Source organism: Gorilla gorilla, chromosome 1, assembly GCF_029281585.2.
Source record: "Gorilla gorilla gorilla isolate KB3781 chromosome 1, NHGRI_mGorGor1-v2.1_pri, whole genome shotgun sequence".
Classification (NCBI taxonomy): Eukaryota; Metazoa; Chordata; class Mammalia; order Primates; family Hominidae; genus Gorilla; species Gorilla gorilla.
Genome location: NC_073224.2, coordinates 131,598,810 through 131,742,988, shown reverse-complemented (window position 1 = coordinate 131,742,988; position 144,179 = coordinate 131,598,810). Strand labels below are relative to the sequence as shown.

Genomic DNA, 144,179 nt, shown 5'->3' with positions numbered 1-144,179 from the left:
TACAGCTCAAGCTGAGCTTTCACTCACTGTCCACCACTGATGTTTGCCACCATTGCAGACCCACTGCTGACTTCCATCCCTCCGGATCCGGCAGGGAGTCTGCTTTGCTCCTGATCCAGCGAGGCACCCATTGCTGCTCCCTAATGGGCTAAAGGCTTGCCATGTTCCTGCATGGCTAAGTGCCTGGGTTCATCCTAATCGAGCTGAACACTAGTCACTGGGTTCCACGGTTCTCTTCCATGACCCACAGCTTCTAATAGAGCTATAACACTCACTGCATGGCCCAAGATTCCATTCCTTGGAATCCATGAGGCCAAGAACACCAGGTCAGAGAACACAAGGCTTGCCACCATCTTGGAAGTGGCCCACCACCATCTTGGGAGCTCTGGGAGCAAGGACCCCCCCCACTCCCTGCCCCCCCCCCCCACCCCCCATAACAGAAAGACTGCCCATCTGATTTGTATGTGTTTAAACTTAGAAGAAACTGTTATCCAGATTTTCAAAGAAGTCAGACCATTTTTCATTCCCACAAGTATAAGACTTCCAAGTGCTTTATATCCTTACCAACATGTGGTATTTTCAGCCTTTTTAACTTTATTGTTCTCATGGATATGTAATGGTATCTCATCATTGTATTGACTGATCTCCCAGATGACTAAAGAGTTGAGCATCTTTGCATGTGCTAATTGACCATTCACGTATCTTCTTTTCTGAAGTATCCATTCAAGTCTTTTGCCAAATCGTTTCATTGTGCTGTTTATATTATCAGACTGCATTATATACATACTATTAAAAAATCCCTTGTTGGATATAAATATAGTATCTCTTATATTGTGGCTTCTTTTTAAGTTCTCTTAATGTTCCCTATTTTGGAGGTAAAGATAGATATCATCAAAAAGGTGATTATATACATACACATAACTATATTCATGTCTAAGAATCATTAGTTAAACATATATGTATGGATCTATTTCTGAATTCTCTCTTCTCTTCCATTGATATATGTTCTATTTTTTTCAACAATACACATGATCTTTATTTCCATAGCTGTATAGCTTCTCCTGATGGTGTAAAACATTCCTTCAGCTTCTCAGACTGCAGCAACCCTTTCCAGTGTTGACCTGCATCCTCTGTGTGTGAGAGGAAAAGGAGGTGACAGGACATGGGGGAGTGGGAGCAGAAAGAGGAAGGAAGAGTGGTGACAAAAAGGCTGAAGGACAGAATGAGGAGGAAGGGAGGAGTGGGAGGCAGGATGAGGAGGACCAGGAGAGGAAGAGGACCAGAGCCTGAATACCAAGGAATCTGTATTCTCAGCCCCAGAAGGCAACCCTGTCTCTCTGGAACTCCACTAACCTCATCCTGGACACACACACAGACACACACACACACACACACACACACACACACACAGAGTTCTCCGATCCTCCAGCCACCTTTCTTTCTCTAAGAAGAGCCTCTCACCCTTCCTCCCATTCCTCATCCTGGGGATTCTTTCCTTTTCCACTGGGTCTTCCAGGACTGGTTCACAACCTTCACCTGCAGCCAAACCCTTGCCTTGTGGTTCTGGAGAGTCCAGAGCAGTGAAAGCTCTCAGGAAAAGGAAGTGCAGGGCACGTGAGGTCACAGGGTCACCCCGCAGAATCTGAGTGCAGTTGTCCAAGGTCAGATGTCAAACTTTTCCCAAAGAAAATCAAAGAAGATCCTTGATCCAGGTCATTCTTTCTTGTGGACAATTAAGCTATGAAACCATAAACTTACCACCAAGTTTCTTTCTAAAGACCAAGATCAGCCTAAACAAGGGTAGAGCAGGTGTGGATGCAGATTACAGAAACTGAGCACTGAGCAAAACCTGGGCAGCTCCCACAAAGGCCCATGTAGAAGCTGCCTAGGCCACTGTCTAAGAAACCTTCTGAGGCAGTTCCAAGATGGCTGAATAGGAACAGCTCCTGGCTACAGCTCCCAGTGCAAGCGATGCAGAAGATGGGTGATTTCTGCATTTCCAACTGAGGTACTGGGTTCATTTCACTGGGGCTTGTCGGACAGTGGGTGCAGGACAGCGGGTGCAGCGCACCGAGTGTGAGCCAAAGCACAGCGAGACATGGCCTCACCTGGGAAGCACAAGGGGTCAGGGAATTCCCTTTCATAGCCCAGCAAAGCTGTGACAGATGACACCTGGAAAATCAGGTCACTCCCACACTAATACTGCGCTTTTCCAATGGTCTTAGCAAACAGCCCACCAGGAGATTATATCCTGCGCCTGGCTCGGAGGGTCCCACGCCCATGGAGCCTCACTCATTGCTAGCACAGCAGTCTGAGATTGAACTGCAAGGTGGCAGCGAGGCTGGGGGAGGGGCGCCCACCATTGCTGAGGCTGGAGTAGGTAAACAAAGGGGCCAGGAAGCTGGAACTGGGTGGAGCCCACCACAGCTCAAGAAGGCCTGCCTGCCTCTGTAGACTCCACCTCTGGGGGCAGGGCATAGCTGAACAAAAGGCAGCAGAAACCTCTGCGGACTTAAATGTCCCTGTCTGACAGCTTTGAAGAGAGTAGTGGTTCTCCCAGCACACAGTTTGAGATCTGAGAATGGACAGACTGCCTCCTCAAGTGGGTCCCTGACCCCCGAGTAGCCTAACTGGGAGGCACCCCCCAGTAGGGGCAGACTGACACCTCACACAGCTGGGTACCCCTCTGAGATGAAACTTCCAGAGGAACAATCAGACATCAACATTTGCTGATACCCAGGCAAACAGGGTCTGGAGTGAACCTCCAGCCAACTCCAACAGACCTGCAGTTGAGGGTCCTGACTGTTAGAAGGAAAACTAACAAACAGAAAGGACATCTGCACCAAAACCCCATCTATACGTCACCATCATCAAAGACCAAAGGTAGATAAAACCACCAAGATGGGGAAAAAACAGGATAGAAAAACTGAAAATTCTAAAAATCAGAGCACCTCTCCTCCTCCAAGGGAAAGCAGCTCCTCACCAGCAACGGAACAAAGCTGGATGGAGAATGACTTTGACGAGTTGAGAGAAGAAGGCTTCAGATGATCAAACTTCTCCGAGCTAAAGGAGGAAGTTTGAACCCATCTCAAAGAAGTGAAAAATCTTGAAAAAAGATTAGATGAGTGGCTAACTAGAATAACCAACGCAGAGAAGTCCTTAAAGGACGTGATGGAGCTGAAAACCATGGCACGAGAACTACCTGATGAATGCACAAGCTTCAGTAGCCAATTCGATCAACTGGAAGAAAGGCTATCAGTGACTGAAGATCAAATGAATGAAATGAGGCGAGAAGATAAGTTTAGAGAAAAAAGAATAAAAAGAAATGAACAAAGCCTCCAAGAAATATGGGACTATGTGAAAAGACCAAATCTACATCTGATTGGTGTACCTGAAAGTGACGAGGAGAATGGAACCAAGTTGGAAAACACTCTACTGGACTTTATCCAGGAGAACTTCCCCAACCTAGCAAGGCAGGCCAACATTCAAATTCAGGAAATACAGAGAACGCCACAAAGATACTCCTTGAGAAGAGCAACTCCAAGACACATAATTGTCAGATTCACCAAAGTTGAAATGAAGGAAAAAATGTTAAGGGCAGCCAGAGAGAAAGTTTGGGTTACCCACAAAGGGAAGCCTATCAGACTAACAGCTGATCTCTCGGCAGAAACTCTACAAGCCAGAAGAGAGTGGGGGCCAATATTCAACATTCTTAAAGAAAAGAATTTTCAACCCAGAATTTCATATCCAGTCAAACTAAGCTTCATAAGTGAAGGAGAAATAAAATCCTTTACAGACAAGCAAATGCTGAGAGATTTTGTCACCACCAGGCCTGCCCTATAAGAGCTCCTGAAGGAAGCACTAAACATGGAAAGGAACAACCAGTACCAGCCACTGCAAAATCATGCCAAATTGTAAAGACCATCAAGGCTAGGAAGAAACTGCATCAACAAATGAGCACAATAACCAGTTAACATCATAATGACAGGATCAAATTCACACATATCAATATTAACCTTAAATGTAAATGGGCTAAATGCTCCAATTAAAAGACACAGACTGACAAATTGGATAAAGAGTCAAGACCCATCAGTGTGCTGTATTCAGGAAACCCACCTCATGTGCAGAGACACACACAGGCTCAAAATTAAGGGATGGAGGAAGATCTACCAAGCAAATGGAAAACAAAAAAAGGCAGGGTTGCAATCCTAGTCTCTGATAAAACAGACTTTAAACCAACAAAGATCAAAAGAGACAAAGAAGGCCATTACATAATGCTAAAGGGATCAATTCAACAAGAAGAGCTAACTATCCTAAATATATATGCACCCAATACAGGAGCACCCAGATTCATAAAGCAAGTCCTTAGAGACCTACAAAGAGACTTAGACTCCCGCACAATAATAAGGGGAGACTTTAACACCCCATTGTCAACATTAGACAGATCAACGAGACAGAAAGTTAACAAGGATATCCAGGAATTGAATTCAGCTCTGACCAAGCAGACCTAATAGACATCTACAGAACTCTCCACCACAAATCAACAGAATATACATTCTTCTCAGCACCACAATGCACCTATTCCAAAATTGACCACATAGTTGGAAGTAAAGCACTCCTCAGCAAATGTAAAGGAACAGAAATTATAACAAACTGTCTCTCAGACCACAGTGCAATCAAACTAGAACTCAGAATTAAGAAACTCACTTAAAACCAGTCAACTACATGGAAACTGAACAACCTGCTCCTGAATGACTACTGGGTACATAACAAAATGAAGGTAGAAATAAAGATGTTCTTTGAAACCAACGAGAACAAAGACACAACATACCAGAATCTCTGGGACACATTTAAAGCAGTGTGTAGAAGGAAATTTATAGCACTAAATGCCCACAAGAGAAAGCAGGAAAGATCCAAAATTGACACCCTAACATCACAATTAAAAGAACTAGAGACAAGAGCAAACACATTCAAAGCTAGAAGAAGGCAAGAAATAACTAAGATCAGAGTAGAACTGAAGGAGATAGACACGAAAAACACTTCAAAAAATCAATGAATCCAGGAGTTGGTTTTTTGAAAAGATCAACAAAATTGATAGACTGCTAGCAAGACTAATAAAGAGGAAAAGAGAGAAGAATCAAATGGACGCAATAAAAAATGATAAAGGGGATATCACCACCAATCCCAAAGAAATACAAACTACCATCAGAGAATACTATAAACACCTATATGCAAATAAACTAGAAAATCTAGAAGAAATGGGTAAATTCCTGAACACATACACCCTCCCAAGACTAAGCCAGGAAGAAGTTGAATCTCTGAATAGATCAATGACAGGCTCTGAAATTGAGGCAATAATTAATAGCTTACCAACCAAAAGAAGTCCAGGACCAGATGGATTCACAGCCGAATTCTACCAGAGGTACAAGGAGGAGATGGTACCATTCCTTCTGAAACTACTCCAATCAATAGAAAAAGAGGGAATCCTCCCTAACTCATTTTATGAGGCCAGCATCATCCTGATACCAAAGCCTGGCAGAGACATGACAAAAAAAGAGAATTTTAGACCAATATCCCTGATGAACACCGATGCAAAAATCCTCAATAAAATACTGGCAAACCGAATCCAGCAGCACATCAAAAAGCTTATCCACCATGATCAAGGGGGGTTCATCCCAGGGATGCAAGGCTGGTTCAACATATGCAAATCAATAAACATAATCCAGCATATAAACCGAACCAAAGACAAAAACCACATGATTATGTCAATAGATACAGAAAAGGCCTTTGACAAAATTCAACAACCCTTCATGCTAAAAACTCTCAATAAATTAGGTATTGATGGGACGTATCTCAAAATAATAAGAGCTATTTATGACAAACCCAAAGCCAATATCATACGGAATGGGCAAAAACTGGAAGCATTCCTTTTGAAAACTGGCACAAGACAGGGATGCCCTCTCTCACCACTCCTATTCAACATAGTGTTGAAAGTTCTGGCCAGGGCAATCAGGAAGGAGAAAGAAATAAAGGGTATTCAATTAGGAAAAGAGGAAGTCAAATTGTCCCTGTTTGCAGATGACATGACTGTATATCTAGAAAACCCCATTGTCTCAGCCCAAAATCTCCTCAAGCTGATAAGCAACTTCAGCAAAGTCTCAGGATACAAAGTCAATGTGCAAAAATCACAAGCATTCTTATACACCAATAACAGACAAACAGAGAGCCAAATCATGAGTGAACTCCCATTCACAATTGCTTCAAAGAGAATAAAATACCTAGGAATCCAACTTACAAGGGATGTGAAGGACCTCTTCAAGGAGAACTACAAACTACTGCTCAACGAAATAAAAGAGGACACAAACAAATGGAAGAACATTCCATGCTCATGGATAGGACGAATCAATATTGTGAAAATGGCCATACTGCCCAAGGTAATTTATAGATTCAATGCCATCCCCATCAAGTTACCAGTGACTTTCTTCACAGAATTGGAAAAAAACTACTTCAAAGTTCATATGGAACCAAAAAAGAGCCTGCATTGCCAAGTCAATCCTAAGCCAAAAGAACAAAGCTGGAGGCATCATGCTACCTGACTTCAAACTATACTACAAGGCTACAGTAACCAAACCAGCATGGTACTGGTACCAAAACAGAGATATAGATCAATGGAACAGAACAGAGCCCTCAGAAATAATACCACATGTCTACAACTATCTATCTGATCTTTGACAAACCTGACAAAAATAAGAAATGGGGAAAGGATTCCCTATTTAAAAAATGGTGCTGGGAAAACTGGCTAGCCATATGTAGAAAGCTGAAACTGGATCCCTTCCTTACACCTTATACATAAATTAATTCAAGATGGATTAAAGACTTAAATGTTAGACCTAAAACCATGAAAACCCTAGAAGAAAACCTAGGCAATACCATTCAGTACATAGGCATGGGCAAGGACTTCATATCTAAAACACCAAAAGCAATGGCAACAAAAGCCAAAATTGACAAATGGGATCTAATTAAACTAAAGAACTTCTGCACAGCAAAAGAAACTACCATCAGAGTGAACAGGCAACCTACAGAATGGGAGAAAATTTTTGCAATCTACTCATCTGACAAAGGGCTAATATCCAGAATCTACAATCAACTCAAACAAATTTACAAGAAAAAAACAAAAAACCCCATCAACAAGTGGTGAAGGATATGAAGAGACACTTCTCAAAAGAAGACATTTATGCAGCTAACAGACACATGAAAAAATGCTCATCATCACTGGCCATCAGATAAATGCAAATCAAAACCACAATGAGATATCATCTCACACCAGTTAGAATGGTGATCATTAAAAAGTCAGGAAACAACAGGTGCTGGAAAGGATGTGGAGAAATAGGAACACTTTTACACTGTTGGTGGGACTGTAAACTAGTTCAACCATTGTGGAAGACAGTGTGGCGATTCCTCAGGGATCTAGAACTAGAAATATCATTTGACCCAGCCATCCCATTACTGGGTATATACCCAAAGGATTATAAATCATGCTGCTATAAAGACACATGCACACGTATGTTTATTGCGGCACTACTCACAACAACAAAGACTTGGAACCCACCCAAATATCCAACAATGATAGACTGGATTAAGAAAATGTGGCACATATACACCATGGAATACTATGCAGCCATAAAAATGATGAGTTCATGTCCTTTGTAGGGACATGGATGAAATTGGAAATCATCATTCTCAGTGAAACAGCACAAGAACAAAAAACCAAACACCGCATATTCTCACTCATAGGTGGGAATTGAACAATGAGAACACATGGACACAGGAAGGGGAACATCACACTCTGGGGACTGTTGTGGGGTGGGGGGAGGGGGGAGGGATAGCTTTAGGAGATATACCTAATGTTAAATGATGAGTTAATGGGTGCAGCACACCAGCATGGCACATGTATACATATGTAACCAACCTGCACATTGTGCACGTGTACCCTAAAACTTAAAGTATAATAATAATAAAATAAAAAATAAAAATAAAAATAAAAACTCTCAGTAAACTAGGTATTGATGGAACCTATCTCAAAATAATAAGAGCTATTTATGACAAACCCATAGCCAATATCATACTGAGTGGGCAAAAGCTGGAAGCATTCCATTTGAAAACCAGCGTAAGACAAGGGTACCTTCTCTCACCACTCCTATTCAGCATAGTATGGGAAGTTCTGGCCAGGCCAATCAGGCAAGAGAAAGAAATAAAGCGTATTCAAATAGGAAGACAGGCAGTCAAATTGTCTGTTTGCAGATGACATGATTGTATATTTAGAAAACTGCATCGTCTCAGCCCCAAAACTCCTTAAGCTGATAAGCAACTTCAACAAAGTCTCAGGATAAAAAATCAATGTGCAAAAATCACAAGCATTCCTGCACACCAATAATAGACAAGCAGAGAGCCAAATCATGCATGAACTCTCATTCACAATTGCTACCAAGAAAATAAAATATCGCTCTCCCTCTCCCTCTCCCTCTCCCTCTCCCTTTCCCCTTTCCACGGTCTCCCTCTCCCTCTCCCCTTTCCACGGTCTCCCTCTCCCTCTCCCCTTTCCACGGTCTCCCTCTCATGCCGAGCCAAACCTGGACTGTGCTGCTGCCATCTTGGCTCACTGCAACCTCCCTGCCTGATTCTCCTGCCCCAGCCTGCCCAGTGCCTGCCATTGCAGGCACGCGCCGCCACGCCTGACTGGTTTTCGAATTTTTTTGGTGGAGATGGGGTTTCGCTGTGTTGGCCGGGCTGGTCTCCAGCTCCTAACCGCGAGTGATCCGCCAGCCTCGGCCTCCCGAGGTGCTGGGATTGCAGATGGAGTCTCGTTAACTCAGTGCTCAATGGCGCCCAGGCTGGAGTGCAGTGGCATGATCTCGGCTGGCTACAACCTCCACCTCCCAGCCGCCTGCCTTGGCCCCCCAAAGTGCAGAGATTGCAGCCTCTGCCCGGCTGCCACCCCGTCTGGGAAGTGAGGAGCGTCTCTGCCTGGCCGCCCATCGTCTGGGATGTGAGGAGCCCCTCTGCCTGGCTGCCCAGTCTGGAAAGTGAGGAGCGTCTCTGCCCGGCCACCATCCCACCTGGGAAGTGAGGAGCGCCTCTTCCCGGCCGCCATCCCGTCTAGGAAGTGAGGAGCGTCTCTGCCCGGCCGCCCATCGTCTGAGATGTGGGGAGCGCCTCTGCCCCGCCGCCCCATCTGGGATGTGAGGAGCGCCTCGGCCCAGCCGCGACCCCGTCTGGGAGGTGAGGAGCGTCTCTGCCCGGCCGCCCCGTCTGAGAAGTGAGGAGAACCTCCGCCTGGCAACCGCCCTGTCTGAGAAGTGAGGAGCCCCTCCGCCCGGCTGCCACCCCGTCTGGTAAGTGAGGAGCGTCTCCGCCCGGCTGCCACCCCGTCCGGGAGGGAGGTGGGGGGTCAGCCCCCGCCCAGCCAGCCGCCCCCTCTGGGAGGGAGGTGGGGGGGTCAGCCCCCCACCCGGCCAGCCGCCCCATCCGGGAGGGAGGTGGGGGGGTCAGCCCCCCGCCCGGCCAGCCGCCCCATCCGGGAGGGAGGTGGGGGGGTCAGCCCCCCGCCCGGCCAGCCGCCCCGTCAGGGAGGGAGGTGGGGGGTCAGCCCCCCGCCCGGCCAGCCACCCCGTCCGGGAGGGAGGTGGGGGGTCAGCCCCCCGCCCGGCCAGCCGCCCCGTCCGGGAGGGAGGTGGGGGGGTCAGCCCCTCCGCCCGGCCAGCCGCCCCATCTGGGAGGGAGGTGGGGGGGGTCAGTCCCCCGCCCCGCCAGCCGCCCCATCCGGGAGCTGAGGGGCGCCTCTGCCCGGCCGCCCCTACTGGGAAGTGAGGAGCACCTCTGCCCGGCCAGCCGCCCCGTCCGGGAGGGAGGTGGGGGGGTCAGCCCCCTGCGGGGCCATCGCCCCGTCCGGGAGGTGAGGGGCGCCTCTGCCCGGCCACCCCCACTGGGAAGTGAGGAGCCCCTCTGCCCGGCCACCACCCCGTCTAGGAGGTGTACCCAACAGCTCATTGAGAACTGGCCATGATGACAATGGCGGTTTTGTGGAATAGAAAAGGGGGCAAGGTGGGGAAAAGATTGAGAAATCGGAAGGTTGCTGTGTCTGTGTAGAAAGAAGTAGACATGGGAGACTTTTCATTTTGTTCTGTACTAAGAAAAATTCTTCTGCCTTGGGATCCTGTTGATCTATGACCTTATGCCCAACCCTGTGCTCTCTGAAACATGTGCTGTGTCCACTCAGGGTTAAATGGATTAAGGGCGGTGCAAGATGTGCTTTGTTAAACAGATGCTTGAAGGCAGCATGCTCGTTAAGAATCATCACCACTCCCTAATCTCAAGTACCCAGGGACACAAACACTCTGCCTAGGAAAACCAGAGACCTTTGTTCACTTGTTTGTCTGCTGACCTTCCCTCCACTACTGTCCTATGACCCTGCTAAATCCCCCTCTGTGAGAAACACCCAAGAATGATCAATAAAAAAATAAAATAAAATAAAATAAAATAAAGAAAATAAAATATCTAGGAATACAACTTATAAGGGACTTGAAGGACCTCTTCAAGGAGAACTACAAACCACTGCTCAAGGAAATAAGAGAGGACACAAACGAATGGAAAAACATTCCATGCTCATGGATAGGAAGAATCAATGTTATGAAAATGGCCACACTACTCAAAGTAATTTATAGATTCAATTCTATTCCCACCAAGCTACCATTGACTTTCTTCACATAACTAGAAAAAATGACTTTAAATTTTATTTGGAACCAAAAAAAGAGCCTGTACAGCCAAGACAATCCTAAGCAAAAAGAACAAAGCTGGAGGCATCATACTACGTGACTTCACACAAGGCTACAGTAAGCAAAACAGCATGGTACTAGTACCAAAACAGATATATAGACCACTGGAACAGAACAGAGGCCTCAGAAATAACACCACACATATACAACCATCTGATCTTTGACAAACCTGACAAAACAAGCAATGAGTAAAGGATTCCCTGTTTAATAAATGGTGCTAGGAAAACTGGCTAGCCATATGCAGAAAACAGAAACTGGACCCTTTCCTTACATCTTATACAAAAATTAACTCAAGATTGATTAAATACTTAAATCTGAAACCTAAAACCATAAAAACCCTAAAAGAAAACCTACGCTGGCATTTAGGACACTGGCATGGGCAAAGACCTAACGACTAACACACCAAAAGCAATGGCAACAAAAGCCAAAATAGACTAATGGGATCTAATTAAACTAAAAAGCTTCTGTTCTGAAAAAAAAAAAACAAAAAAAAAAACTATCATCAGAGTGAATAGGCAACCTACAGAATGTGAGAAAATTTTTGCAATCTATCCATCTGACAAAGGTCTAATATCCAGAATCTACAAGGAAGTTAAACAAATTTACAAGAAAAAAACAAACAACCTCATCAAAAAGTGGCCGAAGGATATGAACAGACACCTGTCAAAAGAAGACGTTTATATGGCCAACAAACACGAAAAAAAGCTCATCATCACTGGTCATTAAAGAAATGCAAATCAGGCCGGACAAGGTGGCTCACGCCTGTAATCCCAGTGCTTTGGGAGGCTGAGGCAGGCGGATCACGAGGTCAGGAGATCGAGACCATGCTGGCTAACAAGGTGAAACCCCGTGTCTACTAAAAAAAATACAAAAAATTAGCTGGGCATGGTGGCAGGTGCCTGTACTCCCAGCTACTAGGGAGGCTGAGGCGGGAGAATAGTGTGAACCCGGGAGGCGGAGCTTGCAGTGAGCCGAGATCACACCATTGCACTCCAGCCTGGGTGACAGAGCAAGACTCTGTCTCAAAAAAAAAAAAAAAAAAAAAGAAAAAGAAATGCAAATCGAAGCTACAATGAGATACAATCTCATGCCAGTTAGAATGGTGATTATTAAAAAGTCAGGAAACAACAGATGCTGGCAAGGATATGGAGAAATAGGAACGCTTTTACACTGTTGGTGGGAGTATAAATTAGGTCAACCATTGTGGAAGACAGTGTGGTGATTCCTCAAAGATCTGGAACCAGAAATACCATTTGACCCAGCAATCTCATTACTGGGTATATACCCAAAGGATTATAAATCATTCTAGTATAAAGACACATTGGCACGTATGTTTACTGCAGCACTATTTACAATAGCAAAGACTTGGAACCCACCCAAATGTCCATCAATGATAAATTAGATAAAGAAAATGTGGCACATATTCACCATGGAATACTATGCAGTCATAAACAAGAATGAGTGCATTTCCTTTGCAGGGACATGGATGAAGCTGGAAACCATCATTCTCAGCAAACTAATGCAGGAACAGAAAACCAAACACTGCATGTTCTCACTTATAAGTAGGAGTTGAACAATGAGAACACATGGACACAGAGAGGGGAACATCACACACCGGGGCTTGTCAGGGGGTTGGGGGAAAGTGGAAGGAGAGCATTAGGACAAATACCTAATGCATGCAGGGCTTAAAATCTAGATTATGGGTTGATAAGTGCAGCAAACCACCTGGGCACATGTATACCCATGTAACAAACCTGCTTGTTCAGCACATGTATGCCAGAACTTAAAGTAAAATTTTAGAAAAGTGGGCCAAGGACATGAATAGGCAATTCTCAAAAGAAAATAAACAAATGACCAGGAAACATATGAAAAAATGCTCTCAACATCACTAATTATCAGGGAAATGCAAACCAAAACCATAATGTGATACAACCTTACTCCTGTAAGAATGGCCATAATTTTAAAAATCAAAAAATTATAGATGTTGGCTTGAATTTGGTGAAAAGTGAACACTTTTTACACTGTTGGTGGGAATGTAAACAAGTACATCCACTGTGGAAAACAGTGTGGAGATTCCTTAAAGAACGAAAAATAGATCTACCATTTGATCCAGCAACCCTCCTACTGGGTGTTTAGCCAGAGGAAAAGAAGTCATTATATGAAAAAGACACTTTCACACTCATGTTTATAGTAGCACAGTTTTCAATTGCAAAAATAGGGAACCAGCTCAAGTGCCCATCAATCAACAAGTGTATAAAGAAAATGTGGTTTGTGTATACCATGGGATACTACTCAGCCATAAAAATGAACAAAATAATGGCATTCACAGCAACCTGGATGGAGTTGGAGACTATTATTCTAAGTGAAGTAACTCAGTAATGGAAAACCAAACATTGTAAGTTCTCACTCATAAGTTGAAGCTAAGCTATGAGGATACAAAGGCATGTGAATAATATAATGAACTTTGGGGACTCCAGGAAAAGGGAGAGGAAGGGGGAGGGATAAAAGACTACATATTGGGTACAATGTACAATGCTTGGGCAATGGGTGCACCACAGTCCTGGAAATCACCACTAAAAAACTTCTCCCTGTAACCAAACACCTCCTGTTCTCCAAAAGTTATGGAAATAAAATAATTTTAAGAAGGGGAAATTAGAAATTGCTTTGAACTGAAGGAAGGTGAAAACATGAAAATGGAGAAGGGGGATTTATAGCATTAAAAGCCCATATTTATAAAGCCTATATTTATAAAAGCCCATAAAAATTTAAAAATTATTTCAAATCAGTGATTTCTGCTTCTACCACAAGAACCTGGAAGAATAAATTAATCTCAAAGTAAGAAGAAAGTAAATTACAAAGATAAAGATGGAAATCAATGAAATAGTGTTGCGGGTAGAGAGTATGTTCTCATTTTGTACTATTAGTATATGGCAAAAGTTCATAGCAGTTTTTCTCTCTGCTGCCTTCTGTTAACCAAAAGGTTGCTGGGTCAGACCACACAAGAAACAAATCTCCTCAAATCCCACCAAAGATTTTTGAGCAGCTTCTGTTTCGAGCAACCCCCTCATTCTGCAGCCCTCACTTCTTCCCCATGATTTTTTCCTTTTGTCACCGAAAATGTCCGCAGAGCTTCACACAAACTGACTCTCCCCAGACCTTTATATGGTGCAACTGGTCTCCTTGCACTACCTGAGAGGCAGAGGCTGCCTTCATTTACCACATCTACTATCTGGATTCTGCGGGAGCTAGCAGGGCCAGAGACTGAAAGCCCAGGAACCCCTTCCTCAAGCATGTGACATCGGAGTCACCACCTGCTCTAAGTAACCATCTGCTGTTGACTCAGATTGTTGCACCTCAACATGCAGTGATCGTCACAGGATCACAGGACACCCAACCCTTTGATTTAGCACTTTCCTGTCCTTACTTTCCTATCAGATTTGTATATAATGAAATGGACCCATTGTAAATATGTGACTCAATTTATACAGAGTGTCCCAACCAGTACCATAATACACTTTTAGAACATTACCTTTACCTTCCCAATTTTTTCCAGTGCTGTTGTAGCGAATCCTACTCTCTCCTCCAGCCCCAACAAAACAATTAATCCGTTTTCTGCCTATAAATGTCAATCTTTCTGGACATATTACATAAATGGCATCAGACCATAGGCAGTCTTTTGTGACTAGCATCTTTCATTTAGCCTAGTGTTTTATGATTCATCCAGGCTGTAGCATGTATCAGATTTCTCTGCTTGTTAATTGCTGACTAGAATTCTATTGTGCAGATAATACCACATTTTATTTATTCATATAACAGTGATGGACATTTGTTTCCAGGTTTTGCTATCATGAATAACACTGCAACGAACATTTCAGAACAAGTTTTTGGTGGACCTATGTTCTTGTTTCTCTCAGATTTCTAAGTGTGAAATAGCTGGGTTATATGGTAAACTTATGTTTAACTTTTTTGTTGTTGTTGTTGAGATGGAGTCTCACTCTGTCGCCCAGGCTGGAGTGAAGTGGCGCGATCTCGGATCACTGCAAGCTCCGTCTCCCGGGTTCACGCCATACTCCTGCCTCAGCCTCCCGAGTAGCAGGGCCTACAGGCGCCCGCCACCACGCCTGGCTAATTTTTTGTATTTTTTTTTTTTTTTTTTTTTTAGTAGAAACGAGGTTTCACCATGTTAGCCAGGATGGTCTCGATCTCCTGACCTCGTGATCCGCCCGTCTCGGCCTCCCAGAGTGCTGGGATTACAGGCCTGAGCCACCGCGCCCAGCCGTTTAACTTCTTAAGAAGCTGCCAAAGTGGATTTCAAAGTAGTTCTATCATTTTACATTGTTACCAGCAGTATACGAAGGTTCCGGTTCTCAACCTTCTCAGCAAACTTGCTGTTCTCTTAATTTTGTTTTCTTTTTTATCATAGCTACACTAGTGAGTGTAAAGTGGTATCTTATGTTGTTTTTACTTGCATTTTCCACTGACTAATGATATTCAGCACCTTTTCATGTGGCAATTACCCGTATATATGCCTTTAGAAAAACACAGCATTAGACTAATGGTTTTACTTCATGTAGTCACTGCATTATTTCATTCTCTTCTTCATTTCTGTATTTTGTTTTTTATATTTGTTATGTATTACTTCTCAAAAGCTCTAAGGATCTTCCATTGCTGATTATGCTAAAATTTAAGAGTGATTAAGGGGAACTGATTAATACGTTTTTTCATTTTTAAAAAAATAAAGTAAAATTTTAACATTCCTTTGATCATTCATCACTACATGTTATGGCTTAGTCTTTTTCTTATGTGGACTTATTTTTAATAGACAATATATCTTCTCTTGAGTAACCTTTACTTTTCCAAATCAACATTATGCAAAATTATATATATATACACATCATATGTACACACATATATACATATATACACACAGATATATGTGTGCATGTATGTGTGTGTTTCATCCGATGCACGATGGAAGACAGTAGCAACATTAGTTTTGTACAGAGTTTTCAATTTAGAGAAAAAATATGTCATGTGGGTTAAAATTTTATTTTGTATTTCCTTTTCAACTTTTATTTTCGGTTCAGGCAGTACATGTGCAGGTTTGTTACATGAGTAAGTTGTGTGTCACTGGGGTTTGGTATACAAATGTTTTTGTCACCCAATTAGTGAGAATAGTATTTGATAGGTATTTTTTCCACCCCCACCCTCCTCCGACCCTCCACCCTCAAGTAGACTCTGTTGTCTATTTTTCCTTTGTTTCCACGTGTACTCAATGTTTAGCTCCCACTTATAAATGAGAACGTGCGGTATTTGGTTTCCTGTTCCTGCATTGATTTGCTTAAGACCTTCGTCTATGTTGCTGCAAAGGATATGTTTATGCCTTTAAAAAAAAAAAAAGGCATAGTATGTTACGGCTGCATAGTAGTCCATGGTGTTTATGTATCACATTTTCTTTACACCAGCCCACCACTGATGGGCATCTAGGCTAATTCCATTTCTTTGCTATTGTGAATAGTGCTGTGATGAACATATGAGTGCATGTGTCTTTTTGGAAGAACAATTTATATTCCTATGAGTATATACCCAGTGATGAGATTGCTGGTTTGAATGGTAGTTCTATTTTAAGTTGCTGGAGAAATCTCCAAACTAATTTACACAGTGGCTGAACTAAGTTATATTCCCACTAGCAGTGTATAAGTGTTCAATTTTCTCTGCAACCTCACCAACATCTGTTATTTTCTGACTTTTAATAATTGCCATTCTGACTGGTATGAGATGGTAGCTCATTGTGGGTTTGATTTGCATTTCTTTGATGATTAGTGATGTTAAGCATTTTTTCGTATGCTTGTGGGCCACATATATGTCTTCTTTTGAGAAGTATTTGTTCACCTTGTTTGCCCAGTTTTTAATGGGGTCGTTGGTTTTTTGCTTGTTGATTTAAGTTCCTTATAGATTGTGGATATTATATCCTTGTCAGATGCATAGTTTGCAATTATTTTCTCCTTTCTGTAGGTTGTCTATGTACTCTGTTGATAGTTTCTTTTATTATGCAGAAGCAATTTAGTTTACTTACATTGTACTTGTCTGTTTTTTCATCGCTGCTGTTGTTGTTGTAATTGCTTTTGGAAACTTAGGCATGAAATCTTTGCCAAGGCCTATGTTCAGAATGGTACTTCCTAGGTTTTCCTTTAGAGTTTTTATAGGTTTAGGTCTTACATTTAAATCTCTAATTCATTTTACATTGATATTTGTGTGGTGAAAGGAAGGGATTCAGTTTTAATCTGCATATGGCTATAGCCAGTTATCTCAGTGCCCTTTGTTGAACAGGGAGTCCTTTTCCCATTGCATGTTACTGTCAGCTTTGTCAAAGATCAGATTGTTATAAGTGTGATGCTTTATTTCTGTGTTCTCAAACCTGTTTCATTGGTCTATGTGTCTGTTTTTGTACCAGCACCATGCTGTTTTGGTTACTGCAGCCTTGTAGTACAGTTTCAAGTTAGATAGTGTGATGCCTCTGGCTTTGTTCTTTTTGCTTATGATTGTTTTGGCTTTAGGCTCCTTTTTGGATCCATATGAATTTTACAATACTTTTGTCTAATTCTGTGAAAAATGATGTTGGTAGTTTGTTAGCAATAGCGTTGAATCTACAAATTGCTTTATGCAATATGGGCATTTTGACAATATTGATTCTTCCTATCCATGAGCGTGGAATGTTTTTCCACTTCTTTGTGTTGTCTCTGATTTATTTCAGCAGTGTTTTGTAACCTAGTTGTAGAGATCTTTCTACTCCCTGGTTAGCTGCATTCCCAGGTATTTAATTCCTTTTGTTGCTATTGTGCATGGGATTGCCTTCTTGATTTGGAGCTCAACTTGGACGTTATTGTGTATAGAAATACTACTGATTTTTGTATATCAATTTTGTACCCTGAAACTTGACTGAAGTCATTTACCAGTTCTAGGAGCATTTGGGCAAAGACTATGGGGTTTTCTAGGTATAGAATCATATTGTCTGCAGAGAGAGAGTCTGACTTTCTATCTTTCTATATTAATGCCTTATTTTCTTCCACTTGTGTGATTTCTCTGTCTAGGGCTTCCAGTCCTGTCTCTACTACCGTGTAGATGAATATAAATAATTTCATATTCATCCAAAGTAAGCTTCATAGTGAAGGAGAAGTAAAATCCTTTTCAGACATGAAAATGTTAAGGAAATTCATTACCACCACACCTGCCTTACAAGATGTCTTTAGGGAAGTGTTAAACATGAAAGCAAACAAATATCACCTGCCACCACAAAAACACGCTTAAGCACACAGCCAATGACACTATATTCTACCGTGTTAGCCAGGATGGTCTCGATCTCCTGACCTCGTGATCCGCCCACCTCAACCTTCTAAAGTGCTGGGATTCCAGGCCTGAGCCACCACGCCTGACTGATTGGTAAATTTTTTATTACTGATTAAATTTTGGAACTCATTACTGGTCTGTTCAGGATTTCTGTATCTTCGTGATTCAGTATGGTGTGTGTATTCCCAGGATTCATCCCTTTCTTCTAGATTTTCTATTTTGTGTGCACAGAGGTATTCATAATAGTCTCAGATGGATTTTTGTATTTCTATGAGGTCGTCAGTGATGTCACCTCTGTCATTTCTGATTGTGTTTATCTGGATCTTGACTCTATTTTTCTTCATTAACCTAACTAGCACTCTATTCATTTTATTTACTCTTTCACAAAACCAATTTTGGTTTTGTTGATCTATGGATTTTCACATCTGAATTTCACTCAGTTGAGCTCTGGTTGTGGTTGTGTCTTTTTTCTGTTAGCTTTGGGGTTGCTCTTGTTTTTCTAGTTCCTCTAGGTGTAAGGTTATTAATTTCAGATCCTTCTAACTCCTTGGTGTAGGCATTTAGTGTATAAACTTTCATTACTGCTTTAGCTGTGCTCAGAGGTTCTCATATATGTTTGTTTTCATTAGTTTGAAGGAATTTTTTTAAATTTCTACCTTAATTTCATTCCTTACCCAACGCATTCGGGAGCAAGTTGTTTAATTTCCATGTAATTATATGGTTTTGAGAGATCTTCATGGTATTGTTTTCAATATTTATTGCACTGTGCTCTGACAGTGTGGTAGGTATAAGTTTTCTAGTTTAATTAGGTCCCACTTATTTATTTATTTAAGTCCCACTTATTTATTTCTGCTTTAGTTGCATTTGCTTTTGGGGTCTTAGTCATGAATTCTTTGCCTACAGCAATGTCCAGAAGAGTTTTTCCTAGGTTGTCTTCCATAATTTTTATCATTTCACATCTTAAAGTCTTTGGCCATTTTGAGTTGATTTTTATATAAGGTGAGAGATAGGCTCTGCCTTCATAAATGGATTAATGCCATTATCACAGGAGAGGGGTCCTTATAAAAGGGGGTGTTTGGCTTGCTTTTCTCCCTCTCTCTCACAAACCAGTGTGATGCCTTTGCCATGTTATAACATAGCAAGACAACCTTCACCAGAGACAGTCCCTCAGCCTTGGACTTCCCAGCCTCCAGAATCATAAGCCAAGTAAATGTCTGTTCTTACAAATTACACAGGCCAGGCATGGGGGCTCATGCCTGCAATCCCAACACTTTGGGAGGCCAAGGCGGGCAGATCACAAGGTCAGGAGTTTGAGACAAGCCTGGCCAATATGGTGAAACCCCATCTCTACTAAAAATACAAAAATTAGCCAGGCGTGGTGGCACACACCTGTAGTCCCAGCTACTGTGGAGGCTGAGGCAGGAGAATCGCTTGGACCTGGGTGGCAGGGGCTGCAGTGAGCCGAGATCATACCACTGCACTCCAGCCTGGGCAGCAGAGCAAGACTCCATCTCAAAAATAAATAAATAAATAAATAAATAAATAAATAACACAGTCTGTGGTATTCTGCTATAACAGCATAAAAAAAGACTAGGACAAGAACTCATAGTTGCTTTTTTAGTTCTGCAAAGGTTTATAACCCTCCTTTAGCATATTATGACCAATATGCTATGACTTTCTCGGCTGCTTTCTCTAAAATAAATGGGTCAATAAACTAATTTTTAAAATATGCAGTCTGAGCAGAGTGAGAGTATCAAAACATCCAGCAGTGCCTTCAGAAACACGGGCTCTGCATGAAACTAGGGAAGTGGGCACTCTACTACAGTACTCTAGAGATCTGAGGGCTTACTGTTTTGCTTCTGTGGACTGCAAATACATTCCTGAAAGGATTCTGTACTTGTCCAGAGAGTTCTTTATCCTTCTGGATGAGGTGCAGATTTCTTGGAGTCAAAAATTTCAATAGGCACTTAATCCCAACCGTCTCCCAGATGACATCTGCTATGGTCTTCTTTATATTTAATTCCTAGCCAAAAATCTTAATCACATAATATAACATTCTACTACGCTCTTCTGGTGGTCTCTGGCTTAATTTAGCTCAAGTTCCACAATTTTCTCCACTCTCCTACTTTAGGTCTCAGGTCCTCTTCCCTTGTATACAAGGTTCCTAACTCTTCTCACCTTAATTGGGATGGGCCTGAGTGAAACACAGTAACCCAGGGGCCATGAGACAGAATTTTACTAATTTGTGTCACAGGCCTGCAAGGTAACCCATGGGGAGGCTGATCTTTAAACTGTGTTATCTGAGAAACCATGCAGAAATGTGCCTCTGTGTTAAACTCAACTTCTGATACCACAGACCTTATAATATTATCCAGTTATTTTCTTCTCCAATGCTTAGAAAGAATTGCTGGCATTTCTTCTTGATTCATTCTAGATTCAAGTCTCAGTGTTCATGTTACATTGTGATAACCATTTTTACATAAAGGTTATCTCTCAAGCGTTCTCAGTATTTAAGAGCAAGAAGAGTATCAGTCAGGCTTGGACGCAAAGAGAACTGAGACGCTACACACTAAGAATGTGGGCTAAATCATCATTTTTTGAGTTTTTTACAAAATATCCAAGTCACAGCCAAGATTATGGCTGACAGCAGGCTCTTACGCAAAATGAAGGCCCTGAAGGTGAGAAATGAGCACAATCCTTCATAAAGGGGGAAATGTTAGGAGATTTGCTTAGGGCACTTACCTCTCTAAACTTAGTTTCTTCATTTGAAAATCAGGATAATAATCTCCACCTTCTAGTAGAGTTGATAGAATTAAGCAAGAGAATCTTTAAAAGTGCTTTGAAAGGGTACTTGGCACATATCAGGCACTTAATAAATTTTAATTTTCTAATTTCAAAAAAGACAGATTAGACTTTGACCTCGATACAATAATCAAAAAGCCTAGACTTCTACCTACTCTAAAGAGAAGTCTTTTACTTAGAAGCCAGCATTTTCTAACTAGATCTATGGTAATAATGTCTGAATTGATCTCCTTGGCTCTATTATCTCCTTTTTTTTTTTTTTTTTAACTAGATGGATTCTTGCTCTGCTGCCCAGGCTGGAGTGCAGCAGCACAATCATAGCTCACTGCAGCCTCTAACTATTGGGCTCAAGTGATTCTCCTGCCTCAGCCTCCCAGGTAGCTGGGACTCCACACATGTGCCACCATGCTAATTTTTTATATTTTTTTTGTAGAGGCAGAGTCTCACTTTGTTGACCAGGCTGATCATGAACTCCTAGCCTCATGTGATCCTCCCATCTAAGCCTCTCAAAGCATTTGGTCAACAGGTGTGAGCCACCACACCTGGCCCTATCTCTTCTTTCAATGGTTTCATTCTATTGTCAAAGTTACCTTCTTACACTAGAGAATGTTATTAGCATATATAATCCAAAGCCCCTATTGCCAACCTACAGCAGTAGCCTTGTAGCTCACTATATCTTCCTGTATACTATACATTTTCAAATGACCAGGTTACTTGCAATCTTCCCAATGTTCCATGAACTCCATTTTCATGTTACTGTTCAAGTTGTTTCATCAACTTGGAATGCTTTTTAAAACAACTACCGCCATCACTCAAATTTCTTACACACCCATTGACCCAGGGTTCACATAAGATTTACCCTTCTCTCTTCTGTTGATCTGTGGCTTAATTTAGCTCAAGTTTCACAATTCTTTCCACTCTCCTACTTTAGTTCTCAGCTCCTCTCCCCTTGTATGCAAGGTTCCCAACTCTTCCCACCTTAACTGGGATGGGCCTGACTAAAATATTCCTCAAAAGTATCTTCTTCTCTTTGTTCTAATTCCACATCAGTCTTCTTATTACCTATTAGGTTTCCAAGTAGTTTGACACTAGGAAACAGTGTGCCCTGGAGAAGGGATGAAAGTTCTTTGGTTAATGGAAAGTATTAAACACCACTATAAATTAATGGGTTTGCTTTGTGATCTATATCTCAATCCTGTGAGCAATTTTTGTTAATCTAGTACCAAAAAACTGATCATTTTAAGGAAATTAATAAGGTCAAACTTTTGGACCATCAAGGCTAAAAATCAAAGCCTGGACTTCAGTCAGTTGAGCCAGGCATCCTTCATTTGAGGCCTGTTAGTGTCCAATGAGCCCATTACCACTGTCTCTCCACTCATTTATTTAATCCCAGGAAAGAATATAATTTTTTTTATAAAAGTGAAGAGAAGATATTTAGGGCATCAACGCTGAAGTAAGAATTGCTTCAACAACTATAAGATAATGGATTTAATATATAAAATTCTTCCACTTGAATGTTTTCAACCAGAAGATAAATAAAACTTGTCCAGTGTTGGATTTGTTATCAATGCCAACTTCCTTATATAAGCTGAAAATATCAAGAATTAAAATGAACCAACAGTGTTCACATTTACAAATAAAAAGGCCCAGAGATGTAAGAAAGATGTTATCATTATTCCATCTAAAATGTGATAGAAGGAATTAGAAACCAATTTTCCATTTTGCTTAAGTAAAAGAAACAGACTCCAAATTATTTGCTATAACATCAATTTTAAATGCACTGATTTTTCTGTTAGTGTATAAAGCATTTTCAAGCTCAGCTTTTTAAAAATAAGTTTTCAAATGTAAAAACGTTTTCAAAGATAAACTCCTATAACTGACCAAATGTTTTATGTTACATTCAAATCAAATCAAGAACAAATTTTAAGTTAGGATTCAAGGGAGAGTAGTAGAAAATGTAAATAGTATTCTTTGGATATTAAAGATTTTAACATATTCAAGAACTTTATAAAAATTATTATTTAATTTATGTATTTTGTAATAATGAAAAAATATTTTAACAATTATCTGACATTTCTTTCCTCTTAGGAAAAGATAACATCTCTTTATAACCCAGGTATTATCTTACAATTAAGTGATTACAATGACAACAATTTTATATATCACTTCTAGGTTAATCCAAAAAATGGCTTCACTTTTTCATAGGCCACACAGCCAACGCCTACTGCAGGAAGCACCTTTATGATGTTTGGGGTGAAACCCCTGTAAAATCCCAATTTTCCTTCTTTGGTATATATTTCTTGAATGAGCTGAATCATAGAAGTTGTTTTTCCTTTTTCCACTAGGGCTATAAATTGGAAAAAAGTATAATTCAATATTTAATATTTATAAATTAAGAAAATCCAATGATAAATGGGAATTTACAGAGATTGAAATTACTTCAGAATATACCTCTCTCCCTACCTGTAGAATGTCTTGTGCTGTTCAGTATGGTACCCACTGGACACATGCAGCTATTTAAATTTAAATTAATTAAAATTAAATAAAACTAAGAATTCATTGCCTCAGTTGCACTGGTAACAATCCCAAGTATTCACTTGGGAATAGTGACTATCATATTGAATAGCACAGATATAAAATATTTCCATCATCACAGAAAGTTCTATTAAACAACACTTGAAAGTCTTTCATGAGGGACCTCAAAGGAGTATTTGGAATTGGATTTGACACAAATAGTTAGAGAGGAAAGGATGGGTGATGGGATGGATAGAGAGATGCTCCACCTGGAGAATGTAAATTAAAACCAAAAATCTAACTAAAAAGACAAGAAGAAGGAGAATGTAAAATAATATCACTTAACACATGACCTTTAAACAGTTTAGTCAAGAAGATAACAATAGGATTGTGTGGGGGTTTTTGCCTTCTTGAAAAGTGATAAAGATATTTTCTTAAAAACTAAATTCCTAACATTTCACTGAGACAAAACAGATATCCTCCCTTTTCTTAATATCTCTTCCTTAAGTAAATTGGAAAAAAAATTGAGTTCAATTCCACAAATGTATTAAGTTCCAGTTGCAGAATACGACAATAATAGCAGAACTAGGGTAAAATTACACGATCATACGGAATAACTGTTTATTTGAAAAAAAGTATAATCTTCTCTATTGTTCTGTGTGGTACTTTCTAATTGTAAACTCCTTAAAGAGATCAGTAGTAACTGAAGAAAATGTGGAGAGTTCCAAACAATACTTTGAGAGGAAATAAAATCTAAAATGCACAAAAAGCTTTAGTCAGTAAAATAATAAATTCGGGATTCTTGCTTATCAATTCTACAGTTTTTGTTTTTGAAGTCATTAATTTATACTCATTTGAAACATAATTTTAAACTTATTATTCATTCATTTAAAAAAAAAACTCACCTGAAGCCTGCATGCGAGTTCTAATAAGGTTCACAGGGAAACTGGCTAACTGACCACAAGTATTAGACAATGTACTACATCCCACCAAAATCATTATCCCAGGATTCAGAGTTTCCTGCATAATTTTCTAGCCAAAAATTCTTCAAAATCTGGCAGAGAAGAGAGTAGTAAATATATTACTGCACAAATACTATGAAATAGAAAACAAAACCTACTACTATGCAACTCTAAATGGAATAAAGTTTTAGTAAAGTGGGGGCTATCCCTGTAGTTTTTTTTGTTTTGTTTTGTTCTGTTTTTTTTTTTTTTTTTTTTCGTGAAACAGAGTCTTGCTCTGTTGCCCAGGCTGGAGTGCAGTGGCGCAATCTCAGCTCCACCTCCCGGGTTCACGCCATTCTCCAGCCTCAGCCTCCTGAGTAGCTGGGACTACAGGCGCCCGCCACCATGCCCGGCTAAATTTTTTGTATTTTTAGTAGAGACGGGGTTTCACCGTGTTAGCCAGGATGGTCTCGGTCTCCTGACCTTGTGATCTGCCTGCCTCAGCCTCCCAAAGTGCTGGGATTACAGGCATGAGCCACGGCGCCCGGCCTCTATTCCTGTAGTCTTATCAGGGACAGGGAGAACTAATGTTTTCAAACCAACATATTCATACAGCCTCAGTTTGAGTTCCCCTGCGTTTTGTTTTGGGTTTTGGTGTTTTTGTTTGTTTGTTTTTGTTTTTTTGTTTTGGGGGGGGTTTGCTTTGCTTGTTCTTTGGTTTGTAATTATATTCAAACGAAAACCTGGAGATTCTCACAGGGATCAACACAATATTGTAGAGAGGAAGACTACACAATCCACTCTAGGTTAACAAAATCACATTTTCTCAACTTTTAAGAGTCCTCTTTCCCTATTTTCTTTTTCTTGCATAAAAGTGACTGGAAGAAATTAAGAAATATTGAGTTTAAAACATCACTAAGTGCTTCCAGAACTGTTTATTTATTAAAGGACAGCAACTTTACCATTATGCACTGCAATGATTACTACAAAATGTATAATTTGATGCTTTTGAAAAAATAAATTTCAAAATGTCTTTACTCAGTATGCACTTATTACAGTCATGTAACAATACAAAGAGAAATGTGTAATGGCATCTGGCAAATGTGTAAAGCAGAAGATACTGAACCGTAGAAATCAAAGAATGAAGACAGCCCAACACAAACAGCAGCAACAAACTTATTGTAATTAGATCATAGATGCAAGAAAACAAAAAAAATAAATGCCTGCTATAATATTCAATACTTTAAACATCTACGAAAATATAAGTGTACTTGTAAAAGTGCTAAAGGAAGTTATCTGTCTTTCACATGATGATGACACCACTTGCCAAAAATACCACTGGGCTTGTATCTAGAGAACTGTCCTTCCTCCACTGAGAATGAATTTATTCTAATCACACACCTTCACCTGGTTCTTATGACAAAATGGTATATATATTGCTAAGATGCTCTTCCTGAAACAGATGTATGGCCATAGAAATGAAATGATCAGCTGAAAGGGGAGTAAGCTGGCATCTTGCCTCTGCATTACACTATCAGCTTTTTTGTCCTATCTCCATCCTGCCTTTCTTCCTCAAGCCACAATTACTCCTATCCTCCATTCTCATTTTTACAGCTGTGTGATAATATCTCAGCTTTCACAGTCTTACTTATACAACAGATTTTTCTGGGCAGTTAAAAAACCTGAATCCTAGGCCTCTCCTCAGGATAATTTTTAAAAAATTTTAAATCTATTTATTTATTTTGAGACCAAGTTATGAGACTGGCCAATTTTTGTATTTTTGGTCAAGATGGGATTTCACTATGTTACCAAGGCTGGTCTCAAACTCCTGGGCTCAAGGGATCCAACCCCCTCAGCCTCCCGAAGTGCTGGAATTATAGGCCTGAGCCACCGCACTCCACCTCCTCGGGATAATTAAATGAGAATATCTCAGGATGTGGCCCAAGAATCCTATTTTTTAAAGATCCATATGTATGTGATTCTGATATGCATCCAGGATTGAGAACCACTGTTTTATCAGAACTTAAAATTATTATTACCAAAAACTGATTCACAGAAAAACACCAAATAAAAAATTATTACTAGAATACCAGATATGTAACATATAAAATGAAAAATCAAATAAAACTATTCAATTCACTCTTTGTCAGAAGCTGTTTTAGTGAAAAGTCATTTATAACCATATTTCTACAATAAAAATTGTTGTTCCATATTTGCAAATCTAACATATAATGTCATATTATGAGAATAAACTCACCTCATAAACAGCAAGATCTATGCCTGCATAAGGTACAATGCCTAGCAAGTTAGGAGTATAACCTTTGAAAAAGGATCTGACACCTTCTTGTTTTAGAAGCTTCTTGCCACAATCAATAATCCCTGAATACTCTCCAGTTTTACCTATAGCCAGTCTGGTCTTTAGTACCTAAATGTAAAAGAATATAAGAAAGATATATTGATCAGATTCACCCATCTTATTTAGCAATCCAGGGATTTGCATTATCTCATGATGTTTATAAATCAGAGAAATCATAAAAGAAAACAATTGTAAACATGATTGTAACTTCTCAATAACTGGCTCTTACTTATGAACAACTGATACAGTACAGAGATATTTTAAAATTATTCAAGCAGGAAAATAAAATCAATCCCAGTGCCTTTGAGTGATATATCCATGCAAATTCCTTTAATGTGCCAAAAGGCAACATGTTCTGAAATAAATTCATTATTGCTTCGGAAAAAAGAAAACAGCCAAAATTCAAGGTAAAACATATATGGTAATGTTAAAATAAAGAACCAGTATGAATAAAACATTCTATATATGCTTAAAGTACATACTCTGGTAACTATTTTAACAGTGAGGCCCATAAACTGCAATTTTATATAACTTGGGCTCATTCTGTGCTCATAAAGTATTGATATTCCAGAAGCTATAAGGACAATAGTAGGCCCAGGTAGGCTGTATATGATCAATATTCCTAGGCACAATTTCATTCTCCTGATAGAGTCTCACTCCTTGTCATCTTAATTCTATTAATTTAAAGGTGCTTTATACATGCTTGGAGAAATGGCTCTCTAAAACAGCCAGGACATGTACCTCTTGTATCTAAAATAAAAGCTAAAATTTTTTTTAAGTATAAACTTTGTCTTGATTGAGAAAACTGTGTATCTTGACGGGGCTGCCTCTGAGTGGTCAGTAGGAAGCCTTTTGTTTTATGGACTTCTCTGCGGAACTAGACATGTTGGGTAGTCCCATTTTTAAAACTCTATCCTCTCCAGGGCAGTGCACTCTCCTCTTACCCAAGTAAATCTTTTCTGTCTGCTTCACTGGCATGTTTTTCTCCTCTCACTCCCTAAATTAAGGCCTTCTCAAAAGTCAACTTCTCAGCATTTTTTAAATCATTACTTTTTTCATAGGCAATCTCCTGGCCTCAAATAACACCTCTCTCAGGTGACACACCAACACTTGAAATCTTAAGTCTCAGTATCACATTTGCAACGGCCTACTGAAAATCATAACTTGGTGGTCCCATCAACAGCTCAGTTTAAATACGCATAAATCTGAATTCATCACCTCTCTTGAGTCTGGCTCACTTCCTCCCGTTCTCTACCTGTTTTCAAGATGTAACTCAGATGCAACTCTCCTAAACACTCAGGCACAGGACCCAAATAGAACTTCGCCCTCTTCCTTTCCCCTGCTTTCCACTTTTCGAGTTGACAGTTCTCAAGACAGCTCTATCATGAGTTAATTTCCCCTATTCACCATCATATTTCGAACTCTTATTATCAGTTCCCCGAATGATGGTAATATCTTGCGTCTGGTCTTCCCATCTTTCTAGTCTTTTTCGCTGTGTTGCCCAGGCTGGAGTACAATGGTGCAATCATGGTTCATTGCAACCTTCACTTCCTGACAGAAGAGTGATCCTCCCACCTCAGCCTTCCGAGTAGCTGGTGCTGCAGGCACACTCCATCACACCTGGCTAATTTTTGTATTTTTTGTAGAGATGAGGTTTCACCATGTTGCCCAGGCTGGTCTCGAACTCCTGGGCTCACGCAAACCACCTGCCTCCCCCTCACAAAGTGCTGGGATTACAGGCATAAGCCACCACACCCAGCCTCTATTCATGTCTTTCATGAGATCCCCAGCTTGAAATAATTTCTCCTCTTCTCAATTTCCATAGCACTTCATATTGATCTTTCTATAATTTATCATTTTTATTTTAGATTATTATTGATGTGCATGTTTTATTTCCCCTTCTAGACTACAAGCTACATGGCCAAAAATCCCTGTATGACTCTTCTCTTGATCCTGCATAGCGCCTAGCAAAATACCTTAAACTTAGTAGGTGTACAATACAAATTTACTCACTGAATGAATAAGTGATTCTATCAATCAATCAATCAATCAACAAAATTGTTTATCTTCTTGGTTCATATACAGTAATACCTGTGTCCTAAACAACAACCACAAAATCTACTGAGGCTGACTTTTTTTTTTTTTTTTACAGACATGCACCACCATGCCTTGCTAATTTTTGTATTTTTAGTAGAGGTGGGGTTTCACCATGTTGCCCAGGCTGGTCTCAAACTCCCGAATCAGGTGATCCACCCACCTTGGCCTCCCAAAGTGCCAGGATTATAGGCGTGAGCTACTGTGCCTGACCACCAACTCACTCTTGATATAAGATTTTAATCCTGTGGCTATAAAGCTGCTTATTGTACAAAATACTTACCTGAGATTCATTTATAAAAAGTTATAATTTGCATTAAAAGTATGACTTTAGTTAAAATTTTATAATACATACCTCCATGGGGTAAATACAGGTCTGGGCAGTTACACCAGCCAATGAGCCAGATAAAAATCTTTGAAGAATTCCTAAATGAACACCATCAAAACTAAGCAATTTCTTATACTGTATAAAAATATTGAAATGTATAATATTAGTGAAACAAGATATATATTGTTTCTATATTTATGACATTAATTAGTAGTATAAATTATATTTAAAAGTATACTAGATACCCAATATTAGCACAACCTAGTAGAATTCCTTTCATTTTTATGCAATTGATTAGCTAAGATAATAAGTAAAGCCCTTTCATTTAGTCTCGCTTCCTTTTTTTGGTAGAATAAGTTGACAATATTAAATCACTTTATGCATATTTATGAATGTTCTATTTCATAAGAGGCATATAAATGACACAAATGAGACGGAGATCATATCTTTTATCTCTTTTCAGCACCACACTTTACATATAGAAAGCACTCAATATTGTTTGGTTACTGGATAGTCAGGAATAGTAACTTAATGTGAGAGGCTTTTTATTTTTATTTTTAAGAGAAACACTTTACTCCTTAGCCTAAGTAATAGCTAGTATATCACAAGAACACATGTGGAAAAAAAGAAAACGTAAATCTAACCTTTTAGATCAGGCTTCACAGGAACTAAAGTCAACTTTCATTGAGATTAAAACTGGAAAACCACTTAGAATCCAAGATAGCTCTAGTAAGCACATTTTTTATAATGAACACTAGATATAATATTCCTTTTATTCATTTATATGTCTTCCTTTTAGTAACAGGGCTGACTCGGCTACACATTACATTTCCTTTTTCTCCTTCTTAGATAGGTTATGTGGCTAGGTGTCTAATTTTGGCTAATGAGCTATGAGGGGAAGTTGCATATACAAATTCTGAGACATCACCTTAAAGACACTTGTCTTTCCTCTACCTAGGAAATGGTAAAGACAGGTACAACCTTTGAAGCCAAATTGTATTGAAAATGGCAGAGCTGTAATGTTAACCCTGGATCACTTGCCTCTATCTTATTGAAGTTACTGTATTTTTGAATCTCTTTGTTACAATAGCTTAGAATAAACCCTAACAAGTATAGAAATTTGTTCCTGGATATAGGGTGCTGCCATAACTGAAACCTAAAATATGTGGCACTTGCTTTATTGTTAGGAAAGGACACAGATATTACAGGCTAAGAAGGTGATGACGTTTTTGATGTTTTACGGAAATGCTTGACTGAACTGCCTCCTGTGATAATTTTGAAGGTAGACTGTGTGAGCCTGAAGTTCTAGGAAACCTCACTGTAAAATCTCAGAATGTTGTTAGTGTTGTTTGCTCCTTGCTGCTTTAAGGAAGATCTATGAGACAATGCTAAAACATTGCTCTAATTTATGCCCCAAGGCCTTCTCCAAAGCCACTTTACAAGCAGAAGTGGGAGGAATAGAGCTCTGCTAAGGGAGCTTTCTTTGCCTGGATTGAGAGTCAAGAAACATGGCACTTCAGATTTGAAGGGCACCTGCTTCTGTATCCCAACAGAAGAAAATAAGATTATACTAAAGAGCTTGGCTATCTGCAAAAATCAGATGTTGCTATAATAATCTCAAAGATCACTGACCACAGATCACTGTAACAGACATAATACTAATAGATTCTTGCAGGACAAGTCCTTTGATGACCTTTACAACCAAGCTCTTCCCTTTCTTGCTTGTAGTTCTCAAGAATAACTGTAGAATGTGCTGGAAATGCAACATCCTAAGATAGGGGTAACTGGCCAGACTAGCCTGGGCTCAGTCACCAAGCCTCCTAAAACAGGATATTCTACAGCACTAGCCCACATGCCAAGTTGCCCCTGAATATAAAACCCAGAGCTGAGTGCCTTTCAGAGTCTCTCAGCTGCAGTGTAACATGGGACACATGTAGACAAGACTCCATCCACCCTGGATGGACTTCCTGAGCTCTGGGGGACTGGCTTGCCATGAATTCTACGCTACTGTTGGCCCTTACTGCCTATCTATGAGTAATAAAGTTCCTTTGCTTAATTTATTGTGTGTGTTCTGTCTCACCAGAACCATGCAAGTGGTAGAGTAACCAATGCACAGTGAACCTGCTTCACAACCCTGAGACAGGCATTGGAGGTGATGCTAGAACATACTGGTAGGGGACTGAGGATGTGAGAAAGGGAATAGCGAAAGCTGATAAAGTATGTGTTACTAAGCAAGCTGCAATGATATGCAACTGGGGCTTAATCTTGTTAAGAACTTCTGGGAAATAATATAGACCATAGACTTCAGAATTATCCTACCCAAGTGAACAAGGGCATTAGGATATTCATCTACTAATGCCCATCACTTATTAGTGAAGGCTGCTCCCAGGGGCCTTCATTCCCTATCATTTCCAGCCTGCCATTTCCAGAAACAGAACAGGCTTCAGAGGCCAGAGGAAGACCCTAGGCAAATAGATTTTAGATGCTGGAAGGTAAAAGGCAGGTCACCTTTCACTGATATGGTAAAGCCCAAGGATACATAGGTGAGCACTTATATATATGGTATTTTACTGCATAGTAGTAACAGTGAATGGGGTAATGATAGCAAACAAAAAGAGAGAAGAACAAAGCAACTAAAAGTTCAGATTTCTCAGGGATAAAAGCCCATGTTACCCACCAAACAAAAAACTAGCCAAAGTACTGGCCAAATGAGATAACAAATATCATGTATAGCTTTGAGAACAGTTACAATAGTATTGGTTATAATTCCCTCCTGTTGGGTAGAGGAAACAGCATATGAGAAGGACCTGAAATAAAAAGGAGCACAGTGTACTAGAATAAGTGAAAAAAAAGCCAGTTTGGCTGCAAAGAAGAATGAAAGTGAAGAAGAGGGCAGAGGCCAAGTCATTTTGCACCTTGCTAGTCAAAATAAGGATTTTAGATGTTGCAATTAAGAGAAATGAGTGACCAGTGGAGGGTTTTAAGGTAGAGAGATGACATAACCAGATTTATCTTTTTAAGAGACTACTCTGGTAGCAGTGTGAAAAATGGATTGGAGATATGAAGATACCAGTTGGGAATCTATGGCAGTAGTCCAGGCAAAAGATAACTGGCCAGCAATACTGATTAAGAGATAAGAAATAATAGATTTCTGGATGTGTTAGCAAGATGGTGGACTAAAAGGTCTCAACATTAGTCCCACACAAAAACAATGTTTAAACTACCTACCAATTAAAATAGCTTTGAGAGAGCTCCAGAGTACAATGAAGGAGCTGCAACAACCCAATGGAGCACAAAGCTGAGACTGACCACAAAGGAAAACACAGGAAGCATTTTACCTTTGTCACCCTAACTCTCAGTCCTGTCCAGCTCTGCACCAAGAGAGATCTCCCAGGTCATAACTGCCCTCTGGTGGGAGGAAACAAGAGCAGAAAGACCCCAGCAGCCTTCACCACCAAGGACTACCACAGCCTTTGCCAGTGCTTCCCTCAGCTGACAGCTGCCTGAAGTACACATTTCTGTGCCCCACAACCAGAAAGTGCTGCCACTGTGCCCCGTCCAGGCCAGAGCCATGTACTATCCAGCACACACCCCCATACCCCAGCTCGGCAACTGTTCCACTCATGCCTGCATTCCAAACATTAGCACCACCACTGCCCCATACATACTTGTGCCTCAGACTCTGATAACACACAGACAGTTTGTGTGTTCTACACTCCAGATCTAGGCACCACTGCCACTCTGTGTGTCCTGGACAATGGCACCACCACCACTATGAGTACCCTTGTATCCCAGACCCTAGTACAAAGAGGGATCCTCTCAACCACAACTTCTCCCCATGAGTGAAAAGGAGAGAAGGGCATGCCAGCAGCCTTCACCACAGAGGACCTAATCAGCCCTCACTGTCACTGCAGGCACCTTTAACCTTGGTCGCCAGGGACCACTGCAGTCTTTGCTGATGTGGACCTAAGCTGATGGAGACGCCTGCAGTCTATGCTGCTATACTTCCCCTTTAACCAGAGCTGCTGCACTCCAGCCATCCACACCCTCACACCTACCTGCAGATGATGGTTTTCCCCCACCAAAGCCAGTCTGTAAAGCCTAGAAGTGACTCTTCCTTCAAATGTTTAAATGCAAACACAAAGTTACAAAGAACACAGGAAGAAATCATGGAAACTTTTCATCACCAAAAGAATATAATAATTTTCTAGTAACTGGACCCAAAGAGATGGAGATCTACAAATTGCCTGACAAATAACCCAAAGTAATTGTTTTAAAGAAGTTCAGCAAGCTAGAGAAACATATGTCAACTTGAAGACAGGTCATTTGAAATTATCCAGAAGAAAAAAAAGAAAAAAGAATGAAAAAAGAAATTCTATGGAATTTATGGGACACCGTCAAGCAAATCAATATATGCATTATGGAAGTTCCAGAAGGAGAAGAGAGATAAAAGGGGAGAAGAGAGATAAAAGGGAAGTACAGAGCTTATTTAAAGAAACAATGGCCGAAAACTTGCCAAATCTTGAAAGGGAAATGGACATCCAGGCTCATGAAACTCAAAGATTCCCCAAACAGGATCAACCCAAAGAGGAATACACTAAGACACTTTATGATCAAATTAGATTGCCAAGGTGAAAAACAAAGAGAATTCTGAAAGCAGTAAAAGAAAAGTGACTCATCATATATAAGGTGACCCTTATAAAACTATTAGTTAATTTCTCAGCTAAAAGATGTATAACAGCAGAGTGTGGAATGATACAGTCAAAGCACTAAAGAAGAAAAACTCTGTCAATCAATAATACTATACCTGGAAAAATTACACTTTAAAATGAAAGAGAGATAAAATATTTCCCAGGCAAACAAAAACTGAGGGAGTTTGTCAACACTATACCTGTTGTACAGAAATGCTTAAGAGAATTCCTCAAGTTGAAAAGAAAATATGCCAAACAGCAATGCAAAAACATGTATAACAATAAATCTCACCGGAAAAGGTAAATATATGGAAAAATATATATTAATGTAACATTGTAATGGGGATGCACAAATTACTTCAAGTGTAATATGAAAGTTAAAATATAAAAATTTGTTAGCAAAATAAACTATCAACAGATCAACAACAGATCAATAGAGTAAACAAACAACCTAGAGAATGGGAAAAAATTTTTGCAAACCACGCATCTGACAAAGGTCTAATATCCAGCATCTATAAGGAACTTAAATAAATTTACAAGAAAAAAAAAAAAAAAACCACCCCATAAAAAAGTGGGCAAAGGACATGAACAGATACTTCTCAAAAGAAGATATACATGTGGCCAACAAGCATATGAAAAAAACATTATTCATCATTAGAGAAATGATCAACACACAATGAGATACCATCTCACACCAGTCAGAATGACCATTATTAAAAAGTCAAAAAATAACAGATGCTGGCAAGATTGTGGAGAAAAAGGAACACTTACACTGTGGGTGGGAGTGTAAATTAGTTCAAGCATTGTGGAAGACAGTGTGGTGATTCCTCAAAGACCTAAAGATAGAAATGCCATTTGACCCAGCAATCCCATTACTGGGTATATACCTAAGGGAATATAAATCATTCTGTTACGAAGACACATGCACACATATGTTCATGGCAGCACTATTCACAATAGTAAAGACATGGAGTCAACCTAAATCCCCATCAATGATAGACTGGATAAACAAAATCTGGTACATATACACCCTGGAATACTATGCAGCCATAAAAAAGAATGAGATCATGTCCTTTTCAGGAACATGGATGGAGGAGGTGGAGGACATTATCCTTAGGAAACTAATGCAGGAACAGAAAACCAAATACTACATGTTCTCACTTATAAGTGGGAGCTAAATGATGAGAACACATGGAAACATAGAGGGGAACCCCAGTGTTCACCTCTGGGAACCTGGGGCCTATTAGAAGGTAGAAGGTAGGAGGAGGGAGAAAATCAGAAAAAATAACTAATGGACATTAGGCTTAACACCTGGGTGATGAAATAATCTGCACAACAAGCCCCCATGACACACATTTACCTATGTAACAAACCTGCACATGTGCCCCTGAAGGTAAATGTTCAAAAAAAAATAAAAAATAAAAACTTTTTAAAAATTAAAAAAGTTGTTAATGAATACACAATACAAAAAGTATCAAACTCTGATTATAAGAACACAGAATGAGAGAGGGAAGTAAAGTGTAGAGTTTTTGTATGTGACTGAAGTTAAGTTGTATCAACTTAAAATAGATTATTACAATTACAAATATTTTATGCAAGTCTCAAAGTAACCACAAAAGAAAAACTCTGATACACAAACAACAAAGTGAAAAGAATCAAAGCAAATCATTGCAAAAAAAATCATAAAATAACCAAGAAAGACAGGAAGAGAAGAAGAAAACAACTGCAAAACAGAAAACAATTAACAAGATGGCAATAGTAAGTTTTTACCTATTAATAATCACTTTAAAGGTAAATGCATTAAACTCACCAATCAAGAAACATACAGTGGCTGAATGGATACAAGAGACCCACTTTATATATATACATATGTTGGGTTTTTTTTCTCTTATTTTCGAGATAAGGTCGTCTTCCTCTGTCATCCAGGCTGGAGTGCAATGGTATGATCATAGCTCACTGCAGCCTCGAACTCCTGAGCTCAAGTGATCCTCTTGCCTCAGCCTCCTGAGTAGCTAGGACTACAGGAAGGGCTTTTTTTTCTTTTTGTAGAGATGGGGGGGGTCTCACTATGTTGTCCAGGATGGTCTTGAACTCCTGGCCTCAAGTGACCCTCCTGCCTCCGTCTCCAAAAGCACTGAGATTACAGGTGTGAGCCACCATGTCTGACCTCACTTTATATTTAAAGACACATATGGGGTGAAAGTGAAGGGATAGAAAAAGACAGTTCATGCAAATAGTAACCAAAAGAAAGCATGCATGGCTATACTTAGACAAAATAGACATCTCCAGACACAAAGAATGACACTATATAATGATAAAAGGAGTGATTGAACAGGAAGATATAACAAATATAAATATATGTGCACCCAACATCAGAGTTCCTAAATATATAAAGTAAATATTGACAAAACCGAAGGGAAAGATAGCAATGCAATAATAGTAGGGAACTTTAATACCCCACTTTCAGTCATGGATAGAACCCCCAGACAGAATATCAATAAAGAAACAGGCGACTCAAACAACAAATAAACCGAATGGACCTAACAACCATATATAGAACTTACCACCCAACAGCAGCAGTAGAATACTCATTCTTCTCAAGCATACATGAAACATTCTCCAGTACAGACCACATGTTAGGTCACAAAACAAGTCTTAACAAATTTAAGAAAAGTAAAGTCATTCCAAGTATCTTTTATGACCACAATAGAATAACACTGGAAAATAATAAGCAACAAGAAAATGAAAAAAATTCACAATATATACATATTAATCAACATACTCTTGAACAACTAATAAGTTGTTTCAAAAGCAATTTAAACTCCAATTTCTTTCTTTTTTTTTTTTTCTTTGAGATGGAGTTTCGCTCTTGTCGCCCAGGCTGCAATGCAGTGGCGCGATCTTGGCTCACAGCACCTCCACCTCCAGGGTTCAAGCGATTCTCCTGCCTCAGCCTCCCAAGTAGCTGGGATTACAGGCGCCCGCCACCACGCCCGGCTAATTTTTTGTATTTTTAGTAGAGACGGGATTTTGCCATGTTGGCTAGGCTGATCTCAAACTCCTGACCTCAGGTGATCTGCCCACCTCGGCCTCCCAAAGTGCTGGGATTGTAGGCGTGAGCCACCGCGACCAGCCAAACCCCAGTTTCTAAAAGGAAACCAAAAGAGAATTTTAAACATATCTTGAAAAAAAAAAAACTACAAGATATCAAACCTCACAGGATGCAGCAAAAGTAGTACTAAGAGGGAATTCTATAGCAATACAAGCCTGGATTAAAAAAAAAAAAAGATCTCAAGGAAGCAACCTAATATGAAGAAACTAGCAAAAGAAAAACAAACTAATCCCAAAATTAACATAAAGAAGGAACTCACAGAGATTAGAGAGTAGAAATAAATCAAATAGAGAATAGAAAGGCAATAAAAGAAATCAATAAAGCTGAGTTGCTATTGTTGTAGTTGTTGGTTTTTTGTTTGTTTTTGAAGATAAACAAAACTGACAAAACCATAGCTAGACTAAGGAAAAAAAGAGAGAAGGCTTAAATAACCAAAATTATAAATAGGCCGGGCTTGGTGGCTCACGCCTGTACTCCTAGCACTTTGGGAGGCCAAGGAGGGCGGATCACCTGAGGTCAGGAGTTCAAGACCAGCCTGGCCAAAATGGTGAAACCCTATCTCTATTAAAAATACAAAAAGTTAGCCAGGCATGGGGGCGGGCACCTGTAATCCCAGCTACTCCAGAGGCTGAAGCAGGAGAATTGCTTGAACTCGGGAGGCGGAGGTAGCAGTGAGCCGAGACCGTGCCATTGCACTCCAGCCTGGGTGACAGAGTGAGACTCCATCTCAAAAAAAAAAAAAAAATAGTGGCCGGGTGCCGTGGCTCATGCTTGTAATCCCAGCACTTTGGGAGGCCGAGGCGGGCGGATCACGAGATCAGGAGATCGAGACCATCCTGGCTAACACAGTGAAACCCGGTCTCTACTAAAAATACAAAAAAATTAGCCGAGCGTGGTAGCACGAGCCTGTGTTCCCAGCTACACGGGAGGCTGAGGGAGGAGGATCACTTGAACTCGGGAGGCAGAGATTGCAGTGAGCTGAGATGGTGCCACTGCACTCCAGCCTGGGTGACAGAGCAAGACTCTGTCTCAAAAAAATAATAAAAATAAAATAAAATTAGAAATAAAAAGGAGCATTATGTTACAAAAATAAGGATTATAAGAGACTGATAAGGCTTGTAAGAATTATATGCCAACAGATTGAATAACTTGAGAGAAACTGACATATTCCTAGGAAAATACAATCTACCAAAACTGAACGAAGAAGAAATAGAAAGCCTGAACATACCAATAACAAAAAGGAGATTGAATCAGTAATCAAAAACTTCCCAACAAAGAAAAGCCAAGGGCCAGATGACTTCATGGACAACTTCTACCAAACATTCAAATAATTAATACCAATCCTTCTCAAACACTTCCAAAAAGTGGAAGAAGAGGGAACACTCCCAAATTTATTTTATGAGGACAGCATCATGCTGATTCTAAACCAGACAAAGATAACACAAAAAAAGAAAACTACAGGCCAATATCCCTAATGAACACAGATAAAAAAATCCTTCATAAAGTACTAGCGAACTGAATTCAACAGCACATTAAAAGGATCACACACTATGACCAAGTGGGATTTATCCCTGGGGTGCAAAGATGGTTCAGTATACTCAAACAATCAATGTGATACAACACAATAACAAAATGAAAGGAAAAAAACACACATAATCATCTCAATAGATGCAGAAAGAGCATTATTTAACATTCACTTATAATTAAAATGCTCAGCAAAATAGGCATAGATGGAACTTACCTCAACACAATAAAGTCCATATATTAAAAGTCCACAGCTAATGTCATAATAAATGGGAAAAAAATTGAAAGCTTTCCCTCTAACATCCAGTATAAGGCAAGGATGCCCACTCTTACTACTTCAACATAGTACTGAAATCCTAGTTGAAGCAATTAGGCAAGAAAAAGAAAAGACATAACTAAAGAAAGAAGTAAAATTATCTCTGTTTTTGATGACGTGGTCATATATATAGAAAATTCTAAAGACTCATCTCCCCAAAAATGTTGTAATAAACCAATTCAGTAAATTTTCAGGATAGAAAAATCACCATACAAAATTCACTAGCGTTTCTGTACACAAACAATGAACTATCTGGAAAGGAAATTAAGAAAATAATAATCTTTCATCTTTTTGCCATTCACAATAGCACAAAAGATTAAAATATGTAGGAACAAACTTAATCAAAGAGGTTAAAGACTTGTACACCGAAAATTATAAAACATTGATGAAGGAAATTAAAGAAGACACAGATAAATAGAAAGACATCCATGTCCAATGATTGAAAGAATTAACATTGTTCAAATGTCTATACTACCCAAAGCTATCTACAAATTCAATGCAATCCCCAAAAATTCCAATGTTATTCCTTCTATAGAAATTTTTTAAAAATCCTAAAATTCATCTGAAACCACAAAAGACCCTGAATAGACAAATCAGTCTTGAGCAAGAAGAACAAAGCTGGGAACATAACCACTTTCCAATTTCAAAACATACTAATTATAAAGCTATAATAACCAAAGGAGGATGGTAATAAAGACAGACAACTAGACCAATGGAACAGAAGAGAAAGCCTAGAAATAAACCCATTTATCTACAGTCAACCGACCTTTGATAAGATGCCAAGCACATGGAATGGGGAAAAGATAGTCTCTTCAACAAACAGTGTTGGAAAAATTGGATATTCACATGTAGAAGAAAGAGACCCTTATGTCACACCATATACAAAAACCAACTAAAAATGGATTAAAAACTTAAACATCAGGCCTAAAACAATACGACTACTAGAAGGAAACATAGGGGAGAAGCTTCTTGACATTCATCTGGGGGATGATTTTTCAGATATGATACCAAAGCATAGGTAGCAAAAGCAAAAATAAACAAGAGCAATTACATCAAACTAAATATCTTCTGCATAGCAAAGGAAATAACTGGCAGAGTGAAAAGGCATCCTACAGAATGGGAGAAAATATTTGCAAATCATATTTCTGATAAGAGTTTAGTATGCAAAATAGGTAAGGAACTCACGCAACTCAATAGCAAAAGAAACAAACTGATTGTAAAATAAACAAAGAACTTGAGTAGACGTTTCTTCAAAGAAGACGTACAAATGGCCAACATGTATATGAAAAGCTGCTTAACATCACTAATAATCAGGGAAATGCAAGCCAAAACCACAGAGAAATCACCTCACACCTTTTAGAAGGACTGCTATCAGAAAGACAGAAGATAACAAGTGTTGACCAAAAAAAATGTGAATTAAAAAAAGAATTCTTATACACTCATGATGGGATATAAATTGCTATATCCATATAGAGAACAATATGTAGGTTCCTCAAAAAATTAAAAACAGAACTACCTGATGATCCAGCAATCACACTTCTGGGTATATATCCAAAGGAAATGAAATCAGTATCTCAAAGGGATAATTGCACTCCCATGTTCATTTCAGCATTATTCACAATAGCCAAGATATGCAGGCAACCTAAATGCCCATTGATGAATAAATGGTTAAAGAAAATGTGGTATATAATGGAATATTACAACGGAATACATACAATCCATATGATGGAACATTATTTAGTCTTTAAAAAGAAGTAAATCCTGCCACTTATAACAGGGATGAACCTGGAGGACATTATGCTAAGTGAAATAAACCAGATACAGAAAGACAAATACTATACAATCTTACTTATATGTGGGATCTAAAATAGTCAAACTCATAGAAGCAGAAAGTAGAATGGTGATTGCAAGGGCCTGGGAGGAGGGAGAAATGGGGAGATGTTGGTTAAAGGGTACAAAGTTTCAGTTATTCAAAGTGAATCAGTTCTGGAGATTTAATGTACGACATTGTGAATATGGTTAACAGTAATGTATTGTACCCTTGAAATTTGCTAAGAGAATAGATCTTAAAGGTTCTCATCACACATTTCCAAAAAGACGCTGGTAACCATGTGAAATGATGGGTATGTTAATTAGCTTGATTTTGATGATTACCTCACAATGTATAGGTATATCAAATCATCAAGTTGTATACCTTAAATATACTATTTTTAATTGTCAGTTATACCTCAATAAAGCTATAGGGGGAAAGAACAGGCAAAAAAATATAAGAAATAATAATAATAAAAATAAATAAAAGAAAGAAGTAATAGCATCCCTTGATGCCAAAGAATTAGTTTGTATTTTTTTTAAGCTACAAGTTTACAAGGAAATTTCTTACCCTTCATGGTGACATTTCTAAAATGGTTTGTGTATAGAAAAGGTTAATATAGCAGGACTAAAACTGCTACCTTTAGAAAAGACTGCCTGCAAAGTTGGCCCTTGGCTGGTATTTGGTAACTTGGATTTGGGAAGGGTTCCCATCATTCCTTGATAAGAATGGCTCGCTGTGCCTAAACTTTTTATGCAAGCAATATTATTTGAGCTGAATATCTGCTTTCCTTGTAGGAGTCTGAAATATTGGAACATGCCATGCAGAGGGTACTTATGTGAGCAACCCCAGTGAAACCTTGGGCACTAAGTCTCTAATGGGATAGACATTTCGTGTGTTATTATAACTAATTGCTGGAGGATTTAAGCGTGTGGCATGTGACTCTACAGGACACTTGAAAGCTTACATCTGGTTTCCTCTGGTCTTCACCCTATGCACCTTTTCCCTTTGGAAATTTTGCTCGTATCCTTTCACTGTAATGAATTAGAGCCACAAGTGTGACTATACACTGAGTCCTGTGAGTACTCCTAGCAAATCACTGAACCTGGGGGTGGTTTTGCAGACCCTGACAGTCTAAAGTATCTGTTAATTTTTCAGACATTCTAACCATTTTTCCAGCTTAACACATGACAGTTGACATTCACATTTGCCACACATTTCCATGGGTTATGTTTTATGTACAATTCCATGCATGCCAGTATAAGGCCCTCTTTTCTCTCCTAGTTGCAAGTAGGTAAAAGTGCCCATTATGTTAAAAATATAGTCTTGTCTATTACAAAAAATAGAAATGTGTATAAATGCTTGTGTCAGATATTGTTCTAGGCACTTTATATACATGTTAATTCATTTAATTCCCACAACAACCCTAATCATTATTTCTTCTATTTTAAGTTAAGGAACATGTAAGAAAACTGAAGCACACAGAGGTTAAGAAGCTTGCTGTATTTTGCATAGCTAGCAAGTGGTAGAGCTAGGATTTGAACTTAGAAAGCCTGGTTCCAGTACCAGACCTTAAGTACTACCCTATAAAATCTCCCTTTTGAGTAAATCACTCATAAACTTTGGTATTTAACTACTATTAATCATAATTTACAACAAATCTCAGTTAACCACTTTAAGCCACACTGATATGTCCTACCAGTCTGACTGAGAACCTGTACTCTAACATAGTATTAGAAACATTGTCCCAAGGTAGGAGAACTGGGACCAAGGACAGTATTCTAACTGTGACTGTATTGCCAACTAAATGTGTAACTTCAGGTAATTTATCCTCTCTTGCCTCAGTTTTTACATCTATAAAATGATGACACTAGGCTCTTAGTAACACTCAATGATGTGCTGTCACTATTCTGGGAATGATGCTATGGTCCCTATTCTAAACAAGCATACTATTTTTCTGGAAGACATTGTTTAAAATACAGGGTTTAAAAGAGAGGACACAAACTGGTTAAGTGGCAGAGGCTGCTAGTGGTATCCCAAGAATCAATCTTCCTTTTTTCCTAAGAAACAAAAATTTACAGTTGTACCTATTGTTTCCCAGCTAAAGACTATATACTTAGATTCCTTTTCAACTAGATGTGTTCATGTGTCCAAGTTTTGGTTAATAATATATAAGCATAAGTATTGTATGTCACTTTGGGGAAGTGTCCTGCATGGAATGGGACATGCCCTTCTTTGCTTCTTCCCCTAGTTGTTGCCTGAAACTTAGATGTCATTGCTGGAGTTCCAGCTCAGACTCATGGAGACAAGGATCATACCCTACAGAGGGTAGACAGTGAGCTGGTTGCAAGTGAGTTTCTTTTCATCTTCAAGGCACTTCCATACCAGTCCTAAACTCCCTATCCTCAGACTTCGTGAGAAAGAAAGAAATTTCTATCTTATTTATGTCACTATTGTTTGGGGTTTTCTGTCACATGCATCTAAACCTAATTCTAGTTTACATAAGTGGTACAGGCAATAAATATACTAGGGCAGAAAGAACAGATACCAAAATAGGTTACTTCTCAGGAAGGGAAACACTTTAGTTCTTGAAATAATTTAGATATGTTAGAAGGAGAAAAAGGGTAACTCAATTAGAAAGAAAGTGTGAGCAAAATCAAGGAGACAGGAAAAGCACAACTTGTTAAGGTATAAGAAATAGATTCTTTTACTTGAAAAGCAGTATTTGTCAAGCAGCAGTACTGGACATGTTAAGTAGGGATAAATTATGGTAGGTTTTAATGCTGGGATAAGAACTTTATAGAGGGTCCAAGAAGTAAAATAAAATCTCTATTACAACTTAAAATATTACAACTTATTTTACCTGACTCCACACAACACTCCTCTCATGATAAGATGCTCTGCTATGGGTTAAGGAAAAAACCTGAGTCTTCAAGAAAAATCTAGGGAAGTGGAAAGTGGGTTAACCAGAGAACGTAGGGCTTCTAGACAGTGAGGAAACAAATGAGATTATATTAATAAATAAAATTGGGCAGGAGCAACTTCTGTTTTTTGCATCTTATGTGGCATTTCTTTCATTCTCTTTTTCCCCATAAGGTGGCATGCCCTTGGAAAGCTATCAGGAATCAGGATATGTCCTAAGGGAGCAGAAGTATGAAATGGGCTGCTTCAGTCTGACTCTAGTCAAGTTTGGCACTAAATAGAGAAAAGGGTGTCCTTTGTTGCAGATTTTTGATCCACTCCAGCTCATCAGGGTTGAAGACAAGAAAGAAATTTGAAGCCAAAGTCCTGTTAGTAGTAAACAGTACATTTATCTGGAGTGCCCTTTATGCCACCTGTGTATCACCATAAATAGTGAGGATGACATACTGATGATTTAGGGTCCAGGCCATTTTTTTCCAACTGTGCCTTACCTCACAAATAACAACGCACATATTCCTAGTAATAATCATGAATACACAAACTGGTATGCTTCTTTTATACTTTGCAACAGTTTTCTTTTCTTTTTTTTTTTTTTTTTTGAAGAAACAGGGTCTCACTCTGTCACCCAGGTTGGATTGCAGCTGCACAATTACAGCCCACTGCAGCCTCAAACTCCTAGGTCCAAGCAATCCTCCCACCTCAGCCTCCCAAGTAGCTGGGAATACAGGAGTGTGCCTCCACATCTGGCTAATTTTATTTTTATTTTTATTTTTATTTTATTTATTTATTTTATTTTTTCTTTTTTTCCCTCTTTTTTTTTATTATACTTTAAGTTTTAGGGTACATGTGCACATTGTGCAGGTAAGTTACATATGTATACATGAGCCATGCTGGTGCGCTGCACCCATTAACTCGTCATCTAGCATTAGGTATATCTCCCGATGCTATCCCTCCCCCCTCCCTCGACTTTTGTAGAGACAAGATCTCACTATGTTGCCTAGGCTGGTCTCGAATTCCTGGGCCCAAATGATCCTCTCACCTCAGCCTCCCAAAGTGCTGGGATTATAGATGTGAGCCAATGTGCCTGGCCTAAATTGATATTGCATTTAGATAAACACTTCTTAAATTTCAACATCTAGTTTTGATAGAAGGTAAGGTCTAGAAGGCCAAAGACAGTATCTATCTTGCTCTTTCATGTATTCCCAAACATAAGACCTAGCTAGCCCATGGTAGGCACACAATAAATATTTAAATCTATGAAACTGCCAGAGTTCAAAACCTATTGAAAACAATATTTTATAGCTCTACATGCTGCCTGATATCACTTTAAATTCATGACTACTGACTTCAACTGTACCTTTGCCACCAGAAATCTTATTTTGTTTCCTCAATCCATTTGCTCTCCCACTCTCCTAGAAGACTATTTCATACCTTCTGTTTCTTCAAACATCCAACATGTCCTTGCTTCCCATTTCATGGAAGAAATTGAAGCACTAGGAAAAATGCTTCCACAAATCTGCTACGACTGTGTCCACATAGTAGCACTTCTCCTATAACTATGGATAAAATGCTTAACCAAGGCCAAACCCTTCCATGAGCATTAGCTCCCATCTCCTGTCACTCACTCAAAGATTAAGGACAATCCCCTACCAACACTCCCCTCCTTTCCTATATTATCACTTATACCCCCTCCAGTGGATTATTCCCCTAAGCATACAAACATCGCTTCTTCAATTTCTAGAAAAACATTCTCTTAATCCCATACCTCCTTCAGTTACCATTGCATTTCCCTTCTTCTCTTCACAGCAAAACTCCTTGAAAGAGTTGTCAATTTCTATCTCCAATTTCTATCCTCTGTTTTCCCCATAGCCATTGTCACCACCTGGCATACCATATATTTCACTTCTTTAGTTATTGTCTCCTCCTACCTATATTCTAATACAAATCTGAAAAAGGAAGTCAGGTTTTTGTTTGTTTGTTTGGTTGGTTGGTTGGTTTCCTGTTTTATTTGCTATGACATTTCCGTTACCTAGAAGAGAACCTGGACACATTAGTTATTCAAGAAAAATTAGTTAATAAAAGAAATACTTGCTGAATGAGTAAGTCAATCCCTGTTTAAGTAAGAGATGTATGTTTTTAAGATGTGCATGCATTACAACTAAGTCCAGAGTCCTACTCATCTATCTACTTGCTTTTCAACTGTTTGGGTTGGAAAAGGATATGATCATTCTTTAATATTTTCTTAAAATGTTGAGGTTCTGGTGACCTTATAAACAAGAGTCTATAAAATAAGCACTTTAATGCTATATGCTATAAAAATGTTTAAAGAAAGGAGAATTACTACAAGATTTTACAGTGAAGATGGAAAACTTGAGAGACACACAGAGCACTCTTGGACTCTTATGTGACACTAATATTTTATAATATTTGAAAATAGACATATTTCAAAGTAAATAATCTAAATGAGCTTAATAAATTTTAAAATTAAGTGCATTTTTTTAATCTCTTCATCACTTGACTAAATTAAGATGTTGATCCTCTATTCATTAACAAACGAACTGAAATTTCTGTAAAATTTTCAAATTTTTCAAAGAAAAAATCAATGATGAAATGTTTTGTGAAGACTTCCTACACTGTGACATTGAAATTAAAAGATCTACTAATAGATATCAGTTATGATAATATAGAGTAATTCATGGAACTTCTCTTGTAAACAATAGTAATATGAAAACACAACAAATCAAATGAGAATACACAAAGTCATTAACATTTACATTGAAACCTACTGCTTGTGCACACTCCAGTTTTCTCTTTCATGAGAGTCTGAATTTTTGAAAATTAAATTTAAAATCTGATTTTTGTTTAAAATTCTACAGACAAAAATGTTTTACCTGTTCATAGGCCCCAACCTTGAGTGCTGTCTCTGGTGCAATTTTTAAAACATTTACACCATTTCCTCGCCAAAGGGAAAAAATCCCTCCTTCTTTCACCAACTGCTCAAGGCCACTAATCAATCTCATTTTCCTTGACTTTAAACTATGAACCTATAAATAAATAGCACATTTATTTACTTTTCAATTCATTTTACTGGCTTTATGGCATTGGTATTGCTATTGCTAATAAAAATAAATATACATATACGCATAAATTCATGATTTTCAAGATATTTTTAATTTTCCCTCAGAGACATCTAAAACTGATATATTAATATTTCTTGTCACGAAATACATACTTTAATTAATCTGACACATCAAAGAGAAAAGGACAACTTAAAAAAACAGAAATAACTTAATTACCAGAGAATTTTAGCATAAACAAGATGCGTTGATGGTACAAATATATTACAAGATTATTAAAGAGTACATTGAAATATGCAACGAGAAAAGGATAAATGAAAATACATCGAACTTTCAACAGTGGATATTCCTGGGTGGCAAGATGTTATGGGTCAATATGTGTCTCCCAAAATTCATATGTTGGAGTCCTAACCCTCATTCCCTCAGAATGTGACCTAGAGATAGGGTCTTTAACAAGTTAAAGTGACATCATTAGGGTGTGCCCTACTCTGACTGGCATCCTTATGAAAGGAAATTTGGACACTGAGACATGACACACACAGAGAGGAAACAATGTGAAGAGACAGAGAAGACTGCCTTCTGCAAGCCAAGGAAAGAGACCTGGAACAGATTATTCCTCACATCCCTCAAAAGGAACCAACCCTGCCGACACCTTGATTTTTGACTTCTAGCCTCCAGAACCAAGACAATAAGTTTCTGTTATTTAAGCCAGTCAGTTTATGGAACTTTGTTGTAGCATCCCTAACAACCTCATACATGAGGAGTACAGGTCATTTTAACGTCTTCCTTTATCCTTTTCTGTGTTTTCCCATTTTTCTAGTGTGCTATCTTACAATAAGAAAAAAATGCTATTTTTAAGAAAGTAAAGTTAAAACATTAATTAAAATGCCCTTCTGTCTATAAAGTAAGAGAAAAATCATGGGAGAACAAGGCAAAATGAACATTCTCTTCTGTGGGTAGAACAAATTTAGAAAAAAATTTAGTAAAATATTTACAGCCTTAAAAATGTTCATATCATTACTTAAACCAGGAATTTTTCAATCAAATAATCTTAAATAAGAAAAAGATTAATAAAGAATGGTGTTCATCATAAAATTATGAATAATTGCTTTAAAAAAAGGAGGATTAAAAACCACCTACATGTCTATGGATCAGAAAAAGTGATTAAAGTATCAAAAATTCCAACCCAGGGCTCTCTGACTGTAAAGGCTCTGCTCAGGAATCATATTAAATTACCTCTGACCACAACACATATGTCTTCCTCTGTTTCACAGAATTCTTTTCCAGTTGTGTGAAGCTCACACAATAATACCTCTATCAATAGAGTGGACAAGTTCTAATGAACCCATTTCACTGTCAAATACAAGGATAAATGAAAGCCATGAGACCCAACCCAGAACAGCATAAAAGGGCAGTGACTCTTTCCTGCTTTCCATTCCTTCCTTTGCTTCTCATCATAGTACTCTCCTCACCCCACTTCAAACTCGCTTGTATCTATCATCTTCCCTCCTCTTTTTTCCCCTATTTTCCTTTTCTTTTTTATGTTTCTGTCTCCCATCCTCTTCCTACTTTTCTCTATCCACCTCCCTTACCCCCTTCTCTTTTTTCACTCTTTTCAGGTCTCCCTATTTGCCCCCTCCCTAATCCACTGACTCATTTCCATCCCCTCAGAGAACTGAGTGCCCTTACCCCATGTCCTTACAATAGCCATAAATACAATTTTCTATCTTGCACACGGTGATTATGTGCAATTAATTGACAATTATTGTTTTCAATATTATCATCACCATCACATAGATATGTTGTTTGTGTCTCTGTAAGGTCCTGGAGTATAAGAAATATGCTTTTTCATCTTTGTATTTCTAGCACCTGCATATGATGGGCGCACGACAAATACATTGTCTTTATTTTTCCTCTTGGTCCCATTCCTGTGTTTCTCATCTCCCTACATGTCTCCATCTCTGTGTAGCACTGTATCATGTCTGTATATTTCTCCTTTAAATTTCATTATTTAATTTTTTGACAGGCCCAGTTACTGAGGAAGCTGTTTTATATTTCCACCTGCAACACAGAATTTTCAGCTCCTTCTCTTACCTAAGGACTGACTGAACTGAGTCACCTATCTGAAAAGAATATAGATCACAGATGGAATCAAACATGCGGAAGGATGATGGGTTATGTGTCTTACCATCTAATGCCATTCAAAGTATGTTCCCTACACTTAGCCCACTGAATTAAGGGTTTATCTCCATGGGATGCATTAACCAGAATCTCACCCTATATTTATGCAAGAAATATTAGGCATGGGGGGAATAGTATTTACTACCCTTGGTGCTCCCACAGTACTATGTGTATCATCTGTCTGGGTAGATAGCACTTATATCACATTTTATTATTACCTATCTAACTAACTATTGTCCAAGAAAGCTTGTAAATTCTCTAAGGACAAAAACTATGTCTAACATTTTCCTATAGTCCCTAATGCCTATTAAAGCAGCTAGTACATAATTGGCCCTAAATAAATATATGTGGAATTAATGAAGTCTTTTCCCCTGCAAAACCTATCCTTCTAACAACCTATATTTTCCATAAATGATATATTTACATAAGTTTAATTCCTAATTAAGATAAATCATTTTTTAGAATGAGACAGAAGTATAAACTAAATAGTTCTTAAACATGTGACACTAAAGTTATTACACAATTAATTCACATTGTATAATAACTGTTCATAATGCATTACTAAAATGTCACCAACATTACCGAAAAGCAAAAGATAGTAAAACACCCACATATGTGAATTTAGTTTGAAATTTAAGTTAATTAGGTTGTGGATGATTAATTTTTATATCCTTGCAGAGAAAGTATTCAGCAAATATCAAACTTTAATTGTGGATTCTACTTATGATAATTAACACCTTAAGCCATGCACTATTTTATAACTACTGTTGACAATCCATTATTCAATGAAATAAATGTAATTAAACAAAATATAATAATAGACTCTAAACAACTTATTTTCTGCCTCTTGGAAATATTTTTAGTAATTAAATGGTAGAATAGAACCATGCTATTATGTTGGTGCCAGGGTTAGAGATAACCAATACAAAGTCTAATGGTATCTTCTCATTTCTTTCATAAATTTAGTTCCATCTTTGAAAAAAATTCTAATAGAGTGGTTCTATTATTATTTAAAATAAAAATTAACTTGAATACACAGTAGCTTCTTTAAGAAAATTAAGAAATCTTTTAATACTGAAAATTAGCATTTACATTTTCAGGAAAATGTAAAATTTTAATGAGAAGTAGTATATGAGAAAACATTTTTTTAAAACCTTTTTTGAAAGCTGCCAAAGACTTTTCAAGTTACTTTAACTCTTAAAGGGTAGGTAAGGCGAGCAAAAAACCTGCATCATGACTTTCAAGCGGTCTAAAGGTGCCATGCATGTCCGTGCAACCGCACTAGCTATTCCTGCTGACACCAAACGCTTCCACCAATCTCCAGACTGCTTTTCTTGTTCGGTAAATTCATCTGGAATAGCTATACTCTCTCCTATATCAATTAACTGATAAATAGGAAGAATTATTGGACAATAAAGAAAAGTGTAGACACTTGATAAATTATAAGGATAGCTTTCTACAAGGAGCAAAGATAACTTTTTACAAGGACCAAAAATCCAAAGATTTTTTTCATGCCACTTCCTGTTACTGAAGATCAACAATTTTCTTAGCACCTGTACTACATCAAATGATTTTTAATAATGCATTGACATATAGATTTAATGTAAAATCAATTAAATTAGAGCAATTATTAATTTAAAATTCTCAAACTATTTAGTTAATCTGTTCTCTGAAAAATGTAAACCCTGAGTACAGGGATTACATACCAGCCACTCATCACAATGTCTGCCACATACTAGGCAAGGAATAAATAATAAATATTCCTTGCTTTATTTCAAATTCTCTCAAACTCCTTTAATTACTTAAACCTAACTCAAAATTCAAGAGTAGCATCTTATATGATTTGATTAAATTTCTTTATTATTTGCATTGACTCCTTCTTCAAATGTCAGTTTCCTTTTTAAAAGTCTATACTCTAACCACTTTTGCATTTTACTTTATTTTCAGTGATCGTACTTGCTTATGACAAGATGATCAATTTTTTCTAAATGTTGAGGCAATGCGGTTTAGTGCAGAAGTTAGTTTCTGCCCTCTAGGAATTTACAGAGTAATAAAATATATAGGAAAGGAAAAAAAGCAATTATAATACAGAGAAAATAAGTAAAATAACAAGGGTAGCAAATAAAGGTCTCTTAAGAAGACAGTATAGAGGCTGGAGGCAAAGCAAGAAGGCAGAAGACTCTACCCATCACCCCCTGCAAGGACACCAATTCAACAATTATCTACCCAAATAAAACACCTTCATAAGAACTAAAAATCAGATGAGCCCTCATAGTAACTGATTTTAGCCTTGTATCACTGAACGAGGCAGTGAAGAGATAGAACAAACAGCCTTAAATCGCTGGCACCATCCCTGCTACACCCCGACAGTGGTGGCAAGGTACGGGGAGTGTCTCTGGGCACTGGGGGAGGGAGAGCACAGCAATTGTGAGGCATTAAACTCAGTGCTGTCCTGTTAAAGAAGAAAGGAAAAGTGAACTGAACTCAGCGGACACCCACCCATGGAAGAAATAAGATGTATGTGTGTGCGTGTGTGTGTGTGTGTGTGTGTGTGTATGTGTGCATATGTGTTTTTGAGACAGGGTCTTACTCTGTTGCCCAGGCTGAAGTGCAGTGGTGTGATCATGGCTGACTGCAGCCTCGATCTCCCTGGGCTCAAGTGATCCTTCCACTTCAGCCTCCCAAGTAGCTGGGACCATAGGCATGCGCCACCACAAGGCTAAGTTTTGTATTTTAGTAGAGATGGGGTTTCACCACGTTGCCCAGGCTGGTCTCAAACTCCTGGACTCAAGCAATCCTCCCATCTTGGGCTCCCAAAGTGATGGGATTACAGGTGTGAGCAACTATGCCCAGCCAGAGAGAGCATTTAAACCAGCCCTAGCCAGAGGAGAACTGTTAATACCAGTGGTACAAACTTGAGTTCCCACAAACCTTACCACCATTAGGCCACGCCACACTGGGTCTCTAAGTAAACTGGAAACACAGTGTAGACCATAAGGACTTCAATTGCTAGGTGAATCCTAGTGCTGAACTGGGCCCAGAGACAGGACTAGGGGAACTCAAGACCTACTCAGACAGCAGCTGAGGTGGCTAAGGGAGGGCTGACATCGTCCAACCCCTAACCCCAGGCTGCACATCTTATGGCACCAAAAGAGACCCCTTCCTTCCACCTGAGAAGAGGAGAGGGAATAGTGGGGAGGACTTTATCATGCATCTTGAATACTATCTCAGCCACAGGAAGATAGGGCACCACTCAGAGTTGCAAGGCTCCTGTTCCAGGCCCTACCTCCTGGATGACATTTCTAGACACACCCTTGGCCAGAAGAGAATCTGTTGCCTTGAAGGGTAGGACTCAGTCCTGGCAGCATTCATCACATGCTAACTGAACAGCCCCTAGGCCCTGAATAACCAGTAGTGATACCCAAGAACTATGTCAAGAGCCTTAGGTGAGCCTATGAGACTTCAGGTGAGACTTAGTATATTACAAGCTGTGGTGGGTACAAGGCAAAACTCCTTCTGCTTGAAAAAAGCATAGGGAAAAGTAAAGGAAACTTAGGCACCAGCATGGCCACAGTGGGGGAAGGGGGTAGAGCACCAAATGGGCTCTTTAGGCCCCTGATTCCAAGACTTGACTCTTGGATGGCATTTCTTGACCTGCTGTGGACCAGAGCTGACCTGAAAGATCAGGCAGCATTCACCACAAGTGGACTTAAGAGACCTTGGGCCTTAAGAGAAAACTGGCAGTAGTCTGGCAGTATCCCAGTATTCCCCATGGCCTGTAGTCCTGGTGGCCTTTGGAAAGGGGAGGGAAGAGTGGGAAAGACTGTATCTTGTGGTTTCACCGCTTTAGGTGGCTCAAAACAGAAAAGAGACTTTGTTAGTTTGGGGAAAAGTAAAGGAAGAGAAGAAGAGTCTCTTCCTGGTAATCCAGAGAATTCTCCTGGATCTTGTCCAAGACCATTAAGGCAGTACCTCTATGAGTGTGCAAGAACCACAGGGTTACTGGGTTTTGGGTGCCCTCTAAAACAGATAGAGCTTAGATCACAACACTCAAGTTCTTTCAAATAACTGGAAAGCCTTCCCAAGAAGAACAGGTACAAACCAGCCTAGACAGTGAAGACTATAATGAAAACCTAACTTTTCAATGCTGAGACACCAAAGAACATCTGCTGGCATCAACACCATTCAGAAAAACACAACCTCACCAAATGAACTAAATAAGGCACCAAAGACCAATCCGGAAGAAACAGATATGTGACCTTTCAGACACAGAATTCAAAATAATTTTCAGGAAACTCAAAGAAATTCAAGATAACACAGGGAAGGAATTCAGAATTCTATCAGACGAATTTAACAAAGAGATTAAAATAATTAAAATGAATCAAGAAGAAATTCTGGAGCTAAAAAATGCAACTGGCATACTGAAGAATGGATCAGAGTCTTTTAATAGCAGAATTGGTCAAGCCGAAGAATTAGTGAGCTTGAAGACAGGCTATTTGAAAACACAAAGAAGAAACAAAACGAAAAAAAAAAAAGGATAAAAAACAATGGAGCAAGCCTATAGAATCTAGAAAAATAGCCTCAAATGGGCAAATCTGAGTTATTGGCCTTAAAAGAGGAGATAGAGACAGAGATAGGAATAGAAAGTTTATTCAAAGCAATAATATCAGAGAACTTCTCAAACATAGAGAAAGATATCAATATCCATGTACAAGAAGGTTCTAGAACACCAAGCAGATTTAACCCAAAGAAAATTACCTCAAGGCATTTAATGATCAAAATCACAAAGATCAAGGATAAAGATCCTAAAAGCAGCAAGAGAAAAGAAGCAAATACTGTACAATGAAGCTCCAATATGTCTGGCAGCAGACTTTTCAGTGAAAATCTTACAGGCCAGTAGAGAGTGGCATAACATTTTTTGTTTGTTTGTTTTTTTGAGATGGAGTCTCGCTCTGTTGCCCAGGCTGGAGTGCAGTGGCGTGATCTCGGCTCACTGCAAGCTCTGCCTCCCGGGTTCACACCATTCTCCTGCCTCAGCCTCCTGAGTAGCTGCGACTACAGGTGCCCGGAGAGTGGCATGACATGTTTAAAGTGCTGAAAGAAAATAACTTTTACCCTAGAATAGTATATATAGCAAAAATATCCTTCAAACGTGAAGGAGAAATACTTTCCCAGACAAACAAAAAGCTAAAGGATCATCAATACCAGACCTGTTCTACACGAAAGGATAAAAGGAGTACTCCAGTCAGAAAGAAAAGGACATTAATAAGCAATCAAATCATCTGAAGGTACAAAACTAACTGGTAGTAGTAAGCGCACAGAAAAACACAGAATGGTACGACACTGTAATTGTGGTGTGTAAACTTATCTTTAGAAAAACTAAATCATCAACCAATCAAAAATAACTACAACAACTTTACAAGTCATAGACAATACAATAAGACATAAAGAGAAACAAAAAAAGTTAAAAAGTGGAGGCATGAAGTTATAGAGTTGTATTAGTTTTCTTTTTGCATATTTGTTTATGCAAACTGTTAAGTTCTTATCAGGTTAAAATAGTGGGTTATAAAATAATATTTTCAAGCCTCATGGTAACCTCAAACATAAAAACAGAATGGATACATAAAAAAATTAAAACCAAGAAACTAAATCATATTACTAGAAGAAATAACCTTCACTAAAGATAGGAAGTAAAGAAAGAAGGGTGAGAAAATCACAAAACAACCAGAAAACAAATAACAAAATAGCAGGAGTAACTCCTTACTTATCAATAATAACATTGAATGTAAATAGACTAAACTCTCCAATCAAAAGACATAGAGTGGCTGAATGGATGAAAACACAAGACCCATTAACCTGTTGCCCACAAGAAACACACTTCGCCTATAAAGACACACATAGACTGAAAATAAAGGGATGGAAAAAGACATTCCATGCCAATGGAAACCAAAAAAGAACAGAAGTAGCTATACTTATACCAGACAAAATGACTTCAAGTCAAAAGCTGTAAGACACAAAAAATGTCATTATAATGATAAAGGCGTCAATTCAGCAAAAGGATATAACAATTGTATATATAAATATATGCACCCAACACTGGAGCACCCATATATATATAAAGAAAATATTATTAGAGCTAAAGAGAAAGAGAGGCCCCAATACAATAATAGCTAGACTTTAACATCCCACTTTCTCATTGGACAGATCTTCCAGACTGAAAATCAATAAAGAGGCACTGCTGTCATGAAAAAAAAAGAGAGGGTGAGTAAATAAAGCACCTTCAACTGAAACATCCAGGTACACACATTGAGATTCATCAAGAAAACAACTCAACCCATGGAGAATGAAGAAAAGCAATGCAAGATGACCACCCACCCAGGAGTGACATGGAGCCAATGGAGCCTCCCCTGCCCAGGAAAGTGGCGAGTGAATGCATGACCCTGAGAACCCATGCTTCTCTCACAGATCTTTGCAACACTTGGGTCAGGAGATCCCTTCATGAACTCACTCCAACAGAGCTTGCAGTCTGACACACTGAGCTACATGGAGTCTTGGCAAAGCAGCTGCTGAGGCATACACAGAGCCACAGGAACTTCAGATACCCAAGCTTCCTGGTGAATGCAGCTGCAACTCCAGCAAAGTGGGAGGCTGGACCCCTCTACATACCCCTAAGGAAAGGGACTGAATCTATGGGGCTGAGCAGCAAAGGTCTGCAGGTCCTGCTTCCACGGCACCTCACAGGATAAGACACACTAGCTTAGAACTCCAGCCCGCCACCAGTAGCAGTGTTATATTTCCCTGACATGGATCTCCCAGACGGAGGGGTGGGCCACGATCTTTGCTGTTTTGCAGGCTTAGCCATTGTTGCCTTCAATGCAGCTACCCTACGAAAAAGTGGCCAGACGGCTACTTTTTACATGGATACCTAACCCCACTTTTCCTAATTGAGTGGGACCTCCTAACTGGAGTCACCAGCTACCCTCACCTGTATTTTCCAGCTGGCAGTGGTTCCCAGCCTCCCTGGGATGGAACTCACAAGCAGACAGACCACCATCTTTGCTGTTTCACAGCCTAAGCTGTTGTTACCTTCAGGCTCTAGGAAATCCAAAGTGACTAGTGACTGGAGCAGGTCCCCCAGCATGGTGCGGCAGCTCTGTGGAGAAGCAGCCAGATCGCTTTTACATGAGGGTCCTGGATACCACTTCCCTTCACTGGGCAGAATCTCCTGATGGAGGTCTCTAACAACCTCCACTGGTGTTTTCCAGCCAGCAATAGTTTCAAACCGCCCTGAGATGGAGCTCCCAGAGGAATGGATGCACTCCCACCCTTGCTGTTTCCCAGCCTTAGCCATTGCTGCCTTTGGGATTTAGAGAGTCCAAAGAGACTAGAGACTGGAATGGAGCCCCATCACAGTACAACTGCTCATAAAAAGCAGCCAGACTGTTTATTCACATGGGTCCCCAATCTTGTTCCTCCTCACTAAGCAGGACCTCCCAACCGAGATATCTATCCACCCCGCTGGTGTTTTCCAGCTGACAGCAGTTTCAAAAGTCTGTGGGACAGAACTCCCAGAGGGAGGGCTGGGCTGCCATCTTTGCTGTTTTGCAGCCTTCACTGTTGATACCTTCAGCTGCTGAAAAATCTGAGGTGGTTATGGACTGGAGTGAACCCCCAAGACACTGCAGCAGCCCTAGGAAAAAGTGGCCAAACTCTTTATTATGTGGGTCCCCAATCCTGTACCTCCTCACTAGACAGGTCCTCCCAGACTGGGTCTCTAACCACCCCTGCTGGGTCTATCAAGCCAGTGGCAGCTATGCAACTCACTGAGACAAAGCTCCCAGTGAGAAGAGTGGGATGCCATCTTTGCTGTCTCCAGGCCCTGGAGAGTCCACAGGAAACATGGCGTGGTTTGGACCCCTAGCACAGAGCACTCATCTGAAAGAAAGGTGGCCAGACTTTTCTCCATGCAGGTCCCAGTCCTCACTTTTACTCACTGGACAGGGGCACCCAACCTGGGGTTCCAAAACAATCCCCCTGCCTCCACCTGACCACTTCAATCAGTGGCAGCCCAGCAGTTAAAGGAACACTCACACACAGACACACAGAGATGGGGAAAAAACCAATGCAAGAACTCTGGCAACTCAAATGGCCAGAGTATCTTATGTCCTCCAAATCGCTGCACTAGTCTTCCAACAGGCATTCTTAACCAGGAAGAACTGGCTGAAATGACAGAAATAGAATTTGGACTATAGATAAAAATTATTGACATTCAGGAGAATGGCAAAACCCAGTCCAAAAACACTATAGAAACAATAGAGGAGCTGACAAATAAAATAGCAAGGAAAAAAAACCCTAATTGACTTCATAGGGCTGAAAAACACACTACAAGAATTTCACAATGCAATCACAAGTGTTAACAGCAGAATAGACTAACCAGAGGAAAGAATCTCAACAGGTGAACACTGGCTTTCTGAAATAAGATGGACAAAAATAAAGAAAAAAGAATGAAAAGGAACAAACAAAACATCTGAAAAATATCGAATTTTGCAAAGAGGCCAAATCTATGAATCATTGTCATCCCTGAAAGAGGAGCAGAGAAAGCAGCAACTTAGAAAACATATTTCAGGATATCATATATTAACACTTACCCAACCTCACTAGAGAGTCCAAAGTTCAAATACAGGAAATGCAGAGGACCCCTACAAGATACTACACAAAAGATCATCCCCAAAACACATAATCATTAGATTTTCCAAGGTCAAAATGAAAGGCAAAATGTTAAAGGCAGCTAGAAAGAAAGGGCAGGTTGCCTACAAATGGAAAACCCCATCAAGCTAACAGCAGACTTCTCAGCAGAAACCTTACAATCCAGAAGAGATTAGGGGCCCATATTTACCATTCTTTAAAAAAAAAAAATCTTCAACCAAAAATTTCATATCTAGCCACATTAGCCTCATAAGTGAAGAAGAAAAAAGATCCTTCCCAGACAAGCAAATGTTGAGAGAATTCATTACCACCAGATCTGCCTTACAAGAGCTTCTAAAAATCACACAAAATATAGAAAGGAAAGATGATTACCACTGAAATACCCAAACCAGACACTACAAAGCAACCACACAAACAAGTCTGCATAACAACCACCTAACAACGTGATGACAGGATCAAATCCCCACATATCAATACTAAATGTAAATCAGCAATACTTGAATGTAAATGGGCTAAATGTCCCAATTAAAACACACAGAGTAACAAGCTGGATAAAAGAGTAAGACCTAATGGTATGCTATCTTCAGGAGATCCATCTCACATGGCATGAGATCCATCTCACACCAAGAGGTTCAAAATAAAGTGATGAAGGAAAATCTATCAAGCAAATGGAAATCAAAAAAAAGCAGGGGTTACAATCTTAATTTTAGACAAAACAGACTTTAAATCAACAAAGATAAAAAAAGACAAGAACATTACATAATGGAAAAGGGTTCAGTTCAACAAGAAGATCTAATTATACTAAATATACATGCATGTGACACAGGAGCTCCCAGATTCATAAAGCAAGTTCTTAGAGACCTATGAAGAGACTTAGACTCCCACACAATAATAGTGGGAGACCTCAACACTTCACTGACAGTGTTAGACAGATCATCAAGGCAGAAAATTAACAAAGATACTCAGGACCTGAACTCAGCAATTGACCAAATGGACTTAACAGACATCTGCAGAATGCTCCATCAAAAAAACAACAGAATATATATTCTTCTCATTGCCACATGGTACATACTCTAAAATCGACCACACAATTGGACGTAAAACAATCCTCAGGAAATTTTTAAAAACCAAAATTATACCATCCACACTCTCAGATCTCAGGCTACAGAACAATAAAAATAGAATATGAAGAAAATTGCTCAATCCCATACATTTACATGGAAATTAAATAACCTGCCCTTGAATGACTTTTGGGAAAATAATGAAATTAAGGCAGAAATCAAGAAGTTCTCTGAAACTGATGGGAACAAAGATACAACATACCAGAATCTCTGCAACATAGCTAAGGCAGTGTTAAGAGGGAAATTTACAGCATTAAATGCCCACACCAAAAAGTTACAAAGATCTCAAATTAACCACCTAAAATCACAACTAGAAGAAATAGAGAAGCAAGAGCAAACTAACCCCAAAGTTAGCAGAAGACAAGAAACAACCAAAATCAGAGCTGAACTCTGACCAACATACAAAAGACCAACAAATCCAGGCGTTGGATTTTTGTAAAAATTACTAAGATAGATAGACCACTAGTCAGTCTAATAAAGAAAAAGAGAGAAGACCCAAATAAACACAATTAGAAATTACCAAGGGGATGTTACCACTGACTCCACAGAAATACAAACAACCATGAGAGATTACTGCAAACACCTCTATGCACACAAACTAGAAAACCTAGAAGAGATGGATGAATTCCAGGACAGACATACATGCTCAAGACTGAACCAGGAAGAAATGGATTCCCTGAACAGGCCAATAACAAGCTCTGAAACTGAAACTAAATCATTAATACATAGCTTTCCAACCCCCAGCTGCCCAAAAAAGCCTAGGACCAGAAGGATTCACAGTCAAATTCTCCCAGATGTACAAAGAAGAGCTGGTACTATTCTTACTGAAATTTTCCAAAAAATTGAGAAAGAGGGATTCCTCCTGAACTCATTCTAGGAAGGCAGCATCTTCCCAATACCAAAACCTGGCAGAGACACAATAATAAAAGAAAACATCAGGCCAATAACCTTGATGAAAACGATGCAAAAATCCTCAACAAAATACTTGCAAATGGCCAGGTACAGTGGCTCATGCCTGTAATTCCAGCATTTGGGGAGGCCAAGGTGAGCAAATCACTTGAGCTCAAGAGTTTGAAACCAACCTGGACAACATGGCAAAACCCCATCTCTATCCACTCACCCCCCCCCCAAAAAAATATAAAAATTTAGCCAGGTACAGTGGCACACACCTATGGTCCAAGGTACTCAGGAGGCTGAGGTAGGAAAATTGCTTGAGCCCAGGAGGACAAGGCTGCAGTGAGCCAAGATCACACCACTGCACTCCAGCCTGGGTGACAGAGTAAGACTCTGTCTCTAAAACTATATATCTATTTGCAAACTGAATCCAGCAGCACATCAAAAAGCTAATCCACCGTGATCAAGTAGGCTTTATCCCTGGGACGCAAGGTTGGTTCGATATATGCAAATCCATAAATATGATTCATCATATAAATAGAACTAAACACAAAAACCACATGATTATCTCAACTGATGCAGCAAAGGCATTTGACAAAATCCACCACTGTTTCACGTTAAAAACTCTCAATAAACTAGGTATAGAAGAAACATACTTTAAAATACAAAATATTGCACTTGTACAAAGAAGAGCTGGTATCATTCCTGCTAAAATGATAAGAGCCACCTATGACAAACCTACAGCCAACATCATACTGAATGGGCAAAATCTGGAACCATAGCCCTTGAAAACTGACACAAGACAAAGATACCCTCCCTCGCCACTCCTATTCAACATTGTATTGGAAATCCTGGCCAGAGCAATGAGGCAAGAGAAAGAAATCAAGGGCTTCCAAATAGGAAGAGGGGAAGTCAAACTATCCCTGTTTGTAGAAGACATGATTCTATATATAGAAAACCCAAAAGTCTCAGCCTAAAAGCTCCTTGAGCTGATAAACAACTTTGGCAAAGTCTTAGGATACAGAATAAATGTACAAAAATCACTAGCATTTCTGTACCCCAACAGCATCCAAACCAATAGTGGAATCAGTAATGAAATGCCATTCTCAACTGCCACAAAAAGAACAAAATACCTAGGAATATAGCTAACCAGGGAGGTGAAAGATCTCTACAATTAGACTGCTCAAAGAAATGAAATGACACAAACAAACGGAAAAACATTCATGCTCATGGATAGGAAGAATCAATATTGTTAAAATGGCTATACTGCCCAAAGCAATTTTTAGATTCAATGCTGTTCCATCAAACTACCAATGACATTCTTCCAATGTCAAACTACCAATGACAGAACTGAGGAAAACTATTTTAAAATTCATATGGAACCAAAAAAGAGCCTACATAGCCAAGACAATCCTAAGCAAAAAGTACAAAGCTAGAGGCATCACATTACCCAACTTCAAACTATGCTACTGGGCTCTTGTAACCAAACAGCAAGACACTGGTACAAAAACAGACATACAGACCAAGGGAACAGAATAGAGAGCCCAGAAATACGGATACACAGCTACAACTATCCTGATCTTTGAAAAAGTTGACAAAAACAAGCAATGAGGAAAGGACTCCCTATTCAATAGATGGTGCTGGGATAACTTGCTAGCCATGTGCAGAAGATTGAAACTGGATCCCTTCTTTGCACCATATACAAAAATCAACTTGAGATGAATTAAAGATTTTAAATGTAAAACATAAACCTATAAAAATCCTGGAAGATAGCCTAAGAAATACCATTCTGGATATAGGAAAGGGCAAAGATTTCATGATGAAGACACCAAAAGCAATCGCAACAAAAGCAAAAATTGACAAATGGGATCTAACTAAACTAAAGAGCTTCAGCACAGCAAAAGAAACTATCAACAGAGTAAACAGACAACCTACAGAATGGGAAAAAGTATTTGCAAACTATACATCTGACAAAGGTCTAATATCCATCATCTATGAGGAACTTAAGCAAATTTACAAGAAAAAAAAATATAACTTCGTTAAAAAGTGGACAAAGGACATGAACAGGCACTTTTCAAAAGAAGACATACACATGGCCAACAAGCGTATGAAAAAATGTTCAATATCAATAATATGGTTTGGCAGTGTCCCTATCCAAATGTCAACTTGAATTGTATCTCCCAGAATTCCCATGTGTTCTGGAAAAGACCTAGGTGGAGGTAATTGAATCATGGGGGCTGGTCGTTCCTGTGCTATTCTTGTGATATTGAATAAGTCTCACAAGATCTGATGGGTTTATCAGGGGTTTCCACTTTTGCTTCTTCCTCATTTTATCTTGCCACTGCCATGTAAGAAGTGCCTTTCACCTCCCACCATGATTCTGAGGCCTCTCCAGCCATGTGGAACTGTAAATCCAATTAAACCTCTTTTTCTTCTCAGTCTTGGGTGTGTCTTTATCAGCAGTGTGAAAAAGCACTAATACAATAAATAGGTACCAGTAGAGTGGGGCATTGCTGAAAATATACCTAAAAATGTGGAAACAACTTTGGAACTGGGTAACAGGCAGAGACTGGAACAGTTTGGAGGGCTCAGAAGAAGATAAGAAAATGTGGGGAAATTTGGAACTTCCTATAGACTTGTTGAATGGCTTTGCCCAAAATGCTGATAGTGATATGGACAATAAGGTCCAGGCTGAGGTGATCTCAGATAGAGATGAAGAATTTGTTGGGAACTGGAGTAAAGGTGACTCTTGTTATGTATTAGCAAAAAGACTGGAGGCATTGTGCCCCTGCCCTAGAGATTTCTGGAACTTTGAACTTGAGAGAGATGATTTAGGGTATCTGATGGAATAAATTTCTAAGCAGCAAAGCATTCAAGAGGTGACTTGGGTGCTGTTAAAGGCATTCAGCTTTATAAGGGAAGCAGCACATAAAAGTTTGAAAAATTTGCAGCCTGACTATGCGATAGAAAAGAAAACCCCATTTTCTGGGGAGAAATCCAAGCCAGCTGCAGAAATTTGCATAAGTAGCAAGGAGCCTAATGTTAATCCCCAAGACCATGGGAAAAATGTCTTCAGGCCATGGCAGAGACATTCAAGGCAGCCCCTCCCATCACAGGCCTGGAGGCCCAGAAGGAAAAACTGGCTTCCTGGGCCAGGCCCAGGGTCCCCATGCTGCATGCAGCCTAGAGACTTAGTGCCCTGTGTCCCAGCTGCTCCAGCCATGATTGAAATGGGCCAATATACAGCTCAGGCTGTGGCTTCAGAAGGTGGAAGCCCCAAGCCTTGGCAGCTTCCATGTGGTGTTGAGCCTGCAGGTGCACAGAAGTCAAGAACTGAGGTTTGGGAACTTCTACCTAGATTTCAGAAGATGTATCGAAACGCCTGGATGCCCAGGCAAAAGTTTGCTGCAGGGGCAGAGCCCTCACAGAGAACCTCTGCTAGGGCACTGTAGGAGGGAAATGTGGGGTTGGAGCCCCCAAACCGAGTCCCTACTAAGGCACTGCCTAGTGGAGCTGTGAGAAGACAGCTACTGTCCTCCAGACCCCAGAATGGTGGATGCACTGACAGCTTGCACTGTGTGCCTGCGAAAGCCACAGACACTCAATGCCAGCCCATGAAAGCAGCTGGGAAGGAAGTTATATCCTGCAAAGCCACAGGGGCTGAGCTGCCCAAGACCATGGGAACCCACCTCTTACATCAGCATGACCTGGATGTGAGACCTGGAGTCAAAGAAGATCATTTTGGAGTTTTAAAATTTGACTGCCTCACTGGATTTTGGACTTACATGGGCCCTGTAACCCATTTGCTTTGGTCAATTTCTCTGATTTGGAACAGCTGTATTTACCCAATACCTGTACCTCCATTGTATCCAGGAAGTAATTAGTTTGCTTTTGATGTTACAGGCTCATAGGCAGAATGGACTTGCCTTTTCTCAGATGAGACTTTGGACTGTGGACTTGTGGGTTAATGCTAAAATGTTAAGATTTTGGGGGACTATTGAGAAGGCATGATTGGTTTTGAAATGTGAGGACATGAGATTTGGAGGCACCAGGGGCAGAATGATATGGTTTGGCTGTTTCTCTACCCAAATCTCAATTTGAATTGTATCTCCCAGAATTTCTATGTGTTGTGTGAGGGACCTTGGGGGAGGTAATTGAATCGTGGGGGCTGGTCCTTCCCGTGCTATTCTCATGATAGTGAATAAGTCTCACAATATTTGATGGGTTTATTAAGGGTTTTTGCTTTTGCTTCTTCCTCATTTTGTCTTGCCACCACCATGTAAGAAGTGTCTTTCACCTCCTGCCTTGATTCTGAGGCCTCCCCAGCCATGTAGAACTCCAAGTCCAATTAAACCTTTTTCTTCCCAGTCTCAGGTATGTCTTTACCAGCAGTGTGAAAATGGACTAATACAATCACCGATCATTAGAGAAATGAAAATCAAAACCATAATGAGATGCCATCTCACATCAGTCAGAATGGCTATAATTAAAAACAAAAAAAATAACAGATGCTGGTGAGGTTGTGGAGAAGAGAGAATGCTTATACACTGCTGGTGGGAATGTAAATTAGTTCAACCACTGTGGAAAGCAGTGTGGCAATTCCTCAAAGAACTTAAAACAGAACTACCATTCAACTCAGCAATCCCATTACTGGTTATATGCCCAAAAAAATATAATCATTCTAGGACACATGCACATGTATGTTCACTGCAGCGCTATGCACAATAGCAAAGACATGGAAACAACCTAAATGCCCATCAAGGGCAGACTGGATAAAGAAAATGTGGTACATATATATCATGGAATACTATGCAGCCCTAAAAAAGAACAAAATCATGTTCTTTACAGAAATATGGATGGAGCTGGAGGCCAATATCCTTAGCAAACTAATGCAGGAAAAGAAAACTAAATACCTCATGTTCTCACTTATAAATGGGAGCTAAATAATAAGAACCAGTGGGCACTAACGGGACAACAGATACTGGAGCCTACTTGAGGAAGGAGAGCGGGAGAAGGAAAAATAACTATTGGGTACTATCTTAGTACCTGGGTCACAATATGGTCTCTACACCATACCCCCATGACAATAGTTTGCCTATATTAAAAAACCTGCACATATACCCCTGAACCTAAAATAAAATTTTAAAAAAAGAAATCCATAACTCCTGTAAAAAGAAAGACCACAAACTGAACCTCTACTACATTATCTATTAGGATTAATAGGTAGACAAATCAAGAATTTAAATACACATAATAAATATAATAAATATTCTCTAAAATATTGGAGCTATATTGCATATTATTCACAAAATGCAGGCATTAAGGTATAAAGAAGAACCAAGTAGAAATATTAGACATGAAATATATAATAATAAAACCTACCGATGGAATAAATAGCCGAATGACTACAGCCAAAGAATGGTCAAGTAAAGGAACTCTCCCAGAAAACATCAGGCAGGAAGAAAGGCACAGAGATTAGAAATGAAAAGGTAAGAGACTGTGAAGATAGAACAAGAAAGGTTAACCTCTATGTAAGTCTTTAAAAAGTAGAAAAAATAAATGTCAAGAAAATATAAGAATAATAACCAAGAATTTTCCAGAATTGGAGAGAGATGAAGCACCTCATATTGGAAGGGCTCAGAAAAAATATTTGAGAAAAGCTTACCTAAATGTATTATATACATTATGTATATACACACATTATATATACATTATAAATACATTATATATACATTACACATATACATATATACATTATATACATACATTATATATATAGTTTTGTTGTTGTTGTTTTGTTTTCTTTTCTTTTTTTTGAGACAAGGTCTCACTCCCATCACCTAGGCTGGAGTGCAGTGGCACTATCATCGCTCACTTCAGCATTGACTTCCCTGGCTCAGATGATTCTCCCACTTCCCCCTTCTGACCCTCCTGACCACCAGGCCTGGGTAATTTTTGTATTTTTTTGATGGGGGTGGGGTTTCGGCATGCTGCTCAGGCTGGCCTCCAACTCCTGAGCCCAAGAGATCTGCCCACCTTGGCCTCCCAAAGTGCTGGTATTACAGGTGTAAGCCACCACTCCTGACCATCCAAATGCATTGTAATGAAATTTTAAAACATCAAAGACAAGGAGAGAAAAAGTTTTTTAAGTGTTCTGAGATAAAGAACAAATCAGCTGACCCTTGAACAACACAGGTTTGAACTGTGTAGGTCCACTTATACAAAGATTTTTTGCAATAAATATAGTTGGCCCTCTGTATCTGTGGGTTTGTGTCTACAACCAAACAGACTGAAACTACAGTATTCATAAGATGTGCAATTTGCTAATACCAAAGGCTGACTTTTCATATACCAGGTTCTACCAAGGCAACTTCGGGACTAGAGTATGCACAGATTTTGGTATTGACAGCAGGTGTTGGGGTGGAGAGTGGGATCCTGGAACCAATGCCCGTGGATACCTAGGGACGACTGTACAAACAAGAATCCAATTGAGGTCATATGATGTAAGAAGGCAATGCAATAATATTTTCAAACCAATCAATTAAAGAAACTTTTAATCTAGAATTTTAAACAAAAATACCGGGCCGGGCGCGGTGGCTCACGCCTGTAATCCCAGGACTTTCGGAGGCCGAGGTGGGCGGATCATGAGGTCAGGAGATCGAGACCATCCTGGCTAACATGGCGAAACCCCGTCTCTATTAAAACTACAAAAAATTAGCCAGGCGCGGTGGCGGGCGCCCATAGTCCCAGCTACTCAGGAGGCTGAGGCAGGAGAATGGCGTGAACCCGGGAGGCGGAGCTTGCAGTGAGCTGAGATAGTGCCACTGCAGTCCGGCCTGGGTGAAGGAGTGAGACTCCGTCTCAAAAACAAACAAACAAAAAAAAAATCACCTAAAAGCAAACATACAAGAACAGTATCTATTGAATATCTCAGCAGACTTAGCGCCCAAAGACCCTCTTTGAAAACACTCTTGGAAGAGGCACTCCAGCAAAGAGAGAAATAAACCCAGAAGAACATTAGAAGATAAATGAGAAGTAAGGATAAATAAAGTAAGCTAAAATTTATTATTTTTTTAAAAAAGGCAAATATACACACCATACACACGCAACTATATCCAATAAAATCCACTAAAATTCTAGATAATACCAAGGAAATATGGGTTATGGCAAAAAACAAATGGAAGTAAGAGTATATTGAAGTACACCTATATTGTTTAGGAGAAGATACAGATTGAACTTGAGAAGAAAAACCATCATGAGAGATTGTTAAAAGGAACAACTAATCAAAAAGATATAAAATTCATGAACATATATACACGTTAACCACACAGGCTCAAAATATTTTCAGCAACAACCAGTGGAACTACAGGAAGAAATAAATTAGCAACTATACTTGGCAATTTTAAAATATTCTTCTCAGAATTTTATAGATCAAACAGAATAAAAATTATAATGCATATAAAATAATAAGGTTTAGCTTAATTGATTTATATAGAAATTTACATCCAACAAGCAAAAAATATACATTATTTTTTAGGACACATGCATAGAACATATTTTTTAAAACTGACCATTTAATAGGCAACAAATGAAGCCACAATAAATTCCCAGGAATCTATATCATACCCTCTATAATTCCTGACTATATTTCAATATCATACAAAAAAAAAGGATGTCTTTAAAAGAAAACCCTCGGCCAGAAAATTATGCACACACATAAAATAAAGATATTACCTAATTAATCCTAGGATTAAAGAGGAAACCTCAGGGAGAAGTTGTAAAATGAATGGTGCCTGAATGACAATAAAAACACTATATATCAAAATATATATGGTATCAGTTGGACCTAGGAAAGAAAAACTCATAGAATACAGGTACTAGTAGCTTGAAAAAAACATAAAATACATCCTTCAGAAAACATGAAATGGTGAAAACATGGAAGCACTCTGTATTAGTTAGGGCTCTCCAGAAAGACAAAACCAATAGGATGGATGGATGGATAGATATTAGATAGATAGATAGATAGATAGATAGATAGATAGATAGATAGATAGATAGAGTTTATTACAGGAATTCATTCATTGGGCTCATGCAATTATGGAGGCTGAGAAGTCCAAGGTTGAGGGGACACATCTGTGAGAGCCTGCTCGCTGATGGGGACTTTCTGCAAATTACCATTCTTGTAGGTCAAAAATAGTTGGATATCAGAAATTTCCTATAGTTCAACTAATAGATAGTTATCATTATTCTCATTTTACTGAAGAAATTGAAGCACAGAGGGATTCAATAACTTGCCCAAGTTACACAGACAATCATTGTCAATGTTATAATTTGAGCCTAGGAAGTGTAGTTTCAGAGTCTGTCTCTTAACCAGTATGCTATACTGCACTGCTTCTTGGAAATTATCTCCATGGATGCAAAAAAGGCATTTAATAAATCTCATCACCGTTTTATCATTAAAAAATATGTATCTGACTGAAAGTAAAGAGCAGTTGCCCAGGGATAGGTGGAAGAGTAGAGATTAACTGTAAACAAGTACCAGGAATTTTGGGGATAATGGAAATGTTCTAAAAATGGATTATGGTGATTGTTATACTGTTCTCTTAATTTACTAAAATAATTGAATTTATTTGCACTCTTAAAATGGGTGAATTTTATGTTATATAAATATATTTAAATAATTATATTTTAAAAATTCTGAAAACTTCCTTAGTTTGCTAATAATTATAAGAACAACAACATAGCAAGCATCATACTTAATAGAAGAAATTTTAGAAGCATTTAAAAAAATGCTTCATGAATAAGAAACAATGATTGCCATCCCTGCTGCTATCTAACACAGTACTGAAGATTCTAGCCAAAGATATAAGCTAAAAAGAATTGTTTTCATATGGGAACTAAAATAAAAGAAATAATATTGTTATTAAAAGAATATGGTCATAAACAAGGAAAAACAAAAGTATTAGGTGGCAAATTGTTATAATAAATAAGAGAGTTCAGCAAAGTACCAGATAGAAGATCAACTTACAAAAAGGAGTTTCTCAAAGCAGAAATAATCAAGTGGAAAATTTAATAGGAAAGAAGATAGATTCACAAAAGTGGCAAAATCTATACAGCATCTAAGATTTAACCTAACAAAGAGGACAGAAGACCATTTCAGGGAAAAAAATGTAACCTCTGTTAAATAATATAACAAGAAATCTGAATAGAGATAATTTTATCATGTTTGTGGATGGAGTAACTTAAAATTATGAAGATACCTGTTTTACCCAAATTATTCTATAAATTCACTGCTGCAATGGACTGAATGTTTGTGTCCTGCTTCACCGTCAGTTCAAATGTTGAAACCCTCATCCCAGTGTGATGGTATTTGGAGGTGGGGTCTTTGAAAAATAATTACATCAGAAGTCTTCATAAGAAGCCAGACAGCTAGCTAGCTACCTTTCCATACTGTATGAGGATGGCAAGTAGACGGCTCTCTGTCAGCCAGGAAAAGGGCATTCCCCAAGAACCCAACCATGCTGGCAACCTGATCTAGGACTTCCAGCTTTCAGAACTCTGAAAAATAAATGCCTGAACTTTAAGTAGCCCAGTGCATATAGCATCATGAACTGGCTAAGACAGAAATTGATACTGAGAAATGAGGCACTGCAATAACAAGTACAAGAAAGTGTGGAAGCAATCTTGGAAGTGGGTAATGGGTAGAGGCTGCAAGAATTGTGAAGTACATGCTAGAAAATGTCAATGTTGCCATGATGGGATTTTAAAGGCAATTGTGATTATGGCTCAGAAATAAAAGAGGAGAGCTGTACAGAAAGCTTCTGTCTTCTTAAGACAGTACATAATTATGAATCATGTTAGTAGAAATATGGATAGTAGAGGCCATTCATGATAAAGCCTCAAATGGAAATGATGAAACATGTTATTAGAAACTAGAGGAAAGCCCATCCTTGTTATAAAGTGGTAAAAAACTTGGCTGAATTGTGTTTATGTTCTAGTGTTTTGTGGAATGTAGAACTTGTAAGTGATGAAACTGGATACTTAGTGGAGGAAATTTCTAGGCAAAGTGTTGAAGGAGTGACTTACTTCTTCCCGATCACTTATAGAAAAAGGTAAGAAGAGAGAAATAAGTTGAAGATGGAATCATTAAGCAAAAAGGAACCAGAACTTAAATATTTGAAAATTTCTGAACTGTTAATGTTACAAAAAAAATTTTTAAAAAGCATGTTCAGAAGAGAACACTAAGGGTGTGGTGAACTAACCACTTGAAAAGGAGATTCGTGTAAGTGTGAACCATGGACTTCATCAGCCATCTCAACAGAAACCAGGAACAGAGATGGGGCAATTCTAGCAGAAATGCCAGCTGAGACTAAAGGAAAGAGAGAAAACAGGATACAATTAAGGAAGACCATCAGACTTCTTAGAACTTCAGGACTACAGGACTCAACCACTGAGCAGCAAACATGCACTATCCAAAACAAGAGAAGAAGGACCCCAAAGGAGATTCAGAAATCCACAGAGCTGCCACTTCCACCATTGGCCCAGAGTGCCATGGGCTGAGCCAGAGAATGGGGCTGCCTCCACCTCAGTTTCAAAGGGTGGGACCAACACGCAGCAGAGCCATGGGGCAGGGCTGTTGGGACCCACTGGGACACCACCCCCACTGGGCAGAGGTATAAAAGAGGAACCATTGCCACCATGAGTCCAGAGAGTAGAACATCAAAATGATTATTCTTGAGCCTTAAGATCTCACAGAGCTTGCCTTGCTATTAACTTGCCTAGGACCCATTTTTCCTTTCCTTCTTTCCTCTTTCTCCCTTTTGGAATGGGAACGTCTCTCCTATTCCTGTATATTTTGGAAGCACATAAATTGCTTACTTTCACAGGTTCACAGCTGGAGAGGAATTTGCCTCAGGATGAATTGTACTTCAAATCTTACCCATATCCAATTTATGTGATATTTAGATGAGACTTTGTACTTCAGACTTTTAAAGTTAATGCCGGAACAAGTTAAGTATTTGGGGGCTGTTGGAATGGAATGGATTTATTTTGCATGTGAGAAGAACATGAATTTGGGGGAGCCAGGGGCAGAATGCAATGAATGAAATGTATGTCTCCAAATTCATATATTGAAATCCTAATCAAAATGTGATGATATTTGGAGTTGCGGCCTTTGGGAGATAATTAGGTCATGAGAGTGGATCCACCATAATTGGAATTAGTGCCCTTAAAAGATGACACCAGAGGTCTAGCTAGCTCTCTTTCCATATGTGAGGGAATAGAAAGAAGACAGCCCTCTGTACACCAGGAAAAGTGCACTCACCAAGAACCTGACTATATCAGCACCCTGATCTCAAATTTCTAACCTCCAGAACTGTGAGAAATAAATGTTTGTTGTTTAAATCACCTAGACCATGGTAATTTGTTATAGCAGCCCAAACCAAGACAAACGTAATCGCAATCAAGTTTCTAAAAATATACAGTTGAAATTAAGAAAATCAAAAATTCAGTTGAAATTAAGAAAATCTAAAATCTAAAATAAAAGTTCTTCTTTAAAAAAAAAACTAGGCTAATTTTGATAAGAAAGATCCTTTCCCCATTGCTTGTTTTTGTCAGGTTGCTGAAGATCAGATGGTTGTAGATGTGCGGTGTTATTTCTGAGGCCTCTGCCCTGTTCCATTGGTCTATATATCTGTTTTGCTATCAGTACCATGCTGTTTTGATTAGTGTAGCCTTGTAGTATAGTTTGAAGTCATGTAGTGTGAGGACTCCAGCTTTGTTCTTTTTGCTTAGAATTGTCTTGGCTATACAGGCTCTTTTTTGGTTCCATATGAACTTTAAAGTAGTTTTTTCTAGTTTGGTGAAGAAAGTCAATGGTAGCTTGATGGGAATAGCATTGAATCTATAAATTACTTTGGGCAGTATGGCCATTTTCATGATATTGATTTTTCCTATCCATGAGCATGGAATGTTTTTCCATTCGTTTGTGTCCTCTCTTATTCCCTTCAGCAGTGGTTTGTAGTTCTCCTTGAAGAGGTCCTTCACGTTCCTTATAAGTTGTATTCCTAGGTATTTTATTTTCTTTGTAGCAATTCTGAATTGGAGTTCACTCATGATTTGGCTCTCTGTTTGTCTGTTATTGGTGTATAGGAACGCTTGTGATGCTTGCACATTGAATTTGTATCCTGAGATTTTGCTGAAGTTGCTTGTCAGCTTAAAGAGTTTTGGGGCTGAGACAATGGAGTTTTCTAAATATACAATCATGTCATCTGCAAACACAGACAATTTGACTTCCCCTCTTCCTATCTGAATACCTCTTATTTCTTTCTCTTGCCTGATTGCCCTGGTCAGAACTTCCAGTACTATGTTGAATAGGAGTGATGAGAGAGGGCATCCTTGTCTTGTGCTGTTTTTCAAAGGGAATGCTTCCAGCTTATGCCCATTGAGTATAATAATGGCTATGGGTTTGAAATAAATAGCTCTTATTATTTTGAGATATGCTCCATCAATATCTAGTTTATTAAGAGGTTTTAGCATGAAGTGGTGTTGAATTTTATTGAAGGCCTTTTCTGCATCGATTGAGATAATCATGTGGTTTTTGTCATTGGTTCTGTTTATGTGATGGATTACATTTATTGATTTCTGTATGTTAAACCAGCCTTGCATCCCAAGGATGAAGCCGACTTGATCGTGGTGGATAAGCTTTTTGATGTGCTGCTGGATTTGGTTTTCCAGTATTTTACTGAGGATTTTCACATCAATGTTCATCAAATATATTGGCCTGAAATTTTCTTTTTTTTGTTGTGTGTCTGCCAGGTTTTGGTATCAGGATGATGCTGGCCTCATAAAATGAGTTAGGGAGGATTCTGTCTTTTTCTATTGTTTGGAATAGTTTCAGAAGGAATGGTACCAGCTCCTCTTTGTACCTCTGGTAGAATTTGGCTGTGAATCCGTCTGGTCCTGGGCTTTTTTTGGTTGGTAGGCTATTAATTACTGCCTCAATTTCATAACTTGTCATTGGTCTATTCAGGGATTCGACTTCTTCCTGGTTTAGTCTTGGGAGGGTGTATGTGTCCAGGAATTTAACCATTTCTTCTAGATTTTCTAGTTCATTTGCATAGAGGTGTTTATAACATTCTCTGATGGCAATTTGTATTTCTGTGGGGTCCATGGTGATATCCCCCTTATCACTCTTTATTGTGTCTATTTGATTGTTCTCTCTTTTCTTCTTTATTAGTCTGGCTACTATTCTATCTATTTTGTTAATCTTTTCAAAAAAACAGCTCCTGGATTCATTGATTTTTTGAAGAGTTTTTTGTGTCTCTATCTCCTTCAGTTCTGCTCTGATCTTAATTATTTCTTCTCTTCTGCTAGCTTTTGAATTTGTTTGCTCTTGCTTCTTTAGGATCCCCAATTTAATAAATGCTGCTGGAAAAACTGGCTAACCATATGCAGAAAACTCAAACTGTTACACCTTATACAAAAATTAACTCAAGATGGATTAAAGACTTAAACGTAAAACCTAAAATCATAAAAACCCTAGAAGAAAACCTGGGTACTACCATTCGGGACATAGGCATGAGCAAAGACTTTATGACTGAAACACTAAAAGCAATTGCAACAAAAGCCTAAATTTACAAATGGGATCTCATTAAACTAAAGATCTTCTGCTCAGCAAAAGAAACTATCATCAGAGTGAGCAGGCAACCTACAGAATAGGAGAAAACTTTTGAAATCTATCCATCTGACAAAGGTCTAATATCCAGAATCTACAACGAACTTAAACAAATTTACAAGAAAAAAACAACCACATCAAAAACTGGGCAAAGGATATAAACAGACACTTCTCAAAATAAGACATTTATGCTGCCAACAAAGATATGAAAACAAGCTCATCCTCACTGATCATTAGAGAAATGCAAATCAAAACCACAATGAGATAGCATCTCACGCCAGTTAGAATGGAGATCATTAAAAAATCAGAAAACAACATGCTGGAGAGGATGTGGAGAAACAGGAACGCTTTTACACTGTTGATGGGACTGTAAATTAGTTCAACCATTGCAGAAGACAGTGTGGAGATTCCTCAAGGATCTAGAAGCAGAAATACCATTTGTGACATCAATCTCATTACTGGGTATATACCCATGCACACGTATGTTTATTGCAGCACGGTTCACAATAGCAAAGACTTGGAATCAACCCAAATGCCCACCAATGATAGACTGGATAAAGAAAATATGGCACATATACACCATGGAATACTATGCAGCCATAAAAAATAATGAGTTCATGTCCTTTGCAGGGACATAGACGAATCTGGAAACCATCATTCTCGGCAAACTAACACAGGAACAGAAAACCAATCACCACATCTTCTCACTCATAAGTGGAAGCTGAACAATGAGAACACATGGACACAGGGAGGGAAACATCACACACCAGGGCCTGTCAGGGGGTGGGGGGCAAGGGGAGGGAGAGCATTAGGACAAATACCTAATGCATGCAGGGCTTAAAACCCAGGTAATGGGTTGATGGGTGCAGCAAACCACCATGGCACATGTATACCTGTGTAAAAAACCTGCACATTCTGCACATGTATCCCAGAAATTGAAGCATAATAAATAAATAAATAAATAAATAAATAAATAAATAAATAAATAAATAAAATGAATAAATTTTTTTAAAGATAAGAAAAATCAGTGAGGGAAGGGGGACAAAGAGGAAGTATTTACTTTACCAGGTCAGTATTATACTACACAACCATAGTCATAAAGACAGTTCAATATTGGCATTAAAAAAGAAAACAATGGAACAGAAAAGGAAGCTCAAGAAAATATCCAAGTATTTATGAAAGCTTGATGTGTGAGAAAGGTGGCATCACAAATGAATGTGAAAAGAATTCAATGTTTAGTAGGGTATACTGGGAAAATTCCCTCTACATATAAAAATAATAAAATCAGAGCCCTGCTTTTAATCATGTAGAAATGTGAACTAACAGATGCATTAAAGGCCTAAATGTAAAAGCAGAAACCATAGAACTAATAGAAGATACAGAACGTCTTTGTGACCAAGAAGTAGGAAAGTACTTCTTAACAAGATACCAAAATTGTAAATCATTACATATTTTGTGGATTTACTTACCAAAAATCAAAGATTTCTGTTCAACCAGGAATATCATGGACAAAACAAAGAAACAACAGACAAATGGCATACTAGAAAAAATATGTGCAAATCAAAGTACAACAAAGATTACTATCTAAGATAAATAAGTAACTCTTATGAAACATTAGGGACATGATAGAAAATCCATAAAAAACTAGATAAAGCATATAAACAGACAATTCATAGAAAAGAACATGTGAATGTCTAATATTCCTATCAAGAGCTGTTCAAAATGTACTAGGAATCAAGGAAATGCACGTTAAAACAATGAAATTCTACTTTATGCCCAACAGAACAGCAAATGCTATAAAACTGAATAATACCAAGTAATAAACAATACATAAAGAAATGGGAACCTTCATACATTGCTGGCAGGAGTGTGAATTGCTACGGCTAGCCATTCTGGAAAAAAAATACGGCAATATTTCATGAAATTAAAACAAAATTGAAACTGGATACCTTAGTAGTTGTAAAAGGTACAAATGCACATTCCCTATGACAGAAAACTGGGTGAAATTCTCTAAGGTACATAAAATGAAAGCATTTTTTATGGGTGAAGTTGGAGAAAAAACTAGATGTCCATTTCTTGGGGAATAGACAAGGAAGAAGTGATAAGTGCATACTATGAGTATGTTAGGAGCAATAAATTAGATAAGCATATAACATCAAGGACGAATCATAAAGTCAAATCAGATGTGGTCTCTAGCACAATACTAGCTATACAAATCAAAAACACATGTGTGAAACAATACTACATGCTCCCTAAGAATATGTAAATATATAAATATCCAAGAACACAGATGAAACATATTAGATAGAATAAGTGCCTATCGCAACAACTAACATTTATTGAACACTTATGTGCTTAGCCCTGTTTTAAATCTACTAACTAATGTACTAATTTAATTCTCAAAACATTTATCATTTTTATCCCTACTGTATAACTGAGGAAAATGATGCACAGAGAGGTTGATAGAGCAAGTGGGTGGTAGATGTGGAATTCAAGCCTAGGCAGTCCAGAGCCTGTGCTCTTTGCTTCCCCTATGTTCTCTGTGGAGAGGAGGCAAAAACTCAGGAGGGTAAATGAGAATAGTATGCCATGAATAAATAATTAACCCCCCACACCTGAGATCTGCTAAAGGAAACAAAGTCTTCAATTACAAGATCTCCTTATTACAACTCCAAGTCAAGGGCTTATATAAAATGAGCAGGCAGATTATTAAATATTTGACCCTTTCTGGTTCTAAAATTTTCAAATCCTAATATTTGACTTTACGTTTTCTATGATAGAAGACCCAATCAGATACAGCATATCTGTGAAAAAAGAAAAATATATTATTTTTCACTTTTCTAGGGCAATCTAAATACTATGTCATAGAAATTAATTCTTAACACAAAGTAGGCACTTTCAGCAGGTAGATTATGACTTTAAGTTCTAGATTTTGGCAAACAAAGAAACTGGTTGCTCTGTTTATACACACAATACTGATACGACTAGCTAAATTACCAGAACATTATTAGGGGGGAAATATTGTAACTTTAGCCCCTGAGGCTGCAAGTATTGTAGGGGTTATATTATCATAACAGCTATGACATTTAGAGCAAAATAAAAACAAAGTAAAATACAAAGTAATCTTACAGTAGAACGCTTCCAGAAATGAATCATTTCAGTGATATTTGTTGCAGGATGCAGTAAAAAGTAGTACTTCCATTCATCCCAGTCTACTGTCATTGATCCATCACTATCCATGCTGAAATTTAAAAAAAAAGAAAATAGTACTTGTAACATTTATATCAAAGTTAGCACCACTATAAAAATAAATACTTCTCAAATATTTATTGTTGGAGCCACTCCTTTGGACTTTGTGAAATGACTGTATTTTCATATTGTTATTTAAGTGGACTTTATTTTTTAAGTAGTTTCAGATTTTCAGAAAAATTGAGACGATAACACACAGAGTCCCATATGTCCCCACGCTCAGTTTCCCCATTGGTAACACTTCACATTATTATTGTTATAATTAATGAACCAATATAGCTACATTATTATTCACTAAAGTCCATACTTTATTCAGAGTTTATTAGTTTTTAACTAATGTCCTCTTTTTGTTTTAGGATCCCAGCTGAAATGGCACATTCTATTGGTCATCACATCTCCTTAGGCTCCTCTTCACTATGATAGTTTCTCTTTCCCTGTTTTTGATAACCTTGATAGCTGCAAGGAGTGCTAATCAGGTAATTGGCAGAATGCCCCTCTAGTGGAATTTATTCCATATTGCTTTTTAATTATTTACTTGTATGTATTTCTCCCATATTTTCCTGTGATGTTTTGAAGGGAAAGACCAAGTCATCTGTGTATCTCCAACACTTAGCATTCAATAAATATCTGTTGAGTGAATGAATAAATGGGTGAAAAGTGAATAAAACTGATTGAAGGGTAACTTTATATCTTTTGGCTCTTCAAATATTATTTTTACTTCTTATCCTCTTCTCCCTATTTATAGCTTTTTAATCAAGTCTAAAACAACCTTTTATTTATGAATTTAAAGAGAAGACTCACTTTTTACCACGGAAAATTTAGGATTTACTCAATTTTTAAGCCTCTCGATTTTTTTAAAAAAGCATCAGAAGTTGTTTCATTGTGTCTGACTAAAAGGTGGAATTAGTGAAATGCTTTTTAAGTAGCATTCTTGTAAATACAGATTCTAAAAAACAAATTCCATCCTGCCAACGAAAAGATTAGTACAATTTCCAGTTCTAGCCAAGACAAAATAGTGGCTATAGAACTTAGATTGCCACTGTAAACCAATCTGAAACTGGACACAATATATGAAAAAATTGTTTTCAGGCATTGGTCTACAAACAGGACAGGGTTGTGATACTTAAAGAAGGAAACCGAGAAGTTGAGCTCTCCACTGATTTTCGTTTCCTGCTGGGGACACTCCAAATTGTAGCATAGACAAGTAGAAGCCTAAATAAAGAACAGGTGGGTAGAATAAACAAAGATTGGAGCTCAGGGCTGCTGAGAGGGCAGGATTTTCAGGTCAAATTTTGGACAGTGTTCCAGAAACTATACCGGTAACCTTGAATCTTTGGCTGAATACTAAGTACACTTGACTCCATCAGCCTGACAAAAATAGCTGCTGGAGGACTGTGAGTTTATAGAAATTCAGTAGCTGAGCAATATTGGAGTCCAAAAAATAAAGCAAAGATGGAAGTGAGGGCAAGAAACATTACATACAGGAGGAACTGAAAAAAGCAACCACTGACATCAGAGTCAGCTCTTGATAGCAGACACCTTTTTTTTTTTTTTTTTTGAGACGGAGTTTGGCTCTTGTCGCCAAGCCCAAGCTGGAGTACAGTGGCACAATCTAGGCTCACTGTAACCTCCGCCTCACAGGTTCAAGCGATTCTCCTGCCTCGGCCTCCTGGGTAGCTGAGATTACAGGCACCTGCCACCACACCCAGCTAATTTTTGTATTTTTAGTAGAGACAGGGTTTCACCATGTTGGCCAGGCTGGTTTTGAACTCCTGACCTCAGGTAATCCACCTGCCTTGGCCTCCCAAAGTGCTGGGATTACAGGCGTGAGCCACTGCGCCTGGCCGATAGTAGACATCTTTAGTGATAACTTCAAAGTGCTGAAAGAAAAAAAACTGTCAACGTAGAATGCAATTGCAATAAAAATAACCTTCAAAAATGAAGGTGATATAAAGACATTATCAGGTAAACTAAATATTCCCTACAAAATTCACCTGTGGGCAATGTGCACCGCTTCAATCTGCTTTGCCTTATGACACTACATTGTAATCATCTGGAATTATCTACTAGCCTGAAACCCTCAAGTGGGGACTTTGGCTTGTTCACAACTGCATCTTTTGTAGCTGGAGCTATGACTGACATTTATAAAAGTTCTATAAATAAATTTTGAATAAATCATTGAGATCAGGAATTCATAATTTATCTTAGAGTATGATTCAGCAGGGTATTTCCGATTTTCCAAAAACAGTATAGCAACGTATAAGTTTGTGAGTAAAGGCTTATAAAATATCACTTGTCATATCAATGAAAAAATCCATAGATTGACAACACTCCCAAGTTTTTATCAAACTTGTCCTGTTATTTCTTTTTTTAAAAAAGCTTTTTTTAATTTTAAGAAAGCTTATTTCTTGTTTAATTACTTATGAATACAGAACATATTCTGTATGATTCCAGTTCTTCATTAAAATCTTTTGCATTTCCTTTATGACCCAATGTATGGGCAATTCTTATAAATGCCCTATGTGTGCTTTAGGAAACACATATTCTTCAGTTTTTGAGTGCAATATTCTATGTATGTTTGCTAGGTAAAGGTTAGTGATGGTATTGCTATATTTAATCTTTAATGGTATTTTCCATCTGCTTGTTCTATTAAAGAGCAAGAGAAATCTGAGTTAAACTCTCTTACTATAATCATTGACTACTTATCTATTCTTTCTTGTACTTTCATTAATTCTTGATTTATAAATTTGGGCTATATTATTAAATCTATACAAATTAGAATTCTATCTTCTGGGTAAATAAAATCCCTAATCATTATTAAATGCCCCTTTTATTTTTGTAATGTTTTGCTTTCTCCATCCTTTTTCTTCTAACACTTCCATTTACTTAAAAATATACCTCTTGTAACAGTATGTAATTAGATTTTGTCCACAGCAACAGCCAAAACCAGATTTACACTGTCGAAGACTCAAAATATTCTGTCAGATGTAAGATACAGATTAACAGGATATATTTCATGTTAAGACATAAAAGATAGAACCATAAAACAAGCAAGAAATAAGAAACTATAAGGAATTATCAAACATATTTGAAAAAGAACCAAATGACATAAACTTCTATAAATAAAAAATTATTAATAAACTCAGTAGAACGGCTAAGTGAAGAAAAGAGATAGATGAAGAGAGGAATTGAAGATATATTTGAAGGACTTACCCAGAACGCTGCACAGAAAAAGAAGAAAGAAAATATGAAAAAAAAAACAAAGAAAATGAAGGGGAAGCTGTATTTTAAAATATAAAGATTGAGAATTTTCCAAAACTGTTATAAGACATGAACATAGTTTCAAGAAGTACAACATTAATATCGAGGAAGTAAAATAAATAAAAAGAAAGCAAGACAGGCCTACTCACTAGATAAAAAGCTATAGAACCCAAAAGACAAAAAGATCATAAGAGAACACAGAGAGAAGAGACAAATCCCTACCAAGGATCAATATAAAGACTAGCCCAATCTTCCATCTAATAGTGCAATCTAAAAGCAGCAGAATAATATCTCAAAGTTCTGAGAAAAAATAATTGTGAAACTAAAACTGTGTATCTAGCAAAACTCTCTTTCCAGAACAAAAGTGAAATAGACATGCTTTCAGATGCTCAACAACTGAGAGTTAAGTACCAATATTTCCACTAAAAGAATTTCCAGAGGATGTAGTTCATGAAGAAAAATTATCCTGGATGAGTAGTGTGGGATGCAAGGAAGAATGGTGAGTAAATAAGATGCTAAATATAAAAACATCAATAAAATTTTCTGTATAAAATAACAATTACAATATCTATTTATTCAGTTTAAAACGAGAACAAAACAGCATATAAATTAGGAGAGGGGTAACTGGAGCTAAAAGTGTTCTAAGCTTTATTGTTTGAAGAGGGTATAAAGATTTTGTTTAACTTCAACCTTTAAATCAAACTCGTATAGTAAAATTTCGAGTCTAACTACTAACAAAGTATATAAATCCAAACCACTAAAAAAAGAATAAGAAAAAAGATGAGAAAAATTTTATAGAAAAGAAAGGAAAAAGAGAACCTTATAAATACTGTAAATCAGTATTACAATCAATCCAATTTCATTCAATCTCTTACAGAGAATATAAAAAGAGACTATTCCACAATTCATTCCATGAGGTCACTGTAATCTAAGAAACAAAATCAGATTAGGACAGTAGAGAAAGAAAAGAACAAGACAATTTCAGCCATGAACATAAATGTAAAAGCTGTGAATGAAATTTTAGCAAATCAAATCCACCACAATATTTTTCAGTTGTGTTTATCCTAAGAATGTAAGGATGAATCAACAAAGAGAAAAATCTGTAAGTTAATTCACCACATTAACAGATTAAAGAAAGATATATATGATCATCTCACAAATCTAAACCCATTTGTAATTTTTAAAAGTCTCTTGACAAAACAGAAGTGAACTTTCTTAACATGACAGATGATAAACCACTTTTAATGGTAAAATATTAGAAGTATTCCCTTTAAGATCAGGAAAGAGAATGCCCATCACTACCAAATATTTTCATTCAATATCATTACAGCAAGAATAGAAAAACTAATTAATCAAAGGTCTAAGGATTGGAAAGAGAGAAATAAAACCACCAGAATTCAAAGTATTATCTTTCAAGTAGTATCTTACATGGTAATTATAGCTTCTGTCTCCTCCACTTCCCCACATCACAATTTATCTGGTTCTTCTCAAGATATAAACACATCTTGCATCCTTGTTAAAAACTGGAAGATCACAGCTTGAGGCTGTTTAAAGTCACAGATATCATCAAACTGTGATGGGTTAGATGTCATTCTAACCCAGTCAGAATCTAGTCTATGCAGAGGGCATATCAAGCACTAGACACTTGGCAGCATTATGGGCAAATCCAAACTGTTGTAATTTAAGGAATGAGCTAGCTGAAAGAGGGTTTGAAAAACCCATCTACCACCTGCAGAGGATCCTAGAGTTAACCAAAGTGCTCACTTCACAGTTCTTACTCTCAAGCCCAAGGAAGTTTGAGAACCAGCATACTACTATCAAGCTTTTGCGCTTCGCAGGGACCAGAGACAATGGCAGATTAAGAATGAGTAAAAGGATCCAGACAACACAAGGTTTTCTTTTCATCTCCACCTTCCTCTACTTCCCCCTCCCTCCTGCTCTTTTAAAATTTCTCCTTAGAATAAATTGTCTCTGTCCCTTTATATAAAAGCCTAATTGTTTCAAACATGGAATCCCTTCTTCAAAAGAAATCTTCCTGAAAGTTTAAGACATAAAACAAATGAATGCAGAACTGTTTGGTTCAAGCAATAGTTGGAAGCCAGAAACTCATTCTGATCGGTCTCTCCCTCCCTCCTCCCACAAATACACAGAGGGCCCCCTTAAGAACAGTTTGAAAAATCATTACACTAGTAGTATGTGTGATTTCATTTGGTTTCTGCTGCTTAAATGGTCAACCTAGGGAATGACTTTGCAAGTTGCTCTTAAAGGGATAGATTTCAAGTAAGATAGAATTGAGCAAATACACAAGCAGGTTTGTTTACCAAGTTATAGAATAAGGAGTGAAATGCCACATTTACAGCAATTAGTTCCTAACATCAAGTATAAAACACAAGAAAAAGTTATTAAAACTAAAGACAAGGACTGACCTGCTCAGAATTGTTTTTGCCTGGACTTCAGAAATATGCATACCCAGGGATTTCAAAGCAGCAATTATTTCTGAAGCATCTATTACTCCTTTAAAAATGAAAAAATGTCAAGTTAAAGTATCTGAAAAGACAATAAGGCAAAATATACTTAGAATATAAAAGGCTTTAAAGGCCCATATGTTTTTGACCTATAATCCCATATCCACAGGTCAAAGCCTAACAAACTTTTTGGAAAATTGGTACCAAAGTTCAATTGGTGGCAAAATCTACCTTAAACGGATATTAGGTTAATTTTAGTCAATTACTTATCTAATTTAGTGTGAATATTCATGTTTCACTGCGGAAGTATTCATGCTTATAACTGCATGGTAGTGCCCCATAGTCCCTTGGAGTATTATATATCATATATGTACTGCATTACTTTTCTAAAGTCCAAATTTTAAATTTCAAACCACATTTTGCCCCAGACGTTTCTAAATGGGATTATAGGTCTATAAGAGATTCTTGACTATTATACCTACTTAGAAAGAATTGAAAAAGTCAATTCTGAAGATTTGATCCATAGACCTGAAAATAAGGCCAGTCAATGTTTTATAAGATAAGCTTTAAAAGAAACAATTTACTTAAAATACAACACCAAACTCTTTTAACACATCGTATACTATGTTAAATAACTCAAATCAATGAATATATTTAATATAAGCCTACTGTGCATTTCACTCACAATGTTGGATGTTGTGAAGAGAAAATTAAATATTCCATATTCTCCTCAAACTCTAAAACACAAATCTAATCCTATCACTCTCCAAGTCCAAAGAAACTTTGATTCCTCCCTTGTGTAAAGCAAGTAGTTGAGTATATCCAAAATTTTTAAATATAAGAACAACGTTTTAATGTAAAAATAAATTAACTTTAGTGTCTCCTAGTTGAAAAATACATAATGTCAAAAAGTTACTATAAATTTAGTCACACTTTTAATTTGTATTTATGAACTATAGCTGTCTATGCATACCTTTACACACACATATATGTATGAGATATTACTTATCTGGCCGATAGACAAAGCCCGTTATTCATCTATAGAACCTCAGACTCTTTGCAATGACTCAAAGGCCTCCAGCATTTCAAGCTCCACAGAATGTAGTTTACTCGTCTATTACTCAACCTAGAAATCAAAGTTTCTTCAACGGGGGAGGCAGGATCCTCTGCCTTATATACCATTATAATCTTCAAATACTATACTCTTCAACTCAATTTAATAATTTTTAAAATTTGAAAACCTACTGTGAAAATCACTATGCTACATGTGAAGGAATCCAAAAATTAATAAACACCCCAAAGGAGTTTACCAATTTGTATAGATGCACCAGTTACTTTAAAAATAATTACTGCTCAATGTTTGTTAATAGAAGAGCTATGAATAAACTGCAATGGAAGGGTAAATAAAGGAGTAAATAAGAGTCACAAATGAGGTACTATAAAGGATAAACAAGAAACCACCAAAGAAACAAAAACCATTTTAATAATAGGTGCAGTATGAGCAAGGTACACATATTTATTTAACTAAGATGTATTGCAAACTTACATATGGTATTAGAAATCAGGATAGTAGGTACCTGCAGAGGAGGGGCAGTGATTTGGAGCAGGTAAAAAAGGAATGTTTCTGAGATGCTTGTAATAATCTACTTCTTAGTCTAGATGCTATTTTAATGCCGCATGTTTGCCTTGTGAAAATTCATGGGGCTTACATTTATAATTTATTTATGTATTTTGCAGTATATGTTATATATCAATGAAATCTTCCAAAAAGTAGTAAGTCAGGGCCAAATTGGAAATGTCATTTAATCAGCTCTGACCTTGTCTGGTAATTTCCCAACTATGCCTTTGTTCAAGCTATTGTCTCCACTCAAGAAACACTTTCTTTTCATTTCTATTTATATATTAACCCAGTACAAATCTTAATTGTGCCTGGACACAATTAAGTTCTTCTTGTATCACTTTTATAGCAATGATCATAGTCTACCTTGTATATAGCTATGTACATCTTTTATTATTCCATCCAAAACTGTGTTTCTGAAGACTTTTGTTAACACAGTTCCTAGTGCACTAGCTCATATATAATGCTCAAATACTGTTTGCTTAATTGACTAAAATATATAACGTAATCCTTACCTAAAAGAACCTAGAATTCAGGCAAATATGTAGAACAAAATTAGGTAATCCAATCCAGAACATAATCAAGGTCTATGGGCTTAAAGGGACATTTAGTGTTGTCTTTAATTATATGCAGTAAGCTTTCACTGAGAAGATGGAATTGAAATGAATTGAATGGAATAACAGTATTTAGATAGATGGAGAGGGGGACTGCAACCATTTCAACAATGTAATTCCCGGGAGAAATGCAAAATATTCTATTCCTGTACCAGCGATCTATTGCTAAGTTACAAACCACCCCAAAATTTAGTGGCTTACAAAGAATATATTTAGTTATGAATATGCAATCTGAGTTTGGTTCAACTTGTCGGTTCAGTTGGTTGGTTCTTCTTCTGGTCTTGTCTTGGTCATTCATGTAAATTTAATCAACTATTGGTTCAACTGCAGCTGGCCAAGATTACTTCAATTACATGCCTGTCACCTCAGATGAGAATATAGAGCAGTTAAGGACTAACTGGGTAGCTCTCTCCATGTGACCTCTCCAGCTGGGTAGCTATGATAGCAGCAGGAGGCAGACAAATTTCCAGGCAGAAAGGGGCAAGTCCCCGGTGAAACCCAACCGTCAAACCAAAGACAGCCTAAAGTCAGAAAACTGAGCTACCAGAGTCCATGACTAAAGTGAGAACTTCCTCAATGCCTTGTAGCCAATGAAATGGTCATTTTTCCAGGCCTGCCCATGGACCAATTAGCATGCACTCCCCCATTTGGAGCCCATACAAACCCTGGACTCAGCCGCACATTGTACTACCCACTTTCAGGCCCACTCTCACACAGAGGGCCACCGGCTCTCGAGTCCCCTCTCTGCTGAGAGCTTTCCTCCTGTCACTCAATAAAATTCTGCCCCGCCTTGCTGACTCTCCAATGTCCATGTAAACTCATATTTCTTGGTTACAGGACAAGAACCCAGAGCCTGCCAAACAGCAGGAGCAAAAACGGCTATAACACATTCCTGGCCAGCTCTCCGAGCTATAGGCAGTGACATGCTCCCATTTGCTGGACTATGGGAATGAAAAGCAACAACCCTTCTGGGGGCCCAGACCTCAGAATTCCCCAAGCCGGAGCTATAACATAGTAACCCTCCTGCCCAGCAATGGGCTGCCACCCCACGTGATGGGAAGCAGCAGCGGCAGGGCTGGGCCAGCCCAGGAGCCATGGCTGGAGTGGGGTGGTGGGACCAAACAAGCTGTGACAGGCCCCAATTTGCCAAAGTGGGTGGACGGCAGGAACAAATGAGCTGTAACACAAACAAGCTGTAATGTTTCCTGGAGTGCTCAGTGCTCAGTACTCCCTGAGCAAAAGGCTGTAACACCTCTTGGGGCTCTGCGGTTGCAGTCATCTCTGAGTTATTATTATAAAAATAAATAATAACTAAAGGGAAGATACATACAGATTAAAATTAGAACATTTCTCCAAATCCAGAAATATGAAACACACATCATAACAGTTCCAATTTATATGCCACATTTCTATTCATAAATTTTGTTCTAAAATAAAGAGAAAAAATAAATAGCAAAATACTTTAAAGCAGATCTGAAGCATTCAAAGTATTTTTTGGTATGCATTTATTTTAAATCAATCTCTGATTTTTATTATCTATAGGGCTATTAAGGGATCCAGTTGCTGTTTATTTGTCCTCTATATTTTAGAAGTTCGTATAAACAAATTTAATTTCTAATTCCTTGTTAATTATGAGGCATGATAAAACATACTAATTTATCAAGATGTGCTTTATATTAGTCACATTTATGTGAACTTTAGGAGTTGATTATATTTAAGTTTCAAATATTTCTAGTAATCCTATTAAGAAAAAAAGGGAGAATCTGACTAAAAATTGACTTTGGTTACTCAAATTTATGTTAATTGTGCATTTATATTCATTTTAATTTTTAGAAAATTTAACAACTTAATTCCATCATTAATCATTTATTAAGTACCCTATCCCAACCTGAGAAAATTAAATTTCTCTAATTTCACAGCAAATTCAAACATGGCATTTAACAAGAGGGAAAAAATGGTATCAAATATTCTTCTGAATTTTAACACTTTACAGTGAGAGCAGATTTTAACTACATTTTAATAACCTTGAGAAGTATGTTACAACCCCAAATATTAAAGTAACTCAAAATCTTTAATTTATAAAATGGCAGAAATATCTGTGTCCTGAAAAACTGGAAAAATGGACTGATCTAATGTATTACTAGTTGTTTGGTATATTATAAATTATATAATTATAGTTACATTTATTAAATCACAATTTTAGAACCCATCTAATCTTTATAATGTAGCTATACATAGACATCTTAAAATATCTTTGGCCTAGTCTCTTTCAACATAAATTGAAAAGATACAGGCAAAAAAAGTAGGGATGGATGAGAATACTATTCATCCTTCATATAAGTTTAAGACTGTAAAGGGAAGTTCCAGTCAGCCTTTGTTCTAGTAGATCGGAGCTTGAAAGTAAAGTATAAAGTACATAGAGAAAAAAAGAAAAATTCAGTCTTTTTTAACACAAATTTAAGTATAAGAGCTCACACATTTTTCTGAATTACTTTGGTCACGTTGGTGATTTCGTGTAGTGTTTAAATATTAAAAAAAAAAAGCAAGCATAGCTAAAAATGTCTGTATCTCTAAATAAGAGTGCTCAGAAAAGGAATAAGAGGTCACCATTATTCCATTGACAACACTGGTAGGAGACTGAGGAATTCTGATGCCATGAAATTCTGTTTAGGACTTTCTATTTTGTTTTGTCTATTTTAGAGAAAGAAAAGGAGCCCAAACTTGACTGTTTTGCTATGAATTATAGTTTTAAATGCGTGAGTTTTCTATTAGTGCTTTCAAACATTTTAAATGTTCGCATATGGCAAGGAGAGGTGAAAAAATAAAAATAAATTTAAAATGCACATAAAGCACTAAAATGTTAGCTTTTTAAAATACAAAGTAGAGAATTCAGGAAAACTTCAAAATATTCCAACTGTTTAATATGAAATACTAGGTTAATTATATACTTAGGTTATATTCTGTATTATAAATTGCATTCTAATTCACTTAAATGCAAATTTCTATGACTGTTCATTAAAATTTGGAGAAATATAAATAGATTTTATGAATGTTGAAGATTTTAATTCACCAATAAATTAATAAACTATTTCTTGTTTACTTAAAATTCAGTATTTAATTTGTAAGTTTACCTCTTGGGAAAATGGATATAGGATCTTTTCATACAGACCTTTTGCAGATTAAGGAAAAAGCCAAGACATTTTCATGTTTATAAACAAGTGTCCAGATAATGACGGTTCAAGATTTCATTTCTGCTTTTTATTTTTGAGACGGAGTTTCACTCTGGTTGCCCAGGCTGGAGTGCAGTGGCACAATCTCGGCTCACCGCAACCTCTGCCTCCTGGGTTCAAGCGATTCTCATGCCTCAGCCTCCTGAGTAGCTGAGATTACAGGCGTGTGCCACCATGCCTGGCTAATTTTGTATTTTTAGTAGAGATGGGGTTTCTCCATGTTGGTCAGGCTGGTCTTGAACTCCCGACCTCAGGTAATCCGCCCACCTCAGCCTTCCAAAGTGCCGAGATTACAGGCGTGAGCCACCATGCCCGGCCTCAAGATTTCGTCTCCAAAATATTCCCCAAGAGCGGTTTTGCTGATTCATAAACCACACAGTTTACAACACACTGAAGTAAGAAGCTTTATGAAATATGGAGTCATGCCTCTGGAAAATCCTGTCACTCCACTCCTTTTATAAATTTAAGAAAATAAGCTGATCATATTTAGCTGTGGGACTCATATCATGGCTAGAGAATTCAAGGAAAGGGAAAAGTCCAATTAATTTAATATTTTAGCTTTCTTTTAAATAGTAAGTTAAAACTTGCTAAAACAGATAATAAAATAAAATTAATTAAATTACTTCACAAGGATCCCCAAGGGAAAATCTCTGGTTAATTACACTTTATAGTCGGAGGCTCTCATGGAACTATGTGATGATCATCACTATTTAATTTTCATTCCTTTTAGGAACAAAGTCTGTCTACTAATGGTGAAATCTACTTATAATTATTGTGGAGTTACAATTTTAAAAATTCTCTAGGCATACACAGATACCTTCATTCAACCTCTCATGTCTTAAGAACATCTCAAATTCAGAAACAAAAAAAAATATGTTTCTCATTCCATGTTTCACTTTTCAGGGAATGGCTGCACCATTCATATAGCTTCTGAAACTGAAAACCTGGAATGTATCCATGACATTTCCCTCTCCTTCATCTTACACATCTAAACCATCACCTACCAGTTTCACTCTCCAAGTGTCTCTCAAATCCATCCACTTATCTTCATGTCCACTGCCACACCTTCTGTCTCCAAACTACCATCATCTCTTGCCTAGACTGTTGTGATTACCCTCCTCTTTCCATTTTTTTCTCTATCCTTTAACCAGAGTAAACTTCCAACAATGCAAATCTGATAATTTCCTTCTTCAGTAATTTCCCATTATGCTTAAAGACAGTATCATCTGACCTCTGTTTCCTCCTCCCAACTCACCTGTACCACTCTTGCTTTCTGTACTCCAGCCATACAAGCTACTTTTCAGTTTCTCAAAGTGTCCCATTCTTCTTCCTTCTTCAGGCTCATTACACATGCTTTCCCCTTTGCATGAAAGTCATTCCCTGTTCTTTGCTCATTTAACTCCACCTCAGTCTTCAGCTCTCAGTTCAGTATTTTTCTCTGTTCATATATTTTTCAAGAAACTCTTTCCAGAACTTCCTCATTTCCCCTATTAATGGCCCTCAGAGAACCCTATTTTTCCTCTGTAGCTATAATCGCAGTTTATAACTATATATTTGTATAAATGTTTAATTAATTTCTATCTTCCCTACTAGACTATCAATTCTATAACAGCAGGGTCTCTGTTTGCTCGCCTGAACCCCATGTGTTTGGCACATTGCACAGTACCTGGCTACCTTAAATTCTCAAATTACAATAGCTAGTATTTTTCTTTCTAATCTTTATATTTTTCTAGCATTTTTCTCTCTAATCTTTATATTATATTCCCAAAATTGATGTAGCTAAATAGAGTGAAATCAATAGACAATTGAAAAGTAAGTCTTTCACTCTTTGTTTTAGTCTAAACATTCTGTTCCCCCCTCCCACCCACCCCTACAAGAAATTAAATAACTCCTTTGAAATGTAGAGAAGATCCCTTGAAAATTTAGAAAATATTTACTTGCCATGGAATTTCGTGGAAAATGTTCTATTGCTATATGCATCTTTTTGTTTTTTTAATCAGAAACTAGTAACATCCCCTCCAGTTTTTATAGTTTTGTAATTAAATTGGAAACTTTCTTACTTTTTTCTAATGTCGAACTTACTTTGCCCATTGATTTTCTCCCAACTTATTATGAAAACTGTAAACTCTAAAAAGGATGGCACAATGAACATTTATATATTCACCACCTATAAAATTTAACATTTTGCCATAATTACATTTTGTCTCTCTCCATTCTACTTAAACATATATATAAATGTATGTGTGTCTATCTGAGCCATTTGAAAGTAAGTTACAGATATGATGACACTTAACCATAAAGTACTTGGACATATCCTAAAAACAAGGAGATTAGCTTACATAACCACAATGCCATAATTATATTTTAGAAATTTAAAAATAATTCTCTATTACTTGAGATGCTAAGGCAGGAGGATCACTTGAGCTCCGGAGTTTGAAGCCAGCCTGGGCAACATAGCAAAGCCCTGTCTCTTTAAAAATTAAATAAATAAATAAATAAATAAACAAACAAACAAATAACCTCTATACCATCAATACTTATTCTATATTCAAATTTTCCCAATTGTCCCCAAAATGCCATTTACAGATTTTTTCAACTAATATCCAAATAAATGTACCCATTGCCCTTACTATGTTTATTCTCTTAATCAAGACTAGTACCAGTCCACCACCAACACTGTTTTTTCCACAACAATGACTTTTTGAAGAACCCAGCCCAACTGTCTTGTAGAATATTCCACAATCATGATTTGTTTGATTGTTTCTTAATGGTATTGTTTAACTTGTTCCTCCATCGCCTGTATTTTCTACAGTTCTAAAGACATGGTCAGATTCTAGTAAAAAAATCTGGGCAAAAATACTTCATAGGAGAGGCTATGAAATTTGCTGTCTCCTCAGTTTAATAACATCTTTGTTTTCTTTCTGAAATATTTATCATCTGTCCTGTAACTTGGACCCTATTCACCTAAGCTGAAATTTGTTAAATATCTAAGAAAAAAAACAGGGTGAATGAAGTTCTTATGTCAATGTACTTTTCTTCTCTCTCTTTGTTTTTCTTGCATTGTTTGCTCTCCCATTGTTTGTTCTCCCATAACTTGAAGCAGTGACTTTCTTCCTTATTACTAGCAATAAGGAAGGACATCTTATAATAATAAAAGGGTCAATCCTAAATTTATGTACACATAATATTATAGCTTCAAAATACATAATGCTAAAGTGGCAAACGTAGAGGAGTAATAGGGAAATCCACAATCATGGTTAGAGATTTACACATACCTTTTTCAGTAGCCAGTAAGACAAGCAGACAAAAAAAATTAATAGGAATCTAAAACATTTGAATAACACATTTAACTAATTGATCTTATAGAACACATATATAGAACACAAAATACAACTTCAAAATCCATTTATTTGAAAGAACAGAAATCATACAAAGCACATTCTGATGGCAGTGCAATTAAAACAGGAGTTCACCGTCAGGAAGGTAATTGGAAAAATCCCCAAATGTTTGTAAATTCAGCAATATATTTCTACATAACTGATGGGCGAAGAAGAAATCACGATGGAAACTGGACATTTTGAAATAAACAATAATGAAAACATTACATATCAAAATTTATTGAGTGTAGGGAAAGCAGAACTTAGAGGGAAATTAAAACTTTAAATTAATATACTAGAAAAGAAAAAAAAGTCAATTATTTAAGACAGGGATTGGCAACCTTTTTCTGTTACTGTCCAGATAATAAATATTTTAGGCTCCGCAAGCCATGTGATCTCTCCCAGTTACTCAACTCTGCCCTTGTAGCCGTAGACAATACAAAAACAAATGGAAGTGGCTGTGTTACAATTAAATTCAATTTACAGAAATAGGTGGCAGGTCAGATTTGGCCCTCAGGCCAAAGTTTGCCAACCCCATGACCTAAACTTCAAACCCAGGAAACTAAACAGGAAAATAAACAGAAAGAAAGGAGGATGAAATAGTAAAGACAGGAGTAGAAACTAATGAAACAGGCCAGGTATGGTGGCTCACACATGTAGTCCCAGCAATTTGGGAGGCTGGGCAGGCAGATCACTTGAGGTCAGGAGTTCAAGACCAGTCTGGTCAACAAGGTAAAAAATTAGCCAGGCATGGTAGTGCATGCCTGTAGTCCCAGCTACTTGGGAGGCTGAGGTACATGAATCCCCCATATCATTTCTGGTTGTGTTTATTTGAATTTTCTCTCTTTTCATCTTTATTAGTCTTGCTAGTGGTCTATTTTATTGACTTTTTTTTTTTTTTTTTTTTTTTTTTCAAAAAACCAGCTCCTGGATTTGTTGATTTTTTTGAAGGGTTTTTCATGTTTCTATCTCCTTCAGTTTCACTTTGAGCTTCATTATTTCTTTTCTTTTTTTATTATTATTATTATACTTTAAGTTTGAGGGTACATGTGCACCATGTGCAGGTTAGTTACATATGTATACGTGTGCCATGCTGGTGTGCTGCACCCATTAACTCGTCATTTAGCATTAGGTATATCTCCTAAAGCTATCCCTCCCCCCTTCCCCCACCCCACAACAGTCCCCAGAGTGTGATGTTCCCCTTCCTGTGTCCATGTGTTCTCATTGTTCAATTCCCACCTATGAGTGAAATATGCAGTGTTTGGTTTTTTGTTCTTGCGATAGTTTACTGAGAATGATGATTTCCAATTTCATCCATGTCCCTGCAAAGGACATGAACTCATCATTTTTTATGGCTGCATAGTATTCCATGGTGTATATCTGCCACATTTTCTTAATCCAGTCTATCATTGTTGGACATTTGGGTTGGTTCCAAGTCTTTGCTATTGTGAATAGTGCCGCAGTAAACATACGTGTGCAAGTGTCTTTATAGCAGCATGATTTATAGTCCTTTGGGTATATACCCAGTAATGGGATGGCTGGGTCAAATGGTATTTCTAGTTCTAGATCCCTGAGGAATCGCCACACTGACTTCCACAAGGGTTGAACTAGTTTACAGTCCCACCAACAGTGTAAAAGTGTTCCTATTTCTCCACATCCTCTCCAGCACCTGTTGTTTCCTGACTTTTTAATGATTGCCATTCTAACTGGTGTGAGATGGTATCTCATTGTGGTTTTGATTTGCACTTCTCTGATGGCCAGTGATGGTGAGCATTTTTTCATGTGTTTTTTGGCTGCATAAATGTCTTCTTTTGAGAAGTGTCTGTTCACGTCCTTCGCCCACTTTTTGACAGGGTTGTTTGTTTTTTTCTTGTAAATTTGTTTGAGTTGATTGTAGATTCTGGATATTAGCCCTTTGTCAGATGAGTAGGTTGCGAAAATTTTCTCCCATTTTGTAGATGCCTGTTCACTCTGACGGTAGTTTCTTTTGCTGTGCAGAAGCTCTTTAGTTTAATTAGATCCGAGCTTCGTTATTTCTTGTCTTCTGCTAGCTCTGCGATTTGTTTGCTCTTGGTTCTCTAGTTCTTTTAGTTGTAATGTTAGGCTGTCAATTTGAGATCTTTCTTGCTTTTTGATGTGGGCATTTAGTGCTATAAATTTCTCTCTTAACACTGCTTTTGCTGCACCCCAGAGATTCTGGTATGTTGTCTCTTTGTTCCCATTGGTTTCAAAGAACTTCCTGATTTCTGACTTAATTTCATTATATACCCAGGAGTCATTCAGGAGCATGTTGTTCAATTTCCATGTAGTCGTGTGGTTTTGAGTGGGCTTCTTAATCTTGAGTTCTAATTTGATTGCACTGTGGTCTTAGAGACTGTTTGTTATTATTTCAGTTCTTTTTGCATTTGATGAGGAGTGTTTTACTTCCAATTATGTGATCAATTTTCGGTTAAGTGCCATGTGACACCAAAAAAAATGTATATTCTGTTGTTTTGGGTGGAGAGTTCTGTAGATATCTATCAGGTCCACTTGGTCTAGAGCTGAGTTCAAGTCTTGAATATATTTGTAAATGTTCTGTCTCAATGATCTGTGTAATATTGACAGTGGGGTATTAAAGTTTCCCACTATTATTGTGTGGGGGTCTAAGTCTCTTTGTAGGTCTTTAAGAACTTGTTTTATGAATCTGGGTGCTCCTGTATTGGGTGCATGTATATTTAGGATAGTTAGCTCTTCCTGTTGAATAGATCCAGTTACCATTATGTAATGCCCTTCTTTGTCTTTTTTGACCTTTGTTGGTTTAAAGTTTTTTCTGTCAGAAACTAGGATTAAAACCCGTTTTTTTTTTTTTCTGCTTTCCATTTGCTTGGTAAATTTTCCTCCATCCCTTAACTTTGAGTCTATGTTCATCTTTGCACATGAGATATGTCTCTTTAATACAGCATACCAATGGGTCTTGTCTTTGTATCCAACTTGCCATTCTGTGACTTTTAATTGTGGGCATTTAGCTCATTTATATTTAAGGTTAATATTGTTATGTGTGAATTTGAACCTGTCATCATGATACTGGCTGGTTAATTTTGCAGACTTGTTAATGTAGTTGTTTCATAATGTCACTGATCTGTGTACTTCAGTGTGTTTTTGTGTGTGATTTTGCTATCCATGTTTAGTACTTCCTTCAGGAGCTCTTGCAAGGCAGGCCTGGTGGTGATGAAATCCCTCAGCATTTTCTTGTCTGAAAAAGATTTTACTTCTCCTTTGCTTATGAAGATTAGTTTGGTCTGATATGAAATTCTGGGTTGGCATTTCTTTTCTTTAAGAATGTTGAATATTGGACCCCAATCTTGTCTGGCTTGTAGAGTTTCTGCTGAGAGGTCCGTTGTTAGTCTGATGGGCTTCCCTTTGTACGTGACCTGGCCTTTCTTTCTGGCTGCCCTTAACATTTTTTCCTGCATTTCAACCTTGGAGAACCTGATGATTATGTGCCTTGGGGTAGATCTTTTTGTGGAGTATCTTACTGGGGTTCTCTGGATTTCCCTAATTTGAATATTGGCTTGTCTTGCTAGGTTGGGGAAGTTCTCCTGGATGATATACTGAAGTGCGTTTTCCAACTCAGTTCCATTCTCCCCAGCTCTTTCAGGTACTCCAATCAGTCATAGGTTCCATCTTTTTACATACTCCCATAGTTCTCATAGGTTTTGTTTGTTCCTTTTCATTCTTTTTTCTCTAATTGTGTCTGCCTGCCTTATTTCAGCAAGATAGTCTTCAAGGTCTGATATCTTCTCTTCCACTTGGTTGTTTTGGCTACGGATGCTTGTGTTTGCATCATAAAGTTCTTGTGCTGTGTTTTTCAGCTTCATCAGGTCATTTATGTTCCTTTCTAAACTGGTTATTTTAGCTAATACCTCCTGTAATCTTTTATCATGGTTCTTAGCTTCTTGCATTGGGTTAGAACATAATCCTTTGGCTCAGTGAAATTCATTATTACCCACTTTCAGAAACCTGCTTCTGTCAGTTCATCAGTCTCAGCTTCAGCCCTGTTCTGTGCCCTTACTGGAGAAGTGTTGAGATCATTTGGAACAAAAAAGGCATTCTGGCTTTTGAAATTTTCAGTGTTTTTGCATTGGTTTTTCCTCATCTTCATGGTTTTGTCTACCTGTGATCTTTGAAGCTGTTGACCTTTGGATGTGGTTTTTGTGGGGTCTTTTGTGTTGATGTTGTTGTTGTTGTTACTTTCTGTTGGTTTTTCTTCTAACAGTCAGGCCTCTCTTCTGCAGGTCTGCTGCGGCTTGCTGGGGGTCCACTCCAGACCCTGTTTGTCTGGGCATCACCAGTGGAGTTTGCAGAACAGCGAAGATTGCTGCTTGCTCCTTCCTCCAGAAGGTTCTTCCCACAGTGGCATCAACCTGATTGATGTCAGCCGGAACTCTCCTGCATGAGGTGTCTGGCGACCCCTGATGGGAAGTCTCACCCAGTCAAGAAGCATGGGATTGGAAGGGGGACCTCCTTACGGAGGCAGACTGACTGTCCCTTAGCAGAGCTGGTGCACTGTACTGGAGGAATAACCCTCCTTGGGATCAGCTGGTCTCTTCAGAGCCAGCAGGCAGGAAAGAGTCTGCTGAACCTCAGACCATGGCCGCCGCTCCCCGGAGGTGCTCTGTCCCAGGGAGATAAGAGTTCTGTCTGTAAGCGCCTGACTGTAGCTACTGGAATTCCTGCAGGGATGCCCTCCCGGTGAGGAGGGATGGCTTCGGGTCCCACCTAGGAAGCAGTCTGGCCACGATCTGCAACAGCCACTTTGCTGCGTTGTAGGGAATTCCTCCCAGTCCAAACCTCCTAGTCTCCTTAGCACTGTCAGGGGAAAACCTCCAACTAAAGCCTCAGTAATGACGGTCGCCCCTCCCCCTGGGAACTGAGTTGTCCCAGGCGGACTCCAGACTGCTGTGCCGGTAGCGGGGATTTCAAGCCAGTGGGTCTTAGCTTGCGGGGTTTCCGTGGGAGTGGGACCCTCTGAGCGAGACCACTTGGCTCCCTGGCTACAGCCCCCTTTCCACAGAAGTGGACATTTCTCCTGCCTCACTGGAGTTCCAGGTGCTGCTGGAGTATGTAAAAACTCCTGCAGCTCAGTGCCTGCCCAAACAGCCGCCGACGGGAGCAGCTGTCATTGGTCTGCCGAGTTTTGTATTTGAGACCCAGGGCACTGGTGGTTGTAGGCTCCCGAGGGGATCTGCTGATCTGTGGATTGCAAAAATCTGTGGGAAAAGCTTAGTACCCTTGGTGGGTAGCACTGTCCCTCACCACTTCCCTTGGCTGGGGAGGGAGGTCCCCCTGCCCTGTGCAGTTCCTGGGTGAAGCAATACCCTGCTTCTTCTCGCTCTCTGTGGGTCATGCCGACCATCTAGTCAGTCCCAGTGAGATGAACTGGGTATCTCAGTTGGAAATGCAGAAATCACCCACCTTCCTCGTTCCTCTCGCTGGCAGCTGCAGACCAGAGCTGCTTCTAGTCGGCCGTCTTGGCTCCTCCCCGCCGAGGTAAGCTTAGTAAGTCTTCTAAATTTGTCCTTGCCATAATGATCAGTGATGATCTGTCTTTTAATAAGTTAAATGCTTTCCAGACTTCAAGACTCTCACCCACATCAAAAATAAAATTATATATCGGCCATATTACCAGGATTTTAGAATGTTGTGTTTTATCCTCTAATTATAGGTCAAATAACTAAGGTAGAAAGGAGTAAAGCAACTTCCATGTATGTAGTGAAGATGTTGGGGGGTCTGGGACTAAAATTCTGCCTTGGGATTCCCAAGAGGTTGGTGATTATGATTTTTGTACTCTTAGAAACAAAATAAAATAACATTCTGTTTTGTTCCTCTGCTTACCCTATTCAGTTCTCTAAACTACAAAATATCTGCTTATCAAAATAAGTTGGAACGTCAATTTGTTGAGCTCAGCAAATGCATTTCCTGAGCCCTTGTGAGTAAAGCTCTGTGCTGGTTACACTGGGTAGCTAGTGATACAGAGGATGAGTAGAGCATTCTTTCCTGAAAAGAGCTTAAGATTTCTGTGCCCAGGTCAGCTTGGGTTGCCTGTAAGTGAGAAAATTGACAGCCAACACCCACAGACTTATTCTGATAAAATGGGAGATGATAATAAATGGTGGGGTTTTTTTCTTTTTCTATTTTTTTTTTTTTTTTTTCGAGATGGTGTCTTGCCATGTTCCCCAGGCTGGTCTTAACTCTTGGGCTCAGGCAGTCTTCTCTCCTTGGCCTCCCACAGTGCTGGGATTACAGCGTGAGCCACACACCTGGCCTTGTGAATGGTGGTTCTGTCAACACTGGGCTTTCAACCTCCCAAGGATTCTGGTCAAACAGCCTCAGGAGAATCTTCTGCAGAGAGTGTCCGCCTGCCAACTGTCAGAGCTGAGTGTCACAGAGTCTTGGCATGGGTCTCCTCCCTCTGTTCCATTTCACAGATTACATGTTGTTAGTAGGAACATCACCAGAAGGAGCATGAGGATGTTCCTTCTAAGAACTAGGAAAGATATAATAATGCTGCTGGATGGGCTATTTTAAAAAAGTAATCAAGGGCCTTCTCAGAAAGTGATTTTAGGAACTATAATGCATAGATGGGATCAATTATAGTGTAAGTACTGAAAAATTATTGCACTGAACAGCACCTAACAGCTTCTGGAGAAAACATATTTCCCAACTGACCCTGATGATGGACTTAAATACCAAAAAACAGAGAGAACCACTAACTTCCATTGTCTTGCAGAAACAGGAGAACCTTAATGCACTTAAAGCTGGAAAAATGTCTCTGCCTCTAAGGCCATGCAGTGAAACAGATTGCATCGTAGGTGACATAGGCAGGGGCAGAATGGAGTTTATGACAATGGCCATAAGATGATGAAAAAAATTATTTGGGGCCTTTGAAGCAGCAGATGAGCTGGCTCAGAGGAAAGTTGCACAACTGTAGAAAAACAAGTTTTGCAAAATTTTTCTCCACTCAGTGGGCACTACATACTTATTCTAGGATTTGCATTCATTCTTTCACAGACTGTTTACTTATTGGCTTGGGCCTACAATGACTTTTCTGAGAGAGGTGAGGGATTAGCACAACAGCACACACACGCTTGAAAGAAATAGTGAATTTCTAATTTTCAGATTTTAGTCTCTGACCTAACCAAAGAATTGACCATTATAGATTTTATCTATTAATAATATTAATGATGCTCACAAAGATGAAGATTTAAGCACATCTTATGATAATAAGAGATGCTTTCAAAAAAAAGAAATGGTAGAACTGTAGTCCAGGGATGTTAATAAAAGTGGCAAATAACATTACATCATCTTTTTTAAAAAAGAAGATGAGGTCTCACTGTGTTGTCCAGGCTCATCTCAAACTCCCAGACTCCAGTGATCCTCCTGCCTCAGCCTCCCAAAGTGCTGGAATCACAAGCTTGAGCCATCACCTTCAGCCCATATCATCTTAACATCCAATAGGAACAGGTAAGAGAAGGAAGAAGGCTGACAACCCAGTGTACAGAATCATATGTAATAATGAAACTGTTGATTGGTTATAAATCAGCAGAATTAAATCTATGTTTATACTGGCCCTTGGGTTCTGTTGCAGAGGCAGAACATGGAGAAATAAAAAAAACTGGAGTAGAAGATAAATTCATTTGAGTAACTAGACTTTATAGACAAACATTTGAGAAACCACCTTTAAAGCTGTTTGTGAGCCATGTTTTACATAATGACAAATGAATGCTTTTGTTTTTTTGTGACAGTCAACTGACCCACTGGGAATGTGACCTTGTGAATCACCCAGGTGAGCAAGCTTAACATGATTGGATATAAACCTAGGTCAATAACTAAAGAGATACTCAAATGTGCTACACGTGTCAATTGTGACATAACAAACCGAAGGCCATTCATTCTCCCTTGAGGGAATGAAGCTGATAGTGCAGGGGACTGCAGATACTCTGCAGAATCAGGGTCCTGATGCTCACATACTGAAGTAAGTGGACTCCTACTTCAGATGTGTAATAGGATCTACTGTCTCCTAAGGCTGAGTATCCCACAAAGAAATCCCCTCAGCCCAACATTATTAGTTATTTTAAAGCTTTTGGTCTCATTTTATAGTAGACCACATCAGAAATAAGACTAGTCAGGATCAGGTACAAACTCATGATAACTTGATAGATATATCATTGAAGACCATCCCAAAGTCTCTGATACTACATAATGCTGGGATAAATTATTGAATACTAAATTTAAAAATAAGGGATAACATTGCAGATAAACAGACACGCACATGGGACGCCTCATCAACTGCATGAGCACTCTTAAGGAAAACCTATTGATGAACATACAGAGCATTTCACATGCATTGGTCCACAAGGTACACACTCTGCCCAGCCTGAAAACTTAATATAGGTTGGGATGTTCCTCTTCCTTGGGCTGATGATAAAGCTCCAAGTAAAATGAAAAAGATTCTTTTCACCTGGTAAATACGCAGGACCCCCCCCCAAAGATATTGTCACTGACAAATGTAACTTCAATCTGAAAAGCATTTGTTTCTAGCAGGATACAACATCAATATACAAAAATCAATTCTATTTTATGTAATTCCAATGCACAATTGAAATGTAAAAAGCAATGCCACTTACAATAGTGTCAAATGTATAAAATGCATAGGGATAAATCTGACTGCAAATTATAAAATGTTTCACAGAGAACATAATGAATACCTAAAAACTAGAGAGAAATTCTTTGTTCATGGGTCAAGAGACTTACTATTGTTGAGGTGTTACTTTTCCCCAATCTGATCTATAAATTCAATGCAATTCCACTCAAAATCTCAGCGAGCATCTTTGGTAGAAAGTGATCAGCTGATTCCAAAATTAATATGAACTAGCATAATCAAAATGCTACTAAAATGAAGAACGAATTTGGAGGACTAGCTCTACCTGATTTAAAGAATTATTATAAAGTTATAGTAATCAAAACAGAATGGTGTTGGGATATGATCTCACACCTGTAATCCTAGCACATTGGGAGGCTGAGGTGGGTGGATTGCCTGAACTCAGGAGTTCGAGACCAGCCTGGGCAACATGGTGAAACCTCGTCTCTACTAAAAGCACAAAAACTTAGCCAGGCATGGTGATGCACTCCCGTAATCCCAACTACTTGGGAGGCTGAGGCACGAGAATCGCTTGAACCCAGGAAGTGATCACACCACTTCACTCCAGCCTGAGTGACAGAATGAGGCTCTGTCTCAAAAAAAAAAAAAGAAAAGAAAAGAAAAAAAGATTGATAAAATAGGAACAAAATACTCAGTCCAAAAATAAACCAATGCATATATGGATAAAAAGATATTTGACAAACATGAAAAAAAAATATTTAAAAATGTATATACTTTCAACAAATGGTAGAGGATTTTCTTTTAACAAATGGATATGACATCTATATGTGTATAAAAATAAGTAAAAAATCAGATTCATGTGTCACTCCATATATAAAAATTAGTGTGTACCAGAGGCTGGGAATGAGAGTGAGGAGAGGGTAGAAGTTGGTTAATGGGTACAAAAATACAGTTAGGTTGGAGGAGTAAGTTCTAGTATTCAATAGGGTAGTAGGGAGACTACTGTTAACAATAATTTATTGTATATTTTTAAAAATAGCTATAATAATTGGAGTGTGTGTAACACAAAGAAAAGATAAAAGTTTGAGGTGATAGATATCCTAATTACCCTGATTTGGTCATTACACATTATATACATTTATCAAATTATCACACATACCCCCAAAAGATGTACAACTACTATACATCAATTAAAACATGAATGAAAAGTAGATCATGAACACATTTATGATGATTGAAATCACATCAAGTATTTTTTCTGAGCCCAATAGTAAGAAACTAAAAATCTACAGAAGGAAAACTGGAAAATTTCACATATACATGGAAATTAAATAACATGCTTTTGAACAGCTGATGGGTCAAAGAACAAATCAAAAGGGAAATTTAAAATATCTTGAGACAAACAAGAATGAAAACAAACATAATGGAACCTCCGGAACCAGCAAAAGCAGCTCTAACAGGCAAGTTTATAACGATAAATGCCTACATTGCCTGGGCACAATGGCTCATGCATGTAATCCCAGCACTTTGGGAGGCCAAGGTAGGCACATCACTTGAGGTCAGGAGTTCAAGACCACCCTCACCAACATGGTGAAACCCCATCTCTACCAAAATGTACAAAAATTAGCCCAGCATGGTGGCACGCACGTGTAATCCCAGCTACTCAGGGAGGCTGAGGCAGGAGAATTGCTTGAACCAAGGAGGTAGAAGTTGCAGTGAGCCAAGATCGTGCCACTGCACTCCAGCCTGTGCAATGGAGTGAGACCCTGGGAAGGAAGGAAAGGAAGGAAGGAAGGAAGGGAGGGAGAGAGGAAGGGAGGGAGGGGAGGGGAGGGGAGGGGAGGGGAGGGAGAGAAAGAGAAAGGGAGAAAAAAGAAAGGAAAGAAAGAAAGAGAAAAAGGAAGGAAGGAAGGAAGAGACCCACATTAAGAAAGAAGGTCTCTAATAAGTAACCTAACATTATACCTCAAATAACTAGGAAAAGAATGAATTAAAGTTATCAAAAGGAAGGAAATAATAAAAATCAAAGCAGGAACAACTCAACCAAAGAATAGAAAAACTAGAAAAATTGACAAAACTGAGTTAATTTTTTGAAAAAATAAAGTTGACAAACTTTTAACTAGACTAAGAAAAAAAGAGAAGAGTCAAATAAATAGCATCAGAAATGAAGTGGAGGTATTTCAGCAGATGTGTCAGAAATAAAAAGTATCATAAGGAACTATTATGAGCAACTATACAGCAACAAATTGGATAACCTAGAGAAAATTGATAAATTCCTAGACACATACAACCTACCCAGATTCAATCAAAAAATAATAGAAAGCCTGAACAGACCAGTAACAAATAAAAAGATTGAAGCAGTAACTATAAACCTCCCAAAAAAAACAAAAGCCAGGACCAGGACTCAGGACCAAATGGCTTCACAGTTGAACTCTACTAAAAATTTTTAAAAAATTAATGCATTTCTTCTTAAGCTCTTCTCAAAGATAGAAGTAGAGAGAATACTTCCAAAATCATTTTATGAGGCCAGCATTACTCTGATACCAAAGCCAAACACACCAGAAGAAAATAAAACTACAGGCTAATATCTCTGATGAACATAGATGCAAAATTCCTCAATAAAATACTACCAACCCAAATTCAACAACACATCAAAAAGAATATATGTCTTAACCAAGTGGAATTTATCCCTGGGCTGTAAGTTTGGTGTAGTATATGCAAATCAATGTGATACAGAATGAAAGATGAAAACCACATGATCACCTCAGTAGCTCCAGAGAAAGCAGTTGACAAACCTTAACATCCTTTCATGAGAAAAACTCTCAACAAATAAGGCATAGATGAAAATTTCTTCAACATCATAAAGGCCACTTATGAGAAGCCCACAGTTAACACGATACTCAATCAAGAAAAACTGAAAGCTTTTCTCTAAGATCCAGTCCAAGTCAAGGATGCCCACTCTCACCACTTGCATTCAACATGGTACTGGAAGTACTAGCAAAAGCAACCAGGAAAGAAAAAGAAATTAAAAGGCATTCAAATTGGAAAGGAAGAAATGAAATTATCACTGTTTGCAGATAATATGATCCTATATGTAGAAACCTCTAAAGACTCTGCAAGAAAACCCTGTTAGAACTAATAAATGAATTCAGTAAAGTTGTAGGATATAAAATCAACTAATAAAAATCAGTTGCATTTCTGTACACCAATAATGACCTATTCAATAAAAAAATTTAAATCCTATTTATGATAATATTAAAAAGAATAAAATCAGCAATAAGTTTAACCAAGGAGGCAAAGATCTATACACTGAAAATTATAAAATGTTGTTAAAAGAAACTGAAGGTACAAATAAATGGAAAGGAATCCCATGTTTATGGTATGGAAGAATAAATATTGTTAAAATGTTCATACTGCCCTAAAGTGATCTACAAATTCAAGGCAATCCCTATCAAAATTCCAATAGCATTTTTCACAGAAATAGAAAAAAAACTCTAAATTTGTATGGATCTGCCAAAAAACCAGAATAGACACAGCAGTCCTGAGGAAGAAAAGCAGAGTTGAAGGGATCATACTAGCTAGTTTCAAATTATATTACAAAGTTATAGTAATCAAAACTGTATGGGACTGGCATTAAAATAGACACATAGACCAGGAACAGAATAGATAGCCCAGAAATAAGCCCAAGTACATAGAGTCAACTACTTTTTGACCATGCCCCCAATAACATACAATGAGGAAAGGATAGTCTCTTCAATAAATGGTGTTGGGAAAACTGGATATCCACATGCAAAAGAATGAAATTGGACTCATATACAAAATACACAAAAATCAACTCAAAATGGATTAAATACTTATGTGTAAGACAAAATCATAAAACTCCAAGAAGAAAACAAAGGGGAAAGACTCCTTGACATTGGTCTTGGCAATGACTTTTGCGGGGTGGGGGTTGGGGGTGCAGGGGGATAGGACACCAAAAGCAATAACAAACAAATGGGACCAGCTGGGCATGGTGGCTCACACCTGTAATCCCAGCACTTTGGAAGGCCGAGGTGGGCAGATCACCTGAGGTCAGGAGGATGAGAACAGCCTGGCCAATATGACGAAGCCCCATCTCTACTGAAAATACAAAAAAATTAGCCAGGCATGGTGGTGGGAGCCTGTAATCCTAGCTATTCGGGAGGCTGAAGCAGGAGAATCGCTTGAACCCAGAAAGTGGAGGTAGCAGTGAGCCAAGATTGCACCACTGCACTCCAGCCTGGGCAACAAGAGCAAAACTCCACCAAAAAAAAAAAAAAAAAAAAAAAAAAAAAAAAAAAAAAAAGGACTACATCAAACCAAATAGCTTCTGCACAGCAAAGGCAACAATCAACAACATGAAAAGGCAGCCTATGGATTTGGAGAAAATATTTGCAAGCCATATATCTGTTAAGGAGTTTCTATCCAAAATATAAGGAACTCATAGAACTCAATCACCAAATAAATAAAAAATAGACAAAGGACCTGAATAGATATTTCTCCAAAGAGAGCAAACAGATGGCCAGCACATATATGAAAAGTTGCTCAATATCACTAATCATCAGGGAAATGCCAGTCAAAATCACAGTGAGATATCACCTCACACTTGTTAGGTTGGCAATTGTATAAAAGACAAAGAGAAGTGTTGGCAAGGGTGTGTAGAAAAGGAAACACTTGTACACTGGTGGAAATGTAAACTGGTACAGTCCTTATGGAGAAGAGCATGGAGTTTTCTCAAAAAGTTAAAAATATGACCCAGCAATCCCTCTTCTGAGTATATATCCAAAAGAAAGGAGATCAGCACCTACTAGAGATACCTGCACTCTCATGTCCATTGCAGCATTACTTACAATAGCCAAGATATGGAAACAACTTAAATGTCCATCACAAATGATGTTTTTACTTACATGTAAGAATGTGCAGTATTTGGTTTTCTGTTTCTGCATTAATTCGCCTAGGAGCATGGTATGTTTTTCTGTATGTTTGTCTTGTCTCTGATTTCCTTCCACAGTGTTTTGCAATCCTTGTTGTAGAAATCTTTCACCTCCCTTGTTAGCTGTATTCCTAGGCATTTTATTCTCTTTGTGGCTATTGTGAATGGGGTTGCATCCCTGATTTGGCGCTCAGCTTGGATGTTACTGATGTATACAAATGCTACTACTTTTGTACATTGATTTTATATCCTGAAACTTTACTGAAGTTGCTTAGCAGTTCTAGCCTTTGAGGAAAGACATTCAGTCAGCTACATTTGACCATGCTCCCAATAACACACAATGAAGAAAGGATAGTCTTGGGCAAAAAAATGGAGTGTTCTAGATATAGAATTAAATCATCAGCAAAGAGACATAGTTTGACTTCCTCTGTTTGTATTTCAATGCCTTTTATTTCTTTCATTTGCCTGATTGCTCTGGCTAGGACTTCCGGTACCATGTTGCATAGGAATGGTAAGAGTGGGCATTCTTGTAGAAGTTAGAAAGAGCTCAAATGAACAATCTATGAATTAACAACTCTGTGTTGAAATAAAAAAAGAAAAAAATTAACAACCTAACATTAGACCAAGGGGAACTAGAAAAAGAAGAGCAAACCAACCCCAAAGCTAGCAGAAGAAAAGAAAACCAAAATCAGAGCTGAACTGAATAAAATTGAGATGTGAAAATACATACAACAGCTCAACAAATCCAGAAAAAAAAAAACTGGAAGAAATGGGTAAATTCCTGGAAACGTACATTCTCCCAAGATTGAACCAGGAAAAAGCTGAAATCCTGGAACAGACCATAAGGAGTTCTAAATTGAATTGGTAATAAAAAACCAACCAACCAGAAAAAGACCCAGAACAGGTGGATTCATTGCTGAATTCTTATATAATAAAGAGCTGGTAACAATTCTACTGAAATTATTCCAAACAATTGAGGAGGAAGGACTCCACCCTAACTCCTATCAGGAGGCCAGCCTCATTCTGATACCAAAACCTGGCAGAGACACACAACATGAAAAAAAAACTTAAAGCCAATATGCCTGATGAACATAGAGACACAAAATTCCTCAACAAAATACTAGCAAATCCAACCTAGCAGCACATCAAAAAGCCAATGCACCATGAAGAAGTAGGCTTCATTCCTGGGATGCAAGGTTGGTTCAACATACGTTATGTGATTCATCACGTAAATTGAACTAAAACTGAAAACAACATGATTATCTCAATACATGCAGAAAAGGCTTTTGATAAAATTCAACATCCCTTCGTGTTAAAACTCCCAACAAACTAGACACCAAAGGAACATACCTCAAAATAATAAGTGCTATCTATGACAAACCCACAGCCAACATCATACGGAATGGGCGAAAGCTGGAAGCATTCCCCCTAAGAACTGGTAAAAGAACAAAACAATAAATTACACTTCAATAATACTTTTTAAAAATTGCTCTTCAAAGACATTGGTAAGAGAATGAAAAGACAAGCCATACGTAGGTAGAAAATATTTGGAAATTATGTATCTGATAGAGGACCTCTGTCTGCAACACTAAGGGAACTCTCAAAATTTATTAATAAACAGACAATCAAATTTTCAAATGAATAAAAGATTTGTAGAGATACTCCACAAGGAAGATATATGGAAGGCACATAACAATATGACAAGATATTCAATATCATTAGTCACTAGGCAAATGCAAATTTAAACCACTGTATACCAAGTAAAATGACTGAAGTTAAAAGAATCACCGTTCCACATATTGGCAAAGATGTATGGAAACAAAAACACTCATACACTGTTGATGGGAATGTGAAATTTTACAAGCATGTTATAAAACAGTTTGGCAGCTTCTTAAAATAGTAAATCTGTACCTATCATATGATACTGCTATTTCACTCAAATGAAAGGAAAGGATATGTCCATACAAATTCGTTGATAAAAGCTTTAGTTTTTAAACCAGAGCCATCCAAATCGATGAACAGGTGAATAAATAAAATAAACTGTGATATATCCATCACATGGAATATTAGCAATATAGCAGAGTGATCTATTAATACACATGACAACAAAGCTACATCTCAAAATAATTATTCTGAATTAAAAAATGAAACCAAAATAATGTACATAGTATATAATTCTATTTATAGAAAACTTGAGAAAATTTAAATTAATCTATTATGACAGAAAGCCAACCAGTGGTTGTCTGAGGTGTGGGGAGAAAGGTGAGAGAGGAATTACTAGGTAAACAAGGACACTTTGGAAGTGGTAGATATACCCACTATCTTTTTTTTTTTTTTTTTTTTTTTGACACAGGGTCTGGTTCTATCACCCAGACTGGAGTGCAGTGGCACACTCTTGGCTCACTGCAACCTCTGTCTCCTGGGCTCAAGCCATCCTCCCAACTCAGCCTCCCAAGTAGCTGGGACTACAAGCACATGCCACCACACCTGGCTAATTTATGTATATTTTTTAGACACAGGGTTTCACCACGTTTCCCAGGCTGGTCTTGAACTCTGAGCTCAAGCAATCCACCTGCCTTGGCCTCCCAAAGTGCTGGGATTACAGGCATGAGCCACCATGCCCGGCCTATATTTACTAATCCTGATTGCAGATGTGTACTATGCTCAAACTTTTTAAATTATACACTTTAATTATGTGCAGTTTTTTGCATGTAAGTTATATATCAATATAATTGCTAAAAGTTTAAAACATTATTTTAAAACTGCCATAGCTTGATTTAATACATCTTTTTAAATTTTAAAAAACTGATAAAATTCTGTATATTATCAGGACAAAAGAGAAAAAGCATATGATTACCTTGACATACACAGAAAAAGCGTTTGGCAAATTGAAAACTTTTTTCATCATTAACAAAAACAAACTCTCAACTTGGTAAGAACAGAAGGCAACACTTCCAACCCTGCAAGGGCAGATTTGAAAAACCCACAGGTAACATTAATAAGATTGAATGCTTTCTATTAAATAGCGAAAAAGGTAGAATATCTGCTGTTACTCTTTCAATCCAGCATTAAACTAGAGATGTTATCCAATGCAATAAAGTAAGAACATAAATAAACAGAAACATTGAAAAGATTGAAAAGAAAGAATTGAAGCTGTCTAGAATTGAAACTGTCTTTATTCACGGATCATGATTATGTATGTAAACAATTCCAGAAATCTACAAAAATATACCAAAACTATTAAGCGAGTTTGGCAATTTTGCAGAATATAAGTTCAATATAAATAGTCTGTTGTATTTCTGTATATTAGCAATGAGTGTTTGGAAAATAAAATAAAAATACAATTTCATTTAAAGTAACATCTAAATATGTGATGTGCTTAGAAATAAATTCAAGAAAATTTATGTAAGGCCAGTACACTGAAAACTACAAAACATTGCTTTGAGAAATTAGATATATATATAAACAAACTAAATTGGTGGGGAGATAAACCTTGTCACGGATCAGAAGAGCTGTCATAGTTAAAAAGTCAGTTCTTCCCAAATAGATCTCCAGATGCAATGCAATTCTAACAAAAAATTCCAACAGGCAATTTGGTAGAAATTTACAAGCTGATTTATATGAAAATGTCAGTGATCAAGAATAATAAGAGAGCGATATTATAAAAGAACAATGGTGAATGAATTCACTACCTATTTCCAGATTTACTATACAGCTATGGAAATCAAGACCATGTGTATTGTTGAAAAAAATAGAACATATATCAATGGAAGAGAAAAGAGAACTCAGAAATAGACCCTTACATATATGTCTAATAAATTATTCTTAGACATGAATATAGTTATATGTATACATACATAATCACCTGTTTGATGATTATCTATCTTTATCTCCAAAACAGGGAACATTAAGAGAACATAAAAAGAAGCCACAATATAGGAGAAATTATATTTATCTCCAACAAAAGATTTTTTAATGGTATATATATATAATGCAGTCTGATAAGATAAACAGCACAATGAAACAATTTCTCAAAAGACTTGAATAGATACTTCAGAAAAGAAGATATATGAAGGGTCAATTTGCAAATGAAATGATGCTCAACTCTTTCGTCATCAGGGAGATCAATCAATACAACGCTGAGATACCATTGCATGTCCATGAGAATGGCTAAAATTAAAAAGACTGAAAATACCACATGTTGGTGAGGATATAAAGCACTTGGAAGTCCTATACTTGTGGGAATGAAAAATGGTACAACTCCTTTGAAAATCTGGCCAACAGTTTCTTATAAGACTAAACATGTACAGATCAAATGGACAGTCCTTGCACTCCTAGGAACTTACACTCTATGTCTACACAATGATCTGTATGTGGATGCTCATGATACTTTATGCATTATAGCCCAAACCTAGAATGACACAAATGTCCAACAACAAGTGAATGTATAAACAAACATGGTACACAAAGGAATACTACTCAGCAATTACAAGGCATTAACTGTTGATGAAAATGCTCACATGGATGGATTTTCAAATTAATATGATGCATGAAAGAAGGCAGATGCAAAAGAACACAGGTATAATTTCATTTATAGAAAATGGTGAAAAAGGCACTGCCAGAAAGTGACAGTGGCTCCTTGAACCTGAGGGTTGAAATACTGATTAACTGCAAAGGGTTACAAGAAATTTTGGGCTTATGGAAATTCCTATATCTTGATTATGGCAGTAGTTCCATTAGTGTATACATTTGTGAACATGCATTGGATTACATAGTTTAAAGTGGTGCAGTCTATTGTACTTAATAAATACCTTTATAAAGTTTATTTAATCATCTTAATTTCTCCATACTAGCAATTAGCTGCTAGAAAATGAAATTCAATAAAACATAATAGAGATTAATATCCAAAATCATTACATATTTAAGAATACATATAATGAAGCAGGTACAAAGTCCCTGAAAGCTATTGGTGAGAGAAATTAAAGAAGACTAAATAGAGAAATATATATTACATTTATGGATTGGAAGATTCAATTTTGTTAAGATATTACATCAACATAATTCTGACTAATGTTTCCAGTAGGAATTTTTAGAGAAATGTAAAAGCTAATTTCAAAATGTATTTGAAAATCAAAAAAGCTAGAACAGGCAAGTTGGTCTTGAAGAAGCAGTAAGTTGTAGGAGTTATTCTGCTGGATTTCAAAATTCATTTAGAGCTACAATAATTTAAAAACTATAGTACTAGTGTAAGTATATAGAAGTATATCAAGATAAAAAGAATACAGACTCAAACATTATGCTCACATATATACAGTTATTTAAAGTTTTTAAAAACAAACATGCCAGTGCCTCTCATTGGGGAAATGAAAGACTTGTCAATAAAAAGTTCTTGAGTGAAAGAAGTTTAAGACCAGCCCGAGCAACATAGCAAGACCTTGTCTCTACAAAAAATTTTTTTAAAAAATTAGCCAGAAATGGTGATGTGTGCCTAGAGTTCGAACTACTTGGAAAGCTGAGGCAGGAGGATCACTTGTGCCCAGGATTTGGGTATGCAGTGAGCACTCCAGCCTAGATGACAGAACGAGAACCTGTCTCAAAAAAAAAAAAAAAAAAAAGCATCTCACACTCATAGTAAGTGGCCAGAACATAATGCTGACTGCATGTTGTGAGGAAATGTATTAAATGAAACAAATTGAATTCAAGAAGGTTTTTTGTTTGTTTGTTTGTTTTGTTTTTTAATGTGTGTTTGTTTGTTTTGCAGAAATGAGGTACAGGGGAGAGAAACGCCTACTTGGAAAGCACCGAAACAACTGAATTGGAAAATGTGGAAAGGGGATTGGGGGAGGGGACTCTTCCTGAGATCTGGCTCCAGTACTAACAGCAAAGGGAACTTGGGCAAGTTACAGACTCTCTGTGCCTTGGTTTCGTCATCAGCAAAACAGAATCATCCCATAAACTGTAAGGTCCATGGTATCAGAGGGTCCCTAGTCTGACTGCACATCTGAGTCATGTTAACAAACACATTCCAGGCCCCAACTGAGCGCACTGAATCAGAATCCCTGCAAGGAGGACAATGAACTTGTATTTGCACTGACCTTCCAGGTGTTTCTTACTCTGATCAACTTGGGGGTGGGAACCATTGAGCTGCATCACATTATTCCAAAGCCCAAACACAGAAGCAGAACAAGAATATATTCAATGCATTCTCTAAAGTGGAGAAAACTGTTGAGGGAACCTAGAAGTGAAGGAAACCTGGCTTGCTGGGCTCCATCTTAACTTTATCCTGAGTACGGCAGAGACAGGAGCACTTTGGGACACATGCCTGAGGTAGTGACAGTCCAACATTGGAACAGTGGAAGCCCTAGTTTCAAATTCAAGCTTGCTTTGAGTAGAAATTAAGTTTACATCTTTTTGCATAGCAACAGGGCCAGTTTTCTCCAAGCTGCTCAATTTACAAGAAAAGGAATCATACTGCTAAGAATTCAAACTTCAGCAGACATGGGTAAACAAGGAACTCTTACGTAAATCTATTCTAGCAACCTAACAAGAAACCAGAAATTTAGCAAGTTCTTTCGCGCTCAGGACAATTGTGTTCACTAGATCAGAGGCACTGAGACATGAAGAAAAGACCCGCTAAAAAGGGAAAGCCTTCCTTCCTGCCCTAGGACATCACTGCCAACTTCAGGGAGGTTGGAACCCAGCTGCCCGCTCTACAGTATGGGTTACTTTTGTGTCTGGAAGGTGTCTGACATCCTGAGACCTGGACCCATTTCAGGGAGCTTTGGGAAGAGCCCGAATCACTGATGGAATTGGACAGTGCGTGGAAATGGTTCAGCAGGACGAGGGTAAGTGCAGGAAACAGTCAGGTCATACTGAGAGACAATGAGCAGTGCTGATGGGGACAAACAAAGATTAAAAGCAAAAGTTTGTGCTTCGACTTCAGAAACTCAAACCAATAACTAATTTGCTCTTATAAGTTATAACGAGTATTTTTCTATTTACATGAGAATTTAACCTCAAAACAGAAAACAGAAAAATATTAAGTCCCAGGCATAAAACCTAAACCATAGCTTCTATTTATTCTTTCTAAATAGAGCTAAGAGTAAAATCTTCTCCATAAAATATATACATCATGGTTACAAAAAGGCAAAAGTCTTAATGAGAATCATTGGTATCCTATAGAAGAGTGAATTAAATACAACCAAGGGAAGACCCAAGTGTCATACTTCTCTTGTATATTCCAAAGTTCCAGCGAAATTCCAGGTAATAGAGATTATTTCCCATACTGTCAAAGCAAGGTTGCAGGCACTTCTAAACTTTGATCCCAAATACTCTAGGAAGGCACATCTCTGTTCTGGAAAATGATGCCGTAATGAATACTCTTCCCTTGACTCAATATGGTCATTCTGCCTGAATCACAGAAACAAAAAAAAAATGGAAATATGGCCAAATACATGATTTGCTATCCCTCTTCTTCAGGTTTCTTACCTGTTTCTTATGGATAATAACATTAACTTAAGGATTATGATGAAAATACACTGTCTAAATATGTGCAGTTTTGGGGAAAATGCCTGGTACCAATTGGTCGATTAATATTACTCATAATTATATGAATATTCACTGAATTCTATGAATAATTACTGAATAATTATTGTGATTGCTTTTATTGGCAGTGCTCAAAACTCATCCCTGTGTGACCTCAAGCAAGCCATATAACTTTCTGACCTGCAGTTTCATCATTTTTAAAATGAAGAAATGTTGCAAATTTTTCTTCCTCCCATATGATGTCAGGTCTCACACACACCAGAAAATAGATTTATTTATAGCCTTTGCTACATCTCAAAGCACTGTCATTACACAGTGTAGTTGGAGGATGGTGCGGGCTGCTGAGAGGCGCGCTTTCCAAAAGGATTGATCCAGTCCTCCTCCCTTCACTTCCACATGAATACTGGGTAGCCCGTGGTCACACTCATCACACCCTCAACTCAGGCAAATCCACCAGCCAAACTTAGGAGACCTGGGCTACAGGACAATCTCCCAAGTTCTAGCCTCACAAAACCTAGTTGAGGATGGAAGCTGAGAAAGTGAGGAGGTGGTTTGGGGGAGCACACTCCCCTACTCATCCCTCTCATCTCAAATTCGCGTTCTACTGCACAGGAACACTGAAGATCACCAACCACCCATGACCATGAGCTTGATCTTGCCAGGTTCTTTTAGTGGAATGCAACCACACATCAATTGTTTAGAGCAACTCAAAATGTATATATATACAACAATATTCCATAAGAAGCGTTCATGACCCTGTTCTTTTCAATATATGCGAAAACTAAATGAAAACAACAAAATAGATACAGGTTTACAAGACTTCTCAAGATAGATGGTCACACATGCTTTCAGGGGATATATACAAATGATTTTGATCACTTGACACCTTGAAAAGAGCTATTTTGGGACGAGAATGATATTCGTAAGTGACAAGTATGAAACGAGTGACATTAAAAAAGCAAACCAACCCACACATAGAGGAAGAGCTTTGGACGTAGGGATGTCAGACTGGTCTTAAGTGTAATGAAAAGCCAAGATGCTGCCCCAGTAAGAGAAAAGAAATCAACATAACAATGGGATGCAGCAAGAATACTGAGACAGGGTAGAAAATGTTTTTTTAAAGTGAATTATTCATTTTCAGTCGATACAGAAAAAACTGCAGAAGACCCAAGGGATATCATAGCAGACTAAAAGTTTGCTATCTTTCACTTGTGGAAAAGCCTTAAGATCATTTTACCTTAAAAAGAAGGTGGGGTGACTTCATGACTACCACTAAGAAAATATAACCTTTTGGGAAACTATCCCTACCTTGATGATTTTATACACACAAGAGATGAACAATGAGGAATATGCTTATATGTATTGAGAAAGAGGTGGGCCTGTAGCATTGTCACAAGGGTGCACAAACACTGAGAGTGACTGCTAAAGAAATGGTCCCCATCAGTGACCCTCAGGTGAGACCAGGGGGCCTAGTGTTTCAGCACAGCCTGGCCAATTGGAATGCAGGGTTTCTAAGATTCCATGACACCCCCACCTTCTAATTCTGTTATTGCAACTGCAGGCCGTTACCTGGTACGCTGGCTGCTACCTCCCTCACTCTTGTCAGAGTCGGAGCTACAGGCAGTGCCTTCAGCTCTGAGCTCAGGCATCCTGGTCCCTGTTTTTGCAGTTAAGGACTCTAAAGTGTTGTGGCGTGTTCATCAACTTTTTCTCAACTGTAAGTTAACAATTCCAGTAATTGTCATCTCTCAGTCCTGATTAAACCTAATTGATTTCACTAGTTTTTGACCCATCATGTGTCTGGGTTTCTTCTCCCCAGTCCCTGGCTCTACCTCTTCTGCCACAAACGTCAGCATGGTGGTATCTGCCGACCCTTTGTCCAGCGAGAGGGCAGAGATGAACATCCTAGAAATCAACCAGGAACTGTGCTCCCAGCTGGCAGAGAGCAACCAGCAGTTCCGAGACCTCAAAGAGAAATTCCTTATAACTCAAGCTACTGCCTACTCCCTGGCCAACCAGCTGAAGAAATACAGTAAGTTCTATAGATTCACAATGATGAACGTGATGAATGATCACCTGTGTTCTGAGAAACTGAACGGTCTTTTCATCGAAATCAATTTCATCCTTCCCAGACTTCTAGGAAAATAGAAGTGGATGTTTTAACCTCATTTTGTTAAACATGGAAAACAGAGGCACAAAGTATTTAGCAACTTTTCCACATTGGCAGTCTGGTGTGAGGTGGGACTAGAGTTAAAATCCTACTTATTGTCTTCTGACACAGGCACAGAACCACCTGTTTTCCTCAGTAAGAGGCTAAATCATGTTTATGAGAATCCTCTCTGTACCATATAAGGTTCTACAGACAAGTAACATCTGGTCTGTTGGTGTAAATGTCTGGGACTAATGAACTTCCATTCAGTTCAAGCTTCTTTGAGGCCCAATAGGCAGAGCTCCATCCAGGGCACCCTGGGGGAAACATGGCAACTGTACAGAGTGCCCACTCTAAGGAGCTTAAAGAGGAGACTGCCCCTAACAGAAACTGTGATATCTGTGACACCCTTCAAAGCAGGGAGTGTCCCGGTGAGAGGGAAGTGCTGCTTCCTGGGACACAGGCTCTTATTCCTGAAGAGGAAGAAAGATGGCACATAAGACATTGTGGAAGTAGCAGTGTAGTGTGCAGAGCAGGGACCCTGGGCCAGTCTCCCGGGCTCCATCCAAGTTGCCTATCTTCTCTGTGCCTCAGTTTCCTCATCTGCTCATTGAGTACTATAATAATACCTACCTCTGTAAATTACGGCAATGAATTACATGACCTATTTCTTGTAAATTTCCTAGAACAGTTCTTGGAACAGAGTAAACACTATCTATTAGTTCTTCATTCTACTATTTCTAACTTAATTCAAACTTTATTAGTATTTGGGCATATTTCTCTTATAGCCTTACGGTCTTGTGCCTCATATTTTATGCAATTATATCCAGATATGATTTTTTCAATGTTTGACATATTCGCACTTGAAATTCCCAGTACAAGGGAAACTTTGGGTCCCATAGTCCTAGGGCCTTCCTGACTGTATAGAAAATCACTACTTCATGCACCAGTGCAGTGTTTTACAGGAGAGGCCGCAAGGCTTGGGAAAGTGGCCCAGGATTCAGAGTCAGACCTCAGGGGCTGTGAATTCTGACTCCGCCTTCTTCCAGGTGAATCATCTTGTCAAGTTACTTGATGTGCCCTTGTGTTTCTTTCTCCCCATCCCTGAGTTGGGGAGTATCAGATGCCAGAAAGTTGGGAGGTTGATAAATAAAGATGTGGAAATGCCTGCCTGGAGCCTGGTACTGGAGCTGCTTTCGTCCTTGGGATGGATGGTGCCGCCTGCCCTATAGGCAGTGACCCCAGCAGCATGTCCCACCTTCCACTGAGGCAGGCATGTCTGTCTTTTCTCAGAGTGTGAAGAGTACAAAGACATCATAGACTCCATGCTGAGGGATGAACTGCAGTCCATGGAGAAGCTGGCAGAGAAGCTCAGGCAAGCTGAGGAGCTCAGGTGAGCGGGCCCCGTTGGGGGCAGGCAGATGGGCAGGGGTGTGAATCTCTGAAGTGCAGCAACTCAGCTGGGAGAACTAAGAGCTGAGCTGGGCCAGGACAACGGCAGGCATTTACATGGCAGGCACGTGTCACACAAATATTTATAAAACAGAGAACAGTCATCTTAGTAAGTTATGGGTTGTAGTTGTTTCTTAAGCCTTGTTTTCTCTTCTTAAAACCACTAATTGTTGAGGTAAAATCTGCATAACACAAAATAAACCAAAAAAAGTGAACCACTCAGAAGCATTTAGGATACTCAGAATGGTGTGCGATCACCACCACCTTTACTCTTAGTCAGAATCACCTCTTGACTGACTGTGGCGTTTCATTTGTTCGATCAATATTGCCTTCTTAACACTGTCATTCTTTTCTTCTTTCATCTTTCCAATTCACCCCATCTGCACCTGGCCACATTTCTGTGCATGGCTTTGTATCTAGTCACTGCAAGATGCGCTATGTGAATTTTCACATAGAGATGCCCATGGCCAAAGTGAGGAACTGAAAGGACATCCTTGTGGAACTGATTTAGGAAGACACTAACTTTTGTTTACAGAAGAAAAAGATGAATGGAACATCTGTGAGGATCTTACAGAAGCACTCTCTCATACATCAGAAGGCTGTGTGTGTGTGTGTGTGTGTATGTGTGTGTGTATGTTTGTATATATGTGTGTGTGTGTGTGTGTGTGTGTGTATATATTCTTCTTTCTCTTGGCCACAGACATTTCCCCAAACATGTTCTGACCTTCTGCTTGGAGGTCTCCTTGAGGACATTCTCACAGAAACCTCTGTTGCGATATTAGAACTGATCACTCATCCCTTTCCATTATTAAATGTCCTCTACTATCTCACTTTAGGCAGTATAAAGCCCTGGTTCACTCTCAGGCAAAAGAGCTGACCCAGTTACGGGAGAAGTTACGGGAAGGGAGAGATGCCTCCCGCTGGCTGAACAAGCATCTGAAAACCCTCCTCACTCCTGATGACCCTGACAAGTCCCAGGGTCAGGACCTCCGAGAGCAGCTGGCTGAGGGGCACAGGCTGGCAGAGCACCTTGTTCACAAGCTGAGCCCAGGTAAGGTGGCCATGGGCCCTGATGACACACAGCTTCAGGCTTATGAAAGTCCCCAGACCTCCACACCTCCACAATGACAATTGTATGGGTAGTGTTTCTTTCCAGTAAACTTTTGTGGCCATGACATGATCAGAATTTCTTGGGTGGGAGCAGAGATGGGAAACCCATGGGGTGGAGGTTACAGAATGGCAAATGTATCCTCCTTTCTTGATGGAATGTGGTCTTTAGAGCAAGAGGCAGCATCCGTCCAGTTTTAAAGAACAGGAAGGAGGCTGTGACAGGAAGCAGCTTTTAGAGTGAAAGGAGCCCTGGACTAAGAATGAATGTTCCCAGGATCTATCTTCAGCAATGTCTTTAGCAACTGTGGGCAACTGATTAATTTATCCTTCCTGGGTTTCTGTCTCTAAATCTGTAAAAGCAAACAAATTGTCTCTTGCATTCAAATGTGGGAACACTTATGACTATATTTCACAATGAGATAAAGCCCCTTGCTGTGTGGTGTTGGAGAAGGCACTTGATGTGGTGGCATTTGGTGGTAGGAAGTGGTTTAGACTGGAGCACTCCCCATGGAGAGATGGTCCCCGGTTAACACAGTGGAAGCCACTTGGAGGGCCCATGAAGTCCCTAGTGTATGGAATACTGTGGGACAAGGTTGTTTGTCCTGTTCGAAGAGAAAGATATAGGTTCTAAATGCGAACTGTGACAGGATACAGAGCCTGTGCATGGGAATCAGATCTGTGGCAGGATTGGGGAGACAGCTGCTGAAGTTCAGAGAGAGGCTGGGCAAGCCTCCAGTGATATGAAGAGGAAAAGGTCTTTTCAATATTTGGCCACATCTTGATGGTGACCCTCCAGATCAGAAACGCATTGCCTCATGGATCAGGAAAACATGTCAGGGCATTTTTTTAGAGATAAAACATGAGAGCTTTCAGCACAGTGTGGACTTATACATATAGATGTTTATGTCCCTGTGCACATAGGGCTCACTGTGCTTGCAGTGGGTGAAATGGGAAATATTTCAATGGACACATCTGTATTTGCAGAAAATGATGAAGATGAAGATGAGGATGAAGACGACAAAGACGAGGAGGTTGAGAAAGTACAGGAATCACCTGCCCCCAGGTAACACTGAATAATCAGGAGCGGGTAATGGCTGGTAAAATATGAAAAAGGTCTCAGAAAGAATAAAAGGGAGGTGAAGGTAGTCACAGATTCCAGAGGCAGGATAAAGAAAGCTGCAGAGTGCACTGATTTCATGTGCTCACCCAACAAGGAAATAGCCCCATTAACGTGCTTGTCCATTGTCTTCCTGGTGCCTGTAAGCATGACCCTAGATGAACTCCCATCCCTAGGGACTTCCTGCACACACAGAGGAGACCTGTTCTCCCCTGTAGTGAAAGCCAGGATGAGATGTAAAGCTGCTTTCTACACCGTTGTCTTTAGGTTCTTTTTAGGAAAGATAAATAGCAGAGAGGCAACAAGCAGAGGAAACAGGAAGCACCCAGCAAAGTTGAACACAAAGTATAGGACCTAGACAAAAAAATTTACATTTCATGTCACAATATTAAAATTTTAAAAAAATCTAGAAGGCACACCATCTCTGAAGTCTACAATGGCTCAAATGCCTGTATAGCCGTGGCCACAGTATGTTAACTACAACCCAGCTTAGACACACCATGTGGCAGCTGTTTTTGGTTCTCTGTGTGTGCTGTCAAGACTGTACCATACAGACACAGCTGAGTCTTCGTCCTCCTCAGCTCCTATCTGCCCAGTGCAATGATCACTAGCTGCTGTCTTCCTCTCTGGTTCCCATGGCAGCCACGCTCTGTTGCAGACAGAAAAGGATTGCCTGTTCCCTCTTAAAAGGAACCTCTCCTTTGCATTCTGGGACCACTCTCTTAAGCCTCCTTTCAAAACCACCTAGGACTTCTTGGGGTGCAATGCCTTTTGGATTAATCTTCTGTCATCTCTATCCCACTGGGTTCATCAGGGAGGTGCAGAAGACTGAGGAAAAGGAAGTCCCTCAGGACTCACTGGAGGAATGTGCTGTCACTTCTTCAAATATTTACAACCCTTCTAACTCCAACCAGCCTCACAGGAGCACCAAAATCACATTTGAGGAACACGAAGTTGACTCTGCTCTGGTTGTAGAGAGTGAACACCCTCATGATGAAGAGGAGGAAGCTCTAAACATTCTCCCAGGTAGCCTCTCTATTTTTGTCCCTCCTAGCTCTGTCTAGGCTGAGGAAGATCAATTCTGAGGACAGACTGTATACATACATATTGGTTTGAATCACAAAGTATAGTGGAGCCGGGGGCGGTGGCTCACACCTATAATCCCAGCACTTTGGGAGGCCCAGGTGGGTGAATCACTTGAGTTCAGGAGTTCAAGACCAGCTTGGGAAATGTGAGGAAACCCATCTTTACAAAAAACATGAAAAACTAGCCAGGCATGGTGGTGCATGCCTGTCATCCCAACTACCCAGGCAGCAGAGGCGGGAGAATCACCTGAGCCCAGGAAGTAGAGGCTGCAGTGAGCCACAATTGCACTCCAGCCTGAGTGACAGAGTGAGGCTGTGTCTCAAAAAAAGAAAAAGAAAGAAACAGAGAGAGAGAGAGAGAGAGAAGAGAGAGAGAGAAAGAGAGGAAAGGAAGAAAAAGAAAGAAAGGAAAGAAAGAAAGGGAGAGAAGGAAAAGAAAAGAAAGAAAGAGAGAAACTATGATGGAATATTAAACACAGTTATTTGAGGGTCAGAGAACATTCCTCTCCTCCTGGGCCCATGGCATGGACTTTGTCTTCCTGGCCCCAATATTAGCATACTGGACCACAGGCAGGTGTGACAAAGTCATAGCCACCTGTGTACAGGAGGTATCTGTCAGGCCTCCTGGCTCGGTTCCTATGTCTCTTGTCACATGCAATAATGATTTGTGTCCCTGAACAATGTCCATGGAGTTTCTATGCCTGTCACAGGCCACTGACAGTCTTGCCTGTGTAATTGGAGATGTTTCTCTGGATTCACTGTTCTCGGCCCCAGGCTTGGTCTCCTTTAGGTCAGCTTGTCCCAGCTAAGCAGTCACCTTGAAAGCAGGACATAAACACTTCTACCTTTATCTTGCTTATAAGTTTCCCTAAACGAGGCTGGGTCCTGAGTTCTTCACCCCATGAGTGGTCAATGTTTCTGTGTAGCACCGCAGACTCTTTTTTATGCAAGGATTGTTATAATTTATCCATCAGTTCAGTCTCCTATACAAATTTCTCTAACCATTCGTTGACCATGATATATGATGAGATAAATCAGTATTGCAACAACACTTCTGGAGAGTGGTTAGGGCAATTTTTGAAAATCTTGGGGAAAAAGTTTTGTTTAATTGTTCGCACAGACTTAGGTCAGAGGATAGGTGATTATGATCTACCAGATGAGGGAGATTTTGTCCTATGGTTCTGGAAAGCAGGCACATCTACTTCTGAAAATAAGTCAGAATGATCCTGTCAAAATGTCACATTCTTACACTGAGGATATTTATGTTCTTGTGCTATGACTGGACACTTATTTGCTCTTGTGTGATTTCCTTACTGTGACCTGCTCTTCTGAATTTGTTTACAGAAAATCAAAATGATCATGAGGAGGAGGAGGGGAAAGCGCCAGTGCCCCCCAGGTAACTGTGGATTTGTGGGCTGTTCGTTCAATAGTGACATCTGGACACCACGGATCAAGGGAAAATAGGAAGTGACGAATAGAACTGTCTCATCCATTCATCCAAGGGCAAAATTACCCCTTTAACAATGTTGTCTTCTTTATTGTGGTACTTGAATAGGTTTCAACTTCTTAATACCTCTTGAGCATAGGAACCGACAATCACTTGAACCAGGTGAACTGACCAACCTCAGGGATTTCCTGATCTCACCTGTGGTCTCCCATGTGGCTAATCCAGGGTGAGATGCATATATGCTTTCTGTATATTTTGTGACAGCATGTTGGCAAGTATTTGAATGCAATCGAGAAAATTAAAAATAAAAATTTCATATTATGTCAAAATATTGAAAATAAAAGGGGACCTTAAAAACACAGGATCTGTGTGTTGGGAATGCCTCAAGAGCTGTGTTCGCTTGGATGCTGCATGTAATGTCAACGCAATTTGTGTAAAGGAAGTGAAGTCCCAGGTTAGTTCTCAGTGCTGCAAGTCATGATGCTTGATGCTAGTTTACAGGGAGAGTCTGGGTCCTCCTGCAGCCGCTCGTTTGTGGCAAGTGCACTGAGCACCTGCTGCTCATGTTTGCTCTGTCTCCAGGACAGTCACACTCCACCCCACATTTAGAAGGATAGATTTTTCTCTCTTGGAGGAGACCCCCCTTTGCTTTCTGTGACCACTCCCTTTGTGTCCTATCAAATCACCTGAGATACTATGGTGTTGAATCTGTCTTGGTCTAACCTTCTGTTGTTCTACCCTACCTGGCTCATCAGAAAGCTGCAGGATTCTGAAGAGAAGGGAGTCCTGCAGGACTTGCCAGAGAAATGTGTTTTGTCTCATTCTAGACACCATGACAAGTCCAACTCTTACCGGCATCGTGAAGTCTCTTTCTTGGCATTGAATGAACAGAAAGTTTGCTCCGCTCAGGATGTTGCCAGGGATTACTCCAATCCCAAATGGGATGAAACCCCACTTGGCTTCCTCGGTAGGCTCCCTATTCTTTGCGCCCCACAATTTGTCCATAATGATGGATGTCATACCTTCAGGAAGACTCTATGCTTATATACTGGTTAGAACCAGGCTCTAGGATTGAGTTTGAAGGAATGCATCCTATAAGTCAGAGTTTTGCTCCATTCTAGTCCAAAACCACACATTGTCTTTCATCGTTGCCCCATTGGCAGATCACTGTACCCAAGGTTGACCTGACAAATTCATACCCACCTCTGCAGCCTGGGTGCAGGACGTATCCACCAGTCCTCCTGATTTAGATTTAATCTGTCATCTCACATGAAATCTAATTTTCCCTCCCAAACAACCTGAGTTTCTCTGCCTGTCCAAGGCCACTGGCAGCCTTATCGATATTCTTGGAGCTGTCATTTCCCTCGTTCACTTCTCTCAGGCTAGACTCCCTCCCCTTTTAGTAGGCTTGTCTTAGCTAAGAAGTCTCTGAGTACCAGAACATGAACACCACTATTAAATTTGGTATGTTTCTCTGAAAGGAGGCCGGGCCCTGGAACTCTCTGCCATATGAAAGGCCAATGTTTCCATGTAGCATTAGAGATTCTTTTGATTTAATCTGTCCCTCTAAATGCAAATTCTACAAAAACACTGACAACAGCTTATCAGAAGGAAACATGCTGAATACTGCAGTAACCTGCTAGGAAGCATTAAAGTAGATCCCCAGGATCTGTTAGTAAACAGGATATGGTTAACAGTTTGCTGTGACTCAAGACAGAAGGGACTGTGATGATGACCTGTCAGATCAGGGAGATTTGCTCCATGACTCAGGAAAGCAAACCTAGTGACTTCTCACAAGGCTCACCCTGAGACCTCCTGGAAAGTTTCTCTCACAACAGCCTGTTCTCGCACTGCGTATATTTATGCCCCTATGTAGATTTGGACACAAGGTTGTGCATGTGTGAATGTGATCAAGTTCATCTGGCTGGTCTTCTCTTAATTTATTTACAGAAAGGCAAAACGATCTTGAAGAGGTGAAAGGACAAGAAACAGTTGCTCCCAGGTAATTGAGAAAAATCAGGGGCTGTCTATTCAGGGGTGATATCTGTGAAACTCATCTCCAGAGAAAACCAGAAAGTCCTGAATATACCTAATTCATCCCTTCAGCCAACCGGAAGTGATCCTTTTTAACCATGTTTTACATTTTCATTGTGAAACTTTTAATGTTTGCCATTTCTTATTAACTTCTCAAGTTCAGTACATCAAACCACTTGACCTTGTGAACAACTGATCAGTCACACAGATTTCCTTAAAGGAAGTATCTTCTTCTTATGGTGTCAACCAGCCTCAGATGCATATCTGCTTTCTGCTGGTTTTGCATTAGCACAGTGGTGAGCATTTCAAGGCAAGGAAATTAGGTAGAAAAAAATATTGTTATACCATGCACAATATTGAGAGAAAGAGGACTTGATGACATGCGATTTGGGGGATATGATTATGCCTCAAAACCTACGTTTACTTGGCCACTACACATAAAATTTAACATCATTTAAAAGAAAGGAATGAAACCACTGTTATGGGACATGATATTCAGTAAGTCACGACTCTACCATGCAGAGAGACTCAGTCTCCTTCCTCAGAAAATCATAATCTGGCTACTTTGCTGAGCACCTGATGCTTCTCTCTCTCTCATCTCTCTCTTTCCCTCTCTCTGTATTGCAACCTACCCATGGCAACCACACTGTGCCCACCAAGAAGAGGAGAATATTTAACTCTTTAATGGGTTGACCAATTTGTTTTCTGCGATCACTCCCTCATGCCTCACGTGAAATCCAGCTAGGGCTCTGAAACTCCTTGGATTAATCTTTAGTCCTTCTTACCCTACAGGCTCAGCAGGGGACCGCTGAGAGTGGACAAGCATGAAATCCCCCAGGAGTCACTGGATGGATGTTGCTTGACTCCTTCCATCCTTCCTGACCTGACTCCCTCCTACCACCCTTATTGGAGCACTTTGTACTCTTTTGAAGACAAGCAAGTCAGCTTGGCTCTTGTAGACAGTGAGTACTCCATTGTGAACATGATAAATCTCCAATTGGTGTCCCAGGTAGACTCCGTAATCCTTGCACTTCACACCCCTGGCTGGACTGAGATGTGTCATTGGTGTGGGCGTGACTCACAGACACAGGATGATTTGCATCAGCATCAAAAATCAAGTTGGAAGCACAGACAGGGGTGGGTCAGTGAGCTTTGCTCTCTTCCTCATCTCAGACCATGCCTGTGTCACCCTGCACCCACTGTCACGACATTGACAAATTCACACCAACCTATGCAGCACATGCCCAACAGGTGTCTGTCAGGCCTCTTAATCTGAATAAGATTTGTCTTGCCAGCTATCATGTTCCATACAAGTTCCTTTCCCCAACCATGTCCTATGAGATTCTATGCCTGCCCAACGCCTGTGGCATTTTTGTCTACTTTTCATTAAAGATATTACCCAGGTTTCAAAGAACCTAGCCTCATTCTCTATGTCTTTGATGTTATCCTGTTTTAGCTGAGCAGTCCATTACCTTTTGTTATGTTTCTAGAAACAAGATTGGGCCTTGTCACTCCTAGATGTCACGAATAGCCAATGTCTCTTTGTATCACCAAAGATTCATTTTCATTCAAGGGTCTGTAGATTCCCTCCTACATTCTAGTTTCAGTGTCTAAAATCCTTGTAACCATGAACAACATGAGTATTTGATGACTGAAAGCTGAATATTGCAGTTTTCCTTCTAGAAAGCAGCTGGGGTATTTGCCTTCAGCTGGTGTGAAAAATTTGCATAACTATTTGCACAAAATCAGGACAGATGATGTTGGGATAATGATCTACCAGAACAGGGAGATTGCATTCCTAGGCCCAGGGAAGAAAACCAAGGCATCTCTCTCATGACAGGACCTCAGGCCTCCTGGAATATTTCTCTCACAGTGTCCTGTGCTCCCACTGAGGAAACTGACGTTTCTATGTTAGGATTGCACAGTGGATTGTTTATGTGTATAGGAGAACCTGCTTAATCTGTCTGTCCCTTTGTGAATTTATTTACAGAAATTAAAAAGGATCAAGAGGAGATAGAAGACCAAAGCCCACCATGCCCCAGGTAACTCTGAGGAATCCTGAACAGTTAATTCAGTGTTGATATCTGGAGTCTCAGATGCAGGGAAAATCAGAGTGTGCTGAATATACCTGTTGCATCTGTTCAGCCAACCATGAAATGCCATATTCATAAGGTTGACTCTTTTCATTGTACACCTGTATTTCTAGTTCCTCCTTATTAATTCCTTTCAATTCGTCTAATCTGCATTCAGTTGACTCTGTTGAACTGATCACTCACAGACATTTTCTGCAGTCCCCTTTTCTGTCCTTTTTGCTTAAAGTGAAGTTGAATTGCACATCTGATGTCTGCCTCTTTGGCATTACCATGTTTGCAAGTATTCGATAGCAGGGAAGTGAATGAAAATAAATCATGCCATGCTACAATGTTGAGAACAAGAGCTGTTGAGGATACAGGAACTCTGTGAAGACTCAAGAGCCTGTATTCATTTGGCCACTGACGCTAATTTCAACAAAATGGATGCAAAAGTGCCGAATGCACTGTGTCCTGGCAGTTCCCCACAGGGATCACTCCATCTGCTTCCTCCCTAGCTCATTGCCTGCCCAGTGCACTGAGAGCCTGTCGTGCTCTGTCTCCTACTTGAGACAGGGAAGGATGGTTGTATCTCTCTCAGGGGAATGTACTTTGCTTCCTCTGGGCCTTCCTAAGGGCCTCCCTATAGAACCAGCTGGGTGTTGGTTCTCTCTGGTGTTTATCTTCTGTCTTCTTTACCCCAGGCTCAGCCAGGAGCTGCCAGAGGTGAAGGAGCAGGAAGTCCCAGAGGACTCTGTGAATGAAGTTTACTTGACTCCCTCGGTTCACCATGACGTGTCTGACTGTCACCAGCCTTATAGCAGCACCTTGTCCTCATTGGAGGATCAGCTTGCCTGCTCTGCTCTGGATGTAGCCTGTGAGTACTTCACCCTGGAGGTCACAAAGCTCCACTGTCCTCCCAGGCAGCCTCTGTATGTTTTGTTTCCTGCAACTTGTGCAGCTGAGACAGACCATCTCTGCAGCAGGCTCTATACACTGAGCTTGTTTTGAATCTGGCTCTTGGATCCAGTTTTAAGCACAGACATCCACTGGGTAGAACTTCCTCTTCTCCTGTTCCAAGTGCCTCCTCTGTCACCTGGCTCCTTCTCACAGGAGCAGGCTTTGGCTATCAAAACAGGCCAGAGAAGGGAGTGGTGAGGGCTTATGGCAAATTCCTGGCCACAGTAGCTCAGTTGGAGAAATCTGTGTAACAGACCTCCTTCTTTAAGATAGGGCATCTCTCTTTTCTGAAATTATCTTGCTAATTCCATGTCCTTATCTCTTCTCTGGCCATCCACATATGTTGGGAGTTTTGCCCAATTATTTGGAGGCCTGTTTCATGATTCCTGTGTCCCAAGCTAGATTCTCTTCTTCAGGGATCCCCAGCCCTGGGGCCATGGGCCATTATGGGTCCATGACCTGTTAGGAACTGGACTGCAGAGCAGGAGGTGAGCGGTGGGAGAGCATTTCAGCCTGGATTCCACCTCCTGTCAGATCAGCAGTGGCATTAGATTCTCATAGGAGCTCGAACTCTATTGTGAATTGTGCATGCCAGCAATCTAGATTGTGTTTTCCTTACGAGAATCTAATGCCTGATGATCTGTCACTGTCTCCCAGTAACTGTCACCCCCAGGAGAGACCATCTAGTTGCAGGAAAACAATCTTAGGGCTCCCACTGATTCTGCATTATGGTGAGTTGTATAATTATTTCATTATATATTCCAATATAATATTTATAGAAATGAAGTGCACAGTAAATGGAATGTGCTTGAATCATCCCAAAACCATCCCCCCAACCTGGTGCCTGAAAAATGGTCTTCCATGAAACCAATCCCTGGTGCCAAAAAGGTTTGGGACTGCGGCTCTACTTCCTCTGAGGTGTCTTCCCTCCACTGACGCAGTCCAGCGACCCTTCCTTTATGTGTGGCCGGGCTTGCATCCTCTGCAGAGCTCCAGTGGTTTTCTCCAAGTGTGGGTTTGTAGTGTCAATCAAGTTTTGGTCTCAGTGCTCTATTCTCATGAAAACCATCGACAACTAGTGTCCCTCATGAGGCTCTGGCCTAACCGATGAGCAAAGCAGAGTGGTTCCTGTCCCCATGAGGTCCAGAAAACCCTTCCTCTGAGCAATCGCCCCTTGAGATAGCAGCTTCACAGGATGTGTAAAAAGAAAATCCAATTTTCATTTCTTCTTACTCATTCTCTTTTTTTTTTTACTTCAATTCTGGGAATTTCATGTGGATTGTTGGGGGTTTTACCCATTACATTATCTTCTAGTAAGAGCAAGGAACTCTGTGATGTCCCCCAGTATATTGGATTATGTTGTAACGAGATTAGCAAAAATGCCAGGTGTGTTGATTCACGCCTGTAATTCCAGCACTTTGGGAGGCTAAGGAGGGGGATCGCATGAGCTCAGGAGTTTGAGACCAGTGTGGGTAACATGGTGAAACCATATCTGTAAAAAAAAAATTAGCAGAGTATGGGGGTACACACCTGTAGTCCCAGCTTTTTGGGAGGCTGAGGTGGAAGGATCACCTGAGCCTGGTTAGTTGAGGCTGCAGTGAGCCACGATTGCACCACTGCACTCCAGCCTGAGCAACAAAGTGAGACCCTGTGTCACACACACACAAAGAAAGAGACTAGCAACAAAAATGTTGGCCTCTATTCTATTTTGGTCAGTAAGTGCCTTTCATACTGGGACCAGCCCCTTTCCCATTTTGCATTTCTCCCTGAGTTTCAAAAAAGCAAATGCTTTTCTAGCATCACAGGGATTCATGAAACAATTAAAATACACACTGACCTTGCACCTGCTGTATGCCCTGCCCCTTTGCAAGCAAGCTCTGTCCTGCTATAAACCATTCAGGGATCAAGGGACACGCCCAAGTGGGCAGTGGCATCTCCATGTTGGAGCTGAGAACAATGAGGCATTTTTAAGAAAACTTAGAAAACCTTGGAGAGAATGAAGATGTGGAGAGGGGAGGAGAGAGAGGAGCCCCACAGCAACGTGGATCCGGTCTGCAGGCCCCGTCCCCATCCTGAGCCCGACCTGGACTGGCGTGAGGTCATTGGAAGTCTTTTCTTAGTCCACTCAGAATGTGTATTCCTCTCCCTGTGGAAATGGAAACAATTTGTTTAAGGGGTGCCACCCGAACCCCACTGGAGGAGTGGGTAATGTGAGGATCGTGTCCTGTGTTGCCTTCCTAAGGAACCGCACTTGCTGATCTGTAGCACTTGTGGCCCCTGAATTTGCAGGAAGGGACTGGTCCCTCTCCTACATTGCCTATGTCTGCTGACACCCACTATATGGCAAGAGGATGGATATGTGTGGGTAGGGGGTCAAACCATTATAGTCAATGGGAAATTCAAAATGTCCCCGAACCCAGAAAAGTTTGCCTGACTTAGTGTTTGGTCTGTAGCATCCCAGCCCCCTTTTTCGTGGTTCTTTCTCAAAGCCTCGCAGCTCTAACCCTTGACCCGTTCTTACACCCCTGTGTGTGGAGAAAAATAACCATTCCTCTCCTGTGCTCTGAGGCCTCTCTAGAACTTTCCCTCTGGGCACAGGAAAGAGATGAATAGTAACAGAATAATCGGGATGGTCTTGTTAGACAATCCAAAGCCCTCTGGGCTGAAGCAGAGGTTTTTCACCTCAGGGACACCCCAGCCTGGGCCCCTACCATGTCAGCGTCCCCAGGCACAGGCAGGAGAGGTGACGTCACCTGCATTTACATGATGTCTGTCTGTGTGCCGTGGGTCACTGGGTGGCTTTACTGAGAGCAGGGACATCAGGGATGGGTGTTCTGGGATGACTTAACAAAGGGAAAACTGAGATTGTTCCTACTGAAGCCCCTTCTCCTTTCAGCCCCCACCGAGGCGGCCTGTCCCCAAGGGACTTGGAGTGGAGACTTGAGCCACCACCGGTCAGAGGTGCAAGTTTCACAGGCACAGCTGGAACCAAGCACCCTGGTGCCCATTTGTCTGCGACTACAGCTGGATCAAGGGTTCCACTGTGGGAACGGCTTGCCCCAGCGGGGCCTTTCCTCCACCACCTGCAGCCTCTCAGCCAATGCTGATTCTGGGAACCAATGGCCCTTCCAAGGTAGGGAAGGAAACGGCGTCATGAAACTCTAATCCAGGTGTTGGTGGTCACGACGGTGCTGTGGGTGGAGGAGAGAATGGGGCCTCCCATGTTTCCTCAGGGTCAAGTTGAAATCCATGGTGCTCCAACCCAGTGAGGTGAGCAAAGGCCTGGAGCTTAGGACCAAATCTGCTCTCAGGACCTGGGTTTGCCACTTTCTGCTTGTTGACTTTGGCCCAGGCTTTTGTCTTTTTGCTATTTATATCTCTGTTCCCTCATCTAAGATACCTGAAGAATAATATCTACCTGCAATGATAATCTCCAAAGGGCCTGATTCCATAAGAATTGCCCAATAAACCTATGAGTAGGTGTTATCTAATCCTTTTGTCTTTCTGCTAAATTTACACTTAGCAAGTGACTTCACGGACGATGTCTCCTCTGAGGCAGAGCAGTTATGAAGATCTCTGCTTTCTAGGGCCCCTCTTCCTTTCCTTTCTCACACAGACTCCTCTGCCAGTTTTCTTCCTCTCCTTCCCCATCCCTCATGAAGCCAATTTTCCCCTGTCAGGCACTTTCAATAACAACCTATGAGGCACATTGAGTAACAGTGTAAATCCTGGGCCCACACTCAGTCTCCTGACATGTCCAGCTTCTTCTGCTGTTTTTTCTGCTTTTTCTGAAATAAAAGGGCAACTTTCACATGGAAAGTGTTCACATCAGTCTCTTTTCTGAAATTCCATTTAGTTCACATTCTCCACTCATGTCCGTGGCCATGTCCTCAGTTTCCGTCTCACAGGGATCCATTTCTGCTCAGATTACCTTAAAATCCTGGGTCGTGTTCATTCTCACTCTCCATCCCACTCAATATCTCCTCCTGGAGCCCCTGGGGCTGCCTGGTGCTCATCTGTCAGGCGATGCCCTCAGCTGAGGAATGAGGGAACCCCTGTCCTCAGGGGGAGGGAGGGTTGCGTGAGATAATGAGCACCATCTGGGCCAGTGGAGAGGACACATGGAAGGTGCTCCGGGAGTGTCAGGGGATGCGCAGTCCCTGACACGTGCCATGATAACTTATTTAGACTGATTTCTTAGCACTGAACTCTCTTTTGCTTCTCTGTGGATTCTCACACCCCCAGCCAAGACTCACCCCACTGGCTCAGACACACTCCCTCTTGCTCACTTTCCCTGGAGTCCGGAGCCTGAACCAGGCTCCAGGTAAGAGGACAGAGTGAACGCCTTTCGTTTCATTAACACTTTCCTTCACCTGGTGATTTCTCCCTGCTGTCTACCAGGTCATTTGTTTCTCCCACACCTATTCTTTCTCATTCTTCTCATGTCTCCAATTATTTTTCCAATTTCGATGGACCAGAATAGTGACTCTACTCTTACATTCAATCCCTCCCAATCCCTATATTTTTTTCTTTAAATTAATGTGTACAGATACATGCATTTGTATCATTTGTCCTATTATGTGTGACTATGTATATCTGGTGTGTATGCTATATAGGGTGTATATATATATGCAGTAGATCATATAATGATGCAACTTTTGTAAATTCTCTAGGTTTAGTCTTCCTGGTTCTTTTCTCTCATCTCTCTCATCAGTTGCTGTCACCTATGTCTGGTCTCACCTCTGTGCCACATGGGCTGCCACCCTGCCAGGCCCTTCCATTCCCATCTCCTGTTTGAACCCAGTTCTGATTTAACTTTGATTTTTGTAATCTCTTCTCTCCCCAAAGCATAGCCTACATACAGTGTTATTTCCTTGCCTTTGCCTTATCTACCTGGAAGCTATTTGTGTTTCTGAATCCTATGTTTCTGGAATATTTTTGTGACTTGGCAGTGCCTTTGGCTCCTGGCAATCTTGTCGTTACTGAGTAATGTAGGAAAGATCAACAAAAAAGAAAGTATTAAAGTGACTCTATCGGCTTCCCCTCGCCCTTTGGACTTTCTTGTCCAAGGCCTCTTTCCTGATTTGATGTCCTCTGGGTGGAAGAGAAAGTTACGGTAAGATCATGGATGGCAGCGGATCCCATTGGCTGTGGTTTTCTTTTCAGAGCTAGTTTTAGAGCCCTCTCTGGGGATGAAGAACCCTCCCCAGCTGGAAGATGATGCACTTGAAGGCTCAGCAAGCAACACACAAGGGCGTCAAGTCACTGGCCGAATTCGTGCCTCCCTTGTCCTGATACTGAAGACCATCAGAAGAAGACTCCCGTTCAGCAAGTGGAGACTGGCATTCAGATTCGCTGGCCCGCATGCTGGGAGTGCAGAGGTAATCACATCTATGGCTGGTAGCTGCACTCACTTCTTATTTCTCTGTCTATGGTGACAGCTCATTCTCTCACTGCTTTTCCTCTCCCATTTGTTCTCTCCAACAGCTGCTCTAACCTCTGTCTGGTCTTAGCTCTGTGTCCCATGGGCTCCCACCCTGACTGGCCCTTTCTGTACCCATCTCCTCCTTACTCTCTGAACTCTGCTCTATTCCTTTTTCTACTGTCTTGAGAGTCCCTCTCATGGCCACAGGAGAGCCAGGCCTCCTTGTCCCCATCCAAGTACGTAGTTTAAGCTGCTGAACACAGGGTTGTTTGCCCGGAATCACACACTCCTTTGGGAAATTTACCTTTCCTTGCTGCATCCCCAACTCCATTGCCTCTTTCTGCAGAAATCATTGCTTTAATACATCATTTACACGAAGATTTTCCTCTTGAGTCTTCTTTTGAGCAACACAACTAATTCAACTCTTAATCATCACTTGTTCCTCTGAATGAGAAGTGTTAAAACTAAGCACTAAGAGCCCCCCTAGGAAACTAAACTAGAACCAGGGTCCCAGGTGGGAGTTCCCTACTGGCCTGGAGTCAGGTTTGTCTTTAGCCCCAGATGTGCAGCTTAGTGCCAACGTGGATGGAGTTGCCAGGGTCTCAGTGTTCTCACTTCATGGACTCACTTGAGCTGATGTTAACTGGGGAACATTTATGACATTCTAAAGGGACATCACTCCAAAAGTACATGCAGAGGGCAGGACTTGAAAACTGCATACATCATGAGGTACGTCATTCTAACCTCTCTCCTTTTTATTCTCATTTCCACTTTTCAAGTCCAGTTAAGGGTCTAAAATGCAAGTCAGATGAATCTTGAGGCCATTGTATATGAGAGAGCATTTTATGAATTAACTTTGAGAAAAGTGACTCCAGGACCAGCTTTATGCATACACTAGATGACAAGAATCTGTCTACAGGACAGTCTTTGCTTCGGTGCAGCCCAATTGATAAGACAGAGATTTAACTGAAATTGTCAGAGAGAAGGCTAAAATCCATGGAACCACTGGGAACAAAGCCAATCATGAGATAAACGGGGAAAGGAAAGAAAATGATGGGAAATTGGGCTGGTCCATTTAGTATCTCTAAATCCTGCTGCCATGTCATAAGCACCTGGTGAGATTTCAATTAAGATGAATGCCTTCAACTTACACTTAGAGATTCTCACTTACATGGCCTGGGGTGTGGTCTGAGCATCTGTAGTTTCAAAATGCTCCCATGTGATTCTAATATGTGGCTAAAGATCAGAAGGACCCCTGGTCTACTATGACCTCAGGTTACCAACATGGAAGTGCCACATATGTGTGGCTACTCCACAGAAAAGGCTGAGCCTCTTATCAGACTTTGATGGGATCTGTATTCCCCTCTCAATAGTACTCTTCGTATAGCATAGAAAAAAATCAAGAAGAAAAACAAGAAAATTAATAGATTAGACTTTTAGCCTCTGCTTGAAGCACACTTGCTGAATTTTGAATACAAGATAAGTTAGAAATAGTCATGATATTAACACCTAATGTATGGAAATAATACCTGCCATATTACATGTAGTGGAATTTAGTATTTTCTTCTGCATTTTAAAATAAAACTTCCAGTTTACATTTCCCCACACCCATTTTATAGCCCACCAATGGTCTCACCACTGCAATGTGAAAATTTTACTTTTGGTCAATTATTGTCCTTCTGCAAAATCCCCAAAGAGAACTCATTGGTCCCCCTGTCCTGAAGAGCATACAATAACAAATTAAGACTGAAATGCTGCAAGAGATTGTATATGAATACTTCTTCATGCCTCACTTCACACTGGCATAAAATATTAAAAAGAAACCTTTCTCATAATGTACTTGGGGAAAACAATAAGCGGGACGGGAGACTGTAGTAAAACACAAACTAATCCTTTTCACTTTGTACTTCAGAGTTTTCTTGGTCTAGATATTGAGAATATTTCTAGAAATGCCTTAAGGTGGAACCAGATGTGGAATCAACGTCAGGGCATTAGGGAAAATAAGTTGGGCCATGGTTACAGTCCCTGTTCTCACTTTGCTAACTCCATTTTGAGTCTCTTTTTTTAAACTCCCTTTCTTTCCTGATGACCTTTGGACAAAAACTTATAATTATATATATTTTTTATTTTTTTAACCAACCAAAGAAACAGCAGCACCATCATATTTATCTGTAAAACCTTATTCCTGTCCTAGCCAAGGTGACCCAACCACCACTCATGACTGTTGAGACCTCCAGATTGGAGCCTTTCCTCTCGCTTTCTCCGATCTTTATTGAAAGGCCTTAGTGGGTGGATTCTAATTCCTGGGTTGTCAATAGCAAGTCATGTGGCCTTAGTTCCATCTTACCTCTGAGGCATCACTACTCCTCTGTTGTAAAATGTGGACCTGGACGTGGATGTTGTCTGAGGTTTCTGCTGCTTCTCATATCCAGGGTTCTTCCCATGGCCCTCCCGCTTCTCCCTAGAAGACTAGGACATGGAGTTGTAAGGGGGTGGGTTTCTCTGCAGAGGCTCCTGTCCTTCTGCTCCCCTCTGTTTCTTGGCATGCATGATTGATGCTGAGTACATGCTCACTGGGAGGAAAAGCCATCACTCTGCTCCAGACAGAGGGGATCAGGAGGAAAGGGGATGATGTTGCCCACTGCTGGTTGGGCATAGGTGGGGTCCTTATATCCTGAACCCCAGGCTGACTGGAAGTTCAGGAGTGTTTTCTTCTCACTTGTGGATGGTGCTTCCCCCTTCCGACGGCCCAGGACTTACCCTTCAGCTCATCCTCCCAGCAGGAGAGCCCAGTGAGATATCACTGCTTAGCAATCCCTCCAGACTCAGCCATCAGGTGGACCTGACAAAAATGCTCATTTGATTTTTTTTCTCTCTCTCCCCTACAGATACCAAATACTGCTGGAAGGACGCAAAGGATGATAGGATGAAAGAATGTCACAAAAAGCAGCTTTTCCACTTGATAAAAACAACTAAAACAGCAAAGCAAGTTTAAGTCCAAACACAATATTGCAGGGGTCCTTCACTGAGGATTGAATTTCAGACACAGAATGCTCTTGATGACTTCAAGCCACTATGCTCCTTTGATTTGAGAAGCCACATTCCATCCCCCTCCAATTGTGATCAATACCTAGGGAGACCAATGCCCAGATGGACAAATAGCATTGACCGGCGTTAGCCCTGTTTCTCAATTCCCATCGTGTAGAGAACAGGAGTCCGCAGCTGCTGGCAGGAGACAGCGTGTCAGCCGGGACTCTGCCAGGGCAGAGTATGAGCAATGCCGTGTTCTTGCTGAAAACGCTTAGCCTGAGTTTCATAGGAGGTAACCCTCAGATAACTGCAGAATGTAGAACATTGAACAGGACAACTGACATGTCTCCTTCAAACAGTCCATGTCACCACCAAGAAAACAACAAAAAGGAGAAGAGACATTTTGAGTTCAAAAAGAGTAAAAAGCCTATGCAGCTTATGCTTTTTTAGTCATTTTGAACCCAAAACATCTCCTTATCTTTTTGTTGTTGTCATCGATGGTGGTGACATGGACTTGTTTGTGGAGGACGGGTCAGCTCTCTGGCTCAATGGTCTACATTCTGAAGTTATCTGAAAATGTCGTCATGATTAAATTCAGCCTAAACATTTTGCCAGGAACTCTGCAGAGTCCATGCTGTGAGCTTCCTACCTCAGCCCATCTGCAGGCAGAGAAGGCCCAGTGTGTCCATCCCCATTGCTGTGATACTAGGATGGTCACTTGGTCAAGGAGGGGTCTAGGAGCTCTGTCCCTTGTAAAGACACCTTATTTATAATTAAATTGGAAAGTGGTTTGAAATAGTATAAATATCCTGTATTCTAACGATCTTCTTCTGAGTATTTTATCATCAATTAATCACCCCTGCCTGTGTCAGTTATTATATTTATGTTTTTACATTGGAAATTGTCTTCTCAAAATTTTACTATGTACTTGTTTTTGCTGGCATTCTGTCGTAAAAAGGAACATTCCCTGCCCAAAGTTTAACTTTCATCCAAAATTAATTTTAGTCCATTAAAGTTAAAATGTTTAAGTTTTAAATCACTTTAATTAAATTTTTTTGCCTATCACCCTGGACTAGTGAATTTTTCACATACAATGTTTTAAGCTTTTATTTTATTATTGGTTTTCATGGATAAGAATATAGATTAATAAAAACATTCTTATTTACTTGTTTATATTCTAAAGTATTCCATATTTTAGTCTTATTTACCATATGTAGTAGATTGTATTTACTGTATTTCTTTGTCAATGTTATTTGTTTTGTTTGTGTGTTTGTGTGTGTGTGCATGTGTGTGTGTGCCTTTTGTTTGTTATTTAGGAAGGGTTGTGTAGATCCTGTTTAACACTGCACTAAAAAGGTTTTGACATCAGTAGTCCCCTTTTAACCTGACACATTTCTAATATTTGGTTTATAAATTTTAAATTATATCTGTCAACTTCAAATTTTTACCACTATAACAATCAAAGAAATTATTTTCATCTTCTCTGACCTCTTTACCTGCCATTTCTGATAGTGTTATTTCAACCCAAACATATACCAGGGACAGCCTATGTCTCCCACCTTGTCCCCACCTTGGTTTTTGGTTTAGATCTACAATTAAATACATTGATGCTCATGAGCTATTCAAAAGTGCATGTCCTAGGCATCACTTACTGAGTATCATTCATCCTTAACAATGTCTCCATGAGAGAATCAGGTCTCACTGACTTTTGCATCCTTAATAAACTTTTCCCACTGCCTTGGTACATGGACACCTCACTTGATATAAGGTACTTACCAAAAATGATTTTTTCTTGAGATTTTAGGAAACATTGTCTTGCTTTCAGTGACATGCATGGTGTGTGTTCTCATTCTGGGATTCTATTTTGTTCTATCAGGACCTCTAATTTCTGCCAGTTACTCCATTCATTCTCTTCACCAGAAATCTCCAGAGGACACTTCATTTGTCATAGTGTCTCTACCACTCCTGCTGAACAAGCTTGGGTATGCATAGAAACTGAGGCCAAGTTGTGTCACTGGGCACATTTGGGCATCAACATCAAATGTCTGGCATCAAATCCCAGAATCTCAAACAGGCAAAAAGGAAGGAAAATATGAAACATAATGAAGAATGTAATAATTCAGTTGAAAATGACACACGTTAAAAATAGAAGGCAAGGACATTAGAGCAGTTATAATTTTATTTAAGTGAAGATGTTGGAGATATTTTTAAATATCAAACTCCATAAGTGCAAACTGTAGTTTACAGTCTGAAATTTTTAAAATGCACTGAATTGAACATTGCAGAAGAAAATATTAATGAACTAGAAGAAATAGCAGTAGAAACTAACACAAATGAAACACACAGAGAAAAATGAATTTAAAAAATAAAAAGCCCATCAGTGGGAAATCTTTAAATACCCTACTGTAGGGGTAAATGGAATCCCTGAAGGGAATGGAGTGGGTAAGAGGGATAGAAAAATATTTAAAACATACTGGATGAAAGCTTTCTAAGCTTCATGAAAACCATAAACCCCAAATATCCCAGAAACATAATGTATCCTAAAGATAAGAAACATGGGCTGACTCTCTTTTCGGACTCAGCCCGCCTGCACCCAGGTGAAATAAGCAGCCATGTTGCTCACACAAAGCCTGTTTGGTGGTCTCTTCACATGGACGCGCATGAAATTTGGTGCCGTGACTCAGATCAGGGGACCTCCCTTGGGAGATCCATCCCCTGTCCTTCTGCTCTTTGCTCCGTAAAAAAGATCCACCTACGACCTCAGGTCCTCAGACCGACCAACCCAAGGAACATCTCACCAATTTTAAATCGGGTAAGCGGCCTCTTCTTACTCTCTTCTCCAACCTCTCTCACTGTCCCTCAACCACTTTCTCCTTTCCACTCTTCAATCTCTCCCTTCTCTTAATTTCAATTCCTTTCATTTTCTGGTAGAGACAAAGGAGATGTGTTTTATCTGTGGACCCAAAACTCCGGCGCCGGTCATGGACTAAGGAAGGCAGCCTTCCCTTGGTGTTTAATCATTGCAGGGACGCCTCTCTGATTATTCACCCAGGTTTCAGAGGTGTCAGACCACGAAGGGATGCCTGCCTTGGTCCTTCACTCTTAGCGGCAAGTCCCGCTTTTCTGGGGAAGAGGCAAGTACCCCAACTGCTTCTCTCTGGGTCTCTACCCCTTCTCCACCTTTCTGGGGGGCAAGAAACCCCCAACCCCTTCTCCTTCACTCTTAGCAGCAAGTCCCACTTTTCTAGAGGAGGGGCAAGTACCCCAACCTCGTATCTCTGTGCCCCAATCTCTTATTTCTGTGCCCCAACCTCTTATATCGCTGTGCCCCAATCCCTTATTTCCATGCCCTGACCTCTTATCTCTGCACCCTGATCCCTTATTTCCACACCCCGACCTCTTATCTCTGCGCCCCATCCCTTATTTCCATGCCCCGACCTCTTATCTCTGTGCCCCAACCCCTTATATCCATGCCCCAACCCCTTTCCCGCTTTTCTGGAAGGTAAGAACCCCCAAACCCCTTCCCTCCGTGTCTCTACTCTTTCTTTTCTCTAGGCTTGCTTTCTTCACTATGGGCAACTTTCCACCCTCCATTCCTCCTTCTTCTCCCTTGGCCTGTGTTCTCAAAAACTTAAAACCTCTTCAACTCACACCTGACCTAAAACCTAAATGCCTTATTTTCTTCTGCAATGCCGCTTGACCCCAATACAAACTCAACAGTAGTTCCAAATAGCCAGAAAATGGCACTTTCAATTTTTCCATCCTGCAAGATCTAAATAATTCTTGTTGTAAAATGGGCAGATGGTCTGAGGTGCCTGACGTCCGGGCATTCTTTCACATATCGGTCCCTCCCTAGTCTCTGTGCCCAGTGCAACTCGTCCCAAATCTTCCTTTTTTCCCTCCCGCCTGTCCCCTCAGTCCCAACCCCAAGCGTCACTGAGTCTTTCTAATCTTCCTTTTCTACAGACCCATCTGACCTCTCCCCTCCTCACCAGGCTGAGCTAGGTCCCAATTCTTCCTCAGCCTCCGCTCCTCCACCCTATAATCCTTTTATCACCTCCCCTCCTCACACCCGGTTTGGCTTACAGCTTCATTCGGTGACTAGCCCTCCCCCACCTGCCCAGCAATTTACTCTTAAAAAGGTGGCTAGAGCTAAAGGCATAGTTAAGGTTAATGCTCCTTTTTCTTTATCCCAAATCAGATAGCATTTAGGCTCTTTTTCGTCAAATATAAAAATCCAGCCCAGTTCATGACTTGTTTGGCAGCAACCCTGAGACACTTTACAGCCCTAGACCCTAAAAGGTCAAAAGGCCGTCTTATTCTCAAAATACATTTTATTACCCAATCTGCTCCCGACATTAAATAAAACTCCAAAAATTAAATTCCAGCCCTCAAACCCCACAACAGGATTTAATTAACCTCGCCTTCAAGGTGTACAATAATAGAAAAAATTTGCAATTCCTTGCCTCCACTGTGAGACAAACCCCAGCCACATCTCCAGCACACAAGAACTTCCAAACACCTGAACTGCAGCAGCCAGGTGTTCCTCCAGAACCTCCTCCCCCAGGAGCTTGCTACAAGTGCCAGAAATCTGACCACCAGGACAAGGAATGCCTGCAGCCCAGGATTCTTCCTAAGCCGTGTCCCATCTGTGCGGGACCCCACTGGAAATCAGACTGTTCAACTCACCTGGCAGCCACTCCCAAAGCCCCTGGAACTCTGGCTCTAGGCTCTCTGACTGACTCCTTCTTGGCTTAGCGGCTGAAGACTGAGGCTGCCCAATCGCCTCGGAAGCTTCAGACCATCACGGACGCCGAGCTTCGGGTAACTCTCACAGTGGAAGGTAAGTCCGTCCCCTTAGTCAATACGGAGGCTACCCACTCCACATTACCTTCTTTTCAAGGGCCTGTTTCCCTTCCCTCCATAACTGTTGTGGGTATTGACAGCCAGGCTTCTAAACTCCTGAAAGCTCCCCCACTCTGGTGCCAACTTGGACAACACTCTTTTATGCACTCTTTTTTAGTTATCCCCACCTGCCCAGTTCCCTTATTAGGCCGAGATATTTTAACCAAATTATCTGCTTCCCTGACTATTCCTGGACTACAGCCGCATCTCATTGCCGCCCTTCTCCCCAACCCAAAGCCTCCTTCGCGTCTTTCTCTCGTATCCCCCCACCTTAACCCACAAGTATGGGACATCTCTACTCCTCCCCTGGCAACTGATCACATGCCCTTTACCATCCCATTAAAACCTAATCACCCTTACCCTGCTCAACGCCAATATCCCATCCCACAGCACGCTTTAAAAGGATTAAAGCCTGTTATCACTCGCCTGCTACAGCATGGGCTTCTAAAACCTATAACTCTCCTTACAATTCCCCCATTTTACCTGTCCTAAAACTGGACAAGTCTTACAGGTTGGTTCAGGATCTGCGCCTTATCAACCAAATTGTTTTGCCTATCCACCCTGTGGTGCCCAACCCATACACTCTTTTGTCCTCAATACCTTCCTCCACAACTCACTATTCCGTTCTCAATCTTAAAGATGCTTTTTTCACTATTCCCCTGCACCCCTCATCCAAGCCTCTCTTTGCTTTCACTTAGACTGACCCTGACACCCATTAGGCTCAGCAAATTACCTAGGCTGTACTGCTGCAAGGCTTCACAGACAGCCCCCATTACTTCAGTCAAGCCCAAATTTTATCCTCATCTGTTACCTATCTCAGCATAATTCTCATAAAAACACATGTGCTCTCCCTGCTGATCTTGTCCAATTAATCTCCCAAACCTCAATCCCTTACAAAAGAACAACTCCTTTCCTTCCTAGGCATGGTTAGTGTGGTCAGAATTCTTACACAAGAGCCAGGACCACACCCTGTAGCCTTTCTGTCCAGACAACTTGACCTTACTGTTTTAGCCTAGCCCTCATGTCTGTGTGCAGTGGCTGCTGCTGCTTTAATACTTTTAGAGGCCCTAAAAATCACAAACTATGCTCAACTCACTCTTTACAACTCTCATAATTTCCAAAATCTATTTTCTTACTCACACCTGATGCATATACTTTTTGCTCCCCGGCTCCTTCAGCTATACTCACTCTTTGTTAAGTCTCCACAATTACCATTGTTCTTGCCCCAGACTTCAATCCGGCCTCTCACATTATTCCAGATACCACACCTGACCTTCATGACTGCATCTCTCTGATCCACCTGACGTTCACCCCATTTCCCCACATTTCCTTCTTCCCTGTTTATCACCCTGATCACACTTAGTTTATTGATGGCAGTTCCACCAGGCCTAATCACCACACACCAGCAAAGGCAGGCTATGCTATAGTACAAGCCACTAGCCCACCTCTTAGAACCTCTCATTTCCTTTCCATCGTGGAAATCTATCCTCAAAGAAATAACTTCTCAGTGTTCCATCTGCTATTCTACTACTCCTCATGGATTATTCAGGCCCCCTCCCTTCCCTACACATCAAGCTCAAGGATTTGCCCCAACCCAGGCCTGGCAAATTAGCTTTACTCAACATGCCCCGAGTAAGATAACTAAAATACCTCTTAGTCTAGGTAGACACTTTCACTGGATAAGTAGAGTCCTTTCCTACAGGGTCTGAGAAGGCCACTGCAGTCATTTCTTCCCTTCTGTCAGACAAAATTCTTCAGTTTAGCCTTGTCATTCCCTTCTGTCAGACGTAATTCCTCAGTTTAGCCTTCCCACCTCTATACAGTCTGATAACAGACCAGTCTTTATTAGTCAAATCAGCCAAGCATTTTTTCAGGCTCTTAGTATTCAGTGACAGACTAATGCTATTAAAAACACACCTCACAAAGCTCAGCCACCAACTTAAAAAGGACTGGACAATACTTTTACCACTTTTGCTTCTCAGAATTCAAGCCTGTCCTCGGAATGCTACAAGATACTGCCCATTTAAGCTCCTGTATAGACACTCCTTTTTATTAGGCCCCAGTCTCATTCCAGACACCAGATCAACTTAGACTGTGCCCCCAAAAACTTGTCATCCCTGCTATCTTCTGTCTAGTCATACTCCTATTCACCATTCTCAACTACTTATACATGCCCTGCTCTTGTTTACACTGCCAGTTTACACTGTTTCTCCAAGCCATCACAGCTGATATCTCCTGGTACTATCCGCAAACCGCCACTCTTAACTCTTAAAGTAAATAAATAATCTTTGCTGGCAAGGCTATGCTGAACCTCCTTAGGCACTCTCTAATTAGATGTCCTAGGTCCTTCCAATTCTTAGTCCTTTAATACTTGTTTTTCTCCTTCTCTTATTCTGTTTAGTTTTTCAATTCATACAAAACTGTATCTAGGCCATCACTAATAATTCTAAATGACAAATGTTTCTTCTAACAACCCCACAATATCACCCCTTACCACAAAATCTTCCTTCAGCTTAATCGCTCCCACTTTAGGTTCCCACGCCGCCCCCAATCCCGCTCAAAGCAGCCCTGAGAAACATCGCCCATTATCTCTCCATACCATCCCCCAAAATTTTCACTGTCCCAACACTTTACCACTATTTTGTTTTATTTTTCTTATTAATATAAGAATACAGGAATGTCAGGCCTCTGAGCCCAAGCTAAGCCATCATATCCCCTGTGGCCTGCACATACACATCCAGATGGCCAGTTCCTGACTTAACTGATGACATTCTACCACAAAAGAAGTGAAAATGGCCTGTTCCTGCCTTAACTGATGACACTGTCTTGTGAAATTCCTTCTCCTGGCTCATCCTGGCTCAAAAGCTCCCCTACTGAGCACCTTGTGACCCCCACTCTGCCTGCCAGAGAACAACCCCCCTTTGACTGTAATTTTCCTTTACCTACACAAATCCTATAAAACGGCCCCACCCCATCTCCCTTCGCTGACTTTCTTCAGACTCAGCCCCCCTGCACCCAGGTGAAATAAACAGCCATGTTGCTCAAAAAATAAAAAATAAAAAAAATAAGAAATATGAAGAAAACTACACCAAGGAACACCATACTCCAATTGATCAAAACCAGTGATGAAGAGAAACTCCTCAGAGGAATAAAAGGTGAAAAGACATGTTACATACAGAGGACTAACTGTAAGGATGGCATCCAATTTCTCATCAGAACTGTTACAAACAAAAAGTTTGCAATAGCTTTAAAGTACTGAAAAAAGAAAACACTGTCAACCTAGAATTCTATACCCAGTCAAAATATCTTTCAAAACTGGAGATGAGCAAAAAAGTTTTGGAAAGAAAAAAAATTATCTCAATTTGCAGACGACATGACCCTATATAGAGAAAATACCAAATAATAAACACCCCCCCACCCCACCACACACACACATACACACACACACACACAATTACTGGAGTTAATAAACTAATTCAGTAAACTTGCAGCATACAAGATAAACAGATAAAAACCAGGTTTGTTAGCAATGAAAAATCTTAAAGGAAAATTAATACATTTCATTTACAATAGCACCCATAAGAATAACATACCTAGGAATAAATTTAAGAAGGTGAAATACATGTACACTAAAAACTACATAACATTGCATAAAAAGATCAAAGAAGAACTAAATAAATGGGAAAACATCCTGTGTCCATGGGTTGGAAAGTTTAATATAGTTAACATAGAAATACTACTCCAAGCAATCTACAGATTCAATACAATCTTATCCAAATTTGGTGGCCTATTTTTTTTTCAGAAATAAAAAAGAAGAACTTCTTATTCAGAAAAAAATTGCAAGTATCCCCAAATAGCAAAAACAATCTTGAAAAACAAGAATAAACACCTCCTATTCCAAAGGTCTTTAATTGCTTCCAGCAATATGGTGTAGTCTTCAGTGCATGGGTTTCCACATCCTTTGCAATGCAGTTTTTATATTTTGATGCTATTGTAAATGTTTGCTTAAAATAATCTTTTTAAAAATTTTATTATAATTGTATATATTTAAGGTCTGCAACATGATGTTTCCGCATGTATCTACATAATGAACTAATGGCTACATTCAAGCTAATTAGCATATCCACCTCTTCACATAGTTCCTTTTTAAGAGTAATGGAACACACGATCTACTCTTTTAGCAAACTCCAAGTATACAATACAGCATGAACAATAGTCCCCATGCTGTACATTAGGTCTCTAAAACTCATTGTGTAACCAAAAGCAGGTTAGTCGCTCACCACATGCAGAGTGCAATTAAGTGTGAGGCCTGGCACAAAAAAAAAAAAAAGTGAATTTGTTTCCAAAGCTGGCTTGGGGAAAGATGCATAACATGTCCTGCTTTGAATGTGTCACCTCACCTTTGGAGCAAAAAGTGGATTTTTTATAAGTTAAAGGGAGAAGTGAGCAAGGACAGAGGGGTCTCCCTGCTCCCAGGCAGTTATCCACTGGGCAGTCAAGGTGGTATCTCTCTGGTCAGAAGTAAGTTGTAAAAGTGACCAGGTGGGAATGCTTTCAACATGCCCTCCTAGTGGGTGTAAGTTCTGAGGTGACCCCAAATGGTGGAAGTTCTGTGATGGGTGTGGTTTGGTCTGCAAATCAACTGTGCACTCTTGAGGAGAGATCTGTCTTGAAACACACAGAAGAATTTGTTCTGAAGGGTATGTCTGGTGATGAAGAGGTGATAGGTTATGTTTCCATTTCCAAAGGACTACGTAGAAAACAGAGAACGGGGGAAAAGAGGAGAGGAGAAGAGAAGAAATAATAATAATAATAAAAGTAACTCATTCTTTTTATCTTAGGAAAAATTGGGGCACTCTGTTACAATTCATTCTACATAACTGAAGCTCTGTATCCTTTGACCAACATCTCCTCATTCCCCATCTCCCACCCCTCCTCTGGTAACCGCCATTCTACTCTCTGCTTCCATGAATTCAACTTTTTTAGTTTCCATGTATAAGTGAGATCATGCAGTACTTGTTCTGTGTCTGGCTTATTTTGCTTAGCATAATGTCTTTCAGGTTCATGCATATTATCACAAATGACAGCGTTTCCTTCATTTTCATGGCTGAAAAATACTGCATTGTATATGTGTTACATAGACACACACATACTAAAAAAAAAAAATACACACACACACACACACACCAAATACACTCT

At 39.4% G+C, this 144,179-nt stretch overlaps 1 protein-coding gene and 1 pseudogene across 2 annotated transcripts; one reads left to right on the top strand and one right to left on the bottom strand.

The window, feature by feature from the left end:
• Window positions 1–23,149: 23,149 nt before the first annotated feature.
• Window positions 23,150–89,035, bottom strand: LOC129532474 (mitochondrial adenyl nucleotide antiporter SLC25A24-like; annotated as a pseudogene).
• A 24,737-nt stretch (window positions 89,036–113,772) lies between these two features.
• LOC101133271 (neuroblastoma breakpoint family member 4) lies at window positions 113,773–135,147 on the top strand. Of its 2 annotated transcripts, none has more exons than XM_031016470.3 (15): window positions 113,773–113,914; window positions 114,017–114,229; window positions 115,640–115,739; window positions 116,635–116,849; window positions 117,893–117,971; window positions 118,840–119,051; window positions 120,455–120,506; window positions 121,385–121,524; window positions 122,508–122,559; window positions 123,384–123,553; window positions 124,582–124,633; window positions 125,365–125,537; window positions 128,517–128,753; window positions 130,787–131,001; window positions 133,934–135,147. In XM_031016470.3, exons 2-15 carry the CDS (start codon window positions 114,052–114,054, stop codon window positions 133,973–133,975), a joined length of 1,917 nt encoding a protein of 638 aa, XP_030872330.3. In that variant the 5' UTR covers window positions 113,773–113,914; window positions 114,017–114,051; the 3' UTR covers window positions 133,976–135,147. The 2 variants fall into 2 exon arrangements, with proteins under 2 accessions (XP_030872330.3, XP_055209293.2); XM_055353318.2 differs by lacking the exon at window positions 113,773–113,914 and adding an exon at window positions 120,697–120,783 and having other exon boundaries at window positions 113,998–114,229.
• Window positions 135,148–144,179: the final 9,032 nt, after the last annotated feature.

What these genes read in the sequence shown, in the direction of transcription:
- LOC101133271 (XM_055353318.2), top strand. Translation starts at nt 114,052, where the DNA reads ATGGTGGTATCTGCCGACCCTTTGTCCAGCGAGAGGGCAGAGATGAAC. An exon ending in CAGGAATCACCTGCCCCCAG is followed by an intron (nt 117,972 to 118,839) that starts GTAACACTGAAT and finishes TGGGTTCATCAG; the next exon opens with GGAGGTGCAGAAGACTGAGG. An exon ending in CAAGAAACAGTTGCTCCCAG is followed by an intron (nt 122,560 to 123,383) that starts GTAATTGAGAAA and finishes CTTACCCTACAG; the next exon opens with GCTCAGCAGGGGACCGCTGA.